Source organism: Pelmatolapia mariae, linkage group LG2, assembly GCF_036321145.2.
Source record: "Pelmatolapia mariae isolate MD_Pm_ZW linkage group LG2, Pm_UMD_F_2, whole genome shotgun sequence".
In the NCBI taxonomy this organism is placed as follows: Eukaryota; Metazoa; Chordata; class Actinopteri; order Cichliformes; family Cichlidae; genus Pelmatolapia; species Pelmatolapia mariae.
Window position 1 is genome coordinate 399,844 of NC_086228.1, and position 139,712 is coordinate 539,555.

At 47.2% G+C, this 139,712-nt stretch overlaps 9 protein-coding genes, 1 long non-coding RNA gene and 2 other non-coding genes across 16 annotated transcripts; 3 read left to right on the plus strand and 9 right to left on the minus strand.

Moving 5' to 3' along the window:
* Nucleotides 1–30,546: 30,546 nt before the first annotated feature.
* On the minus strand, nucleotides 30,547–30,658 carry LOC134646556 (small nucleolar RNA SNORD89). Its single transcript, XR_010096762.1, has one exon. It is a non-coding gene; the product is annotated as a small nucleolar RNA SNORD89 (small nucleolar RNA).
* A 9,441-nt stretch (nucleotides 30,659–40,099) lies between these two features.
* On the minus strand, nucleotides 40,100–50,037 carry entr1 (endosome associated trafficking regulator 1). Of its 2 annotated transcripts, none has more exons than XM_063489249.1 (9): nucleotides 49,834–50,037; nucleotides 49,611–49,753; nucleotides 46,324–46,499; nucleotides 46,088–46,226; nucleotides 45,931–46,004; nucleotides 45,740–45,851; nucleotides 45,554–45,616; nucleotides 45,337–45,476; nucleotides 40,100–41,856 (listed from the first exon to the last, which is right to left on the minus strand). In XM_063489249.1, exons 1-9 carry the CDS (start codon nucleotides 49,874–49,876, stop codon nucleotides 41,766–41,768), a joined length of 981 nt encoding a protein of 326 aa, XP_063345319.1. In that variant the 5' UTR covers nucleotides 49,877–50,037; the 3' UTR covers nucleotides 40,100–41,765. The 2 variants fall into 2 exon arrangements, with proteins under 2 accessions (XP_063345319.1, XP_063345328.1); XM_063489258.1 differs by having other exon boundaries at nucleotides 40,101–41,856; nucleotides 46,324–46,418; nucleotides 49,834–50,031.
* Nucleotides 50,038–50,083: 46 nt separating this feature from the next.
* On the plus strand, nucleotides 50,084–56,910 carry chek2 (checkpoint kinase 2). Its single transcript, XM_063489238.1, has 15 exons — nucleotides 50,084–50,258; nucleotides 50,428–50,698; nucleotides 52,297–52,421; nucleotides 52,524–52,656; nucleotides 52,740–52,830; nucleotides 52,902–52,998; nucleotides 53,392–53,445; nucleotides 53,558–53,622; nucleotides 54,272–54,371; nucleotides 54,465–54,551; nucleotides 54,643–54,806; nucleotides 55,902–56,017; nucleotides 56,325–56,410; nucleotides 56,613–56,690; nucleotides 56,769–56,910. The coding sequence occupies exons 2-15, from the start codon at nucleotides 50,437–50,439 to the stop codon at nucleotides 56,877–56,879; spliced, it is 1,569 nt and encodes a 522-aa protein (XP_063345308.1). The 5' UTR covers nucleotides 50,084–50,258; nucleotides 50,428–50,436; the 3' UTR covers nucleotides 56,880–56,910.
* Nucleotides 56,911–56,983: 73 nt separating this feature from the next.
* On the minus strand, nucleotides 56,984–61,977 carry gstt2 (glutathione S-transferase theta 2). Its single transcript, XM_063483766.1, has 6 exons — nucleotides 61,735–61,977; nucleotides 61,165–61,483; nucleotides 60,552–60,639; nucleotides 58,444–58,594; nucleotides 58,085–58,261; nucleotides 56,984–57,437 (listed from the first exon to the last, which is right to left on the minus strand). Exons 1-6 carry the CDS (start codon nucleotides 61,741–61,743, stop codon nucleotides 57,291–57,293), a joined length of 891 nt encoding a protein of 296 aa, XP_063339836.1. The 5' UTR covers nucleotides 61,744–61,977; the 3' UTR covers nucleotides 56,984–57,290.
* Nucleotides 61,978–64,177: 2,200 nt separating this feature from the next.
* Nucleotides 64,178–64,283, minus strand: LOC134646542 (U6 spliceosomal RNA). Its single transcript, XR_010096754.1, has one exon. It is a non-coding gene; the product is annotated as a U6 spliceosomal RNA (small nuclear RNA).
* Nucleotides 64,284–67,471: 3,188 nt separating this feature from the next.
* LOC134638583 (inactive phospholipid phosphatase 7-like) lies at nucleotides 67,472–73,239 on the minus strand. Its single transcript, XM_063489314.1, has 4 exons — nucleotides 73,017–73,239; nucleotides 72,226–72,551; nucleotides 69,171–69,352; nucleotides 67,472–69,086 (listed from the first exon to the last, which is right to left on the minus strand). The coding sequence occupies exons 1-4, from the start codon at nucleotides 73,196–73,198 to the stop codon at nucleotides 68,883–68,885; spliced, it is 894 nt and encodes a 297-aa protein (XP_063345384.1). The 5' UTR covers nucleotides 73,199–73,239; the 3' UTR covers nucleotides 67,472–68,882.
* Nucleotides 73,240–77,267: 4,028 nt separating this feature from the next.
* LOC134638591 (uncharacterized) lies at nucleotides 77,268–83,040 on the minus strand. Its single transcript, XR_010095273.1, has 3 exons — nucleotides 82,951–83,040; nucleotides 77,460–77,513; nucleotides 77,268–77,367 (listed from the first exon to the last, which is right to left on the minus strand). It is a non-coding gene; the product is annotated as an uncharacterized LOC134638591 (long non-coding RNA).
* Nucleotides 83,041–83,050: 10 nt separating this feature from the next.
* Nucleotides 83,051–91,402, plus strand: LOC134638573 (putative uncharacterized protein BRD3OS). 2 transcript variants are annotated; one of them, XR_010095270.2, is made up of 2 exons: nucleotides 83,051–83,749; nucleotides 91,311–91,402. XR_010095270.2 is itself a non-coding variant. In XM_063489299.2 (1 exon), the coding sequence occupies exon 1, from the start codon at nucleotides 83,051–83,053 to the stop codon at nucleotides 83,333–83,335; it is 285 nt and encodes a 94-aa protein (XP_063345369.1). In that variant the 3' UTR covers nucleotides 83,336–84,151. The 2 variants fall into 2 exon arrangements, 1 of the variants encoding a protein (XP_063345369.1); XM_063489299.2 differs by lacking the exon at nucleotides 91,311–91,402 and having other exon boundaries at nucleotides 83,051–84,151.
* Nucleotides 84,392–95,599, minus strand: brd3b (bromodomain containing 3b). Of its 3 annotated transcripts, none has more exons than XM_063489279.1 (12): nucleotides 95,488–95,599; nucleotides 92,057–92,343; nucleotides 91,853–91,964; nucleotides 91,621–91,758; nucleotides 91,379–91,523; nucleotides 90,508–90,677; nucleotides 90,026–90,421; nucleotides 88,629–88,757; nucleotides 88,352–88,558; nucleotides 87,954–88,186; nucleotides 87,583–87,881; nucleotides 84,392–87,363 (listed from the first exon to the last, which is right to left on the minus strand). In XM_063489279.1, exons 2-12 carry the CDS (start codon nucleotides 92,146–92,148, stop codon nucleotides 87,245–87,247), a joined length of 2,040 nt encoding a protein of 679 aa, XP_063345349.1. In that variant the 5' UTR covers nucleotides 92,149–92,343; nucleotides 95,488–95,599; the 3' UTR covers nucleotides 84,392–87,244. The 3 variants fall into 3 exon arrangements, with proteins under 3 accessions (XP_063345349.1, XP_063345341.1, XP_063345357.1); XM_063489271.1 differs by having other exon boundaries at nucleotides 95,470–95,598; XM_063489287.1 differs by having other exon boundaries at nucleotides 88,376–88,558; nucleotides 95,470–95,597.
* Nucleotides 95,600–99,164: 3,565 nt separating this feature from the next.
* Nucleotides 99,165–112,034, minus strand: LOC134638596 (nucleus accumbens-associated protein 2-like). The gene is made up of 8 exons (XM_063489334.1): nucleotides 111,908–112,034; nucleotides 106,236–106,950; nucleotides 105,885–106,105; nucleotides 104,951–105,210; nucleotides 103,186–103,362; nucleotides 102,988–103,093; nucleotides 100,522–100,619; nucleotides 99,165–100,124 (listed from the first exon to the last, which is right to left on the minus strand). The coding sequence occupies exons 2-8, from the start codon at nucleotides 106,677–106,679 to the stop codon at nucleotides 99,496–99,498; spliced, it is 1,935 nt and encodes a 644-aa protein (XP_063345404.1). The 5' UTR covers nucleotides 106,680–106,950; nucleotides 111,908–112,034; the 3' UTR covers nucleotides 99,165–99,495.
* A 7,755-nt stretch (nucleotides 112,035–119,789) lies between these two features.
* On the minus strand, nucleotides 119,790–127,988 carry qsox2 (quiescin Q6 sulfhydryl oxidase 2). Its single transcript, XM_063489347.2, has 12 exons — nucleotides 127,614–127,988; nucleotides 125,035–125,135; nucleotides 124,884–124,932; nucleotides 124,615–124,720; nucleotides 124,451–124,541; nucleotides 123,679–123,824; nucleotides 123,445–123,600; nucleotides 123,241–123,370; nucleotides 122,402–122,524; nucleotides 122,039–122,189; nucleotides 121,514–121,702; nucleotides 119,790–121,283 (listed from the first exon to the last, which is right to left on the minus strand). Exons 1-12 carry the CDS (start codon nucleotides 127,852–127,854, stop codon nucleotides 120,796–120,798), a joined length of 1,971 nt encoding a protein of 656 aa, XP_063345417.1. The 5' UTR covers nucleotides 127,855–127,988; the 3' UTR covers nucleotides 119,790–120,795.
* Nucleotides 127,989–132,992: 5,004 nt separating this feature from the next.
* On the plus strand, nucleotides 132,993–138,426 carry cfap77 (cilia and flagella associated protein 77). Its single transcript, XM_063488465.1, has 7 exons — nucleotides 132,993–133,038; nucleotides 134,729–134,841; nucleotides 135,367–135,469; nucleotides 136,975–137,200; nucleotides 137,284–137,383; nucleotides 137,476–137,577; nucleotides 138,129–138,426. Exons 1-7 carry the CDS (start codon nucleotides 132,993–132,995, stop codon nucleotides 138,273–138,275), a joined length of 837 nt encoding a protein of 278 aa, XP_063344535.1. The 3' UTR covers nucleotides 138,276–138,426.
* Nucleotides 138,427–139,712: the final 1,286 nt, after the last annotated feature.

Consider the following 139,712-nt stretch of genomic DNA (forward strand, 5'->3'; position numbering starts at 1 on the left):
AGTTACACTTAGCCGACCATCAGCTACGTTGCGTGGCATTAGCCATTTATTGCAGCTGAGGTCCCGCACGCTTTGGTGACTTCGTTTCTACCAAAGCTACGTCAGCGTTTACACCGAGCAGACGGTTCAGGCTGTAAGCCAAGTACATCTACGGGGACCAAACATCTGGCCCGTGGACTGTGCTGAGGACACAGACTCAACCATGCTGCGCTGTATAAGCTGCTAATGATAAGACAGACAGGCCGTGTGCTTAGAGGAGAAAACGGTGTTTTCATCTGTTAACAGATATTTGATCAAGTTTTCTGCCTTTGTTGTGAACGGCCACGCTTGAGTCCAGAGTCAGGAGAGAGGAGACGGCACAGAGGCTCTCCCCCCCGATGATACACCGGGACAGTGTGTGAGGAGGAGGAGGAGCCAGCAGCAGCTGAGACATGCTGAACCTATTTCAGCAGGTTTGGAGAAACAAACAGAGAGTGTTAAAGATGAAGATGCTCAGGAACTTTTCACAGAGCACACAGCGTCTGAGCTGGCTGGGTCACGGCGTGACGTCAGCTTTGAGTTTGAATTCATTCAAAAATACTTTTTTAAACAAACAAAACTAAATGTGTTTTTCTCATATGAATATAAAGTAAAGGAAACTTGTTTACAGTTGCATCAACCAAAGATGGCAACCTCCTTTTTTCGTCTGGTCAGATCATGTGACGCGTGATCATGTGACATACCTGCAGATGTATCTGTCTGCAAGCAGATCCCCCAAAAATGAAAGCAACAAGAGGTCAAATATGGAGGAAGAGAAGAAGAGATGGTTACTGCAAAGGTTTGAAAAGCACACGGATATAAACACAGCAGAATTAAGAAAAAGTAAAGAAGCAATCGCTGAGCTCAGGAGAAAACATGAGAGATGGTCTGTGGATGGACAGAGAAACAGAGGACACTGTCCATCAAATCAAATCAAATCAAATCACTTTTATTGTCACATCACATGTGCAGGTACACTGGTACAGTACATGTGAGTGAAATTCTTGTGTGCGAGCTTCACAAGCAACAGAGTTGTGCAAAATACAATAATGTAAAACAAGCAAAATATAAAAATGGCTAATCTAAAAAGTAATAAATATATGTACAATATGTAAAGGTATATACATTACTGAATGTGTATACTAAATATGTTTTTCTACGTGTGTGTGTTTGAGTGTGTATATAGTATGTATATACATGTTTTACAAATGAAATAAAGTAAACAATAAAATAAGATATATAAAATATACAGAGGTTGGTATGTGCAAAACAGTGGTATTTATATACAGTATGGAGTGCATAATGTTGAAGTTCCAGTAGTGAGGGTGAGGTGTCTATGAAGTGTTCAGCAGTCTGATGGCCTGATGGAAAAAGCTGTCTCTCAGTCTGCCATCGATTAGGACGAAAGCCTCCTGTGTGCACTCGAGAGCCATAATCATCAGTTCATCATGAGAACGCTCCGGGATGACGTCTGGAAGAAATCTGGATGAATATCTGCTTTAAAGAAGACTTTCCAAAGAAGACCGAGAGGCTCGAGCCAAGCTTGGTCCAGGAAGCCAGGAGGAAGGACAAGACGGCGTTTTTGCAAGACGGACACGCGCTGATTGACAAAGATTGACCCAAATGAAGCATCATTACTCCAATGTTCTGATGTTAATTCAGCTTAAATGTTCCACGTTCCCTGATTGTTAGGGGTTACTGCGCTATTCAGTGTTTACATACAGGACGCAGCTACCTGTTCCTGCATGTCCTCTAACCTTTATACACACATTGAATGTTATCTTTTATTTCTGTGAACACTAGTGGGCTCAATAACATCGTTAACCGTAAGACAATTTTTCTTTTCTGCAAGGGGCAAAAGGCAAACTGTGTTTCCTTCTCTCACCCCAACCAATCACAGCAGATGGCCCCGCCCCTCCCTGAGCCTGGTTCTGCTGGAGGTTTCTTCCTGTTAAAAGGGAGTTTTTCCTTCCCACTGTCGCCAAAGTGCTTGCTCATAGGTGGTCACATGATTGTTGGGTTTTTCTCTGTGTGTATTATTGTACGATCTACTGTACAATATAAAGCACCTTGAGGCAACTGTTGTTGTGATTTAGTGCTGTGTAAATAAAACTAAACTGAACTGAAAGAGACTGAGTGGAGACAAACACAAAGTTCTGGGAAATCTGTTTTCTTTAGTCATGGATCGTCTCGTTCAGGTTGAGCGATGAGGTTTCAGGGTGATATCATAGAATGTAAAGATGACTCTGAGGGTCTTTGGCTAATGGTGGTTTCAGAAATGTGGTTAAATATGGTTATAATAGTAGAGCTCTCTCTGATGCACTCAGCTGACAGGATTATCACAGCAGGAGACTTCACCGTGGTTCCCGATCTCTACGTACATCATTTACCGTCTAGGTTAACATGTCGCAAATTTGATGACTATACTCAACCTGATCGCCAAAGTCAGCCCGACTATTGGAGGGTGAAAAATCCCACTGCAGCTCAATAACCTCGGTTTAACTTCAAACGACGGTCAACTTTCGAGGACAGATTACAGAGTGATTTTAAATAATATGACTAATGATATTTCAATGTGTGAGATTTCACAGTCTCATCTGACCGACCACTGTATGACTCTCTTGTCCATTTCATTTACCAAAGACGGCCCTGGTAAGCAAATATGGAAATCCAACAAAAACCTACTGAAAACTTTTGTAGGAAGTGAAACCATTGATTAAGGATAACTGGAATTGTCTAGTTGAAGCAAATGGGAACTGTTCAAATTCAAAGTGAAACAGGTTGCAATTCAAATAAACACATCCTCTACCAAACAGAAAAAATATGAGCAAGAAAATATTATTGAGGGCATTAACAAATTATGTGGTAAGCCAAACTTATCATTACAGGAACAAATACAGTTAAACAATCTTCACATTTAAACTGTTTTTAGAGAAGGTGCTTTTATTTGATCCAGTGACAAGACAGAAAGAGACAGAAACAATGGAGACAAACCAAAAGGGAAATTCAAAAACTGAACATTGAGGACATTACTACTGAAGATCAAAACCAGGATGAACAAGGAAATGTTTATTTTACAGCAACCTTTATATATGAACAGCACATAACAGTACTGCATCTATGAGAACCATAGATGCAGTACTGTGGTTCTCATAATAATAATAATAATAATAATAATAATAATAAACTTTATTTATAAAGCACACTTAAAACCAAGGGTATGCCAAGGTGCTTAACAAGTAACATAGAGAATAAAAGGAAGATAACAGAAATAGGACCAAAGCAAGTACTAGGTATGCAAGCAGGTAGCTGTCACTGATACATAGGAAAGCAGCAGATACAGAACAAACAAGGAATTAAATGAGCATAAAAGTGCATAATATAAAATCATAAAAGAAATGTTAACTAGAGGGAAAGACAAGATTGAATAAGTGGGTTTTTAAGTTGTGATTTGAACAGAGCAATGGAATCAGATGCGCGGATATCAAGAGGAAGGGTATTCCACAGTACCGGGGCAGCCAGAGCAAATGCACGGTCACCCCGAGACTTCAGCCGAGATCTAGGTTGTGTCAGAAGTAGCTGAGTGGCAGATCTAAGTGTTCTAGCAGGAGTATGTGGCCTGAGAAGTTCACTAAGATAACTCGGCGCTAATTTATTAATAGTTTTGAATGTAAGGAGTAATATTTTAAATTGAATATGATACTTTATGGGCAGCCAGTGCAAGCCAGCTAGAACAGGAGTAATAGGGCAAAATTTCCTGGTACCGGTCAGGAGGTGGGCTGCCGCATTTTGGACTGTTTGCAGTCTAAGAAGAAGAGAAGAGGGAAGACCGAAGTACAGGGAATTACAATAATCCAACCTGGAGGTCTCAAAAGCGTGAATAAGCTTCTCCAGGTCCTCATGTGGAACATAATGCCTAGCCTTAGAGATAAGGCGCAGTTGGTGGAAGCTAGATCTCACTACAGCAGACACTTGCTTATCAAGTTTGAGTGAGCTATCCAGCAGTACACCCAAGTTACTGACATAGTCACACGAAGAGCTAGCAAAGGAACCCAGGGCAGCACAGAGTTGGGCACGAAGGATTTTACTATTGAACACCACAATCTCAGTCTTCTTATCGTTTAAAACGAGGGAATTACTGAGGAACCATTCTTTGACCTCCCGCATGCATTCTTGAAAGTAGTGCAGGGACACAGCAAGGTCGTCAGCAAGTTCAAAATAGATCTGGCTTAAAGGCAGATTGAAATTTCTCAGCAATATTGTTCTTGTCCAAGTACGCCTGGAGCTGGGAGAGAACTAGTCTCTCCAGGATCTTGGACAAGAACGAAAGCTTAGAGATCTGTAGTTTGAAAGGTCATAACAGTCAAAGTTTCTTTTTTTAAGAATCGGGTGGACTACAGCATGCTTAAAAGCCAAAGGAACACAGCCTGAGAGCAAGGAAAAGTTCATAAGAAATAGGATACTAGGTCCAATTACATCAAAACAGTCCTTAGCTATGCGAGATGGAAGAATGTCAGGCACAGTATTGGTGTTATTCATTTGAACAACTAGCCGCTTAAGAGACAAAAGTGACACAGGCTCAAACTGGTGGAAAGTTGAAATGCACTCAGGAATGGGGAGAGGACATAAAACAGGGGGAAGGGAGGACTTAAGAGATGTGATCTTATCTAAACAGTGAATTTGAAATCGCTCACAAAGAGCCTGAGAATAAATTAAAGGCATGTCCGGGGAAGGGTTAACCACAGAGTTAAAAATTTTAAATAAGGTGCAGGGGTTATGGTCATTGGCCAGGATGATTTTGGATAAGAAAGACGCTTTGGCCGTTTTAGCAGCACTTTGGAATTTTAAGCGGCTAGTCCGTAGCATGTCGTGAGAAACCTGAAGTTTATCTTTTTTCCACCTTCTCTCAGCGCGCCGACACACGCGACTTAGAGCGCGTAGTGTTGTTAAGCCAACACTGAGAGTAGGTTCTGGGGCGCTTCATTTTAATGGCGGCAACAGTATCAAGGATAGAAGAAAATAACGATAGCAAAGTATTAGCACCGCTTCAGCATTGATTACACGCAGTGGACGAAGGGGAGCCGCAGGATGTAGTTCATTAGTGCATAAGCCAGTATCAAATATAACTGGGAAATGATCCGAGATCCCAGCGTCACTTATATCCTTGATACAAATGTCCAGACCATGTGAGAAAGCCAAGTCCAAAGTATGTCCTTTAACATGCGTTGGGTCATTGACCCACTGAGCCAGGTTAAAAGAGTCCGTTAAAGCAAGGAAGTCTTTAGCAAATGGGTCGTCCTTACAGCAAGTGTGTATGTTAAAATCACCAACAATGAGAACACAACCATACTTAAAAAGAACAGAACCTAGGAGATCAGCAAAGTCCGTGATAAAACATTTGCTATATTTAGGCGGTCGCACCACGCAGAGTGTGGTCGTGGATGCAGTCATCTCCAATAACTGGACTTCAAAGCTAGAGTAGGTAGGTGAGGGTAGCTGCCGAACTGCATATGAATTTTTAAAGACCGAGGCTACGCCGCCACCCCTACCAGTAAGCCTTGGTGAGCTAAAAGCGACACAGTCCAATGGGAGAATTTCGGTAAAAGGGATAAACTCACCAGGACGAATCCAGGTTTCAGTCAGGAATAAAGCATCAAGCCCATTAGTGGAGAGGAAGTCATGTAAGAGAAAAGTCTTATTGACCAGCGATCTGACATTAAGCAATGCCATCCGTATCCTAGGGGCTAAGTCGCCATGGGTGGTGCGTCGTAGGACACTTAGGTTGCTTCGGCAAACGCCGCGTCGGAGCGATGTTATCCAAACCCGAGCAGGAAAACATGCCACAGGAAGGGCAGGGTAGGTTTCATGGTCAGCCGAGCAGATCCAACGGTGGGTAAGCAACTTAACATCAGAGCACTCCTGGAAGGAGGGAAAAGAGATAAAATGTCCAGGCTGGCATGTGGGTAGCCTGTGGCTCTGGCCTTAAAGAAGACCCTGAGGCAAACGCGAGGGCCGCTCCTTCTACCGCGTTTCCTGTAGCGTTTCTTGTGTAGATTAGGAAGAGGTAGGTGGAAGAAGCCGGTCGGAGGGTCCATGCGGGGCGGGGTGGCGTCGCCCAGGTTCCAGCAAGGATCAGCCCGAGAGGAATGGGAGAGTCTTAGATTTAAAAGTGTTTGCTTGTCATATGTAACCAGTGCACAGCCATTAGATGAGCATACAACTAAAAGGATAAAAAAATACAATGCCAAGAAAAGAGCGTAGAGGGGGTAAAAAGCAGCGAAACAGATACAGCCGAGGACGGCAAGCCATGTACACCGGCACCATCTCATAGATCAGGGGTCTCCAACTCCAGGCCTCGAGGGCCGGTGTCCTGCAGGTTTTAGATCTCACCCTGGGCCAACACACCTGAATCACATGATTAGTTCATTACCAGGCCTCTGGAGAACTTCAGGACATGTTGGCTGTATCCCAATTCAGGGTCTGCAGCCTTAATAGCTTACTTACAACCAGTGGCGTGTCCAGCGGGGTGGCCTGGGGGGGGGGCACTGGCCCCCCCAGGTGCCACCCCAAAGCTAAAACAATAAAATTCAATCAAATGTACGATTATGTTTTCACAGTGAAGCTCAGATATCCGAGTGTAAGCGAATGCAGCATCAGCTTCTGCACTATGAGCATCGGACGAAAGAGGCACCGAAGACAACAATTTTTCGGCGAAAGAAAATGAGGAGAGAATAAATGTCCCTGTAAGTAATATTAAATTTGTTGAGTTTAGTAAACTTCTGTGAAATTAGAATACCAAGGAAAAAATAACACTTAAAGAATTATTGCAACCGTCGCATATTTCAGACAGTAGGCTACTGGGGGGAGCTAGCATAAGAGTTATGAGTTATAAGATATAATCCAAGTCGTAACATTGCTGTATGGAGCTGCAGATTTGGTTGCAGGTTAATACTGGCAGTGTCGCCATGCCAGCTGACTATATTTCATCATCAGCCAGTGTTATTCTTTATACATCAATATTACCAAAGTTTACCATAAGGCAGCACTTACACTACACTGTGCGGTCTAGCTAATTTCTCTCATTACTTATCCTATCTGCCAGGGATGTTTATATTGTCAATTGTTCAAGCGATCCATAGGGGACAAATCCCAATATTTGGGAATAGCAAATATATGTATTGTGGTACATAATTGGAAAGTAAAACAAAATCCTGCTTTAAATAACAGGTTTTTTTATTTAATGAAATGTAATATTTTTATATTATCCCAGGCACTTGTAGTGGTTAAAATCTCATTCTAATAAGAGTTAAAAGCACATTCGGTTATTAGGTTTATAGGATTATTGAATTATGGTTAACGGTTGGTAGAATTCTTTTTAACATTATCTGCCAATTACATCTGCCACCCTTCTCCAAATCTGTGCCCCTACCTGGCCCCCCCCCAACAAAAATTTTCTAGACACGCCACAGCTTACAACTGGACTACACTGCCCATGAGACTACATTCTTTAGGGCGATGCCTGTAACACTCTGCCTATTGCCTTCATGTTAAATAATTTTTTGAATAATAATTTTTAAAAATATTTCTTCACGTCATTATGTGGCCGTAAGTAGGGGTGACATGGCCACGAGACTGAGACACAGGCATTAGAGCCTCTTAATGCGTGTTTTGTTTGGGTTTCCACACTGTAAAATATAACTTGTTGTTTCAACTTAAAAATATGAGGTAAAGGGCTGCCTTAAAATTTTAAGTTAAGTCAAGAAATAGAGTTTGTTCTTATAACACAACCAATTGTTATCTTAATGAAAAATCACATGTTGTCTAAACTTTCATCTTAGTTTAGTTGACTGAGATTTATTAGTCAGTTCAACTCCTTTAATTGTCATCTTTACTTGGGAAAACCCTTTCAGCTAAATTAAAATAATCTATTGTTTAAACTCTTGTCCTAGTTCAGTTGACTTGGGTTTTTTAGTTAATTCAAATACTTTAGTAGTTCTTTTAACTTAGGAATCTATTTTAGCTTAACTAACATAATCTGTTAGCTAAGTTGATTTAAGTTTATTAATTAACTGAGCTCCTTAAGGTAGCTGAGTGAACTTGTAAATCAGTTTCATTTTAATTATCAGAGTTGATTGACTGGATGTAAAGAAAAATGTGTATTAAACATCTTAAGTTTTGTTTTGTTTTTTTTTGGCTTTCTAACATCCATTTCAGCAAAACTACCTGTTAGGTTTATCTTAGATCTCAGGTTTAAATATCTACATTCCTTTAAATTAATTTTCTGTTGTTTACAGAAAAAAAATAAAACCCCACAGATTCCATTAAAGTGTATCTGATCATTTCATACAGAAAGTTTGTTTTAAGAACATGACAAGACAATTACTCATGAGCACCCAACATTCACCATTTATTGTGCCATCTTAGTCATCTGAGAAACAGAAAAATCAGTGACGTAGCTCATCAGGCTCACAATCCATCAAAACTCAAAGGCTGCTCCCTGTGAAACAATAAATTTGAACTTGGTCTTGAGCCCAGTTTGGGTGAAGATGAAATTCTGACCAATACTCTAGGAGCAGTAGTGATTCTTGTGAAGTAACAACATAAAGTCTGCATTAATGTAATGTATCAACGGGACACTTGCTATTTTAGAAAAGTTATTCTTTACATTTACAAAATTTTTAAACTTCATTGTGCTCAGTCACACCTGTTAGCATAAAACTTGAAATATTAAAATAGTACAAAACCTTTGATAAGTGACAGTAAAGATCAGTTTATAACAACTAAGACATCAAACTCTTGTATTTGTCTTCGTTTACAATTGCAACAAATTCCACAGAACCAATATCTCTGAAAATGACTGCATGCTTCTGAAACATTTGATAATATGGATATTTCAGAAACATTAGTTTGAGTCTGCTCAATTGCAAAACAAAGGAAAAACTACTGACTTGCATGAGATAAGCATCAGTATACCATGCCAAAAATCAGTGTCTCTGATGCCAATTATTTTATCACTACAGCTCGTTTAGTATGGAAACTCACACAATCTAGTCATACTGATCACAAGAGTTCAAAAATAAGTCAAAATAGTGAACTGTTGTTAAGCATAAAGCATTTCAGGGTAACAAATAACTGCACAATATAATTAAAGCAAAAAATAAGCACACTGGAGGACTATCTGATAAAAACTAATATAATGCTGGTTTGTAGACCATATTTTGTCTCAGTCCTCAGTGCACTCTTGCAGCTTAGCATGCAGCAGTTAATAACACCTTAAGTGATTACATAGGGATAAACAGATGACAACAAGCATCCGAGTCCTGCCAAAAAGGTCTTTTTGAACCCAGCCAGTTATTGGAAATATTGCCAAAATGAACTTCCACCAAAATACAACAGCCTGTGAACTTGAAAGGAATTTACAAGTACAGAGACAATATGAAATAAGCTTTATTAATTAGCTGAGTTAGCTTGCTAATATCGCAACAGTGGTTGAGTGCACAACCTTAAAGCTAGCGGCACAATACTTGTGATTTGCTCAGCGCCACATTAAACCCATAAAAAAGGCCATATGTCAGTTTATTAGGTCAAGTTTGGTCATGACACACAAGCTGGACCTTGTTGTCTAAAGTTACAGTAGCTAAAGCAAACATTTCGGTAAAAGAGAAAAACACACGTCATGCCATAAATTCAAAACATGTTCCAACTTTTGTAGCTCTCTTTCCTTATAGTTATAACCAATGTTACTCACCTTGAAAGCATATTCCAAAGAAGACGATTAGAAAACGTCCAAGTAAAGTGAGCATGTCGTTAACCGCCAATTCCCCATGATGCACCTCGGTAGCAGTCACGTGAGGCAGTTTTGAATCCTGCTGTGCTCAACTTACCCGCATTGTCAAGTTCACATAAGTTTCTGATTTAGCTGGACATGAGTTTTCAAGTTAGCTTTTTTTGGTGTAATTGGGACGTTTTTAACTTGTAATTCTATGTTATAACAACAACTTCAGTCATCTATCGTCAAACTGATATAGAATAATATGTTGAAATAACAAACATCTAGAATTACATTTTACAGTGCACCGGCGTGGAATTACCAAAAATAGAGAGAGCATAGCCTTATGAAACAGGAACAGACCGCCGTGTAATCCATTTATTTCAACAAAGTAACTGTATTCTGAATACCACCTTTTCAAACGGTAACTGTAACAGAATACAGTTACTCATATTTGGTATTTTAAATAGGTAACGCTGGTACATGTATTATGTTACTCCCCAACACTGGTCATCGACTACACCAATAAGTGTATAGATGATGTGGCAGTGGTCAAGACCATCAGGAAGCAAGCCAACCAAAAACCATGGCTAACCAGGGAGGTTCGTTCTTTGCTGAGGGAACAAAGCCTTCAAATCTGGGAATACTGCAGCTTATAGTCTAGCAAAGAAGAACCTGTCAAAGGGGATTAAAGAAGCGAAGAGGCTGTATGCACAAAAACTGGACAGCCACCTCAGGTGCAACAAAGACCCACGACCGCTGTGGCAGGGTTTCCAACACAATACAAACTACGAGCCCCCTCCCCCGATGTTAAGGTGGAATGATCGTTCTCTACCAGACGAACCGAACAATTTTTATGCACGGTTTGAGGCTAACCCAGGCACAAACACTCCCACTGCCATCAGGTGACCAGGTTTTTCAGCTGTCTACAGCTGAGGTGAGGAAGGCCTTTTCCAGTGTCAACCCACGCAAAGCAGCGGGACCAGACAACATCCCTGGACATGTCTTAAAGGCCTGTGCAGAGCAGTTGAAAGAAGTTTTTACAAATATCTACAACATAATACCAGTCCCAAAGAAAGTTAACCCAGCATGCTTAAATAACTTCCAGCATCACACCAATTGTGAGTAAATGCTTCATTCCACAGCAGTTGGTGGAAAAGCTGATGCTATTAGGCGTGGAACCTGCAACCTGCAACTGGGTTTTCAGCTTCTTAACAAAGCGGCAACAGACAGTCAAGGTGGGCAGCCAAACATCAAAGACCATCTCAGTGAGCACAGGCTCTCCTCAGGGGTGTGTCCTGAGCCCGCTGCTGTTTAGCCTGCTCACACATGACTGTACGGCCACATTCAGCACTAACCACATTCAGCACTAACCACTGTGGTTGGTCTCATCACTGCCATTTGACCGGAGGTACAGGAGCATCAGCTGAAAACAAAATGACCACAAACAAAAAACTGGAGCATGGGAAGCAGATCACAAACAGTTCGAGAGGCCGACCTGGAGGATGGCAACACAGGAGTCCATAACAGGGCAGTTCAGGGGGCCGACCGGGTGGCCAGCAGCACAGAAGTTCAAAACGGTTCAGTTCAGGAGACCGACCATGCGAAAGCAGCGGTAGCGGCACCGGTGGAACAAATCCGGGGGCCGACCACGCGGAAGTCAGTGGCGGCGACAGAGCAGATCTGGAGGCCAGCCACATGGAAGGCAGCGGCGGCGGTGACAGAACAGGTCTCGAGGCCGACCGCGCGGAAGGCAGCGGTAGCGGCGATGCGGGCGAAGGAGGTCCGGAGGACCCTCCAGTGGAGACAGGAGACGAAGGCCGGAGCCGTCCCTCGGACCCTCCAGCAGAGATTAACACGAAGCCAGTAGGCATGGAGTCCTCTGGCAGACACAAAGGTAATTGGAGATGCACAGGGCACAGACTCTGCCCAGGCAGCGTTAACACGGTGTAGTTCTCAGTAGGCTCCTTAGCCTCCAGGGGTCCAGAATCAGCTACGGTCCTAAGCCCTGCCTCTGGGGAGGCCCTGGAGTGAGAAACTGTATCTAAAGCAGCCAGTTCATGAGAAACCTCTAGGGTGGGCATGAGATTTTCTCCCTGCATAAAAATAATAGGTGGCTGAGTGGCTGACAGAACTGGAGACTGAGCTACGGGTAGCGGGGACGCCGGAGACTGAACTACGGGTAGCGGGGACGCCGGAGACTGAGCTACGGGTAGCGGGGACGCCGGAGACTGAGCTACGGGTAGCGGGGACGCCGGAGACTGCACTAGCCGCGGCTGAACGGGTGGCACCGGAGACTGAGCTAGTGGCAGCTGAGCTTCCCTTGCTGCACAAAACATAGCTCCAGAATAAACAGTCCCACCATCCAAAACATAAAAATTGTCCTTTCCACTCACCACAGCCGGCTGATCTGAAATCCTGGGATCCGACTGGTGAGGGGCGTCGGCGGCATGAGCCCCGCTTTCTGTTTGGAGGCTGGACCGACGGGCCAGACAGAACATCCTCCGGCGGGTCGGGCAGCGAAGCAGTAGTGGCTGGGAGAAGGTGTGGTGTGTTCTGGATGAAGTCCTGTACGATCGGGGGAAGCGATCCTAATAGCCACGGAAGGCCAGAGAAGAGCCGCTGTAGGCGTTTTTCCACTGCACGACGAAGCTCCTCTGGGGGTGTTCCAGCCACAGGTTGAGAAGAATCTCAACATTGTAGATGATGTCGTCTTTTAGCTCCTCAGAAGGAATGAAAACTGCTGGGTCCATGGTGGCTGGTTCGTACCGTTATGGTTTGCGGGGCAAGCTGTGTGAATTATTAACCCTTAAGAACCCAGACCTATTTCTACTTTCATGAAAATTACGGGGGTTGTAAGTTATATCAAATGAATCATATATAACACATTTCTGAAGTTTTTTTTGTAAGAGCTCCACCCACTGCCCCAGATCTGAAATGTCACATATGCGTCACATTGGGCATACAAGGTACATTTGTTCCACATTTAGAAAGTAATTCTGTAAACACTTTCTTGCTTTTAAAAACAGAATTTCCTTTTTATTTTCAAATTCTTAACATGGATAATCATGGTAACACTTCTTGGTTTACTTCAACAAGCTTCTTGGAAAAAATAAATAAATAAATCAGCCCAATGAAGAAGTGTGAGCACAAGTGGGGCTGAGGAGAAGAAGTTATCAGCAAAAATTTTGTAGTTTTGCTCAGCTGCCAGAGTTTTACACAACTTCACCACAACATCTCCTCCAATCCCAAGTAAAGTCTTCTTCCCAGTACCACCTTGATAAACAACAAAATCATGGAGCATACCAGAGGATGAGCACCGGGCCCAGATTTTCAATTCCCAGGGGTGGGGCTTTCCCTTCACATACTGCCTTATTGGGCTGTGTGTCCCCTTGAAGGGTACCATTTGCTCATCAACAGAGTTGTACTCCTCTGGGACGATATCCAGGCATTGTTTGCGAAACATTTCAAACCATGGACGGATCTTCCAGCACTTGTCTTCTGCATCTCTGTGTAATAAATCTGTATTGTCAGTGAAATTTAGAGATCCCAACAGGGTTTGAAATCGGTTGCGGGACATGTTATCTGCTACCATAGGACACCTGGTGTCATTTTCCCAGTATGCTCGATTTCCAGGCATTTGGCATAGACCCATCCTCAGATAGAGACCAATGAGTATTTCTAGTTCTTTAACAGTGGTATTTACATTTCTCAGATGGTTGAATGTTTGTACACTGTATAAATTTGTTTGTTCCATTAACAACAGCAGCATATCATCTGTGATGAAGTTTTTGAAGTACTCCAGTGGAGTGTGGATCTCATCTGGAGGTTTGGCACAGGGTCCCTTGAATGTGGTCTCAGCGGTTTCGAACGTTTTCTTTCTCCAGGAGAATTTTTGTCCTTCGATAGCTGCCTTGGGCTGCCCAGTGTCCATATGGCTTGAATGTGTCTCTGTCTCTAAATCACTTGAATCACAACTGTCTGAATCACTGGATTCACTTGATTCATCACTCTCCACGTCTTTGTGGGGGATGTAATTAGGGTCTTCAGAATCTTCATCTGAGCTACTTTCACATCCCTCATACTCACTGTCCTCTGCAGTGATAAACTCCAGCGCATCTTGAACACTATATTTTTTCTTTTTATCCATTCTACAAAAGAGTGAAAATGACAAAAAATAGGGAGTAACTGAAAAACGCCTCGACAAAGCTAAAGTAAAGTTCCATCACAAATTTAGGTAATTTAATAAATTAGTTATGTTTGAATTTAGTTAAATATGACTTAGAATTAACAACAAAGAATACATTTACTTAAAATAACTGAATAAGCTAAACTAAGCAAATGATCAGTTTTTGTCTTTTTGTGACAAATATGTGACATCAGTTTTTTAAGAAAATTTGGAGTTTAATGCCCGATGTGACATATTTGTCACAGCGATATTTAACAAACTGATTCTAGATCAAATTGTTTCAGAAATATTACCAAACTAGGTTACAAGTGACCTATGACATCTTATCTAAAGTTTAGAATTGCTGAATGAGTAAAAGCTTACCTTTGGAAAAAGAAAAGAAAGTTTTTAAAATTAGCATAGTGGTCTCATTAGCTAACCAGGTGGACCAAGACTTTGAAAATGGTGTCTTGAACACCCAGAGTGCCATGACTGAACTAGTTTGTGCAGTAGATGTCACTTAGGGACTTTATTAGTTAAAAGTCAAAGTTAAACCATTATAAATAGTTTTTCTCTAAGTGTAAAGGGGCGGTGACACCAGTGTCACTGTGGGTCCTTAAGGGTTTTAAAGGACCCAAGATGCAGGTAACTTCTGAAGTGAGCGAGCTTTATTGCGACGGTGAGATAACAAACAAAGGGAAGGGCGGCGAGAAACAGAACTAGAAATACTCTATACTGGGAGAACTAAAACTTAAACAACAAAACCTGAACACGAGTGAGGGTAACTTGCAGGGAGAACAGCACGGGGAGAATTCACAGGAAGACGGAGGGAGATACGCAGACGAACCAGCAACCGGCAGGAGACACAAGGCTTAAATACACACAGCAGTAATCAGGGGATGGAAACACACCTGGGAGAAATCACAGCTGACGAGGCCGCGGAAACGTAAACTGAACACACTCACATAAGACAAAATAAAACAGGAAACTAACAGACACAGAGGACCAGACAAGACACTGAACTCAGACCCACGAGCAGACACAGTGACACCATGGACAGACAGAGGGAACACAGGCAGGTATGAAACAAAACTCTAACACCTAGCAAACCTAAACAAAAGACATAACAGAATAAACAAGAACATAGAATAATATAAAGAAACACAAAACACCGAGTCAGTAGACTCAGGACCATGACAAAAACTAATTAATTACTTGAAAAGTAACTATTGCGTTACTTTTAAAAAAATGTTTAACCCTCTGGGGTCCAGGGTATAATTGGCCATTTTTTACTACTTTTGATGTTTCCTCCACATTTCACCTTTAAAATCTATTTACTTTGTTTGGTATCATTGTTTTCAGCACAACCTCACGTGTCTGAATTTACAGTTATGTTTTTGACATACTGTATTAACACAATTGATCTAAAATCAGACAAAAAACATAAAATCAGAGTAGAAAAAGTTATATTTTTACTGTAACAACCACAAACATGTTTAATGAATCATATTTCATAACAAATATAAACTGTCAATTTTAAAATCAGACGCACAAGTTTTACAAACAACAAAGTTATTTGCAGCCATTTTCTTTTTTTTTTAAACAATTTCTTCAAACTATTTACAGAACAATCAGCTGTTCTTCAATAAGATGTCAAACAAATTATTTGTGCCACTCCAAATATTTCTGTCCACTATAAAGGAGAAGATCACAGCCTGATACCTGCAGGTCTGACAGCAGCAGGTGTATCACTCCTGTTTCTACCTGGAGACAGCAGTCGCCTCATTGTTCTGACACACAACACAAAACTATCCACAACACTACACACTAACTACACAAGACAACACATTAACTACACACTCCAAACACGCTAAACATCACAAATCTCTCTCTCTGTCTCTCTCTCTCCCCCCCCCCCAAAATCTTCCGCCTCTTCCTAAACAACCAAATGTCATGTGGCCACATCATTTTTGATTGGTCGACATGGTGCATTTTTCCGCCAACACGAAAGGGCCGGTTTTTGTTTTGTTTTGCTCATAAGCAGAGAGTGCTCGCTGCGCTGTCCTTAGACAGTAAACGTGACGAAACTATTGAGGAAAAACACGCGTATATATTGTTTATCATGACTCTGGTTTTACGTGGCCTATCAGCACAAAAACTGGTATATGTCACCTTGTTGCTTTGTCTTTAAGTGGTCGTGTGATTGGCTTACCACGACTACTTTATTCTTCCTCAGTCAGACAGCAGCACTCGTGCGATTGTTTTGCCCCCTAGCTCTAGGTGTTGTGCCAAAAAGTGATCGTCTGCAAGAAAGTGATTACCGTCCGCGGGAGCGCGCAGCTGCTTAAAGCTGTAGCGTCCAGATTACTTACAGCTACTTCCGTGCAACTGATATAAGATGCGGTAAGCTGAACACAGCTTCAACCATCTGTTTGCTGAAAAATAGTAACGGACTGCATTTTCTTGTTAGTAACGGTAATGATAGGAATAGTAATTAGTTAGATTACTCGTTACTGAAAAAGTAACGCCGTTAGTAACGCCGTTATTCCATCACTGCTCCCCAGATACACACACTACCTAATTTAACCATCACCTTCTGTGAAACTTAGATTTTATGCTATTTATCTATAACTATTGTTGAAATTCATTCCTGCTCTTTATAAACTTATTAATGGATAATAATAATGGATTGCATTTATATAGCGCTTTACAATGCCACTATTCATTCACTCTCACATTCACACACTGGTGGAGCTACAGTTGTAGCCACAGCTGCCCTGGGGCAGACTGACAGAAGCGAGGCTGCCATATCGCACCATTGGCCCCTCTGACCAACACCAGTAGGCGGTAGGTGAAGTGTCTTGACCAAGGACACAACGACCAAGACTGTCCGAGCCGGCGCTCAAACCAGCAACCTTCTGATTACAAGACAAACTGCCAACTCTTGAGCCACGATCGCCCTTATTCTTTGTAAACTGTATTTATCCTTTTAAACGATATTGTTTATTGCACTGTAGAGGCTGGTGAGAAACATGGTGTCAGGCTGGGTAACACCATACGAAATGACAATAAACTTCTTGAGTCCTGAAATCTTTGACCGGGGTTTGTCCTCACAACACAGCCTCACAGCCTTGTGCGCCCTTAGTTATGGTGGAGATCATGGTCAATGTCAAGTTTATTTATATAGCACATTTCCAACAACTCACACTGCACAAAGTGCTTAACAAACTAAAATGCAACTAAAACAAGTGAAATGCACAATAAAATATAAAAGAGAGAATAATGCAATAAGATAATAACAACTAAGCCTGTTAACAGAAAAATGTTTTGTGTTTGTGCAGATCTAATATTTAGAGGCAGACTACTCCAGAGTCTGAGACCTGCCACAGAGGAGCTTTGGACCTTCTTAATTGTTAAACTGTCAAATAAAGGCCTGGAAACAGGCCTCCATGAACCTCTGATGGTGACATCACTTTAGACCTGCAGCCTGTGGGCAGTGATCCAAGTTTCTGTCACGATAACTGGTGATGGATTTCATGGAACAAAGTAAATGTCACAGGTGGGTGGATCAGGTCCCTGAATCAGCCATAAATGTATTTCTTAAGAAACCTTCACGTCACATTATCAAGCAGCCTGCTATGTAAATAAATGCAGGCATTTCTGAGTGGAATCAGCTTCAGCCAACCAGAAGACTTCATCCAGCAAAACGCTCTCTGCACGCACGTAAGTCTTCAACCATTCGCTCAGCTTTTACACACACACATAAAGATTTGAACTGCAGTGAACAATTTTATTACTGAGCATGCTCAGTGCTGCCTTTGATTACTGCCGGCCAGTGGCGGAGCGGGGGGGTGGCTTACTGGGCTTAAGCCCGGGTTGTTTTTTCAGATGTCAAATGCCTGATGGATGAACTTTATCTTAGGAGGCAGTCAGCGCCTCCTTCGTTCTTGTTGTCGTCCTGGATCACAGGGGGCTTCCTGTCCTCTGTGGCGCTGAAAGCAGCACCTTTGTGTAGCGCGCTCATCAGGATGACATTTCTATTCTTCTTGGGAACATATGACACAAGAGTGTGTGTGTCAGTGTGTGTGTGTGTGTCAGTGTGTGTGTGTGTGTGTGTGTGTCAGTGTGTGTGTGTGTGTCAGTGTGTGTGTGTGTGTGTCAGTGTGTGTGTGTCAGTGTGTGTGTGTGTGTGTCAGTGTGTGTGTGTGTGTGTCGGTGTGTGTGTGTCAGTGTGTGTGTGTGTGTCGGTGTGTGTGTGTGTGTGTGTGTCAGTGTGTGTGTGTGTGTGTGTGTGTCAGTGTGTGTGTGTGTGTGTCAGTGTGTGTGTGTTTGTCGGTGTGTGTGTGTGTCAGTGTGTGTGTGTGTGTCGGTGTGTGTGTGTGTGTGTGTGTGTGTGTCAGTGTGTGTGTGTGTGTGTGTGTGTGTCAGTCAGTGTGTGTGTGTCAGTGTGTGTGTGTGTGTGTGTGTGTGTGTCAGTGTGTGTGTGTCAGTGTGTGTGTGTCAGTGTGTCAGTGTGTGTGTGTGTCAGTGTGTGTGTGTGTGTGTGTCAGTGTGTGTGTGTGTGTGTCAGTGTGTGTGTGTGTGTGTGTGTGTGTCAGTGTGTGTGTGTGCGTCAGTGTGTGTGTGTGTGTGTGTCTGTGTGTCAGTGTGTGTGTGTGTGTCAGTGTGTGTGTGTGTGTGTCAGTGTGTGTGTGTCAGTGTGTGTGTGTGTGTGTGTGTCAGTGTGTGTGTGCGTGCGTCAGTGTGTGTGTCTGTGTGTGTGTGTGTGTGTCAGTGTGTGTGTGTGCGTCAGTGTGTGTGTCAGTGTGTGTGTGTGTGTGTCAGTGTGTGTGTGTCAGTGTGTGTGTGTGTGTGTGTGTCAGTGTGTGTGTGTGCGTCAGTGTGTGTGTCTGTGTGTGCGTCAGTGTGTGTGTGTGTGTCAGTGTGTGTGTGTCAGTGTGTGTGTGTCAGTGTGTGTGTGTGCGTCAGTGTGTGTGTGTGTGTGTGTCTGTGTGTCAGTGTGTGTGTGTCAGTCAGTGAAAGCAAATTTTGATGAGAGTGCCTCTCTTCCTCTGGTCGATACCAGTGCAGCCTTGTTCTTGTCCTACCATGCTGAGCTTTCTTTTCAGCAGCTCCTGACCAAGAGCACATGATGTGAGGAAGTTGTCACATGTGATATTGCACCCTTGGATACCAGTTGTCATGTCCAGCACAGCATGCATCACCTGTTTTTGTTGCAGCCCTTCCAGTACTGCGTTTCCCCATGCAGACCTGCATTTGTCAGGCATAGCTGCTGCTGGCGTCACATGCTACCCAGATCTTTACACCATATTTCCCTGGTTTGCTTGGAGCGTACACCTTAAAGGGACAGCGGCCTCTGAAAGGGACCAGGCGCTCATCAACTGTCACCTCAGGGCCTGGTTAGTACATAACTGGTAGGTGCTCCACCCGCCTGTCCCAAATGTCCCTGCTGGCAGCCAGTTTGTCATTTCTGGAAGAAAGAGTTGGAAGCTGGACTTGATATCATCCACATGACATGTCACATACTGTGTTGGCCCTGGCACCATCTTTATGTTTCCCGCTCTTGCTCTACTTCCTCTATCCTGGGGGGATGAAGACCAGAGCAAGTGTCCACTCTTGGACTGCAATGTCTCCTCAGGTGCCTCTCCTTCTCCATCTGTTGACTGGTCAGTCTCCTCAAAGTCTGGATCACAATCTGTGTTGTCTTCCACATCTTAGACATCCTCCTCTATCTCTGGTTCCATTTCAGCGCTCTCTTCATCATGCTCAAGAAGCTGGACTAGAACCTCTTCAATGGATAGCTGCTTGGTCAGTCGCCTACTCATTGTGCTCAGAGTAAAAGGAGTGCAAGGCAAACATCAAGCTATATATATGAGGTCTGAGTGAAGATGATACATAGATTAGTCTGCAAGGTGTGGTTCACGTGGGGGACAGGCACATAAGCCTATCCCCCCCAGTGATTGAGTGAGGTTTATACCCATTCAACAGCTGTACAGCTCCTCCAGGGAGTGAAGAGCACAGCCGTTGATCCTGATGCTCTCTCCTGAGCAGTACTGCTGACAAACCACACTGGGATGCAGTATGTCAGTGCACTACCCCCTGTAGAAGGACACTAGCAGCTCCTTGGCTGAGGCGTTGTTCTTCAGGACCCTCAGGAAGTGGAGTCGCTGCTGTGCCTTCTTGATCATGCTGTGGTGTTTGTTTTCCAGGATAGGTCACCACCCAGGTGAAGCCCAGGAGCATGAAGTCAGAGACCCTCTCCACACGGTCCCTGTGTAAGGGCTGAGGGTCAGATTTTCTCCTTCTAGCTTCCAGCTATTATTTCTTTAGTTTTTGTGGTGTTGAGGACCAGGTTGTTGTGGTTGCACCATAATGACAGATTTTCCACAGGGGCAGACTCATCTGCCCCTGTGATGAGCCCGATCACAGATGTGTCGTCCACAAACTTCACAGTGGTGTTGCACGGGTGGGTGGGGGTGCAGTCGTGAGTGTATAGAGTGTACAGCAGGGGACTCAGCACACATGCCGGTGTTGAGGCTGAGTGCTGAGGACAGATGGGTCCCTACTTTGACTCTCTGTGGGCGATCACTGAGGAAGTCCTTGATCCAGAGACAGGTGGAGTGTAGGAGGCCGAGGTCGTGTAGTTTGGTTACCAGCCTGGCAGGGACGATGGTGTTAAAAGCTGAGCTAAAATCAATAAAAAGAAGCCTGACGTAGCTGTCCTTTTGTTCAAAGTGAGTTAGGGTTGTATGGAGGGCTATGGCTATGGCACCTTCTGTTGATCTGTTCTTCCTGTATGCAAACTGGTGGAGATCGAATGTGGCTGGGAGTCCTTGAATGATGTGAGTTCTGACCAGTTTCTCGAGACACTTCGAGATGACTGGAGTAAGAGCCACTGGGCGGAAATCGTTAGGCTAGCTAGACACATGAACAGGTTGGTGGTGCAGCTGGGGCTTCTGTTTAAGACTCTGCTTCCACCTCACAGTCACCCAGCCGTCCTGTTTCCCCGGCTGCTCGGGGCCTGCCAGGGACGGCTGCAGCTCACAGAGGAACACGTTCATCAGCTGGCACATTATCTGCTTACCCACAGCGATAAATCGGCTCCCCGTGTTTCGGTTGCAGTATCTAGTAGTTCCACATATTGTCAACGCTGTCTCCAGATGTTCTCGGCCTTGTTCAGAATTCCCACCTCACCAGCAGTAACCTTCAGCTCCCACCTGCATGAAAACCTTGGATTAACACTGCTCTCCTCTCTTCTTAGAAACACACTTCTGGTGACCACTACTCCCAGTGCTTCCCTTCTATCCAAAGAACTAAACCAGTACAGAGTCCCACACTCTGTACCAGCCTAGTCCGCCTGTCACACTTTCATACTCATACATTTTATTCTGTGTATGCTAGTCTGCTGAAACGTTAGCCCTGCTCCAGCTTCACTTTACAATGCCAGAGCACTGAGCAAAGAAATCTTTATCTTTCTTTATGTTGGTTACCCAAAATGGACAACGTGGACTTTATGAAGGAGGAAACAAAATCAGGAAAGTCCAATTCTAAAGCAAAACTACATTTACAGAGAAATGAAAGTGAAATGAAAGAGTCTGTGGATCAGCTGTGCTGCCACAGTGCTGACTGTGCCACTTCTTTCCACTCTATCTTCATTTCTTCATTTCCCAAACTTGGACTGTTTTCATTAGACAGAAATGACGAACACATAAAACTTTATACACATAATCAGTAATGTTTGAAACCTTCTTTGTTTATTTAACGCTTATTATTTTTCCTTTTCAGTATAACTCACAATAATCATCATCAATCATTCCACTACAATCCTAAATAGCTGCCCATGACTTTCTTCAGATGACGATCACCCACGTGTGTTGATATTGTGACCATAATCACATGTCTGTTGTGTATTTAAATGTGGATGTTTCTGTGTGAGATCAGCAGCCGTCCAGCAAACCTCATCCAGCCGACCACGTCTGCACACACGTAAGTCTGCCGCCGTTCACTTGGCGACCTCATTTCACTCTTTATTTTATTCTGGTTAAAATTATCTCCCAACACTAATTTCATCTTATTAATTAAAGGTGGTAATAAGCTAGTTTTTCCCATATGTTCCTCTGGGTTCAGTTTAATGGTTTCAGGCTCAGAGTGAAGACTGTAATATCATAAAAACACATGAATACTGTCATTGTGTGCAGATTGTTCTTTTGGCATTTTGTCCTTTTAAAGAGCTTCTTACTCGGCGCTGTTGCCATTATTACTATTACACACTATCCTGATTCCCCTTGTTAAAACCATTTTATATCTGGATTGACTCTTGATTCGTTCAACTCTGTTTGGTGCAGGAACCCATCATGTCTTTCATCGCTGAGCTCCAAGTGTCTTTGAACAAAGCCGAGGAGTTCGCGCTCCGTGAACAAGGCTTCAAGAAAATCTTTGTTAATCTGAACGAAGGAGCCGGGGGAAACTTCGTGTACCTCTGGTACAAAAAAGGCGACCATGCAATTACCAGGATTCAGATTTCCTTCAACGATGAGATGTCCACGGGTCTGTCCAGTGCAGGGTTCAAAAAGATCGACAAAAACCTCAACGAGGGAGCATGTGGAGGCCCTGTCTACCTGTGGTACTACAAAGGTTCCTTAAAGTACGATGTTCCCATCAGGAAACTCGATGTCTCTGTACAAGCTGCAGATGAACCCTACAAGTATAAACTGGGCTGGGAGAGACTGGCCTGTGACCTGAACCGCGGCGCTGGAGGAAACTGGATCTATCTGTGGTTGAAGAGAGAGAAGCCCACCTACATCTGTGACATCAAGGCCACTGCTAAATTTGAGGAAGATGACGACAACTTCAATGATGGCTACATCCGGGTGGATGAAGACACCAACAGGGGAGCAGGAGGGCCCTACATCTTCATCTGGTACCGTCAGACCACAGACCCCAAGGACGCCATCAGTGAGCTGGAAATCTCCTCCGGTGACGTCGCGCAAAAGAGCCTTCAAGACCAAGACTATGAAATCGTGAACCAGGATCTGAACGAGGGCACTGAAGGAAAGGAGGTGTTCCTGTGGTACAAGAAAGACAGCGGCAGCGCCCCCATCAAGGCCGTCACCGTGCTCGCCGACCCAGCAGCTAAGCAGGCGTATGAGAATGACGGGCTCAACGTGAACCCAGAAAACCTCAACACAGGCAACCCAAGAGCTGCTCCCGTGTACCTGTGCTATCATAAGTGAGAGCGGTCATGGTAAAAGAAGTGAGCAGAAACCCAGAGGTTTGATGATGGTTTCTTTCTTTAATGATGTTCAATCACTGTGATCTCAGAGGTTTGTCTCCACCAGCGATCATTGATCCTCCAACCAATCTGATTGATTAGCTCTGTATCACTTTATTCTGATGATTGTCTCTGTTTCAATAAAGTCTGTTTAGCATCTGAAATCTCTCTGTGTCGTGTGTCAAAGCTTCATCTGTTGCTTGTTAGCAGAGTAAGGTGAGCTCAGCAGGATCAATACATGACTTCATTTAGCAGAAACCCGAGTTCACACTGAACCTCGCAGTAATCACAGCAGTAGATACGTCCTCTTTGGACTCAGGTTCATCGTGACCAATCAAACAGTACATATGAGGAGGGCCTTCGTATGTACTGTGTAGAAAAATGCTCAGCAGTATCTGAGCCGAAGGCACGACGGCGTCGCACAGGTGGAACCCGTTTAACAGCAGGACTAAGAGGAACAACTCGGTCAGAGAATACAGCATCCTCGACAGGTAAGTTACAGACAGATAACCCGTATGATAACACCGAGGACAATGCGTGACCACCTTCTTGAGTGGCACCCGTAACAAGCTGAATGAGATTAAAAGAGTTCACTAAGTCCCAGGTGCTACTCTGGGTAACACAGGTGGATGTTGAAATCACTGAGCAGCAGGATCTGGTCGTATCGTGGAAGTCCGAACACTCAGATAAAAAATCCTTATTATATCTAAGAGGCCGGTAAACTACTGCACACAGCAGCGAAGGGAAGTTCACGCAAACAGAGCTGAAAGCTGGTGCAGCGTGTCGATGAGGATAGCTGCTTAACGTCGAAGTGGGCTTTAAAAACAACAGCTAACCCTCCGCTGCGACAAGAAGCTCTCAGAGCGCTAAAAAAATCTCCCACATTTCACAGTAATAATGACAAATCCTGACTCGAGTCAGTCATTTCAAATTAAGTCAATAAATCTACGATCAAACTCCGAGTGCGTCTTCAAGCGTGCTCTCTCTGACATGAAGAAGCTCTCAGGCAGCTCCTCCATCACCTAAATTGCTTCTTTTTAGGTTCTCGGCCAGTTGGAGCTGTGGGCAGGTGGAGCTCAGCTCAACCAATCAAAGGAGCCAGGCTGAGGTGCATCATCAAAGTCAGCGTTACTGTCAAAGACCACATGTACAGATCATACACAGGAATTTGAAATAGCGATGCTCCCACCGCCCTCAGTGTGACACTAAAACAACACAAAGATAAAAATAAAATAAAAGTCTTATATACAACTCAATACAATCTTACATAAACAGCAGTTTCCAACACAATCCGAGGGGAATCAGTGGAAGGGCGATGGTGGAGGTTCAGAGTTTTGTATGCCTAGAGGGTCCAGAGGGGAGAGGTGGATGCAGGTCTGGAGTTGGTGTGAGAGAGAGTTCAGCATCCTGACAGAACTGATGGATGAAGCTGTCTCTCAGTCTGCTGGTTCTGGCCCCGAGGCTCTTCAGTCTCCTTCCTGATAGCAGCAAACTGAAGAAGCTGTTGGACGGATGGGTGGAGTCACCTGTGATGCAGAGGGCTTTCAGGTGAGACAGGTGCAGTAGATGTCCTGGAGGCAGGGGCGGATCTAGAAGGGTGGCATGGGGTGGCAAGTGCCACCCTAAAATGATCCCTTGCCACCCCAAGTGCCACCCCAGTTTTGCATATGACAGTGTTGTTTATTAAAATAAGATAGCATTAACAGTTTGAGCGTAGTTACAGTCAACAGTGAATATAAATGCTAAAACTGAATATATTGCGTAGTGTTCCCCCCCTCCACCATTAACAAATGGTTCAACCCATAGCAGGACCCAAGCATGATTGTGCCAGAGCACATTTTGAACAACACCATGGGAATGTCAGATTTTACACAGGTGTTTGGATGTTACAGTCTGGAAATGGAAGGAAGGTGAGTGATATTAACCCTCTGTGGTCCACGAACACGCTGCACCTCCAAATCACATGACTGATGTAAGCTGACAGCAACAAGCTACAGCCGCTGAGTCTCTGTTTCAGCCCACACTGAAAGTTCGGACTTCAAAGTTTTTAAATTTTAATTACAGGCCAGTAAATCCAGAGTTATGATAATATATATAAGCCACGCTTTTTTCTAAATACTGTCGTCACGTTTTTGTGTGTTTTAAGCGTTTTCTAAGGACAGCACAAAAACAGTAAAGAAAGGGAAAAAAGCCACCTCTTTCCTATCGGTGGAAAAATGCACCACATCGACCAATTAAAAAAAAGTCAACATGTGGGATTTGGTTGTTTAGGAAGAGGGAAAAGTTTTGGGAGTGACGGTAACGGCAGCGAGACAGAGCGAGCGAGTGAGAGAGAGAGAGAGAGAGTTTTTAGATGTGGGAGATTTGTGACGTTTAGTGTGGAGTGTATACTTAGTGTGTCGTGTTGTTCTGTTGTGTAGTTGTTGTTTTGTTTTGTGTGTCAGTGAGGGCACTAATGAATGTCACAAAGGCAGATTTGTAAACACAGTCACTAAGTAGAAACCCAGCAGAGTGATACACCTCCTGTTGTCAGGCTGCAGGTTTATCCCTGTGCTGCTCTCCTCTGTCTTTTGGTGGACAAACTTTTTTCTTTTCTTTTTTTTTACTGGCATTTGTGGGGCATCTTATTGCGACACCTGATTGTTCTCTCATTTTAGTTTTAGTAATATTTTTAAATAGCTGTACAAAATGAAAAAAACGTCAGGTGTATTGGCTGCATTTTTAGATAAATAATTGTATATGTTTACAAAATGTACAATTTATATTGACTCAACATGTCTGTGGTTTTTTTACAGTAAAAAATACTACTAGGATTTTAAGTTCTTTGTGTGATTTCAGATCAGTAACACTAATGCAGTATGTCAGTGAAAAAAAAACAACTAAATTCAGTTGAGCTGAAAAGAAACCAAACAAGGCAAGGAGAGAAAAAATAAAATTAAACAATTTGAGGGTGAAATACAAACGGAAACTCAAAAGGAGTCAAAAATGGCCGGTTGTATTTCAGACCTCAGAGGGTTAATCCAACAAATCATGAAAAATTAGGTTTAAATTTTTGTTCATGACAGTGCAGATTTTTGAAATTTTGTGTAATTTAAGCTGTAACAATGTGACTGTTTTCTAACAAAAAACAGTGTGAAGACTTAGACTTGCGTTTGTAAATGAACCGTCCCATGTTGTGTAGTTTTCTGGAGTTTATACTTATTGGGCTACATATTTATTTATTATACAGGCTATACAGTACATAGCATCAAAACTCACATGTTTTATGTAACTACAGTGTTTAATTATGTGGGCTACAGACAATAATTAAGTTATAGACTATATTTATATGAAAAACGTGTATGCTTACTGCATTTGAATCATTTTAACCATATATAACCACCTGCATATGTGTTTGGGGGGAAAAAAAGGCTTTGATTTTGCCACCCCATTTGATTTCTTTGCCACCCTCATGCCACCCTAAGAAAATTTCTCTAGATCCGCCCCTGTCTGGAGGGATGGAACAGAGGTACCCACAATCCTCTCTGCTGCTCTCATTGCAGCTGTTTCCAGCAGCACCCAGGAGCCACACCACACAGTGATGCAGCTGTGAGGATGCTCTCCACGGTGCCTCTGTAGAAGGTGCTCATAGTGGAGGTTGATGCTCTCGCTGTCATCAGTTTGCAGAGGAAGTAGAGTCGCTGTTGGGCTTTGCTGACCAGGAGAGATCTTCTGAGATGTGCACACCCAGGAACTTGGTGCTGCTTACCCTCCACAGCAGCACCGTTGATGGTTAGTGGGGTGTGCAGGGTGTGAGTTCTCCTGAAGTCTGTGATGATCTCCTTGGTCTTCTCCACATTCAGGGACAGGTTGTTGTTGTTGCTGCACCACTCGGCCAGATGTTTAACTTCACTCCTGTAGTAGGTCTCATCGTTGTTGCTGATGTGACCGACCACAGTTGTGTCGTCTGCAAAAATGATGAAAAGGTTGGAGCTGTGTGGTGGTGTGCAGTCGGTATGTGAACTGAAACGGGTCCAGGTTGGAGGGAAGAGATGTCTTGGCTAACCGTTCAAAGCTTCATTTATATGTATTTATATAGCACGTTTAAAAACAACAATGTCGATCAAAGTGCTTCTCAAATTAAGAGCGAGTAAAATAATTTACCATTTCACTCGCTGGGCCCACGTCCTCATTTTAGGTTTGACAGTGTTTTAGTAGGTAAAGGTCAAAGGTAACTAACTTAAGTCACGGCCAAAGTAAAAAGATGAGTCTTTAAGTGAGATGAAAGATAGACTCAGAAGTGCGAATGGGAATAGGGAGATTGTTCCATAGTCTAGGTGCTGCGATAGCAAAGGCACGATCACCTCTGTTTCAGCCTGGACTTAGGTTGAATAAGAGCATCTGATTAGAGGATCTTACTGCTTTTTTAGGATTATACAAATGGAGAAGTTCTGTTAAATAGCTAGGCGCCATATTGTTTAAAATTTTATAAGTGAGTAGAAGAATTTTAAAATCAATGCAAATTTGACAGGAAGCCAGTGTAAGTTCGCTAAAACCTGAGTCATATGATCATGCAGCTGATAAAAGGCGTGCAGCAGCGTTCTGTACTAATGCAAACGGTAGAGAGAGGAGCGAGGGAGGCCAAAAAAAGGGAGTTACAGCAGTCTAGTCCCGAAGTAATGAATGCACGAATCAGCTTCTCAAGGTCCTTGAGGGAAAGAAAAGGTTTGGCTTTAGAAATTTGACGTAGTTGATAGAAACTTCATTTAACCACTGTGGATACTTGCTTCTCTAATTTGAAGGAGCTTTCCAAGAGTACCCCTGAGTCTCTACAGTGTGGGAGAGGTAGCTAGCAGGGGGCCAAGGGTATCGGTTAGTCGGTTCAGAGGGACATGGCTGTAAAGACAATAACTTCAGTTTTACTGTCATTCAAAGTGAGAGTTTTGAGATTACCAGACTCTGACATCATGACAACAGTTAAACAATGTGTGCAATGGATCTGTGACATTCAAGCTCAAAGGAAAATATATTTGAATGTCATCAGCAAAGCAATGGAAAGAAATATTGTATGTTTTGAAAATAGTGATGGGGGTGAGTGCGACCGGACGGAGGTCGTTAAAGCAGGAGGGAGACGACCTCTTCAGTACAGGAACGATGGTGGAGGCTTTGAGGGATGTGGGAACGACAGCCTGGCTCAGTGATGTACCACCAGGCAGCGTTTAAAGTGTGGAAGTAATCACATTACTTTGAGTTTGATTGTATAAAAAGTGACACAAACATTAGCGTCCGCTCTACACTTTGCGTGGGAAGAAAACTTCTTTCTACAGCGAAAAATTAAACTTCAAATCTGAGCGAGCAGCGAGCACGCTGCCACGGGAACGTGACACTCACAGAGAAATCCACGGATCCCCCCACTGACATGACCGCTGTGGGCAAACCTCCACCCGCCCCACTCCTGCTAAACAGCTGACAATAGACGTAAGAGCTGCTCAGTCTTTGATTTTATTCATTTCTACTGTTTCACTTGCATCTGTTTGACAGAGCGGGTTCCAAAAAACATGATTTTATTTTATGCTGGAATATGCAGAACACAGGTTTAAGTGTTAAACACATTTCTTCAGTCAGAGACGCTGCAAAGAATTTAATCTTTGCTGGATGCATAAAGTTAAAAGATTAAAACAAGTTTTAAAACGAGACTTTTTCATTTGATTCAGTTTTATATGATGATTATGCAGAATAAATAGAATTGGGCTGAAAGGTCTGTTGCTGTTACATATTCAGGTTGAGTATCATGTTTTTTAAAAGTAACTAAGTAATAATGTAACCAATTACTTCTGAAAATAAGTAAGCAGGAAAGTAACAGGATTACATTCTTGGAGAAGTAATTAATAATTAGTAACTAATTACTTTTTTCAAGTAACTTGACCAACACTGTATATATGAGATATAGATATACATAATTATCCCCCCCCCCTCGCCCCTGCAGGCGGTTTATCCTTCAAGCTCGGGTCCTCTACCAGAGACCTGGGAGCTTGAGGGTCCTGCAGTATCTTAGCTGTTCCCAGGACTGCGCTCTTCTGGACAGAGATCTCCGATGTTGTTCCCGGGATCTGCTGGAGCCACTCGCCTAGCTTGGGAGTCACCGTACCTAGTGCTCCGATTACCACGGGGACCACCGTTACCTTCACCCTCCACATCTTCTCCAGCTCTTCTCTGAGCCCTTGGTATTTCCAGCTTCTCGTGTTCCTTCTTCCTGATATTGCTGTCATTCGGAACCGCTACATCGATCACTACGGCCGTCTTCTTCTGTTTGTCTACCACCACTATGTCCGGTTGGTTAGCCACCACCATTTTGTCCGTCTGTATCTGGAAGTCCCACAGGATCTTAGCTCGGTCATTCTCCACCACCCTTGGGGGCGTCTCCCATTTGAGCCGTAACCATTTAATATGGAGGGCCAGGAGTCCCAAAATGAATGAATTAAATACATCATTAAATAATCTTTTAAATTTGTCATGAATTTAAATTGTAAATCAGTAATTTATTCAATGTTCAGTTCATTTTTATTTCGAACACATACATTCACCAACAGTCCATAATATTATTCCATTCAGTTGTTTGAAAAGGAGTAGGCAGAAGTACATACTTATTTATATTTATACTTATTTATATTTATACTTATTTAGCCCCCGTTAGGTTTACGTCTTAATCATTTCCTCGCCATTCTATTTAAATCTGAACAACAAGTGCATTAACTTAATTGAATTGTAATTTCATCATTTATATATTTAATAATTTATTTCCAGTGTTAATCAATGACTTTGAACCATTTAGTGATAAATTTAATTCATTTTGGCACTCCTGACTCTCCATAACGAGAAGCAGGAAGCATGAAATTCAAATTTTCTTTAAACTGGAGTTTGTTTGTTTTTTATTCCCATGAATAAATAAATATACTGAACATTAATCTGCAGAGTTTTGGTCAGTGTGAGATTTGCTGCATTTGGCTGTTTAAAAATATTTATAGCTTAAAAACAAATTGTCCCAAACTGGCTTAAACGACACAGCTGGGGGAGAGTGTGGATCAGAGCGAGCCTGTCCACTTATAATCCACCACGGTCATCACATGATCCACAGCTGGGCTCACAGACCGCAGAGAGGCGTGGTCAGAACTCCTCCTCTTTACTGCGGCACAGCCACAGACCATCCTGACACCGCGCTCACACAGGACGCCGTCAGGAAACTGCAGAAGAAGAAAAACAGGAAGTTTGCTGAACATGGGAATAAAACTGTTTCGGTCACGTGACCCAACCTGCTCAGTCAGCTGTCGGGTCACGTGACGCTCTGGGATCAGACGAACGCTTCGGTCGGTCTTTGTCACGGCGCCCCGCTCTGAGAACACACTGCCTGGCAGGGGCGCTACAATTCGGCCTTTTGTTCACATCATCTCCCAGAAGACCCGCCCACCCTGTGACATCACCACAGACACATCAAACCTCACCTTTGTGGCTGAGGCGTCACCAATGACATCACAGCTCAGGATCCAATCAGAGAGCAGAGCCACCTGCAGGAACACAAACTGATGGTTAGATTCTGGCCGTGGACAATGTGGAAGTCGCGGACGCCACGTGCTGCCTGGATCAGAGTACGCTTCAGTCCGGTTTTGTCACGGCCCCTCCCCTCTGTGAACAGACTGCTGTGGGAGGGGCTTCAGTCGGCCTTTTATTACATCACTTCCAGGTAGAGCGAAAGGTGACGGTGGAGGTTTTTAGTGTTTTTGGGTGAACTGGCCCTTTAAAGAAGTCAGATTTAAGAGGACTCAAAAACACTGGTTCATTGACTATTGACAATCGTATTTATTAGTTTCATGTAAACACTGAGGACGAGCAGACTCCCCGGCTCCTGCTTCGTTTCCTGCTCTCAGCTGAGTGGAGGTGGAGCCTTTAGAGCAGCAGGGTCATGTGACACACCTCAGTCTGAGCACGTCCCAGAATCTCACCCACCTGCTCACCTGTGCTGATGTCACAGCGGCTCTCGGTCCGTTTTCCCAGCATGCATCATTCACAGACACAGAACTTCAGCTGTAATGACTTCAGGTAAAACCACCTGCTGCCCCCTGCTGGCCGCAGCTTCCATTACAGTCTGCAGAGTCAGCAAAGAAAAGCTGAAATTAAACATTCGGAGTCTCAAAGACATTCAGACATGAATAAAGCCCCGCCCCCTCGCACAGTTATTACACTTTATTTTCTTACTAGTCTTCATTTTATGTTGAATTTCAGCTTCAGCAGGTTTCCAGAGTGGCTTTTCATTCGCTTCAGTCTTTTTCCCAATATCATTGTATTTATGACAAATTTATTTATGAAACGCAGCAAAGATATTTAAACACAATAAACACGTTCTATCAAACTAACAAATGAAAACAAAGATATTTCCTCAATAAATGTAGTTTAGCTGAGTCCACAACATGGTTTCAGTTTTTAGGGAGCTACAGTGTTGGTGTTTGTGCACCTGACAGCAGCTCCACAGCCACACCTGCTGGACACCTTCGCTACCGTCACATCTGGATTACAGTACTCTGTGACACAGAGACCCACGGGGTCATTTTTAGATCTGTGACCATCAATAATTCTGATCAGCAGGTGTTTTGGAGACTGATGAAGGCTGAGCCTCAGTGAAGTGCGGCTGATCTCTTTTAGGAAACTCGCCTCTCCGTCAGCCTCCACTCAAGCTGTCAGCACCGGTGTTCTGACAAACCATCCTACTTGGCAAAACGTCCTACCGTAAGTAGTTTATGCACATTTCTGCTGTCACAGAGTAATTCCAGCACAAATTTAAGTTGGTATGACGGTCTGCCACTTAACTTTGCCCATCAGAGTATGCTTGTAGGTCATATTCATACAGCCAGGATGGTTTGCCACTTCATTTTACCCGTTAACCCTTTAGAGCCGAGCGTAGCGCCCCCGCTACAATTTGCGTATCTATTTTTAAATCCCTGTATCACTGCAACCACGTAAGCTAGCGCAATAATTTTTTTTGCATATGAAACCGGAGAAGTTGTACTTACATCTTATGCCATCAGCTTGTCCTAGGTCACGGTTTCCTTCCACATATAGCTTTGCAAAAACTGCATAAAAAGCGCTTGCAGCAACAAAAACATAATATTCCAGAAACACGCTTTGCCGATCCGATCAGCTGTTCATAACACTTCCTACGTTGGAATAGACGTCAGCGCGAACTTTCGCATGTCCGCCATTACCTGCCCGAAACCGGAAGTGACGTCATTTTCGCGGAAATGTAGTTTTTTTTTTTACTGTCAGGGCCTCAGAGCCTATACTGGTGTTTTTAAAAGTTATCTTTGACTTTATGACTTTCTGTGTCGTTTCTGGGATGCTTAGAACTCAAATTGCACTGCTGGAAATAGTTTATTTTGATGCATATGCTGCTTTTTTGCAAATTTGCACTATAATATTTATTTTCGTTTTTCCTGCAGTATATAAAAATTGGTGTATTTCAAAAGTAAAACTATGAAGACACTTCAAATAAATGTCCTGTGGTGGGAAACTAGTTTGTGCAACTTTTTTGTATTTACAGTTTTGAGGGATAAGCCTCTTAAATTTCTCTAACTAGAAATATATGTTAACAAAACAAAAACGATTTTCAATTTTTTTGTAGTTTATTGCACTTTTTTGCAATTTATGTAATTACTATGAACTTAATGCATACATATTATTAAAATTTGGGCTGTAATGGTTGTATTGATGTATATCAACTTGAAATGCTCCCAAAATTGGCACTACAGCATGTAAAAATATAATATAAGCTCTGGCGGACTTGGTTCTATGGTAGGTCTTAAAGGGTTAAAGCAGACCTTCCCAAAGTGTGGGGCCCGCAGGGGGGGGGGCCTCCACATACACAAAGCAGGAGATGAAGCATCGCTGAATATGTTTCCAAACCAGCTTCATTCTAAGCCAAAGACTAGAAAATATGGTGAAGCAAATCTTCCCTTTGGCTTCACCTGCACAAGTGCTGAGGTAGGTCTCCCCTGCAGGACTGGTTTTCCCTGCGTCGGGAGCAGCGCTGGGCTCTCCAAATCACGGACAAACAGTATCCCACATTCTTGATTTTTAGTTCACAAACACTTGTTGTAATGACTAACTACTCCTGACATGTTGGAGATGTTAGCTCTTTATACAGTAAAGTTACAGCGGGATACAAATAATATCAGGCTGATCCTGCCACGATTTGTTCCCTCGTCACAGACAAACAGTGTCCCACAGCTGTTTATGTTTTTAAACCCATTTTGCACAGAGAGACATTTTTTGAAAAATGTATTGATAGCAATGTTGAATATTATTACACAGGAAAAAACAACTACATGTAATATAATCACACCGTGACGCCTCTGCCTTTCTAAATGGAGGGACAGTAACTGCGTGTGTATGTAAGCGTGTAAAACCTGCAGACAGTCAGATTAACAGTATTGTGTCTCTATCTGCCATTCTGCAATTCATCGTCCACACGGAAACGCAAAAAAGGAGTTTTTGAAAATCTCCGTTTTCGGTGATTCGTAAACGCCGTTTACGTGTGGACGAAACAGCTGCGTTTCCAAAAATACCCGTGTAGGTGCGGACGCAGCGTAAAAGAGTTAGTAGTTTATTTTATTACTACCTGTAATTTATTGCAGATTACTTGTATTTGCTTAATTGTTTACTAAATGTTTGAGGTGTGAAATAAACCGCAATGGAGCAAAATATGGGTGTGTGTGGTTGGAGGAGGGGGGGGGGGGGGGGGGGGGCGCGAACATTTTTCTTGTAAAACAAAGGGGGGCCCAGCAAAAAAAGTTTGGGAACCACTGCGTTAAAGTATGCTTGTAGGTGACATTCACAAAGGTAGGACGGTTTGCCACTTAATTTCGTGTTGTGCGCATGCGCAGAAACACCGGGTAGGATGGATTCCCAGAACACCGGACGGGTAATCTGGCATACCGGGCAGATTACCCGCTGTGAGCCGGACAGCCCGTTGGTTCATTTCCATTACTGACGCTGGACTGAAGAACAGCGATCAGGGAGAAGCGACGGACAAACAACCCTGAACTGTGACAGAGAAGAAGAAACTAAAACACACGAGTGTGTCAAATACACCCGGGTGTTAGCAGCACCAGACAGCAGGGTGGGACGGGGTGACTGTGGACCACAGGTGGAGGAGGGAGTGAACTGCTCCCGTGAGCCACTGCTGACCGGAGCGGAGCACCACAGCAGCTGTTGTGAATCCACGCACGGTCACTGAGACATAAACACGACACTTACACAACGACACTAAAGTGACCGGAAGGATTATTTATGATGTAGCACCGAGTCTGTGAATGACGTCACGCATGTCCTTACATCATTTAAATCGACTGCAGAATATTCACCAACACGAGCAGAGAAATAAAACACACAGAAACACCGGAAGTGGGTCCTGGGAACCCTACGGCTCACCTGGTCGACCCCGCGGACACGTCCACGTGGAGCGTCCCGGTCCACGTCTCTAACGCACGTGGAGTTCGGATCACGACTGATTATTGAAGACTGATTCAATAAGAAGCCTCGAGTCCGGTCCGCCGACCAATCAGCGTCCACCACCCCGGCTGCTCGAAATTTATTGGTGGCTGGAAAACAACTACACGGTGCGTTACCGCCACCGGCTGGCGTGGAGTGTGAACTGCAGCCCTCAGACAAGCCAAACATAAGGCTCAGGGGCCAGAATCCAGCCCACTGGACAGGGACGTGACGCACCACGGGGAGCGTACGCCCGCTGTGCTCCGGCACAAACTCACATTTGGATCTAAAATCAGACAAAATCATAAAATTAGAGAAGAAAAAGTTATATTCTTTACATTTTTAAACCCACAAACACGTTTAACAAATCATTTTTTTGAAATACAAAAATGAACGTAGGCAGAAATTCTGGAGCCTATCCCGGCTGTGTGAGGGCGAGAGGCGGGGCCCACTGAAGGCGTCCGCCGTGCACCAACTCCAACACTTCCTCACACGTACTGCGATGATGATAAGTTGGACTCTGCAGGTTTGATGTGAAGCCAGTGAGCCACATGACCTCGTGTGTCTGCCAAACAAAGATTTACATTTTAAATTAAGGTTTTTCCACATAAATGAGTTAAAACTACAAATTTGACCCTTTTGAATGATTTTTCTTTACTTCACAAGTCCAGAAAACTTTCAGGGCTGAAAAACTGCAAATACTTTTACACCCACTGCAAAACTCACAATGTTGTTGATGCAGTGATCATCAGTATCAGGACACACATCACAGTTTGATGTCTTTGACTTAGAGGAAAATGCACTGTGGGTAAATTTTCAACGTGGAGCCTGTGGGACAGGTGTGTGTTAACCTGATACCAGGATGGTCTCCTGGCTGGGACTTTCAGTCTTATGTGGAAACAGCCTGTGATTTGGTGCACTGGTGTATAAAGATGGCGTTTCTTGTGGTGGTTAGCTGTGGCAGGAAGTCAGCATGAGTTCTGTGGAAACTGGCGAGTGGGTCAGGGTACCGAGTAATACGCTCACTTTTTCCTAAGAATCCTTCGGGTCACAGGATCAGTGTCGGGTATATAAAGGCTGCGTTTCTGTGAGGTCAGCAGCTCTCAGCCCATCAGACACCGTCTGCACGGTACGACTCCTCCCTCAGCGTGCGGGATCTACACCCATCTTAGTTTAGTACTTTCAGTGTTTTTAGGATCTGACTGAAGCTTTAAACCTTTGTTTTTATGTCCCATCCTACTCACAGCACTTTGATCTGTATTTTAATGGCTCCATTCACATTAACAGCTCTGACTCTTATTATTACAGCTTATTGGAGTTCTGTCAGTTTTTCCTGTTAGAAGTTCACATTTCTGTCACGATATCGCTCTAAAACTCTGTCTGCACACAAATCTTTCAACTCAGTTTGATGCAGAAACCCAGAAAGTCCCACATCAGTAAAGTGTCTCCGTCTCAGGCCGAGGACAAACGGAACCAAGGACTCCGGGGTCCACTCAGTCCAGGCTCGCAGTGTGCTAGTCCACCCAGAAGCTGTCATGGTCACAGAGCTGAGGACGCTCACTCTGAGCATGCTCACTGAGCAGAAACCACAGACTCCAGGGTGTGGGGGTGCCTACTGGGGTCAGCGGGGGAGCTGGCCCCAAGGAGGGGCCGCTTCTCCCTCCCTTTCTTCCCTCCCCATCCTCAGCTGCCTCCCTCTTCCCGCTCCACCACACCCACACATGCAGGGCTTGGGGTGCAGGTGTGTCACCAGGGTGCAGGGGAGGCACTCCCCCTCTGTCCCCTTCTGGCCGCCTGTGCCTCAATTTTATTCTGCAACCTAGACGACCACATTACTCACACTCTCATAACACATACATATAGGGCCTTGGGGGTGGGCACGTTATACAGTGCCCAGAGGATGTTCTGTGTATTCCAACCCACCTCTGGCGCTGGTGCCCTACCCTCAATTTTAATGCATATAGACACTGAGGGTTTTCTGGAGGAGCCGTGCTGCTCTCTGGCAGGAAGCACCATGCTCTCCTGTGTTTTAAATGCACTTTACAACAGCACGCAGCAACACTGCATATGAGCGGGCGGAGGGAGGTTTGGGGTCTTCACTCACCCCCGTTCTGTTAACCGTCGGGGCTGGGGGGCTGGGAGGAGGTGCTGGCCGTCGGATTGGGGTCTGTGATGCGGGGCGTCCCTGCTACTGCAGATAAGGAGGCGGTCTGCTTTCCTCCACCCCAGAGAGAAGGGTTACATCTCCTGGGTCTGGGTATGGTTTGCCCCTCTGGGTGCAGGGGTACCCAGACCTGGGATATAGAGTATGTTTGGGGAGTGTGAATGTGTGTACAGTGTCTATTTGTGTCTGTCTCCACATCAGGTGAGTGCCGAGTATTTGGTTGTGCATATGGGGGTGGGAATACACGTTTGAGTCTGCGTGTGCCTGTTCGTCTGTGTCTATATGTCAGGTCGGGTCTTAGACTCGACCTCTCTGGGAACATCTCAGGCTCTCCGAGGTATGGAGGCCTATCTCCCCTCACCACACTCCCTGCCAGTGGCTGAGGCCCTCAGACGTTGGTGTGCTGGTGGTTCTTGGTGTCTGAGGCTGGGAGCTCATGTATGTACCGGCTCACTCCTGGTGGCCGATTGGCGGGGCCTGGCGCCTGTGGCCCGGCTGGGCCCCTTCCGAGGGGTGGGGTGCCCTCAGGCCTCTGGGTCTGGGGCTCGGTCCTCTCTGGCACAGCTGGCTGCCGGCAGAGTCCGCGGGCACGTCACTGCAACCCCCTCTGGCCTTTACTCCATTGCTGCTGGGTGACCTCTCGTTTGGGGCTCTCCTCAGCTCTTCCCAGGAGGGTGGCACGTTTGCCCCTTTGGTGGTCCTCCTTGGGTCCTCGTATTCTGGGGCCTCTGGATGTCTGGGGCCTGGATCTCCTCCATACCTGCTTCATGCCCTGGGGGACGGGGCTATGGCTCTCCACACTCCCTAGCAGATCGTCACAGGGAGAAACCTTTTGAATACAAGCGTGCTTATCCACACAGGTGTGCACACAGGTGTACACACGGGTGTTCACAGACACAAACTACACCTTTCTTGGCTGCTACCTCAAAGCACATTGTGCGCTGTCTATCTTGCGTGCTGCACAATAACATTTAATATTTAGTATCTACTGTTATCTACTGCTAGCTAGTTTATTGTGATGGTGCTGTATTTATTATGTTGCTCTTTTTTGTTTGTTTTCTCTTCTGTTTTTTCTTATCTCCATACAGGTGATCCAGATGTTTTGTTTGTATTTCTTTTTTTTTCTCTTCTCCCCTCTCTTTCTTTCACTCTTTCTCCCTGTCCTATCCCCCAGTCATGTCTGTCCCGTCTGTAACAACCGAAAATCAAATCAAATAAATACATAATTATAATAAAGGTCAATCAAATGGACCAATATGGCCATGATGATCCACTTGGTAAATCTGCTTGGCATCTTTCTTGGCCTTCAGACAACAATTCTGACAGCTAAAGATCCAAACGGGACAGGTGAAAAAATAATAAATAAAATAAATAAAAACCACAGACTCAAATATCCTGATTTTCTTCAATCCCTGTGATCTCAGAGGTTTGACTCCAGCAGCAATTATCGATCCTATCATCACTCCAATCAATCAATCTGTTTGATTGGCTCTGTTTCAATAAAGTCAAAGCCTTTCATGTGTCAAAGCTTCATCTGAAGCTTGTTAATCCCAATATAAAGTGAGAGAACACTCTCGCTCGTCCCCACAAACCGTCCACACCACATCAGGCACTAAACGAGACCTCGGATCAGGCGAAAAGCAGGAAGTGAAGCCGTCCTTTAACACCGGCTGACATTTTGAAATTCATATAACTCTGTTATAATTCAAACAAAACATGTTCACAACTTTTCCTGAAATGGACTTTTTCATCAAACAGGGAATTTTGAGTTGTGTGTGAGCAAAAGAAAAAGATTAAGACCACCTAAAACTGCCCGACATGTCATTTTGACTCCTTAGAAATGGATGTAAAACTATTGCCTAGCAACACTTATCGTTTGCACGCATGTTGATATGAAGGCGGCTGTACCATGAGCTAAAGCGAGCAGACATTCATCCTTCTAAGTACCTTAAATAAATGAAGTAAACGTCATTTAAAACCAGTCCTAACTCACAGAGCTCCAGTTCATCTAACATTTTCTTCCAGTACTGCTACAGCCCGGACTCTGTTTGGCTGCAGTTCACACTCCACACCAGCAGGTGGCAGTAACACACCATTTATTATTATTGAACATTATTATTTAATCATTATTAAGCATCAGTCTCTCTGTTGGTACATATTAGTTGGTCTGCCTGGTTACAGCAGGATGGGTCAGTTAGCTTAAACGAGTCAACAGTCAGTGGAACGATCAGAGTCCTCGAAGCGACGCCAGCTCAGTTTAGGCTTTCTGTGTATTTCTCATGGCTTCATCGGTTGTTCTGTTTTCTGTGGCTCATATTTTTCATCCATTCTCTTCCTCTCATCCAGGTCAGAGTCACGGGGGGTGGGCTAAAACTTTCCCAGGTGCCTGTGGGTACAGGGTACGCCCTGGACGGGTCTACCACAGGGCACACACAGACAGACACACACCCAGTCACCTGTTTTATATTGTGCATCATAGTTGGTTTTGTATATGTGGGTAATGATCTGTCTGATCGACTGTATCAGACATCATGCTTTCTCTTATTTACTTGTTCTTGTTTCCTGGTTGTCTCTTTAGCCAATCGTGTTTTTCTCGATGAGACGCAACAAATACGGAAGCTGCACTTCTGCACTGGCGGTGAGGATGTTTCCCTGTTTTATACGAGGTAGAAGCTGCAATCAGCTTTTGGAAAAAATCACGCATGCATCCTTATTTATCCAGGTAAACACTCTGACACGCCCCCTTAGAGCTGGGACCCATAAGATGGCATCTTTACCTTGGCCGTTTATCAATACCCAAGTACGCGAGTACGTACTCGCGTTCTCGGTGAGTATGTACTCGCCGAGAACGCACGGGAGTACGTACCCGCCGAGAACGCGAGCACGGACTCGTGATATGTACAATTGGAACACCAGCGTACGTGATGATGTCACAGGTCCGGAGATTTTACTGCCGTCCCCTCTTAATTTAACTGTGAGTAACATGTTATGAAGCTTAACTTTAATCACAGCCAAACCGGTTTACTCAGGAACAAATAAAACACTGAAATAAACCAAACATTAACATTTAGAAGTGATCTAAGTGACTTATATATCATTTTTAACCTCAGTAGTGAAACCTCTATTAATAAAAATAGTGTACATGTACATACGTGTACATACCTTAATAAAAACAAGCAGGTGAGATGTTAGAACGCTTTTATTTCTATTCTAGTGGACACTCAATACTATAGACAGCTGCTGGGGTTTCTTTAACCTGAGTAGTGAGAAGTCCGCGAGCGTTTGGGGGGGGGGGTTTGAAAACGATGTCCCGGGAGTCTGCTATTGAGTTTTGGACGAAATGCATTCTGGGATATATAGCTGTCCCAAGTCTACACCGATGCATGCTCGATAAAACGGGCGGATCGAGAACACATCCCGGACTTTTTCGCGTTCTCGGCTTGATGCGTACTTCGAATTGGAACAGTACTTGGTCTCCGACTGATGACGTATCACGAGTACACGAGAACGCAAGTACGCACAAGTACGCATATTGATAAACGCCCATTAAACCGGATCCATGGAAACATGACAGCTTCCTGTTCCAGCGCTTGATGAAGGGGAATCTGTTAGATTTGTATTGTTGATTGTCATTTATGCTTAGAAATATTTAACCATATATCCTTAGAGGTGTAGTGATAGGTTGTGTGATCTTTAGGAGTCTGCAAAGACTTTGTGTGCATTCCAGAGTGTTCTGGCATTCACACCCACATCCTGGGAGCACGGGAGAGGTCGTACCTTCTCTTATTGTTTCATGGTAGGATAAACACATCTATATCTGTTTTAGTCTAAGTGCCTTTTGTTTAGATGAACTGCTGGACTTCCAGACCAGCAGGTTTAGGGAAGTCGTTTACACACACACACACACAGACAAGGTACTCTTTGTGTGTATGTAGACGTCATATGTTAATGAGCCTATGTATATTCATGTAACCTCAATAAAAGAGCAGTGTTACGGGGGAGCGGACGAGAGCGACTGGGGTCAAGCGAAGGAACGGCGCTTGTCATGGTTCTCTCCCTCATGCATGGGTAACACAAAGAACTTTGCCTACTTGTGTCTTGCTTTTGCTGTGTAGTAAATTGTCTTGAACGTTCCAGCAAATAGGCTTATGCTACAAACCTATCAGAATCGCTTCACAGTAAATGAATGCGATTGTTGAACAGGTGTTCAGGTGTGCGTTCGGTGTTTCCAGCAGCACATTAACACACGCACATTCCTGACAGCTTCAGCTTTTATTGTCTCAGCTGCTGTTTGTGGTCCGAGAGTAAAGACTCAAACATAAAAGTTGAAACATTACAAAGCTGATACGAGCTCAGCAGGAATACATGAATGTTTACAGAACAATGAAACCGCTTCAAATTTGTTTTATCCTATTTTATGTTTTCTGCTTTGACTACTTTTGTCAACAGATGTGTTATATAAATAAACTGGAACTTGCTGCCGACAGGAAAAAAAAAAGACTACTGAAGCTCATCGCACGAAGCCTCCAGACCCTCCCGCTCTCCCCGTAGCGGTCCGAGGGATCCTCTAGGAATGGCGACGCTACGTTCAAGACAGCTGATTGGCCAGCCACCTTCAGAAAACCGACGTTAACCCTGAAGTCGCCCGGATCAGCCAAAAAGCCGTCTTCGTGGTGCACGCCTCCGATCATCAGAGCGCTTTATTATCACAGAGTTTATGAATCAACACAGTCACAGAGTCCACCAATCAGCAGTCAGCATATCTGGGGCCTTCCAAAATAAAATACCAGCTGACCTCTGACCTCACAGAGAGACCTCTCCTGGATGTTTCCATGACAACCAGGAGGTCCAAAGGAGTTCAGGACTCTGAGTTCAGGGAGGAGATTTTATCAATGGACTGCAGCAGCTGAGACACCAAACGCAGAGTCTCTGCTTCCCCCAGCAGCTGCCTGCAGAGACAGGTGAGACACACAGGTGAGAGGGAGACAGGTGAGAGGGAGACAGGTGAGACACACAGGTGAGAGGGAGACAGGTGAGAGGGAGACAGGTGAGACACACAGGTGAGAGGGAGACAGGTGAGAAGGAGACAGGTGAGAGGGAGACAGGTGAGACACACAGGTGAGAGGGAGACAGGTGAGACAGAGACAGGTGAGACACACAGGTGAGAGGGAGACAGGTGAGACACACAGGTGAGAGGGAGACAGGTGAGACAGAGACAGGTGAGACACACAGGTGAGAGGGAGACAGGTGAGACAGAGACAGGTGAGACACACAGGTGAGAGGGAGACAGGTGAGACAGAGACAGGTGAGACACACGGGTGAGAGGGAGACAGGTGAGACACACGGGTGAGAGGGAGACATAGGTGAGAGGGAGACAGGTGAGACACACAGGTGAGAGGGAGACAGGTGAGACAGAGACAGGTGAGACACACGGGTGAGAGGGAGACACAGGTGAAAGGGAGACAGGTGAGACACACAGGTGAGAGGGAGACACAGGTGAGAGGGAGACAGGTGAGACACACAGGTGAGAGGGAGACAGGTGAGACACACAGGTGAGAGGGAGACAGGTGAGAGGGAGACAGGTGAGACACACAGGTGAGAGGGAGACAGGTGAGAGGGAGACAGGTAAGACACACAGGTGAGAGGGAGACAGGTGAGACAGATACAGGTGAGACACACAGGTGAGAGGGAGACAGGTGAGAGGGAGACAGGTGAGACACACAGGTGAGAGGGAGACAGGTGAGAGGGAGACAGGTGAGACACACAGGTGAGAGGGAGACAGGTGAGAAGGAGACAGGTGAGAGGGAGACAGGTGAGACACACAGGTGAGAGGGAGACAGGTGAGACAGAGACAGGTGAGACACACAGGTGAGAGGGAGACAGGTGAGACACACAGGTGAGAGGGAGACAGGTGAGACAGAGACAGGTGAGACACACAGGTGAGAGGGAGACAGGTGAGACAGAGACAGGTGAGACACACAGGTGAGAGGGAGACAGGTGAGACAGAGACAGGTGAGACACACGGGTGAGAGGGAGACAGGTGAGACACACGGGTGAGAGGGAGACATAGGTGAGAGGGAGACAGGTGAGACACACAGGTGAGAGGGAGACAGGTGAGACAGAGACAGGTGAGACACACGGGTGAGAGGGAGACACAGGTGAAAGGGAGACAGGTGAGACACACAGGTGAGAGGGAGACACAGGTGAGAGGGAGACAGGTGAGACACACAGGTGAGAGGGAGACAGGTGAGACACACAGGTGAGAGGGAGACAGGTGAGACAGAGACAGGTGAGACACACAGGTGAGAGGGAGACAGGTGAGAGGGAGACAGGTAAGACACACAGGTGAGAGGGAGACAGGTGAGACAGATACAGGTGAGACACACAGGTGAGAGGGAGACAGGTGAGACACACAGGTAAGACACACAGGTGAGAGGGAGACAGGTGAGACACACGGGTGAGAGGGAGACAGGTGAGACACACAGGTGAGAGCGAGACACAGGTGAGAGGGAGACAGGTGAGACACACAGGTGAGAGGGAGACAGGTGAGACAGAGACAGGTGAGACACATGGGTGAGAGGGAGACACAGGTGAAAGGGAGACAGGTGAGACAGAGACAGGTGAGACACACAGGTGAGAGGGAGACAGGTGAGACACACAGGTAAGACACACAGGTGAGAGGGAGACAGGTGAGACACACGGGTGAGAGGAAGACAGGTGAGACACACAGGTGAGAGGGAGACACAGGTGAGAGGGAGACAGGTGAGACACACAGGTGAGAGGGAGACAGGTGAGACAGATACAGGTGAGACACACAGGTGAGAGGGAGACAGGTGAGACACACAGGTGAGAGCGAGACACAGGTGAGAGGGAGACAGGTGAGACACACAGGTGAGAGGGAGACAGGTGAGACAGAGACAGGTGAGACACATGGGTGAGAGGGAGACACAGGTGAAAGGGAGACAGGTGAGACAGAGACAGGTGAGACACACAGGTGAGAGGGAGACAGGTGAGACACACAGGTAAGACACACAGGTGAGAGGGAGACAGGTGAGACACACGGGTGAGAGGAAGACAGGTGAGACACACAGGTGAGAGGGAGACAGGTGAGACACACAGGTGAGAGGGAGACAGGTGAGACACACAGGTGAGAGGGAGACAGGTGAGACAGAGACAGGTGAGACACACGGGTGAGAGGGAGACACAGGTGAAAGGGAGACAGGTGAGACACACAGGTGAGAGGGAGACACAGGTGAGAGGGAGACAGGTGAGACAGAGACAGGTGAGACACACGGGTGAGAGGGAGACACAGGTGAAAGGGAGACAGGTGAGACACACAGGTGAGAGGGAGACACAGGTGAGAGGGAGACAGGTGAGACACACAGGTGAGAGGGAGACAGGTGAGACACACAGGTGAGACACACAGGTGAGAGGGAGACAGGTGAGACACACAGGTGAGAGGGAGACAGGTGAGACAGAGACAGGTGAGACACACAGGTGAGAGGGAGACAGGTGAGACAGAGACAGGTGAGACACACAGGTGAGAGGGAGACAGGTGAGACACACAGGTGAGAGGGAGACAGGTGAGACAGAGACAGGTGAGACACACAGGTGAGAGGGAGACAGGTGAGACAGAGACAGGTGAGACACACGGGTGAGAGGGAGACAGGTGAGACACACGGGTGAGAGGGAGACATAGGTGAGAGGGAGACAGGTGAGACACACAGGTGAGAGGGAGACAGGTGAGACAGAGACAGGTGAGACACACGGGTGAGAGGGAGACACAGGTGAAAGGGAGACAGGTGAGACACACAGGTGAGAGGGAGACACAGGTGAGAGGGAGACAGGTGAGACACACAGGTGAGACACACAGGTGAGAGGGAGACAGGTGAGAGGGAGACAGGTGAGAGGGAGACAGGTGAGACACACAGGTGAGAGGGAGACAGGTGAGACACACAGGTGAGAGGGAGACAGGTGAGACAGAGACAGGTGAGACACACAGGTGAGAGGGAGACAGGTGAGAGGGAGACAGGTAAGACACACAGGTGAGAGGGAGACAGGTGAGACAGATACAGGTGAGACACACAGGTGAGAGGGAGACAGGTGAGACACACAGGTAAGACACACAGGTGAGAGGGAGACAGGTGAGACACACAGGTGAGAGGGAGACAGGTGAGACACACAGGTAAGACACACAGGTGAGAGGGAGACAGGTGAGACACACGGGTGAGAGGGAGACAGGTGAGACACACAGGTGAGAGCGAGACACAGGTGAGAGGGAGACAGGTGAGACACACAGGTGAGAGGGAGACAGGTGAGACAGAGACAGGTGAGACACATGGGTGAGACACACAGGTGAGAGGGAGAGAGCAGCAGCATTAACAGCTTGGTGTTGTGGCTGATGGCTGTGTGTGTCTGCAGGTACTGACCGGATGGAGGAGTGGGCGTGGCTCGCCATCTTGTTCAGGTAATCGGATGCCACCTGAGCATTTTGCCTCATCGTCATGACGACCTGAGACTCCGCTGACTTCAGACCGTTGTTCTCAGCCCGCAGAGAATCCACCTCGGCCTCAAACACACACACACACACGCTGATACACACAGCCAGCAGATTATCAATAATCAATGATTCATTCTCTATCTCACCTGCAGCTGCTGTAGCTCCGCCTTCAGTTTGGAAACGGCGTTCTCCGCTTTCACCGCTCGCCTCTAACACGAAAAGACGTAGAGCATTTTTACACACAATCACACACACACACACACGGACACACATGTTCATGCAAACACTGTGTGTGTGTGTTTGTGTGTTCGTGTTTGTGTGCTAGTGTGTACCGTCATCAGGTGGAGGTTCTGCTCCACAGAGTGAACCATGCTCTCCAGGTCCTGGGCCTCCTTCTCCTCCTGACGCCTCCTCTGCAGCAGCTCCTCCGAGAGCTGCGACGCCCTGGGAGACAGAGGCATGCTGGGTAAGTGATTGGGCAGCGACACATTGCGGCGCTGTCCTGTGATTGGTTGGTACAAACCTGCGTTCGTTCACTTCGGCTCTCCTCTGCAGCTCCCTGACGGTCCTCCTCAGCGCTGCGTTCTCCTCCTTCAGCTGAGACAGAACAGGAGCTCGTTAACACGCCTGTTCTGCTTTGTCCCACGCTCCCTGAACTAAGCGCTCCGTGGTTGGGTTACCTGTTGCGTCTGGCTGCTCCTGGCACTCCTCCTCCTGCAGAAGGTGGCCGGCTCAGCCATTGAGGTCTCGTCATCTCCTTCATAGTTCTCTCCTCCTCCTGCACCTCCTCCTGCAGCTGCTTCAGGTTTGGAGGAGAACCTGGTGACACAGGTGAAGGTGACTTCACGGCAGGTGCAGTTTCATCTGCACAGAAGCTGCTCGCAGGTCTTTACGCCCCGCCCTTCATCAGACTCACCTGGTCTCCTCCTCTTCTTCTTCCTCCTCTGTGCACAGGGAGGAGGTGCTGTCAACGCCTGACTGGAAGCTCCGCCCCCACTCCTCCTCCTCCTCCTGATGAGACAGACAGAGGCTGTGTGAGGCGGGTCGGGTGTATCCTTCGTGGTCCACGCTATCCCAGGATTCACTGCGAATCTGAGGTTGAAGAAATGTTTTGGAAAAAATGGCGGACTGTCGAAGGGAAGCGGTCCAGAAACGGACGAATGTTAGCATAACGAAGAATCTGAAAACACGTTAAACTCAGCTAACCTTTGGCGAAGTTACGTGACGTTAGCGATATCTAGCATGGCTCGGGTCGTAAGAGCTTTGGTCTGTTTGCCGCTGTGAAGCCAAACGTACGTCAGCGTTTACACCGAGCAGACGGTTCAGGCTGTAAGCCAAGTGCATCTACGGGGACCAAACATCTGGCCCGTGGACTGTGCTGAGGACACAGACTCAACCATGCTGCGCTGTATAAGCTGCTAATGATAAGACAGACAGGCCGTGTGCTTAGAGGAGAAAACGGTGTTTTCATCTGTTAACAGATATTTGATCAAGTTTTCTGCCTTTGTTGTTAACGGCCACGCTTGAGTCCAGAGTCAGGAGAGAGGAGACGGCACAGAGGCTCTCCCCCCCGATGATACACCGGGACAGTGTGTCCCGGTGTATCATCGGGGGGGAGACCCTCCGGTCAGGAGGAGGAGGAGCCAGCAGCAGCTGAGACATGCAGAGGAGAACAGCTGATCTCTGCAGTCGGTGGAAACAGTGAAACAGTTTCTAGATATTTGCTTCGTGTATTTGCAGAAGCATCAACACAAACCAGCTGCATGCAGGGACCCGCTCGCTGATGTTTGTCCTGCAGGACAGACAGAATACAGGGAACCACACACAGCTCTGACTGATCCACAGTTCAAATATTGTTTGTTGCACAGTTTTCTCTCCCATAAATAAATATGCATGCATCAGTTCATGTTATATGAAACATACACAGGATCACGTTTAAATGTGACTTTCAGACTGTGGCTGCAGTTTATTTCTATTTGTCTACGAGACAGTCGCAGGGATTCAATTTGAACTGAAATGTACAGAATTATACTCCATAACCAACGCGCTGCTACAGTTTCACGCTATCATGGGTAGGCGGAGCCTAAAGAAGCACAGGCGCCCGGTGTGATTGGTCCTTTTGATGGACACTTCAGGTTACACTGTGGCAGCGACAGAAACGCTGTTTTAAACTGTGCAGCCGTGGAAATACTGACACCTGTCAGTGGGTTGTTGATGTCGAAGCAAGGAGGAGGGGCCTAAGGGAACACCTGTCACCATCTTACAGTGACTGCAGTCATTCCCCAACCCTCTGTGAGTGGAACTCATCAGTGGGTTAGAGTGGGCCCATACTGCTGTGTCAAAGCGTCTCCTATCCCCTAACCTCTTCTCCTGGATCCCGGTGAGGACTCAGGAAAAGAGAAAAGTGGTATTGATTGATGGCTTTTCACCACCTCTTCGTCTGGACAGAGACCGCGAACGCACCGGGAAACAACATGGCGGCGGCGTGTGTCTGTATGTAAACAACAGCTGGTGCTCTACAGTCACTGTGAGGGAGAAGCTGTGCACCACAGACATCGAGCTTCTGGCTGTTTCCTGCGCCCCTGCTGCCTCCCAGAGAATTCCCACAGCTTTTCATCATCCTGGTGTACGTCCACCCCAGAGCTGATGCAGCTAAAGCCACAGAGTACTTCACCAACACTCTGTACAAACTGGAACAATTATCACCGGACTCTCCCAAGTTCATCCTGGGTGATTTCAACCACTGTTCCCCTGACAAGTCGCTTAAAGGATACCAACAGTATGTTACACGCAGCACACGTCAGGGGAAGACTCTGGATAAATGCTACGGCTCTGTACCAGATGCATTTAAAGCCCTCCCCCTCCCCCCTCTCGGCTCAGCAGACCACCACACCGTCCTGCTGGCCCCTGCTTACACCCCAGTCATCAAGAGGATTAAAAAGGTCACCAAAAACATCATCTCTGCCAACACAGAGGAGATTCTCAGCAGGTGCCACCAACGGCTATACCTCCTTAGGAAACTCAACTCCTTTGGAGTCAGCACACCCATCATGATGACTTTTTACTACGCCTTCCTGGAAAGCATCATGACCTTCTCCATCACCTGCTGGTTCCACTCCCTCAGCCTTCATACAGGAACAGACTGCAGCACCTGCATCAGTGTGCTCTAAAATCATCGGCCTGCCTGTCAGAACTCTGGCACAGGTTTTCAGCCAACAGGCCCTTAGACAGGCAGCCAAAATCATCAACGACCCCTCTCACATTCTTCACCCCGCATTTCAATGGCTCCCCTCTGGGCGACGCCTCCGCTGCATTTCCTGCAGGACTGAGAGGAGGAGAGCCACCTTTGACCCCAAAGCAGCTCTGCTTTTTAACTCCAGCTGATAAGAACATTTCCCACACCAGAAACATAAACTACACTCTTCTTATACTACTGACACTTCATTCACTTTTAGTCACTTACAGTTATTTATTCACCTTCAGTCACTTTAATTTTAAAACTGTATTAATTGTATATTCTGTGTGTTTATTATCTCACTCTTACTGTCCTTATCTTCAACGTCATGCTGCTCTGTTGTTTGTTAATTGCCTCTTGGGGATAAATAAAGTCTCTCTGATGCTGAGAAGTGGAACGACCTCACACTCGTGTCTGCTTAACGGCGTGACGCCGGATACCCAAAGTGTTGAAACTACAACGAGCAGAAGCTGGACTACAAAACGCACATCTGACTGCACGCCGTGTTTTAACCTCGTTGGTTTGTGGAGGTCGTTCAAAGGAGGAGGAGCAGGTAGGGTCAGATGACATCACAGAGCACAAACACGTGTTGTGTCACTGCAGACGCTCAGAGTGGGTCTGTGCTCACAGCTGTGACATGCGTGTGTTTGTGATGGAAATACTGTTTTCTGCAGATTTTGAGAAACAGCAGCTGAGCTCAGGTCATCTCAGCTGTTTCATAAGAACAGTTACTCAGCAGCATGAAGTGGGCTGAACACTCAGCGTGGGGCTGAACACTCAGCGTGGGGCCGATGGACGGTTTGAGTCTGAGCTGTGAGCCGATTACACGCTCGGCCCACAGCGATCACATCCACGACCGCCACAGCGCAGCAGTTTGAAGTTTGTGTCACTCTTTTAAATATGCACACGTACACGCGTGTCACAGCTGTGAGCACAGACCCACTCTGTGTTTGTGCTCGCTGCCTTACCGGAGGACAGAGGTGCACCTCCAGCTGTGCAGCTGTGCAGCTCTGCTCCGGGTCCGGGTCCTGGTTCTTCCAGCGCAGAAACTCTCTGAAGGAGAACGGGTTGAGCTCCTCCGCCTCCTCCTTCACCACCTCCACCTCCTCATCTGCACACACAGAACAGCTGGAGCTGTGACGGAGGCTCTCACATGGAGACTGCAGACCCCCCCCCCGCCCCGACACTCACCGTCTGTGATGATCAGAGTCTTGCCGCCTCTCTGGTTGGACATGTCGGACTCGCAGACAGGTGTGCAGACAGACACGTGGCTCGCTCCGCCCCCTGGCTTCCGTTCACGTATCGATCATAACTATCGATCAGCCTCTGAATCTCCTCTGCGGGACCAAACCAAACCCGGAAACACCAGCCGACGGCTCCCGGTGCACGTGATCCACATTCCGACTTACCATTGGCTGGAACCACTTCGTGACGTCAGAGAAAAAATAGGCCACAAGGAAGCGCGTGTCCCGCAGGGTCCCGGTCAAGAAATCGAAGCACGCGTCGCGGTTCGTGGACGCGCAGAGACCCGGATGCTGGTTCTGGCTCGGCTGAGTGCAGAGCTCGCTGACAAGGCGCGCGCAGCCTGACAGCACCGGCGGGGTTCCGGTTTCACGGTGAGTGGGAGTCTCGGACACGCGGTCTGTTTGAACGCTGCCACAGTGGGGCGTGGGGATGTTGCACTGTGTGCTCTGGGGCCACGAGCCCACGGATGTCCAAGATCCTGCGGCAGAAAGCCAAACTCTTCTTCTCTTGTTCTTGATTTTGTCTGTCATGTGTCTGCAGAGCTGAAGGATGTCTGAAGAGGGGCCTCCTGAGGGGGAGCGTCCTCAGTCCCAAACCCAGTCCACCCTGTCCCCGTCCCAAGCCAAGTCCCAGTCCCAGCCTGTTTCCAGTTCATCCAGTGGGCCCAGCTCAGCCAGTCAGTCGTCGAGTGGCTCGGGGACTCTGAGCAGCGTGGACACCATCCCCGTAACGCTCGCGTCCGTCCCAGAGGAGCCCGAGCTGCAACCCTGGGGCCGCCTACTGCCCATGGTCCCGGGCTTCAGGAGCCACGGTACCGCTGCTCACAACACGCCGCCGCGCTGGCTCGTTCTCTGTTCTTAATCAGATCCCACTAAACTGAACATGTTGTGCTGTGTCTGCAAATAGTAATTAGTAGAATTAGCAGCAGAATTAGCATTATCAGCCAGCCGAGCTCCACCGTTCCATACTTTAAACGACACATGAAGTAATCAGGATACTTCTGTTCAGCAGACAGTGCTTCAGGTGTGACAGATCTTTAGACTGTAGATAAAAGATGGACATGGCATCCTGGTTTTTCAACTCCTCTTCCTGTTTTGAGCATGGAGTGACCAGAGGATGAGCTAGCTGCTGCTGCTAATTAGCATCCAAATAAAATCCCAGAATTGCAGGTTTTGTAATTCCACGGAGGGGGGCCCAGAAGACTGCATAGAGGAGCACTTCCTGTTTCCTGTTTGTTTGTGTACAGACTGCATAGAAGAGCACTTCCTAGCTGTGTCCAAATTTATGGGCTGCATCCTCCTGAGGACCCGGCCTTCGCGGTCTACGTGGGCCGGGTCCTCAGAAGGTCGGGTAGGCCGGAAGTAAACGGCTGTGAAATTGGACGGTCTAGCCTTCAGATTAGCGTCACCGCTGTCTGGGTGGAGTTTAATAAACTCGGCCGTCTGCTCCTTGCTATCTAAAGTATAACAGGACACTGGCGTAAATTCTCGACCGTCTCACACTTCTGTTTAATCAGCTGTGTGAAAACCAAGGAGGAACCCACCCGATGGATTAATAAAGTTTTATCTAATCTAATAACTTTAATCTCAGCCAAACCGATTTACTCACGAACAAGCAAAACACTGAAAAAAGCCAAACAATAACATTTTTAGGTTGTCTAAGTGACTTATATATCACGTTTAACCAGAGTAGCGAAAGTCCGCGGTGATCTGAAAATGATGTGCCGGGAGTTGTGCCGTTCTCGGCGGCTTCAGTGACCCTCGAGCTCGCGGCTAGCTATCGAGCTGGTGGGTAACAGACGTCTCCGAAAACGTCGAAGCACTTTTGCAAATATGTGGTGTCTTGATAAACCGAGCAGATATTTGAAGTTTGCACAGCTACTTTCTCGCCTGAAAATATGTTAAAAGTTTATTTTGTGACCCAGAAAGATTAATAAGAGTAATTTTAAAACTTAGTAGCTGCCGCCATTGTTGAAAACTGGAGTTTAGCTGGGCCACGCTATGAATTCTGGGATATGGTGGGCCACGAAGGACACACCCGACCCATCCTTCAAATTCGGGGAAAAGGAGGACGCATTTGTCGGCTGCATTCGGAGGAGTCTACGAATTTGGACAGCCTTCGGCGCATCGCTGTGACGTAATCGGTCTACAAATGCGTCCTCAGGAGGATGCAGCCCATGAATTTACAGACTGCATAGAGGAGCACTTCCTGTTTCCTGTTTGTTTGTTTACAGACTGCATAGAGGAGCACTTCCTGTTTCCTGTTTGTTTGTTTACAGACTGCATAGAAGAGCACTTCCTGTTTCCTGTTTGTTTGTTTACAGACTGCATAGAAGAGCACTTCCTGTTTCCTGTTTGTTTGTTTACAGACTGCATAGAAGAGCACTTCCTGTTTCCTGTTTGTTTACAGACTGCATAGAGGACCAGTACCTGTTTGGACGGGACTCCAGGTGTAACTACGTCCTGGAGGATCCAAATGACCGAAATTCCAGAAAGTTCCGAATCTACAGCAAGAAACACTTCAGGATCTACAGAGTGAGACTACTGCAGTACTACTACCACTGATACTAGCACTGATCGTACTGTGAGTACTGCACTCACGGGGCTTTAACATCACCCTCTCCACCTGTGTGTCAGGAGGGCTCGGAGGTCTTCGTGGAGGACCTCAGTAATAACGGCACTTTTCTCGATGGGATTCCGATCGGCAAAGACAAGAAGCTTCCTCTGGTCAATAACGCCGTCATCTCTCTGGCTGAACAACGAAACCGAGGTGACTCCGCCCACCAGAACAGCACCTGAAAACACCTGGACACCCTGGCACCGGTCTCACCTCCTGCTCCTGTCTCTCTGCAGTCTTTGTCTTCATCGACCTGATGTCGGACGATCAGTCCAGCCTACCCAGAGACCTGCAAGAGAAATACCTACTGACCCGACGCATCGGCACGTGAGTTGTTTCGTGGCGTTGTGATGTCATTTCCTGTGCCGGTGCCACCCTGCTGACTGTGTGTGTTTTAGAGGAGTGTGTGGCGAGGTCCGGCTGGCTTTCGAGCGATCCACCTGCAGGAAGTTTGCAGTGAAAATCATAAACAAGAAGAACTTTCAGTCTGAAGGGGTGAGTCGCCTCATCTGCTCTCTGATTGGCTGAGACCCGCTGCTCGTTTCTTTCGACTGCGTGTCAGTTCATTTATGAATTTTAATAGCATCAAAAATGCAGACACCCCTCTCTGTCAAACTAACAGTGCACTGCATGAAATCACCACTGGGGGGCGGTCTCTGCCGGTGGGAAAGCCAGTAAACTCTCAGTACACTGCTTAATTTAAATATTTCTGGTGCCAACCAATCAGGTATTGAATTTAACTCAGTTTAACCCAATGAAATGTCAGCAAGGTGTGAAAACACAGATGCCTCCCAGAGAACTACAAACATGGCGTCTCAACCTTATTTTGAGAGTTGAAGGGGAGCAACCGATGGTGATCATGTGACTTATTTTTCTGTCCAATCACAGACAGCGACACGAAACGCAAAGACAGAGATCGAGATCCTGCAGAGGGTCGACCACGTGAGTAACACCAACGAAGAAGAAGAAAAAGCACAAGTACAGGAACGCTCCTTTATCGCCAGTAACAACACTCATCCTTCCTTTCCTTCTCTTCACTCCTTGTCTTCTGCAGCCTTGTCTCATAAAGACGGAGGACTTCTATCAGACGGAGGAAAGTTTCTACATCGTGTTGGAGCTGTGCGTGAACCTCCACCTGTCTCTCTCACCTGTCTCTCAGGCTACGCCCACACTAATACGTTTTCGTTTGAAAACGCATCGTTTTCTCTCTGCTTTGGCGTCCCGTCCACACTGAGATGGCGTTTTCGCTCAAGGAAAACGCCGCGTTTTGAAAACGCTCTCCAAAGCGGATAGATTTGAAAATGGAGACTTTCCAAAACGATGACACATTTTAGTCATACGACCCAGTCATGTGACCAATTAAACAAAGATGGCGGAGGGCGTTATACAGCAGCTGTTTTGTTTGACAGCCCTAAAAAACATTAATATCAGTCTGCACATGCTCCAGAGAGCTTTTCTTCAAATTCTTTAATTCTCACTCGCTTTTGTGACTTTGTACTTTTGTGTTACTCGCAGCAACAACTCCACCTCATTGTTAGTCCATTTAAAAAACTCGCTGCTTTTCCTCGAACTTTTGCCGCGACGATTCAACGAGCCGGAAAGTAAATAAAATGAGGCAGGTCGAATCGTCTTGCGTTTCACGCATGCGCTGTTTCAATGTGGACGCACAACTCTGTGAAAACGACTGAAAATGCTAGTGTGGACGTAGCCTCTCTCTCTCACCTGTCTCACCTGTGTCTCTCCCTCACCTGTCTGTGTCACCTGTCAGAATGGAGGGGGGGGAGCTGTTCCACAGAGTGAAGTCGAAGCAGCAGCTCAATGAATCTGTTGCCAAACTTTATTTTTACCAGATGCTTCGTGCTGTGCAGGTGAGCTGGTGTTGCTATGGTAACGAGCGCGCGCACACACACACACACACACACACACACAGGTGCAGCAACTGTAACTGTGTGTGTGTGTAGTATCTCCACAGTAACGGGATCATCCACAGAGACCTGAAGCCGGAGAACATCCTGCTGTCCTCACAGGACGACGTGTGTCTCATCAAGGTACGTGCGCTCACCTGGACGCATCACCTGCAGCATCACCACCTCCTCCCTCCTCACTGAGTGTGTGTCCGTGCGTGCATGCGTGTGTCAGGTGACGGACTTTAACCAGTCTCGGATCCTGGAGGAGGCGGTGCTGATGAGGACTCTGTGTGGGACTCCATCTTACCTGGCTCCGGAGGTGTTCACGCACGCGTCCACCACGGGTTATGGGCTCGCCGTGGACGCCTGGAGCCTCGGCGTGCTGCTCTTCGTCTGGTAGGCTCGGGCCTCCTGCTGCAGGGTGATGATGGATGATTTGTGTTGTCAGGGAAATGCTTTCGTTTATTCGCCTGTCGCGCCGCCTCGACTCGTGCGCTCACTCGTTTGCCCGCCTGGTTACCCTCGGCACATGAAAACATAGCCGCTGCCGGCACGCCAGAGTCTGTTTCTACTTCCTGCGTGGAGCCAAAGAACGTAGTGCTATGCAAAAGTCTTGAGCCCCCTTTTTTCTTGATATTTTATTTCCAGCAGCCAGAGCTGAGCCGACACCTTTAACCCTCTGGGGTCCAGGGTATAACTGGCCGTTTTTGACTACTTTTGATTTGACCTTTACAAACTGTTCATCACATTGGAATTATTTTTTCATTTTCACATACTGTATTAGCACAATTGATCTAAATTCAGACAAAAAAACTTCCGAGTAGAAAAAAGTTATTTTTTTCTGTAAAACCCTCAAACTTGAAGTGCAAATAGAAATTGTTCATTTCTAAAAATTCTGCACAAGGGTTAGGGGTTAGGGTGTGATTTTGACGCGCCGGTACCTCTGTCGACCCCAGAGGGTTAAACGTGCTCGTGGGCATCGGCCGCTTTTTCACTCATGTTCAGTCCCTGGTCATCTGACCTTTGACCTCAGAAAGGCTCCTCCCTGAGATGAATCCGTGTTACATACAGACAGAAAACGCTGGCTGTCAGCAGCAGAGAGCCTGACAGAAACAGCATTTCTGCACCGACCAGCTGATTCCCGAGACCTCGGCACGCGTCGCTGTCCGAGGTGTTCACAGCGTCCTACGCCTGCTCACACCACCAATGAAGAAGAAGAAGCAGAACACGCGTCCGCTTTTTATCCCTGTAGGACTCGGTTTCCATAAATGACTCGTAAACCACGAGTCATTTATGGAAACCTCGGCGGTGATGTAACCTGGCTCCCGCAGGTGTGTGACTGTCGAGGAAGCCGCAGAGAAACAGCCAGGGTCAGAGGTCAAACATCTCCACCTGAAAGCTGTGAAAGTTGTGACGTTTGATGATTTACTGAAACTCCAGCTTCATCACTGAGTCCTCCTCTCTCTCCTCCCGTGTCCTCCTGTCCGTCAGCCTGGGAGGTTACCCTCCGTTCCACGAGAGCTTTGGTCATCAGTCGGTCACCGATCAGATCATCAGAGGAGAGTTCACCATGGTTCAGTCCAAGTGGAAGAGCGTCTCCGATCAAGGTACGAGCTGCTTCAGTTGAACTTTATCGATACTGTTAGTGATGACGGGCTCGCTGTCGGGCGCTCGCTTCACGATACAGCTGAGATTTTTCTAGAAACGAGCGAACGAGAGCTGCTCGCACCGCAGAGTCACCGTCAGGCTCACGGTGTGTGTGCAGGTGTGTCAGTGAGTCACTGCGTGTTCCACAGTGCGTAGGGGGGCTCAGGACTTTTGCACAGCACTGTTTTGGTTCCATCTTGTTTGGAACCTGAGGGTGAAAGGCGGAGCTTCCTGTGTTTGGACTCATATGACCCGTCTGTGTTTCAGCCAAAGACGTGGTGAGGAAGCTGCTGGTCGTTGATCCGATGAAGAGGATGAGCATCGAGGAAGCTCTGCAGCACCCCTGGCTACAGGTAACGCCTCACCTGACCCCCCCCCCCCACCCAAATAACCATGCATCAGGCTGTGTTCAGTGTTTTTGTAGTGACTCCGCCCTCAATGATGGCGGTTGGCTGTCTGCAGCACAGCTGACGCCACAGCAGCGAGTCTTAGAGGGTTAAAGATGGTCAGGTGCATTGTGGGAAGTGTAGGCCGCTCACTCTGTGATGGTTGCAGGACCAGAAGATGTTGGAGACGGCGCACAGGCTCATGTACCCGTCTGCAGAGGGAGGGGGGGCTGCTGCTGCTACCATGGTAACCACACACACACAAACACACACACAGTATAACCATGAGCCCGCCTCCTGATCCACTGAGCTCCTCCCCCTGCAGGAGGTGGAGTCGACCTCAGGAAGAAACCTGAGGAAACGAGGACGAGAAAGAGACGGCGAGGAGCAACATCCCGCCAAACGGAGCCAAGGCCCGCCCTCTTCCTCTGTGTAGTCACGTGTCTCTGCTGCTGAACCTGGTGTAAATAAAGTTTTCTAATAAAGATTTTTACATTTTTAATGTTATCTTTAATGTGCTCGTTTGAACACGCCTACAGCTCTGCAGCTCCTCCTCCAGCCTGCGGGGGGCGCTCAGCCACAGACACTAAGGGGCCAAAGTACAAGCAGCTTTTTTTATTTTCATTTCAAAGCTCATTTCCTGTTATAGTGCTTCAGCTGATTCAAACATTGAACTCCAACATCGATTCATCGATAGATTCATTGATACTTTCATCGATCAGAGTCCAGGAACTCTGTGATGGCTCGAAGGCCTCTGAGGCTTTTCAAGCAGAGAAATCAAAGTGAAATCGAGCCGCTCCTTCATCCTCCTCACACCCTCGGCTGACTCCTCCCCCTCGTGCAGATGTCACAGCCGGGCTCGGCGGTGGTCTCTGAGGGCATACAGGACGCTGTGAGCTTGGTCGAACGCCTCACCGACGGCCGACTGGACTTGACTCCTCCACCGCTGCAGCTGAGGACGCTCCTTCAGGACGTCTCTGCCCCCGGCCAGAGGCTGCAAGGAGACACACTGAGCATGCTCAGAACCAGACAGACACAAACGGGGTACGTTCAGAGAGCCCGCTCCTCTCGGGAGCTGTCAGTCCTCAGAGTAAGGAAAGGAGCTTCAGTGTTTCCTTTAGCAGAGGAGACAGTGGAGCATCCTTCATGAGAAGAGAAGCAATAATCTGTTTTATAATCTGGACTCAGTCTGTGAAGGTTCTCAGACATCCAGCTCATAGTAGTCTGAGGAGCTCGGAAAGAAAAACTTCTGGATTTCTTTAAGTTTCTGGAGGATGTTTAATCTGAGAAGCTTCTTCAGTTCTAAGAACAACTACTGGAGAGTCCCTAAGAGGGTCGTGGACCCCCTATTGATCCTCTTGCTCATCACACGAGTATCATGTCTGTAACTGCTCGCTGGGGCAGGGTTAGGGGTTAAAAGTGCAACACAAACAGGAAATTCACATGCTCTGCCTTCAAAGTAAAAGCTGCACTTCTGTTGGCAGAGTGCTGAATTACAACTTTTACTTTGAAGGGGAAGCTTCTCCATTTCCTGTTTGTCTCAGTTTCACTGCAGCTGTTTGGAGACGAGCTCTCTGAACGTACCCAAAGAGACAAAAGGCTTCTCTGAGGGGGGCGGGGCTTGAGCATCCGGAAACTGACCTGCGTGAGCTCGCACACCGCGAGCAGATCGGCCACAGTGATGTCATCACCGCAGAGGAAAGGCTGGCGGCGAAGAAACATGGACTCCAGTTTATCCAGCGTGTCATCGAGGTCGGAGAGAGCGCGATTCAAACGGGCCTCATCCACCGGAGAGCCAGACTGAGCCGGGAGCAGCATCTGAGGTGGGCGGAGACACAAAGCACACCTGAGCTGCTCGATGGCATTACAGCAGCTTTATATTCCTGATGATGTCATTACAGGTGCGCCGCCGTCACAGAACCCCACGCTGCCGTCTCCTGATCACCTGATTTCAGATATTTGAAGATGTGTTTCGCAAAATCAGGATTTTGGCTCCGTACCTCCAGGATGAAGACTTTAGCAGCGTGCGGTCGTGTGTTGGTGTGATGCCACGCTGTGTACTCGTCCACTCGGGCTCGTCTCTCTGGTTGCCGTGGATACCAGTGCTCTGGGACATCGTACTTGGTGGCGAGGTACTTCATGATGGCGTCGCTGCAACACATGACACAACCTGATGTTTACACCGAGCATGTGATCCCGACGTGACCCGTCCTGCCTCACAGGAACACACTTTAAATAGGTGTGTGTTAGGGGTGCAACAATACTCGTATGGGTATTGAACCGTTCGATACAGTGCTTTCGGTTCGGTATGCATGTGTATCGAACAATACTAAATTTTTTATTTATCAACTTTTCTTCTGACGATGCTGTCTGTGTTGAGCGCTCAGTGGATCTGCGTTCGACTACTCCGCCTAGGCTGCACTGTCGAGCGCAGATCCACTGAGTGCAGCGCAAGCTAGCGAGACAGAAGCTAAGCTCGTTGCAACATGGCAAATTGAACCTCCCCCACCCTCATTCAGATCTGGCCTTTGGAACTATCTTGGTCTTCATGTGAAGTATGACCCTGAAGGTAAGCGCGTCATGGACAAAAGTAAAACAGTATGTCGGATGTGCCACGCAATGCTCAATTGGTGGGAACTAGTGCGTTAGCGCAGTTAGCTCGTTAACGTGTTGACGCCATCCAGCCCCACGCACAGGGCGATCCGCGGTAACTCATTAACGGAGATTTGCCGCATTATGGCGTTAATGTCATTTTAACGAGATTAACGCTGACGGCACTAGTGGGAACACAATGAATATGACTGCACATTTACTCCGACATCATCCTAGTGCGAAGACAAAAACAACAAGCACGCATGCTACAAACTTTACCCGAGTCATTTAGACAGCCGTTAGCACATGATTCTCCTTATGGGGACCTGATATGTTTAATATGCTGCTGAGAGTATACCCCAGAAGAAGCGTATAGTATAGCTTTTATTTTGGAAAGAGCCATTTCTCTGTAATAAACTCTCTTTTCCAAAGATGAGGGATTTCTCTCTTATTTATTATTATTATTTTGTTGTTTCAGCAACATTAAATTTAAAAACTGTACTTTTGATTTAAAATATAAATTTATAATTTTAATAAATGACAAATTAAAAAGGCATGAACATTTTTTTGTATCGAAAAAATATTGAACCGTGACACCAAAGTATCGAACCGAACCGTGAATTTTGTGTATCGTTGCACCCCTAGTGTGTGTGTGTGTGTGTGTGTGTGTGTGTGTTTTAAGCTCTAAAGTTAGAAATATCCTGTCTCAGAGTGACGCTGAAAAACTAGTTTATGCATTTATTACTTCCAGGCTGGACGACTGTAATTCATTATTATCAGGAAGTCCTAAAAACTCCCTGAAAAGCCTTCAGTTAATCCAAAATGCTGCAGCAAGAGTCCTGACAGGGACTAGAAAGAGAGAGCAGATTTCTCCTGTATTGGCTTCCCTTCATTGGCTTCCTGTTAAATCCAGAATTCAAAGTCCTGCTCCTCACATACAAGGTCTTAAATAATCAGGCCCCATCTTATCTTAATGACCTTGTAGTACCATATCACCCTATTAGAGCACTTCGCTCTCACACTGCAGGCTTACTTGTTGTTCCTAGAGTATTTAAAAGTAGAATGGGAGGCAGAGCCTTCAGTTTTCAGGCCCTTCTTCACTCACTATGTGTTAACAGACCTCTCTGCATTGAATCATACTTGTTATTAATCTCTGTCTCTCTTCCACAGCATGTCTTTATCCTGTCTTCCTTCTCTCACCCCAACCAATCACAGCAGTTGGCCCCGCCCCTCCCTGAGCCTGGTTCTGCTGGAGGTTTCTTCCTGTTAAAAGGGAGTTTTTCCTTCCCACTGTCGCCAAAGTGCTTGCTCATAGGGGGTCATATGATTGTTGGGTTTTTCTCTGTGTGTATTAGTGTAGGGTCTACTGTACAATATAAAGCACCTTGAGGCGACTGTTGTTGTGATTTGGCGCTGTGTAAATAAAACTGAAGTGTGTGTGTGTGTGTGTGTGTGTGTGTGTGTGTGTGTGTGTGTGTGTGTGTGTGTGTGTGTGTGTGTGTGTGTGTGTGTGTACCTCTCTGTGAGGACAAAGCCGCCGTCCACCATGACAGGAACCTTCTGCATGGGGTTCAGCTTGGTGAAGTCCGGAGTCCGATGTTCTCCTGTACACACAAGAGAAGCTAAAACCAAAGTCCACTCAAAACTCAGGTCATTTAAAGCGGCCTGCAGCGTGTGCGCTCTATTGCAGACAGAAGTCTGAGCAGCAGCTTCATTCAGAACTCCGCTGGGAAACCAAGTGATTAAGATTCCCAGAATAATGATCTGTTGTTACTTTTTGTTTCTGAAACATGTAAACTGTGTGAAAACCGGACATTCAGTGAGTTTAAGAGCGCCGAATGTCCCCGAACAGCCTCATGACGTTTTCTATGAGGATCAGTTCGGTTCAGACGCAGTTTCCTCTCACGGGGTCAGAGAAAGCTTAAATCCGGAGGATTTTGAGTGAGGTCTGGTGGGCTCTGTGCACCGCTCGGATGTAGGTCAAAGTTCTTCGGGTCAGAGTTCAGCTGAAGTTGTGTGCCCACAAACCGCTCTCGGTGCGCCGAGTGCGTACACGGGTGAGCAGGCGGTCAGAGGACTAGTTAGCCGCTCGGTTAGTCGGTTAGTTAACCAGCCTGTCAGCAGCTCACCTTTCCGCAGCGCCACGGTGCGCACTCTGTGCGGGATTTTGGTGCAGGCGAGCAGGATGTGCACCGCCCGGCAGGGCTGCGATAGAAGGTCCAGGTACACCTCCACCAGCCGGCCTGTTGCCATGGTGACCGAGGCGTTTTTATCCGTTAAACCGGCTAAAAAAGCACAAAAAAGCGTGAGCTGGCAGCAGTTCGTCTTCCTCTGAGGCTCTGCAGCCTGACAGCTGCTCCACAGCGCCCCCTGCACCCGCACCGACAACTGCACGCAGCAAAGGTTACAGCTTCCTGGGAGGACACTGCAGCGCCTCGTTAACACCTCCTTCAGAGGAAACACAGAAGGATCCTTAATGACAGACAGGAGAGGGTGTTGTCCAACACACACACGCGCGCACACACACACACACACACACACACACACACACACACACACACACACACACACACACACACACACACACACACACACACACACACACACACACACACACGCAGTGAGGCAGCCTCGGACAGAAAGCTCAGCTCCCACAGCTGACTCTGAGCTTTTGTCCTCACAGACAGAAAACTCTGGACCTGGATCATCTCCACTCTGACAGCTGCTTCCACGGCACGGGTGGGCCGATGAGGAGGGCTCGCTCCGGAGTGTTGACATCTCCGATCTGCTTCCCAAACAGTCCCAGCTCAGTCCTGTTGTCTCCGCTCCGAAGGGAGGTGTCGTGTTTCCAGACGGATGATGGTGTCACTGCTGCAGAAAGGCCAGAGCGACGACAGAAAGGCGACAGCAAAGCTCCACAGACAGACAGGAATCAGCCCGGGCTAAAGCTAAAACAAACAATATGATTGGTTAATGCAAAGACCTGTTGTGCCAAAAAGTGATTGTCTGCCAATCACTTTCCGGTATTTGCCAAAAAGTGATTGCTCGTATTTAAACTGCTATAAGTAACTTGTTGGGCTATAATATGTGAAACATATGTCAAATGCATCCCTCATGGATGACACAAAGTCATACTGAGCCACAAACAACATTCATGTAACAAGGTAGAAGCCGCAATCAGTTTTTGGCAGTGACTTTTATATAACCTTTATTTATGCAGTTAAAAAAATCTCATTAACATTAAAAATGTCTTTTGTAAGAGTAAGTTGGCCAAGAGGACAGCAGCAAATATTACAATAGTTCTGTAAAATATTTTAAGTGGGGATAAAGGATTGGTTATAATGTAAGTACAATAACACAGAGTTGTAAAGATACTTGAAAAAACAGATCATTTTTAAATTCTGTATATAACCCCTTTGTAAACGCTGTCCCCCAAGGTCTATTTACCAACATACGTAAAGATATTACACATAAAAAATACACGGAAACATTGGAAATGCAGAGAGCTGCATCACACTCAGCAACCTTCCACACCTGTGTCAGGTGGGCTGCACGTCTGTCCAGCGAGCGTTTGGGGACGACGTGAGTTATTTCTAACCCAGTCCGGCCAGCAAGCTTTTCTTCTTCTGGGCTCACATTTAGAAAAACAACAAGCCTAAACAGACCTCCGTCTAAGTGCTGTGCACAAACCAAAGGCGACGGGTCCGAGCATCACAAACATCCCTCAGGTGTGACTGCGTGGGAACGTTCCTGGACTTCATCACGGACACACAGTGGCTGTTTTCCTGTTGATGAATGAAACACTCAATAAACCGCGTTTGGAGAGGATCCAAAGGTTATTGAGGTTCGTCACAGTGTTTCTGCCTCCCATCACAGAAACACTGACGTAACAACCCACGCAGCTCCTCGTCCACTGTGCTGTGAAAAGTTACAGCGGCATGACAACAAAACACAACAAATAAAACTCCATCCTCCTCCACGTGTCCTCATCAGGGTCATGGGGGTGGAACCTATCCCAGCTACCTTAGGGCGGGGTCCATCCTGACAAAGAACCATTCACACCTGAATCCATATCACTTTATTCAACATAAAATCGATTTAAATCGGGAGATGGATTTTTTTAAGCCCTCCCCTAGTGTCTATGTGTCAGTGCGGCCCAGCAGCTCCACTGTGTATCTGTGTGATGGTAACAGATGCATTCTTCTCCATTTCACCGGTGAACATCCAGGGAGTGGACATTGAGATAGTGGACTCTTATAGGTACCTGGGTGTTCACCTGAATAATAAACTGGACTGGAGCCACAACACTGATGCTGTTTACAGGAAGGGTCAGAGCAGACTCTACCTGCTGAGGCGGCTGAGGTCATTTGGAGTCCAGGGAGCGCTTTTAAAGACCTTCTATGACTCTGTGGTGGCATCTGTCATTTTTTACAGTGTTCTATGTTGGAGCAGCGGTTTATCGGCAGCTGAGAGGAAGAGGTTGGATAAACTCATCAGGAAGGCCAGCTCTGTTCTGGGATGCACCCTGGACCCAGTGCAGGTGGTGGGAGACAGAAGGACTCTGGCCAAAATAACATCTCTGATGGACAGAGTCTCCCACCCCATGCATGTAAATGTTGCTGCAGAGCTGCATCAGTGACAGACTGCTGCATCCTAGATGCATGAAGGAGCGTTTCACAGGTCCTTCCTCCCTGCAGCTGTCAGACTGTACAATCAGAACTGCTCCCAACAAACATAGATGTTTACATCAGCACTGTAACAGCTTCTACTGTTATAACTGCACTTTTCTCAGCTTATATATACACTAACTTATTGGAAGTTACATGTCTACTTTTTAATGCACAGGTACAATCACACAGTCTGCACTTTTCTAATTATTCTAAATATTCTTAACTATTTAAACATCTTTCAGTATCCTGCTCTATTTGCACACTATCTGTACGCTAATGTTAACAGCTGTACTGTCCTCTGCTCTGATACAACCACATTTCCCCTTGTGGGACAATTAAAGGATTCTTCTATTCTCCGGTAAACTGGGAGCGTGTCCGTGCGGTGTTCAGACTGCATGAACAGCTGCTGTGTTTACCTGTCGTCATTAATAAATCTTCTCTCTCACAGTTTCAGACTAGAAGTAGTTTTAAAGAAAATCAGGAACACTTCACGAATTTGTGTGTCATCCTTGCGCAGGGGCCATGCTAATCTTCTCTGTATCGTTCCAATTTTAGTATATGTGCTACCGAAGTAACACGACTGTCCGGGGCCCGTCTGCGCCTTATGAGCCCGTCTGCACTGGAGGCGCTCACGGTCACGGTGAGGCGCCGAGCCGAGGCCCAGACCGCTCCGAGGCGCCAGGAAGCGGCACCACCGACACCTCCAGCGCTGCCGGGTCGCTTTCATACCCCCATTAGTCCCCGCGGCTCAGCGGACGGGGTCTGGGTCCGATCCCCCCCGCTCTACTTCAGGCTGAGCCTCACAGAGGCACAGGGGCATTGTGGGAAATTTACACAGGCCGGTTTACGTCAGCAGGTCAGGATTGGACGGCTGAGGGCGCCACAACAAAGGGCCGACCCAACGCCCTCCTCCCACAGTCCCACCCACCCAGCCCCCACCCGCCCCGCAGGTCAGAGTCCGACACGGGAGGGGAACGCGGTGTGACGTCGCCCTGCTGCCTGTGAGCAGGGTTAGACACGAGGAGCTCATCGGTTTAAACCAGAGGTGGCAAACGTACAGACTTAAACAGAAGTACAGATACGTGGTTCAAATACTGCAGCTGAAGTACTGAAGCTGGTTTGTTACTCAAAAGCTCTGAAATGTACCAAAGTAAGAAAGTATAAAGTAGCTCTACGAACAGTTTTTGTACAAAGGGAACTGAACCTTCTGTTGTATTAATATAATAATATTAGTACATGAGAATATAAAATGTATTCAAAGTTATTTAGAACTTTCCCATTCTAATGAATGTACTTAGTTTACATCTGTTTTGTAGGACACAAGTAGTGAAAGAGAATTTGAAAAATAACTGTTTTCTCTCTCTACATGTTCGAGGGCGACTTTGCCTCCACACCTAAAAACTACAATGACAACAGTTGGAGGTTAAAGTGAGGATTAGCAGGCGAGGGGACACTGTGGCTCAGCACACCTTTAACACTAAGCTCTCTTCTTCCTGTCCTCTCCTGTCTTCCTCCATGTCTGAGTGAACTTCGTTCTCTTTCTTTTCTCTCCCTGTCAAATCCAGCAGCTGCTGCACTGTGAGACAAACCGCACACAGACACTTTACTGCCTGTCACAGCCTTTTAAGTGTCGAAACAAAAAGTACTCCAGTGAAAGGCCGTAGGTGGCAACAGGTGGTTTGTGTCAGAACTTCCAACTTTAAGTGGTCAGAAAATCATTTTAAACCTTCCTGTTGTCCCACTTTACATTTGACAAACAAACAAACAAAAATAAGTATACCTAAGTCCTTATTTCACTTCCCACCTCTGGTTTTTACAAGGATCTCCAACACCACTGGCTGACATGCAGCTCAAACCATGATATCATGACTTCAGGCTCGGGTCCTCTACCAGAGGCCTGGGAGCTTGAGGGTCCTGCGCAGTATCTTAGCTGTTCCCAGGACTGCGCTCTTCTGGACAGAGATCTCCGATGTTGTTCCTGGGATCTCCTGGCCCAAAGTCTCCAGTCCCTGACCATCACACTACCACCACTATGTTTTACTGCTGGTATGATGTTCATTTTCTGAAAAGCTGTGGTAGTTTTATGCCAGATGTAATGGGACACACTGTTCAAAAGGTTTACCTTTTGTCTCACCTGTCCCAAAGGTCTTGGGGATCATCCAGATGTTTCCTGGCAAACTGAGACGAGCCTTTACGTTCCTTTAGCTCAGCAGTGGTTTTCTCCTTGAACCCTGCCATTCAGGCCATTTTGCCCAGTCTCTTTCTTATGGTGGAGTCATGAACTCTGACCTTAACTTCAGTTCTCTGGATGTTGTTCTGGGGTCTTTTGTTCTTTTTGCTCTTGGGGTAATTTTGGTTTTCACCGTATGTGGATAATGGCTGTCACTGTGGATCACTGGACTCCCACAGCTTTAAAAATGTCTTTCTAACCTTTTCCAGACTCAGAGATCCAAATACTTTGTTTCTCATCTGTTCCTGAATTTCCTTTGATCACAGCATTATGTCAATAACCTCCCCCACCATTATAACCAGGGGTGCACGTAAGTGGTCCACAGGTGTGCATGCGCTGTCAAAATAAAAGACGCGCACCAGATAAGAAGTTGCAACGCGCGTTTGCATACATAAGATTTTCTGGAGGAGGACAGACGTTTGTTTAGAACTCTTAAAGATGTCGAAGAAGCTCCTTTAAGCAATTACTTTGGTGTTCCTCCACCTCCAAAGAAATGTCAGCAGGAGTCTGAACCGCAAAAGAAGCGCGTATTCTCGGAAAAGTGGTTGCAGGAGGTGAGCTGGCTTCAAACACACAATGAACGCACAGAGATGTGGTGCAGAATGTGCCGTGAAAATCCCACTCTAGCGGACAAACACAGTGCCTTTATATGTACGCAAACGCACGTTGCAACTTCTTATCTGGACTGTCTTCACTATGAGAACTGTGTAGGAGGAAGTTCTGTGGATTTGTCCCTGATCTTCTGGTTTTTGGTTCTGTTTCCGTGTCTGTGGATACGTGGTGACCTCAACCGCCTGTCATCCGACAGAAAACATCATCACGTCCGCCACGCTGGAAAACCACAAGACCATCAAACTGTGTTCGGCGCGGTCCACAGCCTGACCCTGACTGGTTTAATTCACCTGGAAGACACACGGATAGAACTAAACCAGGTCCAGACTGGAAACCAGTTCAGTTAAAGGGCCAGTTCAGCAACTCTTTGATCCCAAAGAATGAAGATGAAGAGACTTTTATTTTGAAATCACTTCAGGTTGTCAATTATTTTGGTGAAAAGCTCCAGGCTGTGTTTGTCTTTGACTCTTCATCATGGATTTTTTCCATTTCTGAGGCACAATCTTCACTTCCTCTCCCCTCCCTTTCATAATAAAAGTCCTCCTGTTGTTCAGTAGTAAGTCACTTTGTTCCCTAAAGGCTTTTATTGTTTAAGATTATTATTATTATTATTATTATTATTATTATTGATAGAATCATTCAAACAAAATCATGTTTTAATGTTTTACAGGTTTATATATATTTTTTGCTTTGTCCATTAACAAACCAGTATTACTCATAAAAACACCAACAGTACTACTTTTTGTCCTAAAACACAATGTGTGACAGAATCACAGTCAGTCTGAGCTGAAAACATCTGGCCTTCTCTGACCAAAGGCTTCAAACAAGTTTCTGTAAACGATGCAGGTGTAGGTGGGGGTCATGACCCTCACCTACACCTGCACATGAACCACTCCCACCACAGTTCAGGCAACAAACAGGTTTTATTTAGCAACTCTGAACAGATGCATAGTTTAAACTCTGACATGTTTCATCATCTCAGCTTCAGTTCTCAGGACAAACTAGCCGATGTAGCGGCAGAAAAACTACAGAAACCTTCAGACGAAACATGGTGAATTCTCATTCCTTCATTTTCATCTAGAATCATGAACTCTCTGTATTTGAGCTTTGAAGAGTTAAATATAATGTTTTTCGCTGAAATACTGTTTGACGGACACTAACAAAAGGAAAAGGGAAAGCTCAAGTTTAAAATCCGGGATGTTTTACACAGAGAAACAGAGCGATACAGATCAGGGTATAATCTGCATAAAGACGGTGCTCCAGCGTTTAGATCAGAAGAAAAACTTGGACAATTTTTTGTTTTAATAAAAAGTTTGTCTGAGGAGGCGATGTTGGGCTCACTTCCATTCTTTAAATCTATTCTTGAAGTCTAGTAAAGCAGCTTTGCATGAGTCACAGTTCACACTAGGCATGGTGCAGCCCCTCCCTTCATCCCTTGTCCTAAATAAGCTGATTTAGCTCCTCCCCTTTAAGGTTCTTCTGATTGGACCATTTCTGGAAGACTCTGGCAGGCCTGTTCTTGTGGAGATTTTGAAAACAAATTGTAAACCTGCTAACCACAGCGGTGCAAACAGAGACGTGGATGCTGTTAGGGGTTAAGGTCAAAGTTCACGCCTTTGATAAATATTGCCCTCATTAGCTGCTTGTTCTGGGACACGATGGCAGCCTAACAGTTGCGGCGTATTTCTGTGAATGCCTCTGTAGGTATTCGCCATGCTGACTCATCAGGAAAAGAAAAGAGTTTGAAGGAGTCTGAACCTGAGAGGTTTGTTTTCACTTCACGAGTCAGCATTTCTTATACAATCTGGCATCGTCACACTTTCAGTTACATAATCAGCACCTGTTCGGAAGTTTCTGAGATTTGATGAGACAGTCAACACAATCATTTTGGGAAAACTTCCCCGAAAACAGAATCTGTAGCGCCAGTATAACACCTGAGCTTTAGCTCTGAGGAACAACCTTCAGCTTTTGTTGTGAACTCTGTTCTCAGTGAACAATGCAAAAACTATGAAGCTTCAAATAAACGTTCTTCAAATAAAATTCGACATTAGCAGAATGAAAGTCCAAACTCAGTTTCTGACATGAAAAAAACTTCAACAAAATTTTACTGAAGAATCTGAGATGGTGGCAAGAAAGAAAACCCCACAGGACGTGGGACTGCAGACACTTCCTGTTTCAGTACCTGTGACTCAAACATTCCTACGAGCCCTCCTCAGGTCCTCCACAGTTGGGATCACGTGGCCCCTGTCTCCTGTCAGCAGCACTGAGCTGATGGAGGGCAGAAAAACCCAGCGAAGCTGGACCCGAGTCTGCAGCAGAACCAGTCTGGACCAGGTCAGACCAGAGTCCAGCCCAGCGTGCCGATGGAGATGAGCGTCTGGCAGGTGGCCGAGTCCAGCCACACCGACTCCACCAGGCTGAAGTGCAGGAAGCCAAGTGCAAAGCCGCAACCTACGTCTGACAGGTGGTGTTTCCCCAGCAACACCCGAGACACGCCCACCAGAAAGGCCCACAGGCAGAGTAGGATCCTCAGAGGCACCTGGAGGACAGGAGGCGGACACACCTGGATCAGGTTTGTAAACTGTTTCATTCTTTGTTACCTGTGAAGCAGCAAGCCACTCACCGCCAGCACCAGGTGGTTCAGCAGAAACTTGGACACCATGACGGCCCGACTGGCGTGGGCTGCTGGGAACGAGTACATATCCATGGCAATGTAGTCAAAAAAGCTTGGCGGGAAATCCCACGGTCCCCGACGTTTGACCAACTTCTGCATCCCAGCAACTGTCATCAGATCTAGTATCAGCGCTGCAGATAGACAGGTGAGAGACAGACGAGAGAGGAGAGAGACAGACAGGTGAGAGACAGACGAGAGAGGAGAGAGACAGACAGGTGAGAGACAGACGAGAGAGGTGAGAGACAGACAGGTGAGAGACAGACGAGAGAGGTGAGACACAGACAGGTGAGAGACAGACGAGAGAGGTGAGACACAGACAGGTGAGAGACAGACGAGCGAGGTGAGAAACAGACAGGTGAGACAGCAGAGAGAGGTGAGAGACAGGTAAGAGAGCAGAGAGATAGGTGAGAGACAGGTAAGACAGCAGAGAGATAGGTGAGAGACAGGTGAGAGAGCAGAGAGATAGGTGAGAGACAGGTGAGAGAGCAGAGAGACAGACAGGTGGGAGACAGGTGAGACAGCAGAGAGACAGGCAGGTGAGAGACAGGTGAGAGACAGACAGGTGAGAGAGCAGAGAGACAGGCAGGTGAGACAGCAGAGAGACAGGCAGGTGAGAGACAGACGAGAGAGGAGAGAGACAGACAGGTGAGAGAGGTGAGAGACAGACAGGTGAGAGAGCAGAGAGACAGGCAGGTGAGACAGCAGAGAGATAGACAGGTGAGAGACAGACGAGAGAGGAGAGAGACAGACAGGTGAGAGACAGACGAGAGAGGAGAGAGACAGACAGGTGAGAGACAGACGAGAGAGGTGAGAGACAGACAGGTGAGAGACAGACGAGAGAGGTGAGACACAGACAGGTGAGAGACAGACGAGAGAGGTGAGAAACAGACAGGTGAGAGACAGACGAGAGAGGTGAGAGACAGGTAAGACAGCAGAGAGATAGGTGAGAGACAGGTAAGACAGCAGAGAGATAGGTGAGAGACAGGTGAGAGAGCAGAGAGATAGGTGAGAGACAGGTGAGAGAGCAGAGAGACAGACAGGTGGGAGACAGGTGAGACGGCAGAGAGACAGACAGGTGAGACAGCAGAGAGATAGGTAAGAGACAGGTGAGACAGCAGAGAGATAGGTGAGAGACAGGTAAGACAGCAGAGAGATAGGTGAGAGACAGGTGAGAGAGCAGAGAGATAGAGAGACAGGTGAGAGAGCAGAGAGACAGACAGGTGGGAGACAGGTGAGACGGCAGAGAGACAGACAGGTGAGACAGCAGAGAGACAGGTGAGAGACAGGTAAGACAGCAGAGAGATAGGTGAGAGACAGGTGAGAGAGCAGAGAGACAGACAGGTGGGAGACAGGTGAGACAGCAGAGAGACAGGCAGGTGAGAGACAGGTGAGAGAGGTGAGAGACAGACAGGTGAGAGAGCAGAGAGACAGGCAGGTGAGACAGCAGAGAGACAGGCAGGTGAGAGACAGGTGAGAGAGGTGAGAGACAGACAGGTGAGAGAGCAGAGAGACAGGCAGGTGAGAGAGCAGAGAGACAGACAGGTGAGAGACAGGTGAGAGAGGTGAGAGACAGACAGGTAAGAGACAGGTGAGACAACAGAGAGACAGACAGGTGAGAGAGGTGAGAGACAGACAGGTGAGAGACAGGTGAGAGAGCAGAGAGACAGACAGGTGAGAGAGCAGAGAGAAAGAAAGGTGAGAGACAGGTGAGACGGCAGAGAGACAGACAGGTGAGAGACAGGTGAGAGAGGTGAGAGACAGACAGGTGAGAGACAGACAGGTGAGAGACAGGTGAGAGAGCAGAGAGACAGACAGGTGAGAGAGACAGGTGAGAGAGACAGGTGAGAGAGGTGAGAGACAGGTGAGAGAGCAGAGAGACAGACAGGTGAGAGAGACAGGTGAGAGAGACAGGTGAGAGAGGTGAGAGACAGGTAAGACAGCAGAGAGACAGACAGGTGAGAGACAGATCAGGCTGCAGAGAAACTGACAGGCAACTAAGAGACAGGTGAGACAGCAGAGAGACAGGTAAGAGACAGGTGAGAGACAGGTGAGACAGCAGAGAGACAGACAGGTGAGAGACACACAGGTGAGAGACACACAAGTGAGAGACAGGTGAGAGACAGGTAAGACAGCAGAGAGACAGACAGGTGAGAGACAGGTAAGACAGCAGAGAGACAGACAGGTAAGAGACAGGTGAGACAGCAGAGAGACAGACAGGTGAGAGACAGGTGAGACAGCAGAGAGACAGACAGGTGAGACAGCAGAGAGAAAGAAAGGTGAGAGACAGGTGAGACAGCAGAGAGACAGACAGGTGAGAGACAGGTAAGACAGCAGAGAGACAGACAGGTGAGAGACAGATCAGGCTGCAGAGAAACTGACAGGCAAGTAAGAGACAGGTGAGACAACAGAGAGACAGACAGGTAAGAGAGGTGAGAGACAGGTGAGACAGCAGAGAGACAGACAGGTGAGAGACAGGTGAGACAGGTGAGAGACAGACAGGTGAGAGACAGGAGAGACAGCAGAGAGACAGACAGGTGAGAGACAGGTGAGACAGCAGAGAGACAGACAGGTGAGAGACAGATCAGGCTGCAGAGAAACTGACAGGCAAGTAAGAGACAGGTGAGACAACAGAGAGACAGACAGGTAAGAGAGGTGAGAGACAGGTGAGACAGCAGAGAGACAGACAGGTGAGAGACAGGTGAGACAGGTGAGAGACAGACAGGTGAGAGACAGGAGAGACAGCAGAGAGACAGACAGGTGAGAGACAGGTGAGACAGCAGAGAGACAGACAGGTGAGAGACAGATCAGGCTGCAGAGAAACTGACAGGCAAGTAAGAGACAGGTGAGACAACAGAGAGACAGACAGGTAAGAGAGGTGAGAGACAGCAGAGAGACAGACAGGTGAGAGACAGGTGAGACAGCAGAGAGACAGACAGGTGAGACAGCAGAGAGACAGACAGGTGAGAGACAGGTGAGACAGCAGAGAGACAGACAGGTGTCTGACCCAGCAACAGGTTGACAAGCACTTCCTGTCCAGCCAGCGTGCTGCTCCTCCACAGGCAGATTAGGGTGCCGCAGATCCAGGGGAGGGCGTGGCCTGTGAGGGCCAGCAAGGTGATCATGGGGCGCAGCGGGGCCCCGGAGCCACGGGCTCCCACGCAGACCCCTAGACGCTTCGACAGACTGATGTCAATGGCGAGCAGAGAGCTGATGGCGATACCTTTGAAGGACGGGTTAAGCTGCATGCAGTCCTGCTCCGGCCAGCGGGAGGCATCCTTCGCACCGCCGCTGTCAGCAGTTGGACCGCTCTCGGAGGACTCTCTGGCCCCCCTGAGGACAAGACCAGACTCCATTAGAAAAACCCACATTTTATGTGGGTAAACAGACTGTTGCATGAACACAACTACACTTCCCATCATGCTTTTGTTTACAGGTGCTCAGACTGGCCCAGTGAAGGAGCATCAGCGAACACTGAGATCACCACCTAAAATCTGATTCTCAGGCAGCTTCCTCTCTGCATGTTAATGCTGAGGGAGAGGAGCTCCCACAGTCTGAGGAGGAGGTCACAGACTGAGCTCTGAACTCCTTAAAAATAACTCGGGCTCTTCTCAGGCGTCGGGTTTCAGAAGGTTTTATTAAAGCGCCGTTACGTTTAAAGGTCACATTCTGATTTTGTATTATTGAATTTAACTGAAGATGATCCAGGATCAGGTCACAGAAAAAGTTTGAGCACCTAAATGAAACTCTGGTCTCGGTCCAGGTCCCGAGTCTGTGGGTGGAGCCTGTTTGTCTTACCTCCCCCCTGTGCTGTCCTGCTGACTCTGCTGTCTGAACGCAGGTCTCCTCGGACCTCCGCCCCCGCGTCCCTCCCCCACCGCCTGTTCCCGGCGGGATGGCTGGTTCAGGGACAGAAACTCGGGCCGGTTCAAGACATTGTTGCGGTCTCTGGCCCGGAATTGGGCCTGGCTGCTGGGCATGGTGGTGGTGCAGCGGTGGAGGACGTGCTGGGCCGGGTCTGACTCTGTGGGATCTGCTATTAATAGACCTGCTGGCCTTCTTCTTCTGCTCTCAGCTGTTATTGTGTGTGTGTGTGGGGGGGGGGGGGGGGGGGGGGGGGGGGTGTTAAAGGGACACTCTGTCTATTTTACTGCGTCTCACCAAAAGTATGTGGACACTTGAATCATAATGGGGGGTGGCAGGTCAAAGGTCAAAAGTAAATAGACATGAGGCTGTAGCTGTGTCCCAAAACGTCGGCTGCATCCTCCTGAGGACGCATTTATAGACTGATTACGTCACAGCGACGCGACGAAGGCTGTCCCAATTCATAGACTCCTCCGAATGCAGCCGACAAATGCGTCCTCCTTTTTCCCAGATTTGAAGGATGGGTCGGGTGTGTCCTTCGTGGCCTACCATATCCCAGAATTCATAGCGCGGCCCAGGCAATTCCAGTTTTCAACAATGGCAGGTGCTACTAAGTTTTAATTTCTGGGTCACAAAATAAACTTTTAACATATTTTCAGGCGAGACTGTAGCTGTGTAAACTTCAAATATCTGCTCGGTTTATCAAGACATCACATATTTGCAAAAGTGCTTCGACGTTTTCGGAGACGTCTGTTACCCACCAGCTCGATAGCTGACCGGGAGCTCGAGGGTCACTGAAGCCGCCGAGAACGGCACAACTCCCGGCACATCATTTTCAGATCACCGCGGACTTTCACTACTCAGGTTAAACGTAATATATAAGTCACTTAGACAACCTAAAAATGTTATTGTTTGGCTTTTTTCAGTGTTTTATTTGTTCGTGAGTAAATCGGATTGGCTGAGATTAAAGTTATTAGATTAGATAAAACTTTATTAATCCCCCGGGTGGGTTCCTCCTTGGTTTTCACACAGCTGATTAAATGTCAAACAGAAAACTGATTAAGTAGAGGCGTTGCAATATTGATCCATAAAAATCTACCGTTCACTCTAAATGCTATTGTAAGGGATACAGACGGACGATTTATTCTGATTACTGGGCTTTTATATGGGGAACAAATTGTATTAGGAAGTGTTTATGCACCAAATACTTTTGATAGATTGTTTTATTCAAACCTCCTGGCAAAAATCTCCTCTGTGTGTCCGAATCACGTAATAATTGGTGGGGATTTTAACTGCGGTTTGAGTCCTGAAACTGATTATAATCCACCAAAATCTCAACCACCTTCAAACATGGCAAAGGCTACAATGGACTTCTGTTGAGATCTCGGTCTTTTTGATGCCTGCAGAGTTTGTAATCCACATGTGAAAGACATTTTTCTCACGCCCCCATTTTTCTTTTTCCAGAATTGATTACATGTTTGTTTCTAGATCTGTGCTTGACACAACTCGGGGTTGTCTGATCAGCACATGCGCTCTCTCAGACCACTCATCAGTCTCAATGGAGTTATTACCACCTTATTATGATCCCTTGTCTGGACACTGCTGGCTAAACCCAGCTCTCCTTAGTGACCCTGAATTTGTCAAATATTTAGAAGATCAGTGGGAACTTTTTCTTTCTATAAATGACTTACCGGAGGTTAGTGCTTCTACTCTAGCCAAACAGTTAGTACTTGAACACGACATTATAACTTGGAGAGGGAGTTTAAGAAATCCTGTGCTTAAAAAACTGGATGCAGCCAGATCAGCCCTGGACCAGCTACTAACTCAGAAAGCAGAAACTGCAATATTCTATGCAAAGCATAGATTATTTGAATTGGGCAACAAACCTGGACGCTTACTTGCCCGGCTTGCCCAGGGAAAAAGGGCTCTTATGCAATACCCTCTCTAAAAGATAAGAAAGGTGTTTTACAATTCAAGGCTAAACTTACCAGCAAAATAATGAAAGAGTTCTATCAGGACTTCTATTCCCCTGAATGTCAAAATACTGTAGACGCTAGGAGATTGTTTGTTGATAATGTTAATCTCCCTATACTATCAGAGGAAAGTCGATTAGATCTTTGCAGTTCCATTAGGGCGCAGGAGATCTTACATGCAATCAAATCCTTACAGCAAGGGCGTAGATCTGGTTTTGGCGTTGGTGGGGACGGATGATTCAACCACCGAACCCTGCCCGCTTTCTTTCTTTTTTCCTTTTTGTCTTTGCTTCTTGATAAAAGGAGAAATATACTTGCCTACATATGCTATTCTACATGCTTTTAAACCATTTAAAACTACAATTCATAGTTTTATATGTGAATTATATAATGTTAAATTACTATTAAACAAATGACGAAGTATTTTAGACTTTAGTTTACTTCAGCCATATTCCATATAAATCAGGTATCATACAAAAATAAAAATAGCTTCAAATACAGTCATGACTGTAACTCCGAAATGACGACACCATCACGGCTTCTTCAAGACGGGCGCTTTGCTGCATTTATTGAACGCCGTGAAAACTCGTGGCCGCCTGCCACTTCGGAGGTCCTAGAACAATAACTTTACAGTCCTGTGCATTCTTGTACAGCTGGTAGACTAACCAGGCCTTTGCAGATGGCTCGCTGAACTCCTTAGCGTGATTATTAAACGTGGGCTCACAGCCTATATTATCGCGCCCAAACCTCGCGATAATAGCGGTGTAACAAAAACTTGTTCCTTGTGACAAGATAAACATGTCTCCTATACAAGATAAACGCACCTTTACAATATTGTCCACAGAAATATACAAGCAAGAACATTTTAACTGCTGGAACTATCAAAGTTCTTTATACATAAGCCACTTCTGTGACACTTACAATGACAATAGAAGAATATGACTTTAAGGACTTAACAACATTACTCCAGTCAGTGTTGGGGAGTAACGGAATACATGTACCGCCGTTACGTATTTAAAATACAAAATATGAGTAACTGTATTCCGTTACAGTTACCGTTTAAAAAGGTGGTATTTAGAATACAGTTACTTTGCTGAAATAAATGGATTACACTGCGTTACTTTCCTGTTTCATATTGTTGCGGGTCAGGACTGTTTGGGTTTGTTTGACAGCTACGCTCTGTTGTTCCAGGCGGCAGCGTTATGGTTGCCATGGTTACAGGGTGACGCTCTCCCTCTGCGTGTTTCCTGGGTGAGAGAGCGCCTTTTTGTTGTTGTTGTTGTGCTAAGCTAAAAGGCAGAATGCTACAGGCATGGCCCTAAAGAATGTAGCCTGATGGGCAGTGTAGTCCGTGCTGCAGGGAGAATGGACTGCCATACACGTTATGTGTCTGTGAGCGAGGGAGGGAGAGAAAGGAAAAGTACGAGCTGTCACCGAGCAGAAACGGGAGCTGGAAGCATGTAAATATAATAATAACCACTGCAGCCAAGAAGAGTGCCTGACGAGCCCAGCTGTAAGTAAGCTATTAAGACTCAACTGTACACTGTGTTCGTGTTTTCCTCCGAAACAATAAGTTCCGTTGGAGCAGCCTTTCAACGCCTCTCTCTGTCTCTCGCTAGCAAAGTTGACCCAGACAACAAAGTAAAGCTAGTTTTCAGCTACGAGCCCGACACGAACCCGACGTATTAGCCAGAGGTCCCTTTACTACGGTTCGGACCCGCAGACCTTCAATAACAGTAATAAATCACAGCAATAGTACATTCACGTAGTTGTAAACAGCATGATAATATATTAAGTAATCCAAAGTATTCAGAATACGTTACCCTCATTGAGTAACGTAATGGAATACGTTACAGAATACATTTTGGGGCATGTAATCTGTATTCTGTAATGGAATACATTTTAAAAGTAACCTTCCCAACACTGACTCCAGTTATAGTACACCAACATCTCTGATACATTAGCACTAAGGGAACACTGAATGACCTGGTTGTTTTTTGTCCATAAAACTACTCATCTAAGATTAACACAAAGTAAAAGATCTCTCAGCAAAATGATGCAACATTTTAGGCACTGTTGCCCCGATCAAATCAGTGAGCTGGGATTTTTTATTCTAAACATGAACTACTGTTACAGCAACAGACATACACTACTGGTGCCCCACACAACAACTCAATGTCCACTATGTGAAGGAGCCAAACACATACCTTCTCCTCTCGTTAATCTATAGCACCAAATCATCAGTCAGTCACCTGTGACCTCGCCTCTTCACCTCTGTCCGAGCTACAACATGGCAGAGCTGCCTCTGTCACCTGATAAATAACAGTGAGACAATCCAAATACATGCAGTCACACATGTGCTTCAAATACAGTCATGAACCATCAAGTCATTATCCAATTTCACCTGTGATCTTGTGTCACCATCACTCTCTGAGCTTTGTGTTGGTTCTTCTGTCACCTGACAAATAGGACATACATGACAATAAGAATAAAATGTGGAGCTGCTTCAGTGTTTCTGTCACTTTGTGCAGATCTTGACTCATCAGTAATGTTTGTAGGGTGAGTGCATTTTTAAAACAATTTGTGCAAACTGCACTACAAGGTGGAATATTTGCAAAATCATGACTACCTCATGATATATTGTCTCAAATATGAATATGTCAGTGCCATTAAGATGAAATTATTGTGTCACCAACATTTTAATGTTAGACATATAATTTTAACAGCCTCTGTAAACTAATATCCTGGCTTGCTCGAGGCTCTGTTTTCTCTGACAGTTTCAATCAAAATTAGAAATGCTGCTCTGAGACTGAGAGAACTAACAGTGCTGCCTGTTGTGCAGTTAGTTTCCAAAACACGTTATTCATGGTTACATACAATTTTAGACTGATGTGTGCCAAAGCCTAGCATAGCCTGTAACGTTATTATGACGAACACATTTTATGAGTTTACTTGGCTTTAAGTGACTTACAGGTTTCTTTGAAAAATACTTTCTTATATCCAGGTTCTTTCTTTTTGCTGCCATCCTCCTCCTTGCAGGTCCTCGCAGCGCAGGCTTGCCGCTGCTAAAACTAAACAGAGCTCCCTGAAAGGCACAGCCAATCACATTGGCCATATTTGTCACATGAGGTAAGACTCCAGTAGAGAACGTAATTTAACTCTTTCTGCACCGCTGGGTAAATGAGATGTTGACAGATCGTTATTTTTCTTTCTATTGGGTTTGTTTTTCTTTACTCGAAGAGATCAAATTATTGGTGGGGACATGTCCCTTCTGTCCATGCCAAATCTACGCCCTTGCCTTACAGAGTGGAAGAGCTCCAGGCCCTGATGGGTTTGGGCCAGAGTTTTACAAAAACATGGCCAAACACATGGTGGGTCCTTTATTAAACATGTATGTAGAATCCCTTGAGAGGGGCACACTTCCACCCACCTTAAACCTTGCCCACATATCCCTGATCTTAAAGAAGGATAAACCTGCAGATCGGTGTACATCTTACAGACCTGTAAGTTTACTCGGTGCAAGATTCTGTCCAAAGTTTTATCTAGACGATTGGAGGAGGTTCTGCCAGTTCTGATAAAGCCTGACCAAACGGGTTTTGTCAGGAATAGATGCTCCCGCTCCAATGTACGCCGACTCATAAATGTTGTGCAGTTTTCTCAGAACACCAATTATAGGGCTCTTGCAATTTCATTGGATGCTGAGAAAGCGTTTGATCGGGTGGAGTGGGAGTATCTGTTTGATGTTTTGGACAGATTCGGTTTGGGATCTGAATTTGTCAAGTGGGTCAAACTGTTGTATGGGGCCCCCACTGCAAGGGTATTGGTTAACGGCTCGGTCTCAGATGTTTCCCACTGGGTAGAGGAACGCGTCAGGGACGCCCCCTTTCTCCCCTACTGTTTGCACTTGCATTGGAGCCACTGGCAGAGGCTGTAAGAACTGACCCTGAGATCTGTGGGTGACCTTGTTGAACACTGAATACAGAATTTCCCTTTACGCGGATGACGTGTTGCTCTTTGTCACTAAGCCAGAAACATCTATTCCTGCACTGACACATATCATTAATCAATTTGGCCTTTTTTCAGGGTATAAAATAAATTATGATAAATCTGAAGCTTTGCCACTGGGTGATGGGGGGAGGTGGGACACTGCTCCTAATTTTCCTTTCAGGTGGTCGACCACAGGTTTTACATATTTAGGTATCAGAGTGTCCGCAGACACAACAGAGTTGTACAAGTTGAACTTTAAACCAATTGTGGCCTCAATCAAGAATGACCTCAGAAGGTGGTTTGACTCCCCCCCCCCCCCCCCATCTTGGATGGGTAGAATAAGTTTAATCAAAATGAATGTTTTACCCAGAATATTATGTCCCATACAAATGTTGCCTCTCAGGATCAACAGAAAAACATTCTCAGAGATTGAGGGATATCTTTCTAAATGTATATGGCATGGGAAGAAATCTAGACTAAAGATACAGATTTTACAACTACCTACAGATGAGGGGGGGCAGGCACTTCCTAACCTTTTATATTATTACTGGGCTTGCCACGCACAAATAATCTCAGGGTGGTTACAATCCTTTCTATACCCAGGCGAGCCACCAGTAGATACTTGGTGCTGTGACCCTCTTTCGCCTCTTAGTCTTTTATCTATTGATCTGGCTGACCTTCCTCTTGGTGTCAGAAATCATTTCATTTTGATGTCTGCACTTAAGGTTTGGCATAATATTGCTGCCCACGTCGGAAGAAGAGGTTTCTCTAGTGCACTGCAGCCTCTAATTAGGAATAAAGCTTAAAGGTATTGGCATTAGTATATTTGATGATTGGCGTTCTAAAAATATAAGATTTATTTGCGATCTGTTTGAAAGGGGTAGTTTTACGGCCTTTAATCAAATTCAGATTAAATATAATTTACCACAGAAACACTTCTTTGGGTTCCTGCAGGTAAGGCATTTTGTAAATTCCCTCAAATTTCCAGCCAATCAACCTGTTTTGAATCCTATTGAAGGCTTTCTTCTTAAATTTAAGGAGGAAATAATCACTAAAAAGAAATTTCTCTCTCTTTATGGGAAATGACTGTCTTTGAATGTTGTAACCACTGATAAGGCCAGGGTTCGGTGGGAAACCGACCTCGAAGTTCAGCTTAGTGCAGAAGGATGGTCCCAAACTTTTAGATCTGCCAAGAAATTGTTTTCCTGTAACCGACTCCAGGAAAGCCGTTACAGAATCGTACACAGACTGCAGCGTACGCCAGAGTTTCTAAATAAAATTCATCCTCAGATTTCTCCTCTTTGTGTAAAGTGCAATACGGATGTGGGGACCTACTACCATTGCATATGGCAATGTCCTTTAATTACTAGATTTTGGAAAAATATTGCTACAGAGCTTCGCTCAGTCTTTCAGCAGAGGATCCCACTGAACCCTGTGCTGTTCGTTCTGGGTCTGTCTATAGAAGGGCTCTCTCTGTCTTCTGTACAGATGCTTTTGTTAGGTAAACTTTTACATTTAGTGAGGCGATGTGTACTGTTTCAGTGGATCAGAGACAGCCCCCCACTGTTACACAATGGTACAGGGAAATGTTCAAGGTGCTGCCAATGGGGGCGCCTTAGTGCCATCATAAAGGGCAATTGTGATGCCTTCTGTAGGATATGGCGGCCTTTGCTTGATCACCTACCTCGTGACCTTGCTGTGCTATTACATAAAGGGGATCACATTTTGTTTTTAAACACAATAATTAATGTCTGTATTCCCTTTTTTCCTTTTCTCTTTCCCTTGACTTCAAATGTAAAACACTGTTCATATTTTGACCCAGACATGTACATCTGTAACTCGTGCATCTGTATTTGTTTTGTTCTTCCCTTATTCTTATTTGTATTTGTCTCTGCTGATTTGTTGCTGTTTGTATTGTTCCCAAAAAAATCAATAAATCATTGTTTAAAAAAGAAAAGAAAAGAAGTGTGTGAGATGGTCGAGAGTCTACATCAGTGTCCTGTTATATTTTAGATAGCAAGGAGCAGACGGCCGAGTTTATTAAACTCCACCGACACAGCGGTGACACAAATCTGAAGGCTAGACCGTCCAATTTCACAACCGCTCACTTCCGGCCTTCTCGGTCTTCGGAGGACCCGGGCCACATAGACCACGAAGGCCGGGTCCTCCGAAGGATGCGGCCTAGGCAGCTGATGCTCTGTGTAGTTTGATTGGCTCTTTGCAGCAAGGACTAAAACAGCTGCCATAGCAGCCTCCATTTGGCCACATAGAAAACTGCAGATGGAGGATTAAACTCTTTTCAATCCAGTTATTCTGTTCCTTAATGTGTTTTTAATTTTGTTAGCTTGTTTGAAGTTTCTCGACAGGTGAATTCTGTCTCACCTGTCTCAGCCGCTGGATACAGGGACTTTCCCAGCTGCGAGATAAATGACGGGAATCTTGTCTGACACTTTTCTGAGTTTGCTGTAAAAGTTGAACAGCTGAGCTGGTTTCAGGTGGGATCTTTGTCCCGGCAGGTGTCAGAGCAGCGGAGGCCTCGTGAACCTAACTGTCATGTTGCTAATTAAAGGACTGTGAGCACCTGGGGACAGGTGTCCAATCAGCTGACAGGAAAGGTGACTCGTGTTTGCGCATTTACTGTCGGTAACGTCAGGAGTGGAACCTCTGTGACCGCGCGCTTTGTTGCTGCCCGGACCAGACTGCAGACGCACCGTTGCTATTGGTTTCAACGGAAGCTCCAGACGCTCTGCGGCTAAAGGCTAACCATGCTAACGTCAGCAGGGCTGAAACACGGTGAAACGTCACAGCTTATATTCTGACGTTTTCAGCTTCGGCGTGTATTGACGTCATCGTCGCGGGGAGCTCGTGTTGTGACCTGATCTCTGAGGAGCTAACTGAGGCTAAGAACTAGCAGCGGGATTAGCCGGAGGCTGCGGCTTCAGCAGTCTGAGCAGGAGCTGTTAGCCGTTCGGCCAGCGGAGCTCAGCCCGGGATGAGGCGCTGCAGCCGGTGGGGACGACAGCAAGAGGGCGGCCAAGCTGATGGAGGTAAACCCGGTGAATTTAGCACAGCCGTAATTACCGTTCAAAATAACTTTATTCACATTGAGCAGAGAGACTCGTGGATGTAGTGAATGAGGACATACAGAGGGTTGGTGTGACAGAGGAGGATGTTGATAGAGTCTGATTCACCATCAGCGATGACCCCAGCACTCCCAGCCAATCAGAATTTGGTTTTAAATTAAAGAGCAAGCTGTTCACCTTTCTTCAGAGTATGAGGTGAGGGTCACCTGTGAAGACCTCCGAGGTTTCAGGTTCTTCACAGTGTCAGTTTAATTCAATTATTTATATTATTAGCGCCACAGCAACTGTCACCTCAAAGTGCTTTCTACTGTAAGGTAAAGAGCATACAGCAATACTGAGAAAACCCCAAAGATCAGACAACTCCCTATGAGTAAGCACTTTGGCGACAGTGGGAAGGAAAAACTCCCTTTTAACAGGAAGTAACCAATGGCAGAACCAGGCTCAGGGAGGGGCGGGGCCATCTGCTGTGATTGGTTGGGGTGAGAGAAGGAAGACAGGATAAAGACATGCTGTGGAAGAGAGACAGAGATTAATAACAGATATGATTCAATGCAGAGAGGTCTATTAACACATAGAGTGAAGAAGAAACACCCAGTGCATCATGGGAATCCCCCAGCAGCCTACACCTATTGCAGCATAACTAAGGGAGGATTCAGGGTCACCTGGTCCAGCCCTAACTATATGCTTTAGCAAAAAGGAAAGTTTGAATCTTAAAAGCAGAGCTAGTGTCTGTCTCCTGCATGCAAACTGGAAGCTGGTGATGAGATCTAACACCTGTATGAGTATTTGAGGGCGGGGTCAGAACTCTGAACTCTAACGGCTCACCTGTGCTCTTCTTCAGATGTGAGGTTAAGACGGGGTCAGACTTTGTCCTGAGACGGTCCAATCTGGACCGAGTCGCACTGGTCCTTGGAGCGCCGACGCCATGTCAGACATGTCTGATCCAGCTGTCGTAGAGGGACGGGCTCCTCGCTGTCCCGCTCGGCCCCCCCTGGCAGAGAAGGCGCTGTCCGAGGTCTTCGGGCGGCTGCGGTATCGCGACACGTCACTGCTCATCTGGCAGCAGCAGCAGCTGGAAGCAGCACCGCCCTCCACCTACCTGAGCCGCAGCCAATCGGCCTGGTACAGTAACTATGGCAACCAGGCAGTCCTGGTCCGAGACAGGAGGGGTGCGGACGAGGGGCGGTCCCGGATCTGCAGCATCATGTGACGCAAACGGGAGCAGTTCAGTTTGGTCGCTAACAGTTTGTTTTTAATTTAGAGAACTGTCCAATCAGAGAGAAGCATTAAGATCCACGCCCCCGCCCCTCCCTCACCCACAGACTGCAGACAGGAAAAAAACGAACAGTATTGTCAGCTTAGCGAGCTCCAGCGTCAGCTCTGATGACCAGTTTAATGGACTTCCTGCCCTACAGGGGGCGTCCTGTGTCAGTATCCCTAACCCTAGTGTCCTCCATTTTGATTTGGGGAATGAAGCCAGCAGCACCACACTGAAACCATCACCTTCATCCAGCATGCCACCAAATGACATTGTCCTGTTTGAAACCCTTAAGTGACCAATCAGCACGCAGTTACAGCACACTGGTGCTTTCTGGGTAAAATCATCGTCACTGAGAAATTGAAGGTAACGAGTCTTCAGACGTGTTACTGATTTATGGAAACGACGAATAAAATGTTATCTTGTGTTAGCTCTGTCATTCTTACTCTGAAGACTGAGAGCGCCCCCTAATGTCAGGCCTGCGAAACTGATATGCAAACAACGCCAAGCACAGTTCCACCAGCACATCCGTTTTCCTGCACGATGAAGAAATGTTACTACAGTAAATCAAAGATTCTGAGCTAATAAATGTGTTCAGACTGTGATGATCAAACATCTGCTGTAACTCAAAACCTTTTCTTTCACATAAGGACTTTGGTGTGGTTTGAAGCAGCAGGAAATGAAACTCATTAAAAGTCCAGAATTTGATCCTCCCTTCATTTTCCCATTCTGACGCTCGAGCCTTATATTTGACACCCCAGGATTACAGAGTGGGGTGGGGCGGGGCTTGTGTGTGTGGTGACTGTTTATTAGTTTAGAATTAGCTGCATGTCGACTCCGGCGTGTCACGAGGGAGCAGCGGGCTCGTCTCAGGCCCGCCCACTCGGTGCAGTCCAGGACGACGTCCAGTGTCACAGCACGCCGCAGGTGGCAGCACCCCCGAGGACTTCTCTCACTTCCTCCGTTAGAGCGCGCTCGGTGACAAAAGAGCGGAGCCGCTTGTTTTCAGTTTATGTGTTTATTTATGAAAACAAATGAACTCAGAAAATAAGGATCCCATATCAGTAATTACATCAAATAATTCACTTGTTTCGTCCCCTCTGCGTCTCTACGAGTGGAGCTCGCTCTAACCTCAGACGGCTACTTTACAGCTACTATACAGCGCTCAAACATACGCGAGAAAAACGTACGGCCGGAGTGCATGCAATACATAAAACCACTGTTTCCTTTTCTTATTAAAATACAAAATTAACTATGAGCGTCGAAGCTCAACCATCAACTAAAAACAAAGAGGAGGGTTACTGTGGCAACGAGCTGTTCGCCTGTCTGTCGCAGGGGGTCCCGATCGAACGCTTTGCCCGGTCCGTCAAGTCGTAATGCGCCCGCAAAACAAAACGTGGAGGCTAAAGGAAAGATCCGTGACAACAGATGACGATGTGGTGCCACCCGGAGGTCGTGTGATCCAACACATGTCATTTACAGGTTTCTTACCAGGTCACCTCCAGGGGCACCACAGGTAAACTGATCTCCAGCTGGAGGTCGCCAATAATCATGGATTAGAGGAGCAAGGGGAGGTGAGATTTTACTGAACACGCCCCCCTGGCTCCAGCCAATCGGAAACCATTTATATCATTGGGCATGTCGATTCAACAGTTTCAGTAAAACTCTACGTCTAATATTCATGATTCATCTTTGTTTGCGCTCTGCAGCTTTTACAAAATTCAGAACGCCACCGAGGACGCGGCGGTCAACGTCATGATGAATTTTTCAGAGAAACCAAACTTCCTGTTTGTCGATATTTCCTTTGCCAAGAACCGGCACGGCGTCCAGGGTTAAGAACAACTATGGCCGCGTCCCAGAGAGCCCAACACCATCGGCGGTCTAACCACAGATCAGAGGTCAGAGGGCGACAGGCCTATCCGTCTGACACTGATGTCAGGTGATCAGAAATCTGACGCCACAATGCCCGACGTAAGCCACAAACATCCGCCGAGCGCTTGACAGACGTTTTTTTTCTGAAATCGTGAAAATGAGTCATGACTGCGGTGGGTGTGGCATTTCCCTCAGAAATCGATTCTGGCGTCCTGATGTCCTTCGAGCGGCAGCGAGCTCTAAAACCTTAAAATAATTTGTCTAAAAAGCTTTAAAAGAAACGAGGCGCTCCGAGTTTGGACCCTGACAGGAGGAGGCGGTACAGTATGAGTGGTTCTTTTTTGGCGGGGTGAGAATGGGGGCGGCGCTTGAACAGGACAGCAATAGAAAGACATTTTATATAGAGAACCTTATAAGACACAAACAAGTTCAGCACACAACCTGAAAATCAAAAACAGGAAATGTAGTGTTAAAAAAAAATAAATCAACGTCTCTCTGCTGACAAAGCCGTGCTGGGGGCGGGGTCAGGATCCTGTGACCCCACCCACACTGCCACGATGACCCCAGGGACAGACAGGAAGTTGTGTGTTGGGTTGCAGGACCAACAGGGGGCAGGGTTGGTCTCAGAGGTTTTTAAGGTGGAGCTGAAAGATCCAGAAGCCGGTTCGATCCAAAGGGTCGATCAGTCAAAAAAATCTGGTTAAAAAAAACCCAAACCTTTATTTCCCACTGAGACGATTCGTCAAGAGTCCACTTGGACACTTTTTAAAGCGTTACCTGATGAGGAATCAGATCCAGAGCAGGTGGCATGGCCACGCCCTCTGTTCTATCTGCAGGCACGCAGTTTCCTGTTACGTGTTTTAAAGGGTTTAACGCCAAACTGAACCAACCACCATCAACAAAATCAGGGTTTCTGTGGGTGGAGCCTGGCGCCGTCAGTTACCCGTCATAAATACCTAAAAATGGTTTAAAGTTTTGAATTAAAGATACTTTTTGTAACAACCTTCTGCAGAATGTAACTAAACATCCCACCACCAGGGGGCACCATGTCACCACTGACTGAGGTCAGGCCTCGTCCTCTTCGTTTTCACACTGGCACAGGAACGTGCTCATACCCGTTTTAAATAAAGTTTACGCTGGTTTCATTTAGTGGCACAAACTGGTATTACACTAAAGTTTTTCCTTTTTCACCTCAGTGACACACTTTTAATTTGAAAAGCTTTTAATTTTAACATTTAAACTGGATTTTACAAAAAGTACCTTTAAACTGCTAAACTGTATTTTCCTGCTGACCCCGCCCACCGTCTTACTCCTGTCTGTTTCCCACCTCGCTGGTTTTCTCAATCCCAGTTTAAAGTAGCAGACGGCACATCAGAAGGAGGGGCTAAACAACGCCTTGCCGCCAGGTTCAGAGAAAAAAAACGGTTTTCTGTAAAACTGTTCTGTGATGTCACACGCTGACATCGTCAGGTCTTCTCTCTGCTGCAGCGCTGCCGACACCTTCAAATGAAACGTGAGATGCGTTCAGTCGTCTCAGTATCCACAAACCTGCTGAGATCACCTGCTCCTCCTCTCCAATGATACTTGTGGAATGTATTCAGAGGTCAGGGGTCACCGCTGGCCGTCCACGAAGAAGAAAAAGACGAAGAAAGAAAGTCTCGACGGTTGCATTTCTGTCCACAGATCAGTAAGACTCCCAGACGGGCTGCCCATCGCTCTACCTGACTCCGCCCACATCCTTCCTCCTCCATCACTTTCTTCTGTCTGCAGTCCTCCAATAGCGGAAAAAATAAAACAAAAAACAAAAGCACTAGGAGCTAAAAAAACAAACAGGTCAGCCTATTTACATCCAGTCTCTGTGTGTTTAAACGTGTGTGTAACAAGTTCAGAGTGTGTATCTCTGTCTTTGTGTTTGTTCAGGATGGAGCTGTGTGTGTGTGTGTGTTTGTGTGTGTGTGTTCAGTAACACGTGTGTGTGTGAACGTGTGTTCAGTCTGTGTCGGAGGATGAGGAGGTTCCTGTCGAGGAGCTGTCATCGGAGGAGGAAGAGGAGCTGCCACTCAAACGACTAGCCCCGCCTCCTGAGGCCCCGCCTCCAGCTGCCTTCTCTGAAAAGAGAAATAAAGGAAGACGAGTCAATGAGACAGCTCCGGCCAGGTGACAGCGTTTCTGTCCGCGCTCGACGGCAGCGACAGAGGGGATGAAGATGATTGTTGCCTAGACAACACGGCTCAGTCGCCCAAGCCCAAAACTCACACGATGAACCCACCCCCCCTCATATCGGACCGCTCAGACATCGACGGCCGTGCTTTTAAGGCGGTACTTACGCAGTAGCTTCCTCTGCTTCTTCTGCAGGCAGGACTTGACGTAGCGCTCGAGCTCTCGGAGCGTGGAGGGTTTGAGCGTCTCGAAGTCGATCTCGATCTCGTCGGGGTTGGAGTCCCTCAGCGACGGCTCTCTGGTCTGGATGATGTGCACGACACGGCCCAGCTTCTCTCCCGGCAGCCGGTTGATGTCCAGACTCAGCTGCCGCTTCTCGTCGTACGACATCGGCAGCGACGACTCCTCGCCGTCATCCCCGTTGGCTGAGCCGCTGCCCGACGTCTTGCTGCCTTTCTTGGGTTGCCTGGAAGCACAGTCACTGCGGTCACTACATTGTCCCTTTTCTCAGGTGGATTTGCTGAACACTGAGTCGTACCTGGTGGCCGTCACCGTGCTGTTGGCTTTTCTGGCTGGCGCCTTCTTCTGATTGGCCGGTTTGGGCTGCTGGGCGGCAGCCTTTGGCTTCTTCTCTTCCTCCATCTTGCCTTTATTTCCCTTGTCTTTCTCCTTCTCTTTCTTCTTCTCCTTGTCTTTCTTCTCTTTCTTCTTCTTTGGCTTGCTGACCGGCGCCTGGGACAGGACCGCCAGCTGCTCGTGCACCGCCTTCAACTGATGGAATAAACTGATTATCAATACCCGTCATCTGTGATCAATACACGGCCACGCCTTCACGGGGTGAGTCACAGGAGCCATGGATATTTCAAACATGAATGTCAAGTAAACAAATCGTGAAATCTAAAATGATAAAAAGAAGAAAACCAAGATGTTCTTGACCTGTGATTGGTCGGCAGCACCAACCTGCTCCTGTAGCTCAGCCAATCGCGTGGCCCGCTCCTCCTCAGAGTCGGATGATTCGTCAGAGGAGGAGTTGTTGCTGCTGTCGGAGGAGGCGGTGCTTTTGCTGACCACCGGTGTCGTGGTGGGGACCGACGCCTCCAGGCCCTCGTCAGGGATTTTAGCGAAACGCATTTCGAACACGTCCTGATGGCAGACGGGTTATCGATACCTGATCGCAGCGATCGATCGAGCAGGAAACGGAGGCTTTACGTACCTGCAGCTTGCGGGCCATGGCCACCACCTCGTGGTCTGGGGGGTTGTACTTGTAGCAGTTGGAGAACATTAACCTGACGTCAGTGGCGAAGCTCTGAGGGTCGCTGTACTCGCCTTTATCCATTTTTTTCTGTCAGGAAACAAATGAACGTCAGAGATGGCGCCAAACCTCCCATTTGGACATCTGAAGGTCCAGAGTACAGACACCCAACGGCGTTAAAAGGTTCCAGTTTTCCACCAGAGCGAGCTTTGAACCGGCTGCAGGGCTGGGAATCGCCGCAGCCCACGATCTCGACAGCGTTGTTATGATTTTCATGTTTTACTCAGTAGTACTGCAATAACCTACTGCATACAATAACGTATATTATCTGCATTCAGCTGTACTCGTTCAACTTCAGATTACGTGCTCGGAGTTAAACTTTGTTTGAACCCAGTCAGTCAGAGTCATCTCATCAGGCACCGCCGCCGCCACTGAAACCTGCTGTTCCCACGAGTACCTGCTCCGGTCGGCTCTGCTCGGGTTTCCCAGTAACACCTGGTACCACGGGTCTTTTTAGTACCTGCTCAGGGGAGGTTTCAAGCGATCTGAAAATGTAACAGACAGCGTCCCATCGACGGGCTAGTCAGCGGTGTCGCCTGATGAGTCGTGACTCATCAAAACCCAAGGGCAGCGGTTACATCGCACAACGCCGCGGTCCCTGAGTGCGACACAGATTGAGCAGCAAGTACACGGACGCCTCCAAGTTTGTTGTAGCGTTCATGCCACGTACTAATTATGTCATGGGACGCTCCGCCCCGTTGCTATGACGGTGATCACGCATATCAGGTGGTACTCGACTGTAATGGAAAACCAGTCAGAACTAATGGAAATGGAGCTTCAGTCACCACAACAACTCACAAAATACGGAAAAAACAAATCAATCAGCGCTGAGCGCGTTTCGACTGAGCGCGCTTTACCAAAGACGTGGAGTCTGTGTGCTGCACCGCAAACAGGAGCAACAGGTGAAGCCTGCGGACGCTCACCTGTGGCTCTCTAACGCCACACAGAACGATGAGGGAAGCTCAGGTATCGCCCACACACCTGATCCTGCCGCACACGAGAAAACCTCATCGCTCTAACGCCTCGACCCGTTTCAGCTTTACTCCATGCTGGCGAACGTCGCGACAGCGTGGACGTATGTTTGGTTACAGCGAGCAGAAAAGCCTCCCTCACTCTGGGTCAGTTCCCGCTCTCACACTTTCTTAATTTTCTTTAAAACATCAAATCTGTGATATTGATCGTCACAGATCGACCGATCACGTTGTAGTCAGGAGAGTTTCTACGACGCCTGCAGAGTTTGAACCACCGTTATCCTCTGACCTCACTCTAACCTCGTGTCTACGTGATGATGTCATTACCCGGATGGTGCTGAGGTCCATGGGGTGTTTGATGATGTCGTGGTAGTCGTGCAGCTCCAGCGCCTCAGCGTCCACGGGCTTGTAGAAGGGCCAGGCATAGGCGGCGTGCTTCTTCGAGAGCATCTCCTTCAGGATGGCGTCGCAGTGTTTCATCTGCTCGCCCAGCTTACCGCCTTTCCTCCCCCCGGGGCCGACGCCTCCGGCACCCACGTCCCCAGCCGCCAGGTCGTCCCCAGTGTCCCGCCGGGTCTTGGTGGGGCGGGCAGCGGCTTCGCGGCGAGACGAGGCCAGTTTAGCCGGTTTGGCGTCCTGAGCGGACGGAGAGTCGGCGCGGCCGGCAGAGATGGCCGACGTGGTCGGAGTGGTGGTATCAGCTTTCCTCTTCACGCCTTTCTTCTGTTAGAGAGACAGACAGGTGGAGAGGGCGGGCTCAGCTTCTGTTTCAGGTCACATGACGCCATGTCGCCGCACACGCCTCTTACCTTAACCACAGGCTGGGCAGATGGCATCAAGGTCGCAGGAGGCTGAGGTGCAGACACAGGGGGCGTGGCCTGGACTGGTGTGGGCGTGGTCGAGATTACTGGCGTCTGAGAGGGAGAGGGGGAGGGATAGGAGGGGGGAGGGGAGGCTGAAGACTCTGCCTGTTGACTCACTGAAAGAGAGACAGGAAGTACTGTTAGTACTTCAGCAAGGCAGTACTGCAGTATTTCCTGCACACGTTGACGTGCAGATGCAGGAGAGGATTCTGATCTACTGCTGCAAACACAGAACCCACACCTGATCAACCAATCACATTCATTCACGCTTATTTCATGTCTCCTTCATTGGCCGGTGGGACAGGAAGCTGTAATGTTTCCATGGACACAGTCTAAAGTCTCACAGCTGTCACCTTACGTCAGCACCTCTGAGCGCGCTCAGACACAAAGTCAGACAGGGATCGTTGTGTGTGACAGAAGAGTCACATGACCCGCGAAATGCTACTGGTACCTGTCATCTCTGACCTGGGCTGAAGTTTAGTTAAGTTAGCTGGCAGGCTTTGCTGAGATTCCTTTGTAGCCACGCCCCTCAGCCGCTCTGTACCTGCGTGACATCACTGGGCTCTGCTGTCGAATGTACGACGAAGTTTTACATTTGTTTAGTTCAATATTTTTAAAGATGACAGAGCTTCATGGTGAACGTTCTCTTCTTGGTTCTATTCGTGGATTTTATTTATTTCAATTTCATAATTGCATCCCAGCATTTTGGGCTTTACCTGCTACCTGAACTGTTTTTTCTCTCAATAAAGGTGAGTGCAGTGTAAGACCTGGGTCGAGACCACCTCTGGCACCGCAGCGTTACCTGTATCCGTCTCACCTGTGGTGGCGGCCGGCTGTTTGCTCTTGTTCTTGCCTTTGGGAGCCGGAGGCAGCAGAGCGACTTCTTCTTGAGGCATCTGAGCGACTTTCTGCAGGAAGATCTTCTCTAAAGCCTGAGCCATGAGGACGATGTCGTCTGTGGGCTACACACACACACACACACACACACACACACACAGAGGTTAATGCCATCACAGCTGCACACAGGTGCACTCAGCGCCCTGGCTCCGCCCTCTTTACCTTGTTGTAGATGTAACAGTTGGTGAACATGGTGTTGAAGTCCTGCATTGCCTCGCTGGCGCTCCAGTAATAATTGTTCTCCAGACGCTTCTTAATGGTTCCCATGTCCATTGGGTTTTTGATCACTTTGTGGTAATCCTGCACACACCAGCGTGGTCAGGAAAACACTCAGCTGTGTGTGTGTGTGTGTGTGTGTGTGTGTGTGTGTGGCGAGAGAGCAATGGTGACTCACGTGCAGACACAGCTTGATGGCGTCCACGGGCTGGTAAAAGGGCCAGGCGAACTGATGCTTCCACAGCGTCTTCACCACCACGTTCTGCATGTACTGCAGCTGGTTGGTTTTCCTGACACACACACACACACACACACACAGTCAGCACACACTATTCACCTGCCTCTAACAGCCTATCAGGAGTCTTTCTCAGGTGTGTCCTACCTGCCCGGTTTGGTGGGGTTGGTGACCTCAGGGGGGGGCGGGTTGGTGAGTGGAGGGGGGCTGGGGGGCGCAGCCTCAGGGGCGTCCGACATGGTGGACGACGGTGATACAGCGATGCACAGTGGGACGGCAGCGTCTGACTGGAAGGTGAAAAAGGACTCCTTCTGTGGGCCGAGGCCAGGTGTGTGTGCACAGGTGTGTGTGCACAGGTGTGTGTCCGTGCGCGTGTTCAGTTCAGCCGCTTCAGCTCAGGTGTTCCCCGAAGAGACAAACTCCCATCGCACGACCTGAAAAACACAGAGAGAGAGGGGCGGTGATTAGGGGTTATTGATTCTGGGGAGGAAACGCTTTTAACCCCGCCCATCACACCAGTTTGAGGTCATTAACCATTTCCTGTCCAAACAGTCCGCGATCGGAGTTTAAAGTCAGCTCGCTGGTTTCCATCTAAAGCTGATGTCTCTCTAAGAACTTAATCGTACAGCGGCAACGTTTGGATGGTCGGTGACGCCCGGCTAGCTATGGCGCCGCGGTTACACTAACACAAACAAACGAGCGCAGAGAAGCTGGAGGACAAGGGATGTTTGCCACCATACGTCTGGAGGAAGACGCTGAAAACTGAAACTTCAGCTCAGGTCGGTCATTTAGTCCTGACGCTCAGCTTCACGTCCTCGCTGAGAGCGAGTCTTCTCTGAAGCGTTCTGGAGAACTTTGGAGGCGGGGCTCAGCGAGGTTTTAAACTCTGGGCGATGAATGAAGTGTAACAGGTTAAATGGCAGCCGGCCGTTTGATCTCTGTGCAAACACAGCAGGGAGCTTCCAGGACCAGCCCGGCTCAGCTGCTACACACATCTGTACATTACGGTTTAAAAACAGCTGCTTCAACATCTGGCAGCTAACGAGGTTAGTGAGTGTCATGACTGTGTGTAAAAGCCCAGCCCAGAAGGCTGAGCGCTTCAGCTCTGTGAGAGGCGGTGAGGGTCACTCAGAACGAATCATCATCTACGGATCAGAAAAACCTGAGCACACAGGCGCAGCTGCAGAGCTGCAGGCTGTGGGTGGAGGTTGGTGGAGGTCAGACCCTAAGACCTGACTCTGACGTCGAAATCACTGCTTGGACTCGGAAAGCTACAGACTCCTCCAACCAGGATCCAGAAACACCTGCACCTCCTGACTGAACTCATTCAAGGTACACTGAGTGGAAGCTGTGCTGCGGTTTGACCAATCAGAAGCTGAGATTCTGACTCGAGATCATGGACGCTTGGCTCTAGAGCAGAGGGAACATCCAGGTTGTTGTCATCGCTCAGGTCAAAGCAGCATCCCTGCACATGCAGGGGAGACTGTGACCTGTGAAGGCAGGTTTAGGAGCAACGTGCAGTCTGGACCACCGCCTGCTGAAACATCTGGAGCTTCATGAAGCTACAAACAGCACGGAGGAGGCCCGAAGCTCACCAAAGTTTTCCAACTCCTAAAAACTGCTACTTTCTACCTGAACCCAGTTTGATTCCAACACTGAGGCGCTAATAATCCAGAGCATCAGACACACAGCTGATCCTTGTGCCTCGCGCTGATTAGAATCTGACTCTCAGGCCACAATCAGATTTATCAACAGCAGATAACCAAGGCTGCCGCAACTGTTATTAATAAACTGACAGATGATCCACCCACCAACCAATAATCTGTTTAGTAATCAGAGAACATCCAACACTGAAAAATTCAGCCATTTGTTGCATCAACAGACCTAACGTCACGTGGGCGGGTCCCAAGTCAAACTTTATTCAACTAATCCTCGCGTTACACGTCCAACCCTCTCTCACTGGAGTCCATTGATAAACGTGCAGTGACTCATCAGCTGTTGTTGACCTGCTGCAGGTCCAGGATTACTGCACGAGTTTTTCTCTCTGATCTGGATGTGTCCATGTGTTTTACTTTACACTTTATTTCCTGTCTGAGTTCTTGTCACAAGAATGTACCAACAAAGTTTATCTTTACGATGGTTTGATTTGTGCGGTAAGACCGTCTGATGAAGGCCCGAGAGGCTGTTATCTGTTCATAGCAGCGGATGAGATGCAAATCAGGGCTGTCAGTATATTTAAAGATCAATTGTTGATAGGTCTATAATGCATCAACTGATAACAGCTATGTAACTGTGTCGGTTTGCTTACAAACATTAGTTATTAATCTCTCATTAGCATGATTTCTTTGACCACATTGACCCTGAATTAAAGTCTACAATGATCACGGCAGAAATCTGAGGGAAACTTGTGTTTATCCAATCAGAGCAGCCGTCTGATCCCGTTCAGCTAAACATTCAAATAAATAACTTAATCAAAAGTCACTCAGTGTTTTCTGTAATCCATTACCTGATCACTTTTTAGTTTTTAATTACGTCCACGTTTAAAATACTCTTACACCCACAGGTGGCACATTACAGATTATTATTTTATGTTAATGGAAATTTCTGAGACTGTCACAAATCCAAAAGGCAATAAAGTGAAAATAAAGTATGCTGTGGACATTTTTATATATCACAACTGATGGAATTAAGACAACAGATCTGTGGGTAGGCCAGCCTTCAGTCTCTACTTGGAGTCTCTGCTGATTTAAAGCAACACCACGGGTCAAAATGAGAGAAAAGGCTCTGAATGTCAAACTGATGACAATTTATTTAAAAAACAAAACAAAACAAAAACAGGATGGCATTGATGTTATGCGAACTGGTGTACCCTAAGTGGGCATGTCCTGGACACACCTGGGCCTGAACAGAATGATACCCGTGCTATGATCTCCTGCACCCAACAGACCCCCTCAGACCGTCTAAAACCGGGACCGGGACCCGGAGCGGCAAATCCGTGCAGACCCGGGGCCGCCTGTGCGCTGCTAATAGCCAAGCTAACCGCTACGAGCCACCGCTGCACAAGGCAAACCGCACACATGACCTTACGTGGCGGCTGCACTGACATCCCGACGGCTCGGAGTGTCGGTGGATCTCTAGCCCCGGTGAAGGGGGCTGGAGCTCGGCTCTGGCCGCTCCACTTCGAGCTCCGCACAAACATCCATTTACCTGCTTTAAAAGATGGCGGGCACAGCAACAGCTAGGTGGCTAACGGAGCACAGCTCCGCGTCGAGGCCGTAACACGTCGGTAATAGCACCCACGGCGGCCGAGGGGCTGACGAAATGCGTGTCGGGGTGATATATCGGCCGCCGTGATCTAATCTGGCGCACTCCGGGCGCATTAGCGCGGTTACATTTTGCGATATTTGCGGACGTTACCGCTCGATGTTTGGCTAGCTAACGCAGCATTAGCCTGTTAGCTGAGCTTTGTCTGAAGGCGCCGAGCGGCCAGCCAGGCTCCGACACACACCGACACTCTCCGCTCTGCCCGCTCTTTCCCTCCGCTCCCGGTACCCGCTCACCCCGCTTCTCCCGCTCACACAAGCTTTTTACTCCGTGTCTCGGTCCTCCGGCGGTCCCGCGGCGGCTGCAACTGCTTTCTGGAAGATTTTTATTTAGCCAAGTAGCATAATAGATGAGTTATCAGCTGTCTTGTCCGTACGCAAGCGCAGTGCCGAGCAGCATCATGGATTTTGTTGTGATTGCATTGGTTGGTCCGGCAGATGACGCGATGTGATTGGCTACGGCGTGCTTGCAGGGTTTTGATTTGTTGCTAGGTGGTGTGAAGAACTGTGATTGGTGCAGGAGGCAGTTAGCACGCAGTGATTGGCTGAGCCGATAACTGGGCTCTCGTGATTAGCCGGTAAAGCTGACGGGATTCGGAATGGCGCCGCGGATCGAACTACGTCTCCCAGCATGCACCGCGGCAGCGCGGAGCTGTGCTGACGCTGATCAGTTATAGATACCTAAACGAGACTTTGAGACACTGTGTCTGTAAATTGGTGGCGAACAGCCTTTTAAATAAAACGATGAAACGTCACGGTGAAAGAGCACAAGCCTTAAAACACACTCGGCACTATTCAGCAGCTTAAATACTTCAGTCTGTGCACCGAAGTCCACCTGAGCGGTCACCGCGCTGTTCCTCACATCAGCACCAAACTCACCTGGAATACCTGCAGAATAATGTTCATGCCAGACCTTCAGACACTGAGCACAAGCTGGGACAAAGCTGTGACCTCCACCAAAGACCAGAGGCGATGCTGTAGAGCACACCGGGAGCCGAGTCATCCTTTAATGTCCGGAATGAAGGCACAGCTTCCTTTAGAAAGTCAGCGCTCATGTGTCCACAGCAAAAAGTTAAACAAACCTCTTTGAAGGTGGAGGAGCAGCACGATCAAAGGTGTCTCACCTGCCTGAGACCAGCCACAGAGACACGGCTGATCACTGCACTCAGTGGGACATACAGACCACGTTTCGTCAGCATGTCTACAAACATCTTTTTTATTAGGACTATTTATTATTACTCGGTCTCTTGAGGTTCTCTCTGGAGCTGACAGTATTATCTAAGACAGCACCGAGGTCATTCCCACAGCAGGGGTGTGAAACAGAAAGCCCGGGGCCCAGAATAACCCGACAAAGACTCCGATTCAGCCTGCTGGTGGCTTTGGAAAACGTAAAGGAGGACATCAAATTTGGTGATAGCAGAATCTTTTCTGTAAAGACTGAAAGTGTTTGTAGCCCGTGATGTGAAATAAGCTCTACAGTCTGTATTTTTGGCCATCAGTATAAACATCTGGGCATGCTTTTTGATTTCAACACTCAGGGTGAGTCGTCACGATTTACTCGCATCCTTCCTCAACATGTAGGTGACTCTGTCATCTGTGAGCGTCAGAACCAATTACAAAGTAACTTGTTACTGTAATCACATCACATTTTTTAGTAACATAAAGTCAGTAATTACATTAAAGTTCAGCTGATTTCAGTTTGTGTGGGAGGAGGAAAATGGTGGCGTGGTAACTTTCAAGAAGAGAAGCTATAGACCTGACTTTTATTTTTATTGCAGAAAAGAACAAGTGTGATGGCACGTGGAAACATGCTAACACACCGCTAGCCAAAAAGTCAGAGTGATGATAAAGTGTGCAGACCCGAGTCCAGCAGCCAGAGCCTGAACTTCAAAAGGCAGCAAAGGCAGTCAGGCTGCAGCCTGTTTCTACAGTAGGATCACCGTGACGACCGCTTTAAAGTCTTCTCATCTTTGCTTTGTTTGTATGTAACAACTAACTTAAAGATTGTGTGTGTGTGTGTGTGTGTGTGTGTGTGTGTGTGTGCGTGTGTGTGTGTGTGCGTGTGTGTGTGTGCGTGCGTGTGTGTGTGTGTGTGTGTGTGTGTGTGCGTGTGTGTGTGTGTGTGCGTGTGTGTGTGTGCGTGCGTGTGTGTGTGTGCGTGTGTGTGTGTGTGTGTGTCCTCATTAGGATAGAGATCAGTGTGTGGGACTGTACTCTCAGGTTTATATTGTTTAGAACTATAATTATCAATTAATGAGTTTTGGGTCATTTTACTGAGTAATGAGTAATGTAATGAATATTATAACAAATTACTTTCTCGGGGCAGTAATTAAGTAATCCACTGTATTACTTCTAAGAAAAATAATGAGTAATATGTTACCTTTTTTGAGTATGTGTGTGTGTGTGTGTGTGTGTGTGTGTGTGTGTGTGTGTGTATGTGTGTGTGTTGTAATGATGTGTGTGAGAGAGAGAGCCTGAATGAAAGAGGCTTATAATAGAAAGCGCCTTGGCTGCTCAGTTAGAGCAGAAGAGTGCGATAAAAGAAGTCGTAGAGTTTGCAGAGCCGACACTGTGAATGTCTTTGCCTGATCACACACTCAGTGACCCTGTCAGGATCATATGTACTCATGCAGAGTCAGTCCCAGGCGTGGCTATTTTTTATTGTGCATTATTGTTTGGAAGACGTTAGTGTTTCTATAATCTTTTGTCATATATAAAATGTGTTACTCTTGTCTTTCTCTTTGTTTGTTAACATTTCTTTGTAGCATTCTCGTATTTCTTTATAATATTTGTAGTGTTTTGTAGTCTTATAGTATTTTGTGCATATTTTGCATTTCTTCACCATTATAGCTTTCTTTGTGGACATTTGGCTTTTTCTAATGTCAGCCCCATTTTTTGTTTTTTTATTGTATTTTTTATAGTCTTTCTTTATATTTTTAAGTATTTCTGTATAGTTTAATCATATTTCTTTACAGTATTTTAAATGGTAAATGGCCTGTATCTGTATAACGCTTTACTTAGTCCCTAAGGACCCCAAAGCGCTTTACGCTACATTCAGTCATCCACCCATTCACACACTGGTGATGGCAGCTACATTGTAGCCACAGCTGCCCTGGGGCGCACTGACAGAGGCGAGGCTGCCGGACACTGGCGCCACCGGGCCCTCTGACCACCACCAGTAGGCAACGGGTGAAGTGTCTTGCCCAAGGACACAATGACCGAGACTGTCGGAGCCGGGGCTCGAACCGGCAACCTTCCGATTACAAGACGAACTGCCAACTCTTGAGCCACGATCGCCCCAGCATATATTTAGCATATATTTTTAGTCTTTTAGCTTTTTGTTGTTTATTAGCATGTTTTCTTCTAGGATTTGTTTTCAGTGTTTTAGCATTCCCTTATAGTTTTAGCATGTCTTGTAGATTATTACTATTTTAAATAGAATAGAATAAACCTTTAATTGTCCCACAAGGGGAAATTTGGTTGTAACAGCAGCAAGAAAAACACATATACAAACAGCACACAGGACACAGAACAGAAACATACACAATGTTTTTTTGACATATATAGCATTTTAGAATCTCCTAGTCATTTAGTATTTTGGTCATCTTTTATCTTTTTTTTACATTTCTTTATAGTATTTTAATTATTTAAGTATTTTCTGTACATTTGTAATCTTTTAGCATTTTACAGTAGTATTAATATTTCTTGTGCTTTGGTTCTTTTTTAACATTACTTTGTGGTGCTTTATTGATTTTTGTAGTCTTTAACTATTTTCTGTAGTTTTCAAATACATCTGTACTATTTCAGCATGTGTTGTGTATAAACGTGTCTTTAGCGTATTGTTTTGGTTGTTTTAGCAGCTCTTTGTAGTGTTAGCGTATCGGTTCCCTCTGAACTTTTGGAAACTTTGTTTGGTGCACAAATCAAACAGAAACAGCAGATCTGATTATCAAGAAGCTTTATTGTTGTTATCAGAGTGAGTATAATCATCATCGTCATCATCATCATCATCATCATCATCATCATCAGTCCTGTTGCTATGGGCCTGTGTGCTGGACTGCAGGAGGCTGTTAGCATGCAGCAGAGCCGAGCAGACAGACAGGTAGTCAGACAGACGGGGCAGAGAGGTAGACAGGTGGACAGGTAGTGAGGTAGGGGAACACACAGGTAGACGGACGAGAGGACAGACAGACAGACAGACGGGTGGGGGGACAGGTAGCTATTGTGTTATTTACATACAGGTAGGCAGATGCATTAGAAAGCTTATTGGCTGTCTTCCAGAGGCTCCACCCCTCGCTCATCTGTGTCAGCCAATGCCCTGTGAGGAGGGGCGGGCTCCGCAGGCTGGGGGGAGGGGTGTGAGGAGGATGAGGAGGAAGAGGAGGAGGAGGATAGGGAGAGGGGGAGGTCTGGCGGTTGTTCAGTCTGTAGCCTCCCGTCCCCCTCCGCCTCACCTCCCATCATTCCCTCCTCCACTTGCCCCCCGCTGGCCCCTCCTCCTCCACGGGACCCAGCAAACTGCAGGTGAGGCAGGAGGGTGGCTGGGGCCTCCTTCTCCCTCTCCCCTGCTGCCTCCCTCTCGCGCCGCTCAGCATACAGCGGGGCCTCCAGGCCGAGGTAGGATGCGCTGAGCTGCCGCAGGTCCAGCTCAAAGGGGCTTCCACTGGACTGTGCCACCGACTCTGCCCCCTGACTCCCACCTCCTCCACCTGCTCCTCCTTTCTTACCCTTACGGGGGTGGGAGGTTGCAGAGGCGGGGAGGCCCTCGGGGAGGAGAGACTGGATCTTTGGGAGCCAACGTTTGCGGACTCTGCGGGCGTTGGTGCACATGTCGGCTGCAATGACGTTCATCTCGCTCTCCTTAAAGTTAGGAGCAAAGTTCTGACAGTACACTGAGGAGGAGGAGGGGGGGGGGGGGGGAGAGAATCTCAATACTTTTTAAAATACAATAAAAGGCAGAAATCATGACTCACAGTGTGTGTGTGTGTGTGTGTTCCTGTCTAGCTATCTTTGTGAGGACCGAAATCTGCATTCTAGTATACTTGTGAGAACCTACAGTCACTCGTGAGGACACACACTCACCGGTCCTCACAAGTTTGAAGGTGTTTTTGAGGCTCAAACTGTGGTTTTAGTGTCAGGGTTACAATTAGGCTATGGTCAGGTTTAGGGTAAGAGTTAGGGTTAGGCATTCATTTTTAATGGTTAGGGTTAGGGAAACCATTATGTCAGTGAAGGTCCTCACTAAGATAGCTGAACCGGCGTGTCTGTGTGTGAGTGTGTGTGTCTTACGTTTGACAGTGTTTAACACTCGGTTGTCCAGGGGCTTCCGGCTCGGATCATTGGTGGAGGAGCGGATCCCTGTCCCGCAGCTATTGGCCAGCGTGTTTCTATGGAAACCATAACAACCCAATCAGCACCTATACCAGCTGTAGGTTCCCCTCCCCCTCCCACTCCGAGACGTGTGACTGAGCTGTTATGTAAAGCAGCTGCTGCCGACTGTCAGAAGCTTCTGGAAGATCTCATACAGCCCAGGGTCACATGGTGTCTGATGATGTCACAGCGTCTGGGTCGATAAGCGTTTTAGAGGCACATAAATATGACTGATTGATAAACGTGAGTTTCTGACCATCAGGTTTCACATCAGGACGAATCCAGACATTCATCCACGCGTGACACACGGGTCATCCATCAGTTCACACGGTCATTAACGACGTCGGCGTAAAAACGCCTTTCGAAGGCATTTGTATGTCAGTGAAACATCAGCAGGTGCGCTCTAATGTTACTGTGGGCCTCGGGGCTCATGGGGGGAAAGTTCTGAAACATCAAACATAATTACAGGTGACTCCCAAAGGTTTGTCAGGACGTCAAATGTCCCACCAGGGGAGAGAACACTCTAGATCATATTTACTCCAACATCAAGCATGCATATAGAGCCATGCCCCTCCCCCACCTCGGCCAGTCCGACCACCTCTCCCTCCTGCTCTCCCCAGCCTACACCCCCCTCAGACGCAGTGCCAGGCCCACTACAAAGACTCTCTCCAAACCACAGGACTGCTTCACACAGACAGACTGGGACATAGTTGAACACCAGGACCTAGAAACTTTCACAGGATTGGTGCTGGACTATATCAAGTTCTGTATTGGAAATATGACTGTGGACAAACCAAAAACCCTGGATGACCAGCGAGGTCCGATCACTCCTCAAAAACTGTGACGCCGCCTTCAGGTCAGGTGACAGAGCTCTGTACAGGGCTGCTCGAGCTGACCTGAAAAGGGGAATCAAAAAAGCCAAGACAGACCATAAAGAAAGCTTCGAGTCCTAGCTGTCCAGCACCAACACACGGGAGGTGTGGCACAAGACATCATCAACCACAGAGGCTGTGAAAACAGAAAACCTGAGTGTGCAGCCGGCAGAGGAAATAAACAGCTTCTTCGCCCGCTATGAAACACCACAACAGCAGGACTCATCTGCTTCAGCCCTGCTCCCATCCTCATCCTCACCTGGTTCCTGCTCCACTCACTGTAACAGAGCACGATGTCAGACGTGTGCTCCTAGCAGTGACCCCCAGGAAGGGTGCCGGTCCAGATGTAGTACCTGGCAAGGTGCTAAGAGCATGTGCCCACCAGCTCACCCTCATCTTCACCAGAATCTTCAACCTCTCACTGGATCAGGCAGCCATCCCATCCTGTCTAAAATCAGCCACAATCATCCCAGTGCTGAAGACGTCTCCCATCACCAGCCTGAATGATTACCGCCCTGTGGCCCTCACGCCGGTAATCATGAAATGCTTTGAGAGACTAGTCCTTCAGCACATCAAGGATTACCTCCCCCCAGAATCTGACCCCCACCAGTTTGCATACTGCACGAACAGATCCACAGAAGACGCCATCGCCATCGCCCTCCAGGCTGTGCTGAGTCACCTGGAACAGCGGCAGAGCTACGTCCGACTGCTCTTTGTGGACTACAGCTCAGCCTTCAATCATCCCAGACATCCTCATCATCAAACTGGTCACTCTTGGTCTCCCTCCTCTCACATGTGCCTGGATAAAGGACTTTCTCACAAACTGGCCCCAGACTGTGAGGCTCCGCCCTCATCTCTCCTCCACTCACACACTGAGCACCGGCTCCCCACAGGGCTGTGTGCTGAGCCCCCTCCTGTATTCTCTCTACACCCACGACTGCAGTTCGACCCACAACAACAATCTCATCATCAAGTTTGCTGATGACACCACGGACTCATCTCAAAAGGAGACGAGGCAGCCTGCAGAGAGGAAGTCCTGAAGTTGGCAGCCTGGTGTTCAGAGAACAACCTGACACTGAACATGATTTTATTTTATATGCTGGAATATGCAGAACATAGGTTCAAATGTTAAACACATTTCTTCCAGTCAGAGACTGTTGCATAGAATTTGATTTTTGCTTGATGCACAAAGTAAAACATCAGGAAATCTGCGCGTAGCATCAGCTCATCAATGATGTCATAAACACTTCTGTCCATCTGTGCTGAGGAAGTAATCTCATGTTTGTAGCAATACTTTTAAAACTTTCATCAGATATGTAAGGTACCTAAAAACAGAAAAAATAAATGTTTGATTCTTTAAACTTTAACAGGAAAATCAAATACCTGGATTCAACAAACTTACCTTTAGTTCCTAATCCTGGTTTAGTTAAACCAGCCACAAGGCACCACAACCTTTATGTTTTCTTTAAACTAAGCTGCTGCATCCATGTGACTCACCCAGGTAAGAGCTCACCTGTCAAAGAAGGTTGCTAGCAGCCTCCTGAGCAGCACCTTATGTTTGACTCCAGCACACAGGTGACAGTTCATCAGCTGACCTCGGGTCATGAACACACCTGAACCTGAACACACAAACACAGAGGTGAGCGTGTGTCACATGACGCTGGGTTACAGGTGTCTTAGATACAGTTGGACAGGTGTTCTGTTGTCCTACCTGCCACCAGCTCCACCTTCTCTCCTGGGTCTCCCTCGGTGTAGAGTGACGGGTGGCACCGATACCCAATCTGACTGATCAGACTGGCGGGAAGTGCCATGTTGTCCCGACCAACCAGCACGCAGGGCCGACGCTCATTAGCCAATGGGAGGGGGAGCATCTCCATCTTCTCTTGGACTGAACCAATGAGAAACAGGGAGGGGAGCGAGCGTCAGGAATCCCAGGAAGTAAAATGACCAAAACTCACCTGTTTGAGTTAATATGTGACATCAGTGGGGCCTGTATGAGCTGAACGTTAACAAGTCCTGTTGGGGAGTCAATGAAGTGACACTAAAAACACAGAAAATGACCAAAACGGCAGTCACCATGGTAACACCTCGAGAATCGTCCTGTTAGGAAAGTTCGTGGACAAAAGGACCCAAAACCTTTACCCGCTCTAACGTCTTACTTCGTAGTGTAATCTTCACATATTCACACACACATCATCCTTACAGTGTCAGTGACTGTGTGACGGCTGGAATCAGTCCACACACTCACCTCATTAGTCTGGTTTATTTCAGTCATATCATTCATTCATTTCTAAACTCCAACACAACTGTTTTAGGTTTAGTGTTGTTTTGTGTAGTTAGTCTTGGTGTTTGCTCTGTTTCCCCTGTTGTGTGTAAACGGTTTGGACAAACCCCGTAAAGGTTACCCTGCTGTGTGTTTGTGTTTAGGTCAGTTTGTGAGTTAAGTTGTGTCTACTTTGTTTGGGTAGTTACGTTTCTGTAGGTCGCTTTTTGAGTAGAGTTATATTTAGCTGACCTCTTTTACGGGCCCATTAATTATATTTTGAACTTTGTCTTTTTAAACTTTTTAGGGGGTAAAATAAAAAAATCCCACTTTGGAGACATTTCTCCTGTGTCCTGTGTGTCTTCGCTGCTCGGTCCCTCACTCACTGTGTCTTTAAGGATTTGCTAGCTTAGCTTAGCTTGTAGCTGACTCGCTAGCATGGCCTCTTCACCCGTTCCTCCTGCACTTTGTTCAGTTACTCCTCAGCCTCCTTTAGCAGTAATGATACTTGTAATAAATGCAGCCTGTCTGGAGCTCTGGAGGCCAGGATCACTGAATTGGAGACTCCAGCACCCTCGAAACAACCGTAGCTAGCCAGGCCCCTGTAGCCGGTGCAGAAGGTAGCGTAGGCCCCGCTAACTCAAGACAACAACTTATTTAGCATGTTTCATTTGTCCTCAGCGTGGCTGGCTCAAATGCTTTTGTAGGGGGGGGTTCTCTCTAATCACTTTGAAATGGTCAGAAGTGACCAAAACTGAACTACAGGCCTGCTTGAATCAGTTCAGGGCAGCAAACATATCCTTGGAAACAGGAGAATTGGGTAACCGGAGCCCCTGTTTACAGGATGCTATTTGAATAAAAAAGAAAATGTTTTGCATATTTTTCAAAGGAAGTGCCCGTGTGACTTCTGTTATCAATTACTGCCTTTTTGTTTTAGATGAGGTATTAAACTGAACACCAACGTTTTACTGCATCCATCCATTCTCTTCCTCTTATCCTTCTCAGGGTGGCGCGGGGCTGGAGCCTAACCCAGTCTGTGGCAGGGATGACCCACTGTCACCAACTGCTTGCTCATAGGGGGTCATGTGATTGTTGGGGTTTCTCTGCATTATTATAGGCTGCTTACCTTACAATATAAAGCACCTTGAGGAACTGTTCTTGTTATTTTGTGATGTATAATTGATATTGATTTGGGTGGTGGATAAATACTCACTGTAGGGGTTTCCGGGGTGTCCGTAGATGTGCTGATAGAGTCCGGGGTGTACAGCGTTGCTGTAGTAATCTTCCTCCAGCTCTTCCTCGGTGGGTGGGTGGGATGGGGGAGAGTCTGTGGGGAGACTGGATCCTCCTGGACTGGAGCGACCCCCGCCTGCCAGCAGGTAGGACTGCAGACCCGGAACCAGCCCTCCACCTGCACTCAGGTAACACAAAGCCGTGCTCCTGGAGGACTGGAGCTCTGCTGCAATGTCCACTCTGAGGAGAGAACCAGCAGGAGAAGAATGACATCACAAACCTTCATCAAGGGCCAAGCACTCGTCCCAGGTACACAGCTGAGGGTGGCATCCATTTATCTGGGATTCAAATCTCAGGGATCAGTCACAGGTACAAAGGTATATTTAATCCAGGTCGCCTCATACACAACATCAAACTTCATACGTAGAGTTAGGCAAAAACCTGACAGTATAAAAGATGGATCTATCCACTTTGTGACCCTGCACCCTCATTGGTCATCAACTCATCAGTCACAAAGTAGACCCTCCCCCCTGTCATCTCCTGAATGAAGTGGGTGTGTTTGTGCCACACCATCTCCCCCATTGCTTCCATTACAGCGAAGTGTTGGATCCACAGCTCAGTTCAGCAGTGCAGGAAGTCGTCCCATCCGAGGTGAGAGAGGCCTGGAAAGCATGTGTGGGAATTCTCCCTGAAGATTTCCTGCAGTCATCCACGCAGACGTTAAGTAAGTGTGATATGAGATAAATACGTCATGTATGACACACATAAAGCATCATTTGTTCTTTCTTTTCCGTCTGGTTACTGAACAGGTGGGCGGTCCTCCACCCTCTGCGTCTGGACTGGGCAGACGTCTCTGACTCGGTTTGGAATAATCTTTCCAACACTGAGAAAACATTTCTGAGCCATTTCCTCACCTGGTCTCCTCTCCTCCTCCTGTTCCTGCTGCTCCTCCGGCCTCCTCTGCAGGAGGCGTGTCAGCTCGCTCCTGTTTGATCCTGCTGACGGCGAGCAGCAGCTCCTCGGGGCTCAACGCCGGCTGGTCTGGACTCACTTCCTGCAGCTGGGGGGCGCCGTGCTGCTGCTGCTGCTGGGCTGTCTGAGTGTCAAAGCTCCCGAGCTCGTCTGCTGAGGTTGTCTGTAAACACAAACGTTTAAATACAGTTACAAAGAGAAGAAAAACACATAAACAGTCTCCTGTGGCAGCTGCAGTTCTCCTGATGTCCACTAGATGCTGCTGTCTCCCACTAACCTCTGTTTAGACCCACCTGTGAGTCACAGCAGAGCGGTGAGGAGGCAGAGGAAGCCTTCATCATCATCAGCTCCATACCGCGCTCCACGATGTTCTGGATCTGCAGGTACCCGGCGGTGTACATGAGCACCAGCTGCTCGCTGGCCGCCATGCTGAGGCGCCCCGTGTAGCAGAAAGACAGAATCTGCTGGAAACACGTCGGCGTCACTGAGGACGGGAGCTCGAACACCGCCTGGGAGGAGGAGTCGGAGGAAGAGGAGGAGGAGTCGGCCGCAGAGCTGAACAGATCTCTGAAGTAGAGCGAGGAGGCAGCGAGGACAGCCCGGTGCGCCTTGAAGGCCTGACCCTGCACCAGGATGGAGACGTCGCAGTAGTGACCCAGCAGCCGCTGCTCGTTCAGGCTGCCCAACACGCTGCTGCCGAAGTCGGGGATCTCCACCTGCAGCAGCCCCTCCGACATGGTGGAGGCCGTCGGCTCGCTGAGGTCGCAACGGGAAGTGGACGGCGGTTTGACGACGGTCCTGATGAGCCAGAGCTGGGCTGACGGATGCAGACAGTGGGGCGTTTAGGTGTCGGGGATGCTGCAGACAGTTCCTCCAAAAAGTCTGAGGTCCATAATGCTGGTGCAGAACAAACAGTGAGGTCAAAGGTCAGCAAGGAGGCGGGGGGTTCAGGTTGAGAAGGAGGTGGTCAATCATTAAGATGCAGATCAGCTCGGTCCAGAGAAACAGCTGAAATGTAGAGAGGGAGACAAAAAGAGGAGAGGTCAAACCCTCACGGCGTCTCACGTGCCCACAGAACAAACCGAGGACACGTTTAACCCACGCCTGCTCGCCGACACGGCAACAGGAAAACCTCAAACCTGCTGCGCCTCTAGAGTCCAACAAACAAAAACACTGAGCGCACTCAAACACAGGGCGTCAGAAACATCAGGTCCACCCATTCAAACCTGAGATAACTTTATTTAAACCCATTAAACAGATCGAACAGCCGTTCAAACACTGATGTTTTTAACACGTTGGAGATAAATATTCCTTCCAGTTTTGTTTTCATTGTAAGTCTGAGTGCAGAGAGAAAAAGTCAAACTGACCACAGGTTTTAGTCCAAGTTCATGAAGCTTTCTTATCGCTCAGGTAAGATTTAGACCCAAAACGAGTGGTCAGACTTTTAAATGATGTTTGCAGAGAGTAGCCGAGGTGTCTGTTTGAAGAGTCTTTGACTTCAGTGTAAAGAACTTATCTTTTTATTTTGTATAGTAAATGTCAAAGTGTTCAATATTCAAATTAAATATGGCTAAAAATTGAGCTCTTCACCTTTACTAAGAAGGCGGAGCTTCAGTTTAGAGAAATTTGAGGATTTTGATTGGATGTTGCCGGTATCATCACTGACCACTCTGCTCTCTCACCCAGATGTGGTCACCTCTGGAATGAAAAAACAACATGGCGGTGGCTCAAATGCTGACGCTGAAGCTTGAAAATACAGTTTTTGTATTATGATGTCACTGTGGTGTCATCAGGTGATCAGAGAGTGACACGAATAATAACGCCAAAGTGACATCATCTCAGAAAGCCACACTATGGTTGGTTTCTGGGGAATTCAGTGTTTTTAGTTATGACTGATGATTTTGTGTCTTTGTCTCGCGACCGTTTCAATGAAGCTGCATTTAGATATCATTTCAAAATAAGATGCACTTATGATGGCTGCTGAGTGACGAGGTTACTTCTTCGCTTTTATACAGTCGAAGATCTTGGAGCTGCCCCTCAGCAAGCTTCCAGAAGTTGATCAATCAGAAGAAAGTGAACGTTTTTGCTCACTTTCTGTTGAGTGGTTGGATCTCTAGGTCACGCTCAAAGCTGTTTGTCTGTGACGTGGAGGTGTGGGTAAGTAAACAGGTGAAGTGCAGACAGAGGTGTTTGCTGAGAGTCATGTGATCAGGAGGCAGCGTTCAGTCTGACTCATCAGTGTCTAAAACACTGAGCTGAAGTCTGAGGCTCACAAACACGGAGGCTTTGTAAGGAAATGTATTCACGGGTGAGTCATTGAGCAGCCGGGTCGCCCTGACGGACGAGGGGCATCGCGACCGCTTCGGCTGGCGTCTGTGGAAAGACACCGAGCGTCTCACGAGAGGGTTCAGTCAGAAATATTCGAGGTGAGGCACCTCGGCACACCGGGAGGAGGAGCCACAGTGCGGATGGCGTGCTGAGCACGTCTCCATCAGAGGGCCGTTGTTTCTGAACCAAATGATTCAGAGAGGATGACGTATCATTACTGACAAACCTGATCAGGTCGTGTAAGTGGCAGCTGTGAAGCCACGGAGGGTTTTATTTTTCCTGTTTCGCCTTTAGTTTGGAAATTCTGGTTGTTTTAAAATCATCCCGAGTCACTGTAGTGAAAAATGTAGCGATTTAAGGGTTTACCTTCAGTCAGCTTTGAGCACCAATCAGAAATGCTGCATTTACAGTAAAGTGATGCCAACGTGTGGGCAAAGCTACGGCAGGTGGGCTGAGAGAAGGGACACGCCGTTTGAAAAGTTGCATCTTTGTTCAAACTTTATATGACTTTACATCTACAGACGGGACGTCCTTTGGGATTACTTCCAAAATCAAACTTCTGCTATTCTGAATGAATCTGAACTAATGAAACAGCTTTGCAGTTCAAGCATTTGTTACTCCCTGTTTTCTTCTTTTTTCTTGTTTGTTGCCTGAACTTGTCTCATATCTCTTCATTAGTTGGAAAACACTTAATTTGGAAACTAAATTCAACAAAAAAGCCATTAGACGATGGGAACGAGTCGGTGAAAAGGAAATCCTTGCTTCTCTGCTGGTGTGATGGCCATGTATGAGCTGCCAGAGGTTGTTAATCCTTCCAAATGTATTCACTGTCAACCCTTCAACTGTGAAGTACACTGGTCCCTCGCTATAACGCGGTTCACCTTTTGCGGCCTCGCTGTTTACCAGATTTTTTTTGTGCAACTTTGCTTTTTATTTTTTATTTTGTTTTGTTTTTCTTACAGCGCATTGTGTTCTGCATCCTGATTGGCTGCAGACCACTGTCAATCTCCTCCATGCCGTGTCTCCTGTACAGTACAGAATGCGGTCAGCTTGTCAAATTTACATAAATCTTCGATCACTAGCAGTGTGACTCTGTGCTGTACTGTATGTTTGTAAGTTTTCTCCCCAACAAACACAACAATGTCGATGAAACATTTTGCACCGTCAGAGGCTCCTGTGGTAGCACCCAAAGGCAGAGGAAGATGCTAACCATCGCACAGAAAGTTGGACTTCTGCTTAATGCTAAAGGAAATTAGAAGTTACCGTATTTTTCGGACTATAAGGCGCATTAAGCGAAACAAAACAGTCAAACTTTACTCAACTCATTCTTCTTGCTTCCTCTACTTCCCTACCATTGATCCATTGATGTTGAATTCTCTGGCAGCTGCTCTATTTCCATGTTCTGGACCTGAAAACAGGGTTTGATCTTTGGTTTCATTCTATAATACTCGACTTATTTTTCTACAAAGGTTTGAACTTTGAGAGTTTAAACAAGAGAGAAACGTGTGACAGTGTTCGTGCCTGTCTGAGAAAAGTGTATAAAGTATGTAGTGAGGGGTTTTACAGCCTTAAAACATCTATAATAATTGTAAAACATAAAGCTGCTACTTCACGGATTTCACCTATTGCGGGTTATTTTTAGAACGTAACTCCTGCAATAAATGAGGGACCGCTGTGACTCAAGCTGTCAGTAAGATACTATATTTAAGAAACTATATTTACATGGAAAGTGTTTCATTCAAACTGCAGCTGACTTTCAGCTGAAGGTTTTTGCTTTGTTCCGGTGTTCCACAGGGATCAGTACCAGATCCACTGTTGTTACATAAAGAATGGATGGTGTATGTATATGCAGATGACACCGCCCTGTATGAAACCTTTAAAATTGTACCGATTTTAACAAAAAGATGGGAACATTTGTTTAGTGCATGAACGAAATGTGCACAATCAGATGTGTTCAGCATCTGTCAGAGTTTCCTCACGTGTTTCCTTTGGTGTAACGTTTTAGGCTAAATGGTAAAAACACTCATTCGCTTCTGCCACTAACCAGACTTTGGTCAAGTCAGAGATCATTTAATGAACTTATTAATTTAAAGTTTGTTCTAAATTGTTTTTGTTTCTCAGCTTTCCAAAAACGTTGGGAATACAGAGAAACCCGAGAAAATGTAACTTGTTACTCTGAATTGTAGCTTTGAGACGTCACCTTGAGCCGACTGTTGTTATGAACTGGCTCTATATAAACTGAATTGAAGATCCTGAAGCAGTGTTTGTCCTTTAGTGAGAGAAAAGCTGATGTTCTCTATGTTCCAGTTCAAAGTGTCTGCTGTCCTCGAGGCCAAACATGATGAAATGTAAAAGCATATGTGTTGGTGTCTAATATCATCTCCACAGAAAGTTCCACGCTGCTGCAGAGATTTAAAACTGAATGCGTGTCAGTGCTGGGACAGCCTCACAGTGACACCTTGTGTTTCATGTGATAACATGATGACGTTTGAGTTCTTAAAGACAAGAAAGCTAAGTCTGTGTCCAATGAGGGGCTTTCAAAGCTTCTCCTGTATGATTTTGCCTGAAAGACTAAACTCAGGGAGCAGAACTCTGTGTGCAGTTTTGACATAATCATCCATGAACTCACTATAAATAAATAATGGCCAGAGACATGGACCCAGACCCAGACCTGTGGTCCAATATAGTCCAACATACTCAGCTAAAGTCCAGCAAACTCCACTACAGTTCAAACAGCCCAGCATAGTCTGCTCAAGTCCAACAGAGCCCTCTGCAGTGCTACAGTCCAGCAGGTCCTTGTACAGCCCACTATGGTCCACTATAGTCATGTAGAATCCAGCACAGTCCACTGTAGTCCAGAACTGGTCCCTACAGTGCATGAGAGTCAACTACAGTCCAACCGAGTCTTTTACAGACCACTTCAGTTCAGTATAATCTGCTAAAGTCCAGAAGAGTCCTCTGCAATCCATCGTCAAGGAAGTTCTCCTGTAGTCTACCAGAATCCCACACAGTCCATTATAGTCCACTACATTTTAGGACAGTCTACCAAAGTCCAACAGAGTCCCCTACCGTCCAACCAAGTCCACTGCACCCCACTACAACCCAGCAGGGTCCAGTACAGTCCACTAATGTCCACTACAGTCATCTACAATCCAGCAGACTCCTCTATACTCTGCTAAAGTCAACCAAGTCCTCTGCAGACCACTGCAGTTCAGAATATTGTGCTGAAGTCCAGCCAAGCACTCTACGGCTCACTACAACCCTGCAGGGTCCTCTATAGTCCTCTACAGTTCAGGACAGTCACCTACAGTCCAGCAGAATCGTCCCCAGTGGACTGGAGCTCAGGACAGTCTGATACCACCCAGCCGAGTTCTGCACAGTCCACTGTAGTCCGGCAGAGTTCGGGACAGTCTGCTACAGCTGATACCAGGTGAGTGCATCTCAGAGTTGAGCTCAGTGTTTTTGTTGTTTACGGAGCAGCAGCAGACAGACAGACAGCTCAGAGTGAGGAACAGAGTTTGACAGAGCGACAGACAGACAGGTTAAACAGACAGTTTCAGAGTGCCAGGACAGACAGACAGACAGCAGAGAGACAGCCAGAGGAGGACGGATGTCAGACAGAGAGACACCTCCTTACCTCCTCTCTGCTCCTCTTCCTCCTCTGCTTCTCCTCCATGCAGCAGGCAGGACGGCTGGCTGGGAGAGGTTTTCTTCTTCTCCTGCGCTCAGTCAACGCATCGTCTGGTGTGTCACAGGAGGGGGGGAGGGAGGAGGGGGAGGCAGAGACACAGCAGACAGCCGAGGAGGAGGAGGAGGAGTCATCTGAGGACAGCGAGGGAGCTAATGCGGCTAACTGCCCTGCAGAGGACGAGAGAGAGAGGGGCGGGCGAGCATGCATTACATAGAACACGCTGCAAGGTTGAACATTACTCATGAAAACTCGCTAAAAACACACATGTAGGCTGTCACACACACTGTCACACACACATCACTGCACATGTGTGTGTGTGTGTGTGAGTGTCAGTGTGTGTGTGTGTGTGTGTGTGTGTGTGCGTGTGGCATGACTTGGCCAAATGCACAGCGCTGCATTGCAGTGCTGAGGCTGAGTTGGCATGCCGAGTACATAGCGTGCATACTGCGACTGTGTGCCAGGCTGACACACACACACACACACAAGTTTATATCGCTGTCTCTGTGAGGACATCTGCTGTATGTACAGCCACCCACAGCCCCTGATCCTGACCCCCAAACAAAGTTTGAACAATCACACAGTCCTTTAAAGGAGCGTGACACACCGAGGCCAAAGTGTCCTCGCTCTGATGGTGAAACAGCCGTGCTTGGTCCTCACAGCGATAGTCACACCAGCACACACAAACACAAAGCAGCAGTTTTGCAGCCTCAGCTTCCATCAACACTTACAGTTTCTAACACGAGAGAGAGACAGTTACTGTAGAGAGACAGACAGGGCTGGTGTCTGTGTTTATAGGGTGGGTGGATGCTGAATGTGTGAGGGAGGGGGAGGAGGAAGAGGAGGGGGTGCTAAGGCTAAATAAGGATTCGTACAGTAGCTCTGTGTGTGTGCGTGTGTTTGTTCATGTCTTTCTGTGTTTATGTAGACATATCGTGGCTGAAATCTGTCCTGCTGAGGACTTTCCTGCACTGTGAGGACATTGTTTGGTCCTCAGCCCTACAAAGGGTCACCTTCAGGGTCAGGTGAGGTCAGGTGAGCGGGCCTGCTACCTGCTGACGTACAGACTCTGTGGTCTCCAGCATCGGTCGAGGGTCTCATCTCTGTGCTGCAGTTCTTAGAAAAACTCCAACTGCTTGTTCTCAGTGTCTCCAGCTCTGTAACAGCTCTGCTCACAAGCAGCATGTCTTTAAAACCTCACTGTGTCCCGACACCGACGTGTCACTAGTAGGGCTGGGCCATATTATACCGTTCACGGTAATACCGGTGCAATGTTAGGCAACGATAAAAAAATGAAATATCGCGATAGAATATGGGTAAAATGCGCATGCGCACGTGGCCGAAAAAGCATGGCGGTAACGGAGAATGAGAAGGGAGAAAGCGGATCGTTGAGTGAAGCGGATGAACCAGAACTGGTTTGTAAAAATGCTGCAACTTCAGTGGTGTGGAACTGGTTTGGTGTTTGTCCGTCAGATACCCACCAAAGCACATTTTTTTGTACAACATGCAAGCGGGCCGTCGTTATTGCCATATTTGTCGGACTACCGTGCTCGTAAATCTGGGAGTAATCTGGGTCCTAAACTCCGTCTGCTTCAGGTCCCAAAGTCAAACGAACACTGCCGCATCACTGAGAGTTAAAAACTGTCTAAATTCTTTCTTGAAAAGGTAGTGGGTGTGTGGGGTGAGGTCAGCGCTCTTCTGTGGAAAAAGCCAGAGGTGATTAATTCACTCGGGTGCGAGTGGGTATACTGTCGGTAAGAGACTTTTGCCATTTTGTTTGGATCATTTGTTATTGTAGGTGCCCATTTTTAATGTGTGTCGTTGGACTTTTTTAGTGTGACCACGAGTTTTAATAGAAGAATTGATCAAGCCCTAGATTGTCTGCGCGCAAGGAAACTGATCAATATTGTAGGTATATTGAGTGTTTGTTTTAGTTTTGTGATTTTGAATGGTTTAATAAAACCGATATTTTATTGGGTAATGGGTAATAATCGATAATGTTTGTGTTTTTCAGCTGTGCTGTCTCTGCTGTCCTTTTTTTCGTTCTTTTGATTGATTTGTAATTTTGTTTTGGTTAGTCCGTCCAGCCGTAAAGGCGGTTACTGATTGGGATTGAGTTGTGTAAGGGCGGACTAACCTCTCTTTTTGTTTTTTGTTTATTTGTTTGTGCCACTTCCCTTTATATCCCAGATTGCAGGTCATGCATAGCGCTGATTCCCAGCTGTAGTGAGACCCGAGTTGTTTGCAGTGCGTGCCACAGGTAAATCAATTGCAGTGTCGCTAAACGGGGTGTGACGGTTTGCAGTGTTGTGTTATTTTTCGCACCATTTGTGTGGTAAGTGTCATGTGCAGCTGGGATATCAGGATGTGTTGTAAGTCCTGTCTGGAAATAACTGGGAATTTGAATGTTTAATTAATGTAATAAATAAATTATCAATTTATTTCCTTGCCCCTTTTACTCCTACCGTGTCCTCGGTTACACTCAGGATATGTCGGCCAATTTCTACTGGAAATGCCTTTTGGTTAAACTGTCAGCGAGGAATTTGCATTTGCACTGTTAAATTTTTATATAACTTTAATGCACATAAAAAACAGCTGCTTGTTTAAGTGAAAATAAATGGATGGGGTTTTTTGCGCTAGTAAAGTTGTGGAGTTGTATTTTGTCTCACATCAATTATATCGTCAGTTATATTGTCATCGCAAATTTTCAAATGTATATCGTGATAAATATTTTTGGCCATATCGCCCTGCTCTAGTCAGTAGCACGAGCTGAGGATCGGGACTTTTTCAGAGCAGGCTAATGACTGACCTCGAGCTGTGGATGGACCATCTCAGCTGAAGTTTGCTCTGTGTTCAGCGTCGTCTTCCTGTCATGTGATGGTGTTGTCTCCGCCTTCCAAGACCTTTAAGAAGAACTTTGCTGAGAACAGTGTAACCCTCGTCCTCCAACGTGCTGTGAATGTTTTAGTCTGATCACAGATCTGTAGCCACCAGGCAGCACATCGTTATCTGTCAGCCTGACTTCAGCAAACCTGCTGTTTAGTTTTTAGGAAATCAGAATATTGGATAAAGCATGATTGCAGTGCGGTGCTGTATCCTATTACAGATTCATTATTTGAAAAGTTGCAGAACAGTTTAAACATGCATTACACTGCCTAAAGTATTCACTCGTCTGCACATGAACACGAGTGGCCTCCCGTTCTTAATCCACAGGCTTTAATGTGATGTCGGCCCACCCTTTGCAGTCAAGGACCGGTTCTGGACTACAGTGGACAGTCTCCAGTCAAGTTTTTCCACACCAAACTGGCTCATCCATGTCTTTATGGACCTGTGTACTGGTGTGCAGCCGAGTTAGAACAGGAAGCTCCATCCCCAAACTGGTCACACAAAGTTGGGAATATGAAACTGTCCAAAATGTCTTGGTATGCTGAAGCATGAAGAGTTCCCGTCACTGGAGCCCTCACACCATAACCTCCCCCCCTCCACCAAACTTTACACTTGGGACAGTGCAGTCAGACAAGTACCGTTGTCCTGGCAACAGCCAAACCCAAACTCCAGAAGGAGAAGCGTGATTCGTCACTCCAGAGAACACATCCTTTGTTACTAGCAGCCGGTTTGGACCGTCAGCTGGTCATCTACTGTTCTCATCACAAATGGTCTCACTGTCAGTGGCTTCCATCTCCTCCTTTGGCCAGCTGACTCCTCAGGACTTGCCTGACCCTCTGCAGGTACTTGGTGGTTGCAGCTTTTCCAGCAGCCTCATCATGGTTCCCATTTGCCTGCAGGATTACCGGGTACTTGTAGCTGTCCTCTATGTCTGCAATGTTGCCTTCTGGTATTTCCATCCCCTCTGGTTCTGACTACCTTCCCTCTCTTTATTATCATCCGACTACACTTCTCCAGTCCGAACGACATTCCGATGTCATTGCTGTATAGCCTGGTAGTGTGGATCAGTGAGTCAGCTTGATGTCATCCATGTACAGGAGGTGGCTGACACCTGTTCCACTCCTTAGTCGGGATCCATAGCCAGTCTTGTTAATGATCTCACTGAGGGGGTTCAGGCCTATGCAGAACAGCAGTGGGGACACAGCATCTCCTCGGTAGATCCCGCACTTGATGGTGACTTGTGCTATGGGCTTGAAGTTGGCCTCTAGTGTTGTACGCCACATCCCCATTGAGTTCCTGATGAAGGCTCTTAGGGTCCTGTTGATCTTGTATAGTTCTGGGCATTCCAGTATCCAGCTGTGGGGCATTGAGTCATAGGCCTTCTTCAATCCAGGCTGTGCACAGGTTGGTCAGTCTGGTCTTGCAGTCTTCGCTGACTATTCTGTCTACCAGTAGCTGGTGTTTTGCACCTCTGGTATTCTTGCCTATCCCTTTCTGTGCCCCGCTCATGTATTGACCCATGTGCCTGTTCATCTTAGCTGCTATGATGCCTGACAGGAGCTTCCATGTAGTACTGAGGCAGGTTATTGGTCGGTAGTTGGATGGGACCGGTCCCTTCTGGGGGTCCTTGAGGATCAGGACTGTCCGGACTTCGGTTAGCCATTCCGGGTGTCTCTTGTCAACTAGCAGCTGGTTCATTTGTGCTGCCAGACGCTCGTGGAGTGCAGTCAGCTTCTTCAGCCTGTAGGCGTGAACCATGTCGGGCCCTGGTGCTGTCCAACTCTTCATACTGGAGACCCTTTCTTGGATGTCTGCCACTGTGATGGTTACTGGACCCTGTTCAGGGAGGTTGCTGTGGTCTGCCCTCAGATCCACTAGCCACTGAGCATTGTTATTGTTGCCTCCTTCTCCCATATGCTCTTCCAGTACTGCTCAGCCTTGGTGGTGCTTTTCTCTTATTGTTCCCCTGCCACTGAGAGTACACCTTGGCTGGTTCTGTGGAGAACAGCTGGTTTATTCTCCTGCCTTCGATCTCTCTGGTGTACCTCTTCAAGCGGCTGGCCAAGGCTGTGAGTCGCTGCTTGGAAGTTTCCAAGGCCTCAGGTACACCTTGGTGTACTTCTTGGACACCTTCTTCATCGCACCTTTCTGCAGATCTGCATTCGGCTAACCTCCCTCTGTGCTACCTTGATCTTGGCCTCTAGTCTCCTTCTCCATGGTGGGTACTGCTCCTTGTGGCTGTTCATCTTGTAGCCCAACATCTCACTGATGACTGCTGGCAGGTGTAGTTCAGCTGGTTAATCCCAGTCCAGCCCTGACGATGAGTTCACTGCCATCAGACAGCCTCCAGTCACAGATCTCAGTCCAGTAGAGCATCTTTACTTACATCATCGATGCAGATGTGACAACCAAAACCAGTTCTCATGTGTGCTGGGATCATTATCCTGCTGGAGCACCAACTATGTCCACGTTTTAACCGTCTAGCTGCTGATTTAAGGTGAAGTTGAAGAATTTGGAGGTAGTCCCGCCTAGAGAAGGGCGATATGGCCAAAAATATTTATCACGATATACATTTGAAAATTTGCGATAACGATATAACCGACGATATAATTGATGCGAGACAAAATACAACTCCACAACTTTACTAGCGCAAAAAACCACCATCCATTTATTTTCACTTAAACAAGAAGCTGTTTTTTATGTGCATTAAAGCTATATAAAAATTTAACAGTGCAAATGCAAATTCCTTGTTGAAAGTGTAACCAAAAGGCATTTCCAGTAGAAATGGGCCGACACATCCTGAGCATAACCATGTATAATATCCACTGAAGTTAAAAAGAGGTGCTTTGCAACATTAAACTGCAGTGTGCCAAATAAAAAAGTCAAATACGTATTTTGCACGGGATTATAAGGCACATTAAGCGAAACAAAGCAGTCAGATAAATCAAACTTTATTCAACTCATTCTTCTTGCTTCCTCCACTTCTGTACCATTGATTCATTAATGCTGTATTCCATCACAGCTGCTCTATTCCCATGTTGTTGCAGTATATTAATGACTAACCTTGTATTGTGGATGGATTATCTCAGTTGTTCTCCTGACTGAAGTTTGGTCCGTTTACAGCATCCTGCCATGCGATTGCATTTGTCTCTAACCATCAGGAACCTTCACGTTAACTTTTATCAAGTGGAAAAGCGTTAGCCTTGATTCCTCCAGCTTCACTGTTTATGTTATGCTAACATAGCTGTGTCGCTAGCGATCACGTAGCACATCATTATAGCCCAACTTCAGTAACCCTACAAACGTCACTGCTGTTTAGTTTCCTGTCTTCATTTATGTTGGAAGTGATAGCAGAGCAGTACGTTTGAATTTTTTCAGAAATCTCTCAGTCAGAACATGCTATATCATGCTTAGGTAACTAGCGAAACTAGCGAGCTAACTTCCGCTAGCTTCCTGCTAACTTCTAACTCCGTTAAATGTAATACATTCTGTTTTCATGGATGCCTGGATGTTAAACTTCATAGTTACACCTGGTAAAGCAGCAGTACTGATCGATTTATTAAAGATGAAAGAATTTAGACAGTTTTTAACTCTCAGTGATGCTGCAGTGTTTGTTTGACTTTGGGACCTAAAGCTGACGGAGTTTAGGACCCAGATTTACGAGCACGGTAGTCCGACAAATACGGCAATAACGACGGCCGCTTGCATGTTCTACAAAAAAATGTGCTTTGTTGTGTATCTGACGGACAAACACCAAACCAGTTCCACATCACTGAAGTTGCACCATTTTTACAAACCAATTCTGGTTCATCCGTTTCACTCAACAATCGGCCATGTGCGTATGAAAACAAAGGCACTGCGCATGCGCGTTTTACCCATATTCTATCGCGATATTTCATTTTCTTATCGTTGCCTAACATTGTACCGGTATTACCGTGAACGGTATAATATGGCCCAGCCCTAGTCCCGCCCCCTTCTCCATTATTCTAACAACTTTGTGTAATGTACCAAACAGCCCAGAGCACGATGCTACGTCCACTACACCTGACTGCTGGTACAGTGTTCTTGGGTTTGAAAGCCTCACCTTTACTCCCCCAAATGTAACTCTTGTCATTGTGGCAAACATCTCAGTCTTTGTCTCGCTTGACCATCACTTTTCCCTGGAAGGTGTTTGGATCGCCCATGTGCACAGCTGCAAACTTCAGGCCCGCTTTAAGATGTGGATTTTGGAGCAGGGGCTTGTTTCTTGGTCAGCATCTTCTCAGTCCGTGGAGTTATAAACCTAGCTTCACTGTGGACGCTGGTGTTGCAGCACTGGTTTCTACTTCATAGCAGGCTTGAGCATTTGTGGTCCCCAGGTTATTCCTGAATATCCTAACCACTTTCCTCTGATCTGAGGGGGACATTTTGGATGTTTTTCCCAGACTTCGGGAAGGGGTAACAGATCTGAATAACTTGTACTTGTGTACAATTGTTTAAGCTGATCTTGAATCTGCAGGTATTTAGAAACCGTCATTGACTTCTTTGGACTTTCACTTTGATCAATCCAATAAGTGCATTTCAACAAATCTGTTTTATGCTGCAGTCAGTCATTAGGAGAGACAGCGCATCATGTTCAAAGACATTTTTGAACCTTCAGAATTACTTTAAAATGTAACTTGTTAAAGACGGGTGTAAATTTTAGTCTGTGTGTATATTTAACACTGTGTGGAATAGAGAACAATCAAAAACACTCAGATGAGTTTATGTTTATCAGGAGTTTGAATTAATTTGCCAGCTTCTTTTCCAATTTAAACGTTATAATTCTTTTTTTTCCCTGTAAAATTTGAACACATCAAAAATGAATTGCTTATTGAAGGACTTCATAAAGTCACGACTCCCTGACAGACGGAAACAACTGTTTAATACATTTCTGGGTAAAAACGACCTTCTGCTCAGGTTTCAGCAGTTTGATTTTATTTGAAGAAAATAATCTGGAACATAAAGACAAACTTTTATACAACCTGTAAACACGCCTTTCACATGTGCTTCGTCATTTTGGATGTTTAGTAGAAAACAAACTCACTCTGGGCCTTTGGGGTTCGAATTATTTACAGGAAATAAATTAAAGTGATAAACATGGTTCATATTTGAATCACTTCACAAAAAGAAACTTCAAAACTACAATCAGTCATCAGTTTATCGGGACGGGTTTCCCTCTTATGATGTCTTCACAAAGCCTACAATTTACAAAGTCCTCACAAACACAGACATACAACAACACGCACACACATGGAGCGGGCGGGGCCTGAGAGGACAGGTGTGTCTTCTGTCAGAAGGTTAAAGGTTTGGCACAAAGTGAACTCACTTCGATACAGTCACGTCCAGGCTGTTAAGGGTCTACCAATAGGTCCTTGTTCCTCCTGTTCCTCCACAGCAGCTTGTCCAGGTCTCACACACCTGGTCAAAGGGTCCAGAGGAGTGTGACAGGTAGAAATAAATAAATTCAGACCTGAGAGTCCAGACGGGTGTCCACATATGAGTGAGTAAATCCAAAACCAGGGCTGGTTGTGGTTTGGTTCAGGGCTGACTGCGGTTCAGAGTTTAGAGGTTTTTATCTCGGCTCCGTCGGGACGGACTCCTCGTGGCTCTGGTCCAGTCGTGGCTTCACTCGACCCCAGAAGGACCAGAGTCTGTCACATGTTTATTTAAGATCATTCTCAGGGTCAGTTACACGGTTGTGGGTCTTCGTCCTCGGCCACAGAGCTTGTTCTTCATCGCTCGTGTTCCCAGCGAGAGGAAGCGTTCAGCTTCGCCTCCACAGACAAACATCGCTTTGTTTGTGCCGCTCACATTTGGTCTAAACTCCTGCCATCATCTGATCAGGCACCGATCGGTCTATGAGAAACAGCTGAAAACAGAATCAGCCCTGAACCAGAACCAGCTCTGGTCCTGGCTCCACCCGGGCCGGGTCAGACGTGGAGGCGGGAGGAGCGGAGCTTCCACCTCCTGGATCGCACTTTAAAGAAGAAGAAGAGGAGCATGAGGAAGAGGCAGGAGCACACGTACAGCACCACGCAGAGACTCATGTCCACACTGTTAAAGCCCAGGCCCAGAAGCCAGACTCCGCCCCCTCCTCCAGCCACACCCACCACCTCCCTCCTCTCCTCCCCCTTCACAGCCTGGCGTCCTGGACGAGGAGTCTGGGTGGAGGTCTTCTTCTCCGAGTCGCTCCTCACGCCTCCTTCGTGCTCCTTGGGAACTGGAGGAGCAGGAAGTCGAGGGGGGGTCACGGAGTACTCGGGGGACAGGTTGGAGGCGGCGTAGTGTTGTTGTAGAAAGCGGAGGACGTTGTCCTGGTTCCAGACGTGGACGCCTTTTTTCTCCTCGTGGCAGGAAGCGCAGAGGGAGGGGCTCGGCCATGGAGCTTTAGGGAAGAGGGGGTCGTCGCTCAGAGAGCCTGGAGGGGCGGGGGGAGAAGAGGAGGGTCAACAAGGTTCGGATGACAGCGATCATCAATAAATTTGATCAATAATTGTGATCCTCAGCAAGCTTCCTGTGTGTATAAAGACTGTGCGTGTTTGTGCGTGCGCGTGCCTGTGTGCGCGCGCGCGAATGTCTGCGTGTCTGTGTGCCCGTATGTCTGCACGCACGTGTCTGTGTGCGTGTCTGCGTGCGCGCGTGTGTTACCTGCCAGCCTCATGTTGACCCTGTTGTGTTGCTGCCACAGCCAGAGGATCTGCTGCTCTCGGTTCTGTACGTTGTCCATGCCGACCGCTGCCGCCTGCTCGAAGTGCCGGCCGCACTCCCGGCAGCCAAAGAAGGTTCGGATGTAGCGGCGCATCACCTGCAGCACCGGCGCCGCCTCGGCCTCCAGACCTGTGTCACAGAGGCGGGTCCGTTTAGAGTCACTGGTGGGTTTTATTGCTCTGCTCGTGCACAGCGGCTGTTTTCAGGGAGCGCTGCAGACGAGCAGAGATCTGATCCCTAAACACTGGAAGGAAAACGTTCTGGAATTTTCCTTTGAGTTACAACAACAACTGAATACTGTGGGCGGAGTTTTTATAAAGTGGAAAACAAGACTGAGCTCAGCTGTGGGGCGATCACACTGTTGGGTTGGCACCAAACATCAATCAGACACCGTTTACAAACACACACACACACACACACACACACACACAGTGGCTACCTGAGTGTGCACTTGTGTGCGTGTACCTGTGTTGTCCAGTGCGGTGGGGTTGGCGTCATGTTGAACAGTCAGAACATGGAACAGGGTCCAGAGGGAACACGGGTAGCCTCGAAGCCCCGCCCTACTCCCCTGGCAACCCACCCAACGAAGCTCCGCCCCTAGGAACACACCTGAGATCTACACAGGAAGCAGGAAGTCAGCATCTGTGTGTGTCGGCTGTAATACTGTACAAAAAGTAAAGTGTTAGTGTAATCAGATTACATTCTGTAACAGTAGTGTGACAAGTTACTTTCTCCAGTGAGTAACTACATAAGGCTCTGTATGACTGATGTGTAATCTATTACTCGTTTCCTGAGTATCGACCGCAGCACTGGCGTTCAGTGTCTCACCCTCATCTTGTTATCCACCAGGTCCAGGACAGCCTGGTACGGGATTCGCTGCAGCGGCATGCTGAGCAGCCAATCAGAAAGCGTCTCCATTAACTTCACCACAGAGCCGCCACCTGGATACAGCTGCACAGGTGCAAACACAGAGGCGTCAGTGTGCGCTTAAATGAACGAGATGGTGACAGCAGCTGTGGCGGGTTTGTGAACTCGTGTTTGCAGACGACTCCACACTTTTCCTGCTTGTGGGGCCCGTGATCTTGTCAGCTCAGAGGGACGCCGACACCCATACAGGATGAACACGATGGCAGGTCTCCATGGCAACACTTTCATTGATCATGCGTGAGAACGGCTCCATTCATCCAGGAAATAAAACCAGGATACAAGTTAAATGGCTGCTTTGACCATGAGTGACCGCTATAGCTAACGTTTAGCCTTTCCCGTGCTGCGGATCATCATCAACAACAACAACACTGACCGGAATAAAAAGAAAAACTGTCAGTATCAACACGCGCGCACGCTCTCTCACGCACGCGCGCACGCTCTCTCACGCACGCGCGCACGCTCTCTCACGCACGCGCGCACGCTCTCTCACGCACGCGCGCACGCTCTCTCACGCACGCACGCTCTCTCACGCACGCACGCTCTCTCACGCCGATTTCTTGTCCCAGTCCAGCCATGTTTGAAACACTCAGTTTTTTTTAGGTAAAGAAGCCCCACCCACTCACTGGTTATGAGGGGCAGCCATCTTGGAGGAGGAGCTAAAACAGCTTGTTTCAGGCACAGGCTGCACTGAGTATTATGAACTGTGAGTTATGCAAAGCTGCTCTGCTTGCCGTGGTTACCTTTGCCACTAAAGTCACCAAGTCCTTGAAGATCTTTAGCTCCTCCCCCTCCAGTGTATTATGGGTAGCCAGCTCGACCCTCAGCAGGTAGTGGAGGGCTGTCTCCAGGTCGGCCGTGTACACCTTAGACCTGCAGAGACGTACAGGTCAGCTGATCTGAGGTGCGAGTCGTTCTACCTGACCCGATCAGAGCGAGTCTCTTACCTGTCAAAGTCCCTCCATGGTTCTGTGTTCTGTTTGCCTGGCAGCGCCCCCACCTGGCTCGCACCGGAACTGCTGGTGCTGCTCGACTTGAAACGGCGCTGGACTCCAGGTAACGTCCTCAGCAAGGAGGAGAAGAAGAAACGCAGCGGCTTCTCGCTGCAGAAGGAGGAGTCAGTCAGAAAATCGAACATCGGTTACTCACCGTGTTACTTTAGTCCAAGGGTTCAACTTTACCTGTGCAGGTGTGCATGTGTCCCATTGGGATGAAGCAGGTAGATGGAAGGGAAGGCAGTGAGCTTCAGAGCATCCACCAGGGGGCGATCAGAGCTCAGAGCTCTCTTCACCTGCACACCCAAGTACTGCAGCAGGTCCAGGATCACCTGGAGACACACAGGTTTGTACAGGTGAGGACACCAACCAACACCTGCAGCACCAGTACGGAACACAGACTGTATATTAAAGATGGCCATAACTACTATGATGTCACTCTTGGGGTGGGCATTTGTACCACCTCCATCTTTATAACCTGGATGTAACTAGCCCCGCCCTAAATGCTCCCCTGCTTCCTGTTCCTCTGACTCTAACGGGATCATCATCTCCAACATAAACGTCATGTTTATTCTGTCACAGCTGAAACTGCTGATGAGAACTCAAACTCATCAGCAGGAAGTTTCCAGGTGAGCTCATTGTCACAGACTGTCGCCCCCTGCTGGACATCAGAGAGACTGCAGGCTGAAGGGCTCCCTCACACAGATGCACTGATGTACACACGGGCAAAGTGTGCTGTAGGAAAGCAGGATAGGAAGTCCTCAGCAGGTTGGTGGTGACTGAACTTTCAAAATAAGAGCACACAGACTGTATTGTAAACGTATATAAAAGGAAGCTACACTGAGTTTTCTAAATCGACGCGCTCGTCTCCGTGTGTTGCAGGTTCATCGGACAGCGTTTCCTGTTCCCGTTCTGATCTGTGACTTTGACCGAGTCTCCTTTTTCCTGTTCTGGTTACCTCTCGCCCCACGTACGAGTCCGGTTCCTCCACCAGGATGGCCGTGTAGTGATCTGACCTTTGACCCAGCAGAGGCAGCAGTTGAGCAGCGCTGCAGACGAACATAAAGAGCGAGGTTAGCAGTGACACAGACTCCGACCCGGTCCAGGTTCAGGTCCAGGTACCTGTAGGGCTCTAAAGGAGGGCAGTGCTTGGGCCGGTCCAGATTAGTGTGGTTCTGCAGGACGTTCACCATCAGCTGACGGACAGACGGGATCGACCGATCTGCACCTGCATACACACAGTCATAGTTTTTAACAACATAAACAAAAATAAATGTCTTTATTTAAAAGGTCGACTCTTGTGTTTGTTTTTAATCAAGTCCTAACGAGTCCTAAGGAAGGAAGGAAGGAAGGCAGGAAGGAAGTGAGCGGGACGTTCAGGTGAGTCTCACCTCTGTAGGTCGTCCCTCGCTCCGATGGTGGACTGTGGGCCCAGAAGAACTGAGGATAGAAAAATGAGGTGGTTATTACCCATCAGCCCCTGCAGGGGGCGACACTAACCGCATCAGTGTAAACACCTGCAGCAGGTACATGCTGACGTACCTTGAAGGTGGGGTAGAACTTGATGCTGTAGTCCTTACAGACGTCAAAGTTTTCCTCCTGAGCGCAGTCCAACACACCCACGCTGATGGCATCCTGCCAGTCTGACAGACACACACACACACACACACACACACACACACACACACACACACACACACACACACACACACACTGAATCAGAGCTTCTTTAACCTGCTGACAGGTGCCAGCCAGTTTGGAGGTGGACGAGCTCGTTATGTGTGGAGTCGTCATGAGTTACGATGACGCGATTCATCAGAACTGCACTCGCTCACTTTCTAATAGCATAACGAGTGTGCGCCTAAGACTCGCCATTCATCCAGTTTCACCCCGCGGACGCCTGCACGACGGTTAGACCGACCGACGGCGGGAGAAGCACAGGATGAATGCAGACCGAGGTCCAGGTGTGTCTCAGCCACAGGTGTGTCGTTCAAACAGGTGCCAGAAACATCGATTGTCCTGATTTTCATTCTTCTATTTAGTCTCTTTGATGGTAACACAGAGAGAGCGTGCAGTTAGCGCGTGTGTGTTTCCAGACTGGTTGTTTTGTCGGTTGCACACGGTTTGCGTTGCTGAGTCTTGAAGCAGGCTGCAGCCCCGTGCTGCAGCCCCGTGCTGCACAGGTGTCAGATACTTGTATTTAAAGCAGCTCCCTTCACCAGTTTATCCACAGCACTGTGCAGAAGTCCTGAGCCGCCCCTCATGTCTTTATATTTCAGAGGAAAATTTGAAATATGTGCAGCGCTTTCTGGAAATGTGCAAACACAGATGTCTGTGACTGGACATGACTCTTCACGCTGTTCATCTGCTGTAGACAGTCCAGTTTCACTGCATTTTTTAGGACACACTGCAAAGCATGCTGGGAAACGATTCTGGTTATTAGCAGTCCAAAAATCCTGGGCAGTGATTACTCAAGAACTACACTTAAAAACTTAAAAACTACAACAGTGTGTCTCCTGCAAAATATAAAGAAATGTGGGGCGGCTCAGGACTTCTGCACAGTGTTGTAGATGAAGGGTGACACTTGGATTAAAATGTGACGCCTGTCGCACTCGGTGATGCTGAGCTGACTTTAACTGGCTTCAAATCCAAAACCTGTGTTACAACGACCGCTTCCAATACTTATTATTGCTAATGGAACTGAAACTTTCATGTAGTCTTCCTCAGAGCAACGTGTTCGTGCACACGTGCAGTGATCCGGCCTCGCTGGGAGGTCGGGGTTGTTTCATCAGAAACTGGTTAAACTCTCAGCAAAAAACTCAAATGTTTAATTTAAAACTGAGTTTTTCTCAAATCTCCTCGCTGCCTCTGTGGCAGGGAGGGGCTGTGACACAGGGGACGCAACAGGAAGAGGAAGTGAGGAAACCTCATGAGTGTTAGACAGAAGCTGCTGCAGAGCCCTCATACTCCTCTGACAAAGGTCCAGAACACCAGAGAAGAAGTCTGAAGACCTCCGAGCGTCCAGGAGGGCTGAGCAACCCCAGGCCTCTCCCAGAACAGAGAGCCTTTTATGGCTTTACTGGTGTTGTGTGACTAAAACATCCACAAAGTTCACTTTACATCCAGATCACAGAGGACAGGAGCACTTTAAACGTACAGGTGAGAGGTTTAGGAAAAACAGTCCTTTAGGGAAAGACGACGCAGGTGAAGGTCAGAGGGAGGGTCCTCACGTGGACAGGTATACAAACATGTGAATGGAAACTGTGTGTGTGTGTGTGTGTGTGTGTGTGTGTGTGTGTGTGTGTGTGTGTGTGTGTGTGTGTTCGATCTGGTGGGAAAAGATTAGGAGCCGCAGGTGCTTCAGTACAAACACCATCGGGTCCTCAAGCTCCGGAGGCCCAGGAGGGACACGTCTGCACTGGTGACTCCAGTAACAAACATCAGTGTTTACCTTCATCCACCTTCTGCTCTGGTGTGGCCCTCATTGGCTTCCAATCAGTGCAGCCAATCGCTGATCAATAACCAAAGACACAAATCAAGAGTCTCAAATACTGATCAGTATCTCTGCAGTCATTTCAACTTTTAGCTGTGACCTTTGAACTGACAGCCTTTAAAGCCCTTAAACCTTTGTTACAGAGTCTGTTCCACTCAGCAGGGACACACCTGAGTCCCTCGCACTGTTGGCTACCTGCCATTAGCACCTGACGCTGTCTCCCCGGCTGCCCTCATCGTTAGCACACCTTCATCCCGGGATGTCGCTTCCTTCGGTCTGTAGTTTGAATGATTTACCTGTCCCAGCACGTCCACACACGGAGTCTCCCCGCCACTCAGAACCCCATTGAAAAAACGCTACATTTAAGTTTCTCTGAACAACCGAAAACATTTACAAGAGCGAGCTAGCAGCAGGAAAATGAGCTAAAACAAACAACTGATCAGTTTATTGTTAATTGTTTTAACGCCGAACCGGTACAGAGATCCGACTTCATCGGAAAGCACTCAGACTATGCTTTAAATTTGGTCCTATTTTCACCGATTAACGGACACGATGTAAACAGCAGATTTTTGAATAGAGTCGGGTTTGACCCGAACGCACGGGGAACCGAGTATCTTCGCAGCACTACCTTTCACGTCCTGGGCCAGAGCCTTCCATGTGCTGGAGTACTGGATGCAGTGTCCACACCAAGACGAGAAGAACTGGATGAGCCAGGCCGAGGACGAGTTAGTGACGGCGGACTTCAGGCTGTCGCTGCTCAGGATCACCAGCGGGTCCTCCTCCGTGTAGAGCCGGCCTGCGCCTCCCAGGGAGCCGGGAACCAGGCAGAGGACCGCCGCCGCCGCTCCCAGCCAGAGCATCGCCGCCATCCGAGAACCAATACACCGAGAACAGGCAGTCAGAGAACCGCAGAGTCCGAGCCGGAAACCAGCCTCAACAGCCGGGGAGACATGAGAGCAGAGGCCCGCTGAACGTACGAATTCCGGAGAGCAGCCGACAGAGGCCTCACTCCGAGCCTATACCGGGACACCAGCGCACGCGCAGTCTGTCTCTGTGTGGGTCTCAGTTTGAGTGGGACAGTGTCCGTGACGCTGTGACGTAGTGGCTCGTGTTGCTTTAATAGACGATCTTCGACGAGCGTGAGCTGCGCGCGGTCTGACGCGTTACCCCCTGCTGCGTTCACTTGTGCTCGGAAAAGTTAGACCTCATTGATGAGAGCCGTGCGTTAATACTCAAGTACGCATGTTCGTACTCGCGTGCTTTTCCGTTCCAGTCAGTACTTCGTTCACACGGGAGTGCGGACCTCCTCTACAGCTGGAACTGCATTTAATTTAACCGTGATTAATATTTGCAATGAAAATGACACGTGATAGAAAAATTACATGAACTAAACCATTTCTTTAAGAAAAAAATGTCATTTCAATTTAAGCACAAATTCCCCTTTACACTGCCAGTCAAAGTTTGGACACACCTTCTCATTTCATGGTTTTTCTTTACTTTTACTACTTTCTACATTATAGATACAAACTGAAGACATCAAATATATGAAGATATATGGAGTTATGCAGCAAAGAAAACAATGATAGATAACTCTAAATATGTTTTATGTTTTAGATTCCACCCTGTGCTTTGTTGACAGCGCTGCAAACCCTCGTTCTTCTTTTAGTGAGTTTCATGATGTAGTCACCTGACATGGTTTCACCTCACAGGTGTGCCTTTCAGGGTTCAATGGTGAAATTTCTTGCCTTCTTAATGGGGTTGGGACCATCAGCTGTGTTGTCAGAGGTCAGGTTGGTACACATCTGACAGCCCTATTAATAAAACTTGAGTTGGTCCTGCGGGGCAGCAGGTGATGGAGGCGGAGACATTCATGAGGCTCCCACAGGTTGATGACAGATATCAGACTGTAAGAGAAAGCAGCGCTTGATTTATAACGCAGGAAAAAACAAAGGGCATCCATTCTTCTTGTTCCTCTTCAGCTCGCTGTTTCAATCCTGCTTTAATCTGGTTTCTGTTGGAGTTTCCAATTCCCTACAGCCTGTGAAAGCAGCATGGCTCTCTGCCGCCCCCTGCAGGCCGAGCAGCAGAACAACCGAGGTCCTGAAGGTTGACTTGGTTGGATTGGCAGGCAAAGATCAGCTCTGCTGAATGTTAAAATGAGCGTGCATACTGTCACAGCTGTTCAAAGGTGTGCCGATGGAAGCTGAGCCGCGGCGCTCACCAACACGTTAGTGATGACGCCGCTTCAGACTCACAGGCAAACCAAGCTCCGCCCTCCGCTTCTTCACCGCTGCTGGTCTGCAGGGTGAAATATTCATGTTTGTAGTTTTGATCATTTCTGACCTGTGACCCCTCACTGAAACAAGCTTCATCAGTATCTGACCAGTGGGGCACTGGGGGAGCCTGGGCTGCAGACTGGAGGACCCGGCGGTTGAACCCTCAAACTCTGAAACAATCAAAACAAACAAAAGTACTACACATACTGCTATAAATAGTACTACCAGTACTACAAAGCTCAGGAGGAAGGGGCAGGTCACCTACTGATCAGAAGGTTAGTGGTTCAGTCTGCATGTCAAGTATCCTTGGGCAGATACTAACCCCAGGTTGCTCTGTGTCTGAATGGAGTCAGGAATCACTAAGCATAGAAAGAAAGTGCTATATAAGAATCAGTCCATTTACCATTTACATCACAGACATGTTATCCAGAGATAACCTACCAGTGACCAGCTCACCTGATGATGACACAGAAGCTCAGGTGAACATGATGATCTTACCTGTGTCAAGTGCAAAACTAGAAGAATTCAGGAGTAATATGATTCTGACTAAACGTACAGAGACAGTTCTGGATCGAACAACAAGCTGCAAAAGAAATTCAGTCATACTGGAACTACAGGGAGCAGATTTCAGTAGTGGGTGGAGTTCTGTTCAAAGGACAGCAGCTCATCGCTCCTGCAGCGCTGAGAGCAGAAATGCTAAAGCGCATTCACGACGGTCACTTGTTTATTAAGAGCTGCAGACGCAGAGCGAGAGAAGTACTGTTTCTGCCTGGAAATCACAGAGTATCACTGTGAACAGCTGTGATGTGTGCAGCAAACAGCAGAAACAACAGAGCAAAGATCCACGACATCCACACAGAAACACCCTGTGGACCTTTGACCTCCTCTGAGTGGATTACTATTCCAATCTCATTGAGGTTGAGTGGCTGAAGTCAGACAGGAAGTGCAACAGGCATCACTTATGTTAAGTGATGGCTTGGAATCCCTGAAACAGTGATTTCAGATAACGGACCGGAGTTCAGCTCCCGGGAAGACTTTGCAAAAGAGTGGGAGTGTCTCACAACACAACAAGCCCCCACCACGCACAGTCAAACGGGAGAGAGAGGAGCACAAACAGACTCTTGTTAAAAAGGCAAACGCTGAGGGAACAGATCCTTATCTGTCCTTACTCTGAGGAGATCACTGTTGGAGGACGTTGGAGCGTCATCCACCCGGCTGTTAACGGGTCGACACACGAGGTCGAGACTTCCAACAACATCACAAAGGCTGAAACGCTCACTAACACACTGCAGCAGTTATTAGAAACAAGGCAACAGAAACGGAGAGAATGCTTGAATCAAAGAACCAGAGAAGTTCAACAGCTTCAGATTGGCCTCAAGGTCAGAATGTGGCCACAGAGCGTGTGCAGTCCAGCCCAGGTGTGATGGCTGCACGCACAGCCACACAGCGGTAATATCCACCATGTTGTGTAGAGGCTGATACATAACACTGCATTCTAAAATAAGTGCGCACATTTTAGTTTACACTGTTATGTATGATTTAATCTTCGTTTTCTGAGTTACCTCAGTTGCAGCTGCTCCAGTCGCTTGACTGAAGAGCCAAGAGGTGGAAAAGGGGCGGAGCAAGCCTTGATGGAAAGCTGCAAATTGGCTCATTCCTTAACTTGGGACCAGTAGCGGTTTTAGATACGGGCGACACGGGCGGTTGCCCGGGGCGGCATCGTGGTGGGGGGCGGCATCACGGGTATCGGCAAAAAAAAAAAAAATTGCTCGTTCTCATGCTGCCCCGACATCAGCCAGCGCATATTAGGGATGGCACAGGCACCGATCGGTGTTCTTACGGCCATTTGCTGGGAGTAAGGGCGCCCTCCGTTTGCGAGGTCTGCTTGCGGCACAGGGAGGAGAGGGCGGGGCGGCGGGGGATTCTCTGGTGGCTGGAGCAGCGTCTGATAACCAACTCGCAAAATAAAACAAAATAAAAACAAACCAACAAACACGAAAACAGCAGACATCATGATACAGACTTATAATTTGCACCGATGTTTTTTTGAAATTCTATACGCGAAAGGTGAGCGCGAGAGCCCTCGGTGCGCCTGCTCGCTGCTGAATTCAAAGTAAACTTTATTGTCATCTCCGCTACATACAGTCCAGTATATAGAGAGACGAGACGACGAGGCTCCAGTTACAGCAGTGCAAGTAAACAAACAATAAATATAAGAAGAGTAAGAAAATAAATATACACTTTAGGCCCAGGGGTAAAGGGATCAATAACAATTTAAAGTTTATAATTTACAGTTTGATGATTTAAAGTCTCTCACACAGCCTGTCGAAAGGGGAGGGGCCGGCTGCTTTCAAATAGAGCACATTTCATTCATAATGTTGTAAATCCAAGCCCATTATGTATTCATGATTTGAATCCTGGGTTATGTGAAATCCCAGAAATAAACCTTAGACAAAGTGAATCTGTGAACTAAGGTGTAGGTCTGTTAGGTTATGTTGTGGTGATCCTCGGGTTGGGGGATTTGTGTTCATACTGGAGTGCAAAATTAAAACCAAAATGGACAAGAAAAGTTCGAAGCCATCAGGTGCTCAGTTTAGAAAAAAAGAGAAAAGAGGAGGAGGAGAAACGAAAGATACAGGTAAGCAGATGTGTCATTGGATAATGGCAGGTCATCCTGAAACAATCAGAATCAGAATACTTTATTAATCCCTAAGGAAATAATGTGAGTTACAGTTGCTCCAAGAAGAAATGGTAAAAATAGTAACAGTAACAGACTAAACTCCAAATAATACATTATATTACAGATTTTAATATTAATTAGTCAGTGTCAATTGTTGATTTGTCCTGTTCTCATTGTATGACGAATTATGATGGCTGTTTGGTAGCCGTTTGCATACGATGCATACTCTCTCTCTCTTCGTGTGTGTGTGTTTCTCTAGCGAAATTCAGTATGGTTCCTACAACAGTTTTTTGTTAATGTACAATCCTTAATATATTTTTTTTGTGTGTGTGTGGGGGGGGGGGGGGGGGGGGGGGGGGGGGGTGCCAGAGGGAGTGTTCGCCCAGGGCGCCAAACAGGCTAGGACCGCCACTGCTCGGGACCATGGGGGGGGGGAATTGGAGTTCATTATGTTAGTTTCAGTTAGGTTTTGTGTGTTTTACCTCTTTTTGTGGGCTGATCAGCCACTATTGAAGTTTCCCTTTGTCTTGTTACGTGAGGTCAGTTTGTTTGTTAGCTTTGAGTAGACTTCTGTTATTTTGACCTGTTTTATGGGCCCAAGATTTTGATCCTTTTTGCACGATTTAACCAATTATGTTTATGGGTTAAATAAAAGATCCTTTTTTTGGACCTTAAGCTGTGCCTAAGTTTGCTTCGCTGCTCGGTCCATCACACCAGATAACGGGTCTCTGAACATCCAAGATCCTGTGTGGTTCAGATGCCTGATGGACAGCAGGAACAGTCAGGGCGAAGAGGAACACGTCACAGCACGTGTGTGTTAGAGGAAACGGTGAGACGGACACGCAAAGAAACACACAGAGCTGTCAGTCCCACAGCGCGTGGACGTCTCCCTGAGCAGTGAAATGAACATCATGTTTGCAGGTTTGAAAAAAAGGAAACGTGTTCATGCAAGCAGCTGTTTTCTCTGCTCACGGACGTGGGCTGTGACGTGGGTCACTGAGTCAGGTGTAGTTCATGTGGGAGCCACAGGAGGGCGTGGTAACGCATAGAAATGAAAAGTGTGGCAAACCCTGAGGACACGGTGTCACGTCTGCTCGGTAAAGTCAGTCACGCGTGTTTAACGGATCAATTATTGGCTCACGGTGACGTGACGTCACTGTCCTCGGTTATTGATCAGATAGGAGGCACGCCCACAGCGCCTACGTCCCTTCACCTCGTGTCTTTTTTCACCTTTTAGGGAGCTTCCGTACTGCGCATGCTCTGTGTGACACAGTTAGCGTCCCGTTACCATAGCAACGTGTCAGCTCAACTCCGCAGGACACGAAACAGAACTCAGGTGGGTGAGATGATGTTTTTACCCCAGATTTAACCTTCAACACACACACACACACACACACACACACACACACACACACACACACACACAGACACTCGCACACACACACAGAGACACAGACACACACACATACACACACAGAGACACACACACACAGACACTCGCACAGACACTTACACAGACACACACACACACACAGACACTCGCACAGACACTTACACAGACACACACACATACACACACAGAGACACACACACACAGACACTCGCACAGACACTTACACAGACACACACACACACACAGACACTTACACAGACACACACAGACACACACATACACACACAGAGACACTCGCACAGACACACAGACAGACACACACATACACACACAGAGACACTCGCACAGACAGACACACAGGCTCACACTCACACACAGACACACACACACACAGACACACACACACAGATACACACAGACACACACAGATACACACACACACACACAGACAGACACACACACACAGACACACACACAGATACACAGACAGACACACACACACAGATACACACACACACACACAGACAGACACACACACAGATACACAGACAGACACACACACAGATACACAGACAGACACACACACACAGACACACACACAGATACACAGACAGACACACACACACAGATACACACACACACACACAGACAGACACACACACAGATACACAGACAGACACACACACAGATACACACAGACACACACACACAGATACACACACACACACAGACTCACACAGATACACACACACACACACACAGATACACAGACAGACACACACACACAGATACACACAGACACACACAGATACACACACACACACACAGACAGACACACACACACAGACACACACACAGATACACAGACAGACACACACACACAGATACACACACACACACACAGATACACAGACAGACACACACACAGATACACAGACAGACACACACACACAGACACACACACAGATACACAGACAGACACACACACACAGATACACACACACACACACAGACAGACACACACACACACACACAGACAGACACACACACAGATACACAGACAGACACACACACAGATACACACAGACACACACACACAGATACACACACACACACAGACTCACACAGATACACACACACACACACACAGATACACAGACAGACACACACACACAGATACACACACACACACACACAGACAGACACACACACAGATACACAGACAGACACACACACACAGATACACACAGACACACACACACAGATACACACAGACACACACACACAGATACACACACACACACACACACACACACAGACTCACACAGATACACACACACACACACAGACTCACACAGACTCACTCACTGTTTCTTCTTGTTTTCGTTCCTCAGAATCAAATCTTCACGCCTGCCTTGATCTTCATCCTCTGACAGGAAACATGTCATCGTCACCGAGGGTGGGTGTGGTCAGACGCTCGATGCTGACCGACCCGCTGCTAATCAAGGTAACTGGGGGGGGGGGGGGGGGGGGGGGCTGGGAGGTCAGTGATTGGCCGATCCACTGCAGGCTGCTTTTGCTGATTCTGAACTTTTTCCTGTTTGGGTCGCTCCAATACTACAGCTACTAATATTAATAACAATAGTAGCAATAATGGTAATGAGCCAATCAGGGCTGGTGACGGTTCTCCTGGGTCATGTGTCGGATGCTTTCGGGTTAATGAAACAGGTTTTTGTTGTCATTGTGTTTATTTGGTGAAAAATGTTTCTGAAGTTAGACGTTTGCTTAAAATATATGAAAAACAAACAAAATTCACTAATTTTTCATTCATTCATTCAGAAAAATAAATCATTTATTATCATTTTCTAAAGTTTGATCTGAGAAACAACAGACTGTAAATAATAGATGGCCGTAGTTAACACCAATAGAGGGCGATGCTTCTCGTTTAGCTCCACCCCTTTATGCAAATATGGCCATGTCCAGTTTAAAGGAAGAGCGCTGATGATGATGTCATCAACCTTCCTGTGTGCAGGCGCCTCTTGGGCGCTCGCGGTCCAAAGGTTTTGCCGTTCCTGGTCCGGACTTCACTTTTGGAACCAGCAGTAACTCGCTGAGGGATGGAGGCGTGGCCGAAGGTAAGCCCCACCCACTGTAAACACACTACAGTATTAGCACACTGACAGTTATAGAGTGTGTGTGTGTAGGTAGGGCTGTGCGATATGACCAAAATCTCATATCCCAAAATAAGACATTTATCGTCCGACAACGATATTTTTCACAAATATTTTACATTTTCTGTCAATTCTGTGAATCTCGGGCAGCTCGACCTGTGTGACGTGTTTCCAGCTCGTGTGCCTGGAGTCGAGTGTTTTGACCGATGCGTGAAACGATACACTTTCTTTGTCAGTATTTGTCACACGGCATGCTGCGGGGAAAAGCCTGTTCGTTTGACTCTAAGGTGTATTTGGAGCACCTGACGGATCTGTTTTGCTTCTCATCCATAAACTCTCTCCGTACTCTGTCACATGACTCTTGCGTAGGTGGTAAAAGAGTTTTCATAACCAAACCATGTCCATGCTACAGAGGTAGCCCCTCCTCAGGAATAAGGTCCTCAATGTGTTTGGACTGGTCCTTCTGTTTGTCATCATTTCAGTTTATTTTGAAAAATCTCAACAGGATCATCAGCTTTATTGTGAAAGGTTTATGTGGAAAATAAACAGGCGGACGGCGGAGCCACACGCTGGGTTTACCGTCGTTGTTGCAACACATAAAAACAGTGGCTTGTCCGTCCGTAGTGTGGTTATTATAAGAGAAAGAGAACTTTAACAAATGAATGCAGCCACTACAGTGACCATCACAGCGATGAAAATGTTGCCGTAAACACTTAATTTTGCGACACAACGAAACAAACGATAGCGCAACATGACACGCTAGACGTTTTCATATCATCATCAGACATAGATCGTCATGTGTTTGTAATGCTGGCTCTCTTGGTGCTCAGTGTTTGTGTCATGAAGGACAAATGAGCGCCGCCTGGTGGACACTGGAGGAACTGCAGCTTCACATCCTAATTGGCTAAACCCAGGCTGAGCGCTGAGGTGCTGGGATTACGCTAACAGGAGGGGTGTGTGTGTGTGTGTGAGGCAGTCAGCTGTCAGAGTGTGTTTGCATGAAGTTAACATGCCTTCAGGCTGCAATCACTGCTGTCAGTCAAACACACACACACAACATAAGACTCCTCTCATCTGTCAATCACACAGACACACAAACACACACTCACTCACACACACACACAGCTGTCTCTGTATTTTCTGGTGGTTGGAGGTTAAAATAAGGAGCTGAATCACTGATGCTGTATGCTCCACTAAATACAGTCCACCTCGGGTTCTGCCCCTCTGTAGGCTTCCAGAGGTTGTCCATTGTGCACAAAGTGGGCCTTTAGTGATATAAAGAAGGATTATTTTGAACTGTGACTCATGCACAGCTGAACCGCAGTCCCTCATCAGAGACAGAGACAGGCGTGTCAAAGTGGGACTTTGTGTGTCGCTGGCTGATCTCACCCCGACCCAGCGTCTCACCTGTCGGATCCAAGGTTTTGGGCCCGTGGGCGTCCTCTTACCCGTCACCTGTGCTCTGTCAGCTCTTTCCAGCTGGAACGTTCAGCCGCGGCAGGAAGAATCTGCCACTCAGCATGCAGACTTTGTGTCTCTGAACCGCGAGGCGGTGAAGTCTGGCATGGTGACGCCCAAAGAGCTGAGTCAGTACCGGGTTCAGAGGGCCCAGAGCTCCGCCTCCGAACTGCGGCACGGCCGGCTTCCACGACGCCGAGATCAGGTTCCTGACATCACGTTTGGAGTCAGAAACAGGTGGAATTGATCACCTCACGATGATCAAATGATATCTGATCGATAATATTGAATGATCAGTGACCAATCGATGTCTGCATCAGGCCGTCGTCTCCGATGTCAGACGTCCTGTCTCATCAGTACGCTCAGCGCTGGCTCCACGATCAGCTGAGCAAGAATCAAACCCACAACCTCAAATGCAAGGTGAGAGAGAGAGAGAGTGAAGCTCGAATGCCCACAGGGTGTGTGTGTATTGTCTTCACACTGTGTGTGTGTGTGTGTGTGTGTGTGCGCAGATGAAACCAGGGTGTATTCCTGACACGAGGACCAGCCTGCTGAGGAGGAGTAAATCTCTGCCGGTCATAGAAACACCACCCAAACCAGCTCGCTTTGCACAGGTAACACCTACACACACACACACCTGCGCACACACTCACACACGCACCTACACACACACACACACCTGCACACACACCTATACACGCGCGCACACACACACACCTGCGCACACACCTATACACGCGCGCGCACACACACACACACCTACACACACACACACACACGCACTTGCGCGCACACACACACACACACACACACCTACACCTACACACACACACACACACACACCTACACACACACACACACACACACACACACCTAGACACACACACACACACACACCTACACACACACACACACACACACCTAGACACACACACACAACTACACACACACATGCACTTGCGCGCACACACACACCTACACGCACACACACACACACTCCTGTATACTTTACTGGCTCTTCTTTGACTCGGCGGTTTTTGGATAATCTTCATCGGTTGTCGTTTCTCTGTGTGGTATTAGCGTGTTGGCGTGGTAACACCTGGCGGACGTGTTTACAGACACACTCGATGACATCATCGTCTGACGCTCTCTGTGCTCTCTGCAGGTCGGTCCGGCTCTCGACACCTTCAGGGACCAGGAGACTCGTGTGCGGGCGTTTGGGGCTCGTCGCTCCAGCTCTCAAACCCAGCGCTCAGTTCTGAGGACCGCCCGTCATGAAGAACCTGGTGGAAAACGGGCGGAGCCACTCTGAGGATGTTTTCAGACAAATGCAAATAAAAGATGAAAAGTTCTCACAGCAAGATGACTTAAAGTTTCCTCCAAACAACATGTGGTCAGAGAGGAGTCCCCCAGGGCTCTGTACTAAATGCTGATGATACTTTTCTGTTACCAGATAACTTGAATAAAATGTTGAGCTGTTTCTGCTGATCGTCAAACCAGAATCGTTTCACAGAGCTGAGGTCAAACCCTCCATCTGAGTGTTGAGTACTGGAAAAGAAGCTAGCTGTACGTCTGTGAAGACGTTTTAAAAACAACAGCTACTGAACCCCTCGTGGGGGGGGGGGGTCCTGACTCATTATCCTCTGTGAGACACTGCCCCGCCCACTGTCCTACGAGGACCAGAGGTCACCAGCCGTGATCTGATCTCAGGACTGCACCATAGGTGGCTGATAGGTGGTGTCATAGGCCACCATCTCAGTTCACAGCGTCCTCCTTTAGTGCTCTTTTAAGAAGTTCTCCTTGGTCCAAAATGTGAAGACCAGTATCTGCAATGAGTGACCTTTGACCTTTAGGTGCAGGTGTACAGGTATAGTTAGGTCCATGTATATTTGGACAATGGCAAGTTTTGTCTTTTTAGCCGTTTACTGAAACATATTCCAACTACAGTTATATATAACGCACATGGACATAATGTGTCGACTGTCAGCTTTGGTTTGAGGGAATCCACATTGAAACACAGAGGGTTCACTGCAGGGTGCAAGCCACTCGTAAACCCCACGAATAGAAAGGCCAGACTGGACTTTGCAGTCAGCACAGCTCTGGACCAACATCAGCCTCGAGCAGAATGATGGAAGAGAAAAGGAACAAAGCACACACACCATCTGTAACACACGGGGAGGCGGCGTGATGGGCGTGGCTTTCAGTGCCAACAACGAGTTTTCAACCAAGAATCACAAATATTTCATTTTCCCTCATTTCATTTGTCTGATTACTTCAGAGCGCCTGACATAAGGAGGTCGTGTCAAACACGTTTTAGTTCCAAACATCGTCTTTTTGTTTAAGCCATTGAATTAAAGCTGTCTGCGCTCTAACTGCATCATTTCATTTCAAATCAGGGGCGATTCTAGGATCAGAGCTTTGGGGGTGCTGAGCACCCAGAGAGCTGCCCATCCAGGCAAGGTAAACTTTACTCGTCACAATGAGACTTCTTCCCTGTCTCCGTCAGTCCCTGCATCCTTAAATGTCTCCAGTTGTCCCGAGTTCCCTCTGACTGTCTCCTTGGTGCATTTAAACCCCTGTACCTCCCTGTCCTCATCGTCTGTTGTCTTCATCTCCATTATCAGTCATCATAATTTTACCATCTCTGTGCAAGTCTGCAAATTTCTTTATTAAATCATAAGATTCTTAAATTCATCAAGTCTCTCTGTGCCTGGGTCCTCGTCACAAAACATGACATCACTGTTTTGTA

What these genes read in the sequence shown, in the direction of transcription:
- entr1 (XM_063489249.1), bottom strand. Translation starts at nt 49,876, where the DNA reads ATGTCCAACCAGAGAGGCGGCAAGACTCTGATCATCACAGACG. An exon ending in AGAACCTCCACCTGATGACG is followed by an intron (nt 45,617 to 45,739) that starts GTACACACTAGC and finishes TTTTCGTGTTAG; the next exon opens with AGGCGAGCGGTGAAAGCGGA. An exon ending in CACGCCCACTCCTCCATCCG is followed by an intron (nt 41,857 to 45,336) that starts GTCAGTACCTGC and finishes CTGTCTCTGCAG; the next exon opens with GCAGCTGCTGGGGGAAGCAG.
- LOC134638596 (XM_063489334.1), bottom strand. Translation starts at nt 106,679, where the DNA reads ATGTCGGAGGGGCTGCTGCAGGTGGAGATCCCCGACTTCGGCAGCAGC. An exon ending in GGAGGAGGAGAGGAGACCAG is followed by an intron (nt 105,211 to 105,884) that starts GTGAGGAAATGG and finishes TTCTCTCCTCAG; the next exon opens with AGTGGACATTGCAGCAGAGC. An exon ending in AGTGTTAAACACTGTCAAAC is followed by an intron (nt 100,125 to 100,521) that starts GTAAGACACACA and finishes CCTCCTCCTCAG; the next exon opens with TGTACTGTCAGAACTTTGCT.
- cfap77 (XM_063488465.1), top strand. Translation starts at nt 132,993, where the DNA reads ATGAAAAGTGTGGCAAACCCTGAGGACACGGTGTCACGTCTGCTCG. An exon ending in CACGGTGTCACGTCTGCTCG is followed by an intron (nt 133,039 to 134,728) that starts GTAAAGTCAGTC and finishes TTCGTTCCTCAG; the next exon opens with AATCAAATCTTCACGCCTGC. An exon ending in CCGACCCGCTGCTAATCAAG is followed by an intron (nt 134,842 to 135,366) that starts GTAACTGGGGGG and finishes TCCTGTGTGCAG; the next exon opens with GCGCCTCTTGGGCGCTCGCG.
- LOC134638583 (XM_063489314.1), bottom strand. Translation starts at nt 73,198, where the DNA reads ATGCCCAGCAGCCAGGCCCAATTCCGGGCCAGAGACCGCAACAATGTC. An exon ending in GCTTGTCAACCTGTTGCTGG is followed by an intron (nt 69,353 to 72,225) that starts GTCAGACACCTG and finishes GTCTATCTGCAG; the next exon opens with CGCTGATACTAGATCTGATG. An exon ending in TGAACCACCTGGTGCTGGCG is followed by an intron (nt 69,087 to 69,170) that starts GTGAGTGGCTTG and finishes CCTGTCCTCCAG; the next exon opens with GTGCCTCTGAGGATCCTACT.
- gstt2 (XM_063483766.1), bottom strand. An exon ending in GGCTTTGTCCTCACAGAGAG is followed by an intron (nt 58,595 to 60,551) that starts GTACACACACAC and finishes CATGTGTTGCAG; the next exon opens with CGACGCCATCATGAAGTACC. An exon ending in CGGTGTGCGAGCTCACGCAG is followed by an intron (nt 57,438 to 58,084) that starts GTCAGTTTCCGG and finishes GTCTCCTTGCAG; the next exon opens with CCTCTGGCCGGGGGCAGAGA.
- LOC134638573 (XM_063489299.2), top strand. Translation starts at nt 83,051, where the DNA reads ATGTCAGACATGTCTGATCCAGCTGTCGTAGAGGGACGGGCTCCTCGC.
- brd3b (XM_063489279.1), bottom strand. Translation starts at nt 92,148, where the DNA reads ATGTCGGACGCCCCTGAGGCTGCGCCCCCCAGCCCCCCTCCACTCACC. An exon ending in CTGCCCAGCCTGTGGTTAAG is followed by an intron (nt 90,422 to 90,507) that starts GTAAGAGGCGTG and finishes TCTCTCTAACAG; the next exon opens with AAGAAAGGCGTGAAGAGGAA. An exon ending in GAAGCAGAGGAAGCTACTGC is followed by an intron (nt 87,364 to 87,582) that starts GTAAGTACCGCC and finishes TTCTCTTTTCAG; the next exon opens with AGAAGGCAGCTGGAGGCGGG.
- chek2 (XM_063489238.1), top strand. Translation starts at nt 50,437, where the DNA reads ATGTCTGAAGAGGGGCCTCCTGAGGGGGAGCGTCCTCAGTCCCAAACC. An exon ending in GGCGTGCTGCTCTTCGTCTG is followed by an intron (nt 54,807 to 55,901) that starts GTAGGCTCGGGC and finishes CCTGTCCGTCAG; the next exon opens with CCTGGGAGGTTACCCTCCGT. An exon ending in TGCAGCACCCCTGGCTACAG is followed by an intron (nt 56,411 to 56,612) that starts GTAACGCCTCAC and finishes TGATGGTTGCAG; the next exon opens with GACCAGAAGATGTTGGAGAC.
- qsox2 (XM_063489347.2), bottom strand. Translation starts at nt 127,854, where the DNA reads ATGGCGGCGATGCTCTGGCTGGGAGCGGCGGCGGCGGTCCTCTGCCTG. An exon ending in TCTGGCCCAGGACGTGAAAG is followed by an intron (nt 125,136 to 127,613) that starts GTAGTGCTGCGA and finishes TGTGTCTGTCAG; the next exon opens with ACTGGCAGGATGCCATCAGC. An exon ending in TGGTGGATAACAAGATGAGG is followed by an intron (nt 122,190 to 122,401) that starts GTGAGACACTGA and finishes CTTCCTGTGTAG; the next exon opens with ATCTCAGGTGTGTTCCTAGG.